Source organism: Rhamphochromis sp. 'chilingali' (assembly GCF_963969265.1).
Source record: "Rhamphochromis sp. 'chilingali' genome assembly, chromosome: 18".
NCBI lineage: Eukaryota > Metazoa > Chordata > Actinopteri > Cichliformes > Cichlidae > Rhamphochromis > Rhamphochromis sp. 'chilingali'.
The window spans coordinates 16,281,435-16,400,651 of record NC_137945.1 but is presented as its reverse complement, the minus strand read 5'-3'; the positions used below and the strand labels follow the sequence as shown (position 1 = coordinate 16,400,651).

General features: G+C 42.4%; 7 protein-coding genes and 1 long non-coding RNA gene across 12 annotated transcripts; 3 read left to right on the top strand and 5 right to left on the bottom strand.

Annotated features, from left to right (window-relative positions):
* Positions 1–17,827: 17,827 nt before the first annotated feature.
* On the top strand, positions 17,828–18,390 carry LOC308385781. Its single transcript, XR_013969641.1, has 2 exons — positions 17,828–17,974; positions 18,221–18,390. It is a non-coding gene; the product is annotated as an uncharacterized lncRNA (long non-coding RNA).
* A 26-nt stretch (positions 18,391–18,416) lies between these two features.
* sec22c (SEC22 homolog C, vesicle trafficking protein) lies at positions 18,417–22,256 on the bottom strand. 2 transcript variants are annotated; one of them, XM_080864916.1, is made up of 7 exons: positions 21,998–22,256; positions 20,546–20,689; positions 20,156–20,319; positions 19,820–19,999; positions 19,546–19,664; positions 19,101–19,166; positions 18,417–19,000 (listed from the first exon to the last, which is right to left on the bottom strand). In XM_080864916.1, the coding sequence occupies exons 1-7, from the start codon at positions 22,015–22,017 to the stop codon at positions 18,800–18,802; spliced, it is 894 nt and encodes a 297-aa protein (XP_080721042.1). In that variant the 5' UTR covers positions 22,018–22,256; the 3' UTR covers positions 18,417–18,799. The 2 variants fall into 2 exon arrangements, with proteins under 2 accessions (XP_080721042.1, XP_080721041.1); XM_080864915.1 differs by having other exon boundaries at positions 18,420–19,000; positions 20,546–20,757; positions 21,998–22,253.
* Positions 22,257–22,274: 18 nt separating this feature from the next.
* Positions 22,275–46,707, top strand: nktr (natural killer cell triggering receptor). Of its 4 annotated transcripts, none has more exons than XM_080864912.1 (17): positions 22,275–22,408; positions 31,336–31,414; positions 31,964–32,038; positions 34,342–34,449; positions 34,954–34,998; positions 36,369–36,456; positions 37,268–37,297; positions 37,950–38,095; positions 38,817–39,036; positions 39,220–39,387; positions 39,508–39,595; positions 39,787–39,935; positions 40,040–42,697; positions 43,397–43,480; positions 43,683–43,742; positions 45,637–45,738; positions 45,977–46,707. In XM_080864912.1, the coding sequence occupies exons 2-17, from the start codon at positions 31,357–31,359 to the stop codon at positions 46,044–46,046; spliced, it is 4,149 nt and encodes a 1,382-aa protein (XP_080721038.1). In that variant the 5' UTR covers positions 22,275–22,408; positions 31,336–31,356; the 3' UTR covers positions 46,047–46,707. The 4 variants fall into 4 exon arrangements, with proteins under 4 accessions (XP_080721038.1, XP_080721037.1, XP_080721039.1 ...); XM_080864911.1 differs by having other exon boundaries at positions 40,016–42,697; XM_080864913.1 differs by lacking the exons at positions 22,275–22,408; positions 31,336–31,414; positions 31,964–32,038 and adding an exon at positions 35,277–35,300 and having other exon boundaries at positions 34,379–34,449; positions 40,016–42,697.
* A 2,766-nt stretch (positions 46,708–49,473) lies between these two features.
* Positions 49,474–82,760, top strand: zbtb47b (zinc finger and BTB domain containing 47b). The gene is made up of 7 exons (XM_080865717.1): positions 49,474–49,613; positions 68,118–69,500; positions 73,363–73,510; positions 73,958–74,073; positions 74,896–75,040; positions 75,654–76,079; positions 76,162–82,760. Exons 1-7 carry the CDS (start codon positions 49,611–49,613, stop codon positions 76,191–76,193), a joined length of 2,253 nt encoding a protein of 750 aa, XP_080721843.1. The 5' UTR covers positions 49,474–49,610; the 3' UTR covers positions 76,194–82,760.
* Positions 82,668–86,594, bottom strand: klhl40b (kelch-like family member 40b). The gene is made up of 6 exons (XM_080865718.1): positions 85,313–86,594; positions 84,990–85,150; positions 84,783–84,890; positions 84,465–84,650; positions 84,129–84,278; positions 82,668–83,873 (listed from the first exon to the last, which is right to left on the bottom strand). Exons 1-6 carry the CDS (start codon positions 86,441–86,443, stop codon positions 83,762–83,764), a joined length of 1,848 nt encoding a protein of 615 aa, XP_080721844.1. The 5' UTR covers positions 86,444–86,594; the 3' UTR covers positions 82,668–83,761.
* A 1,255-nt stretch (positions 86,595–87,849) lies between these two features.
* On the bottom strand, positions 87,850–95,564 carry hhatlb (hedgehog acyltransferase like, b). Its single transcript, XM_080864440.1, has 12 exons — positions 95,396–95,564; positions 93,346–93,489; positions 91,976–92,043; positions 91,774–91,887; positions 90,632–90,826; positions 90,342–90,551; positions 89,904–90,075; positions 89,544–89,688; positions 89,423–89,458; positions 89,137–89,338; positions 88,901–89,042; positions 87,850–88,826 (listed from the first exon to the last, which is right to left on the bottom strand). Exons 2-12 carry the CDS (start codon positions 93,449–93,451, stop codon positions 88,615–88,617), a joined length of 1,602 nt encoding a protein of 533 aa, XP_080720566.1. The 5' UTR covers positions 93,452–93,489; positions 95,396–95,564; the 3' UTR covers positions 87,850–88,614.
* Positions 95,565–95,798: 234 nt separating this feature from the next.
* LOC308385663 (glycine--tRNA ligase-like) lies at positions 95,799–103,560 on the bottom strand. Its single transcript, XM_080864762.1, has 17 exons — positions 103,411–103,560; positions 101,922–102,023; positions 101,674–101,776; positions 101,401–101,542; positions 101,242–101,330; positions 100,561–100,637; positions 100,333–100,478; positions 100,100–100,249; positions 99,863–100,025; positions 99,563–99,727; positions 99,336–99,453; positions 98,409–98,547; positions 98,238–98,323; positions 98,002–98,111; positions 97,824–97,917; positions 96,555–96,745; positions 95,799–96,461 (listed from the first exon to the last, which is right to left on the bottom strand). Exons 1-17 carry the CDS (start codon positions 103,453–103,455, stop codon positions 96,348–96,350), a joined length of 2,034 nt encoding a protein of 677 aa, XP_080720888.1. The 5' UTR covers positions 103,456–103,560; the 3' UTR covers positions 95,799–96,347.
* A 1,741-nt stretch (positions 103,561–105,301) lies between these two features.
* LOC308385661 (glycine--tRNA ligase-like) lies at positions 105,302–112,603 on the bottom strand. The gene is made up of 17 exons (XM_080864760.1): positions 112,311–112,603; positions 111,768–111,869; positions 110,930–111,032; positions 110,681–110,822; positions 110,264–110,352; positions 109,314–109,390; positions 109,066–109,211; positions 108,831–108,980; positions 108,571–108,733; positions 108,312–108,476; positions 108,122–108,229; positions 107,873–108,018; positions 107,700–107,785; positions 107,513–107,622; positions 107,132–107,225; positions 106,855–107,045; positions 105,302–105,799 (listed from the first exon to the last, which is right to left on the bottom strand). The coding sequence occupies exons 1-17, from the start codon at positions 112,560–112,562 to the stop codon at positions 105,674–105,676; spliced, it is 2,250 nt and encodes a 749-aa protein (XP_080720886.1). The 5' UTR covers positions 112,563–112,603; the 3' UTR covers positions 105,302–105,673.
* Positions 112,604–119,217: the final 6,614 nt, after the last annotated feature.

Below are 119,217 nucleotides of genomic sequence, written 5' to 3'. Positions count from 1 at the left end.
TTTCAAAGATGTTATGTGCTGTGGATAACGAGAGATTTTAAGTCTTCATAAATTTTTTTTTTTATTATTCTGAAATAGTTCCACAATTTGTAGACACTTTCATTGTTGTTTTTTGTGTGTTGCTTTTGTTCTTTTTGCAGATTGCTGAACCTCTGTTCATCTTGAACTTCCTCTGATCATCAACTCCCCACGCTGCCACCTACAGAAGTTCTCTGACGACTCTGCCATAGTCGGCCTCATCACAGGTGAGGACGACTCAGAGTACAGACAGTGGACTCTGGACTTTGTTGACTGGTGTCAGCAGAACCACCTGCTGATCAACGCCGGGAAAACCAAGGAGTTTGATTGACAAAATGGCGCCGGTGAGGTTGGCTGCCGTGCTGGATGCTCTGCCCTAACTTCTCCACTTTTTGCAGTATATGAACATTTCATCATGTTTAACTCCGGACCCAACCTGGCCAAAGGAGATCCTGAGAGAGAACAAAGGACGCGACCCTAAGCGACGGCCTCGAGGTAAAAGAGCCGGCATCAGGAACAGGCTACGGGCTCGCGCACACCGCGCACCCATGCCCAGTATCCTGCTAGCCAATGTTCAATCCATCGAGAACAAGCTTGATGACCTCAGAGCCAGAATCAAGTTCCAGAGAGACATTCGGGACTGCAACCTCCTCTGCTTCACCGAGATTTGGCTGAACCCAGCGATACCAGACCACGCCGTGCAGCCGACGGGGTTCTTTTCGGTTTACCGCATGGACAGGACAATGGAGTCGGGGAAGAAAAGAGGTGGTGGAGTGTGTTTGATGGTGAACAACAGATGGTGCGACAGCACAAACATCTCCCCACTCACACGCTCTTGCTCGCCCAATCTGGAGCTTTTGATCGTTAAGTGTCGCCCTTTCTATCTCCCTCGGGAATTCACTGCGGTCATTGCCTGCACTGTTTACATTCCGCCTCACGCGGACTCGGACACTGCCTTATGTGAGCTACATGAGGCTCTCACACATCAACAAACACTTCACCGAGATGCCGCACTCATTGTTATGGGAGATTTTAACAGAGTGAATCTCAAACGGACATTTCACAACCTTCACCAGCACATCAACTGCCCCACCCGGGGCACGAGGACATTAGACCACTGCTACACCCCGTTCAAGAACTGTTACAAGGCTCAACCCCTGCCGGCATTTGGAAAATCGGACCATTCCGCCATCTTCCTCATACCTGCTTACAAACAAAGGCTAAAGCAGCAACCACCAATCAGGAGGGAGGTCGCTCGCTGGACGGACCAATCGGTGGCCGCGCTGCAGGACGCACTGGATGACGCAGACTGGGACATGTTTCGGCGCAGCTCTGATGACATCAACATGTTTACGGAAGCGGTTGTGGGATTTATCGGGAAACTAGCGGACGACACAGCCGAAAGAACTATCATCCGAACGTTTCCCAACCAGAAGCCGTGGGTGGATAAAAACATCCGCGACGCTCTGAGATCACGCACCGCTGCCTACAATGAAGGGCTTGTCTCCGGTAATATGGACCTATACAAGGCTGCGTCCTACAACGTGCGCAGCGCGGTCCGAAAGGCAAAGCGGAGCTACGGGGAAAAACTAGAGTCACAGCTACGACAGTGCGACTCTAGGAGCCTGTGGAAAGGACTGCGGACTATAACGGACTATAAACGACCAGCTTCTTCAATGATGAATGCAGATGCTTCACTGGCTGATGAGCTGAACACGTTTTATGCTCGCTTCGACGCCGCAGCAATTAAAACAACAAACGGCTGCGCGCGCTTGGAGTGCACCAGTGAAGAAAATGCATTCGTCATCACAGAGCATGCCGTGAGGAACACCTTCAGGAGGGTGAACACCAGGAAGGCAGCAGGACCAGCTGCAATCCCTGGCCGGGTCCTTAGAGCCTGCGCTGATCACGGAGATCTTCAACCTCTCCCTGGCCCAAGCTGTGGTTCCCACGTGCTTCAAACAGTCCATTATTGTCCCTGTTCCAAAGAAACAACAGCCCGCTTGCCACAATGACTACCGTCCAGTAGCACTGACTTCAATTGTGATGAAGTGTTTTGAAAGACTGATGAGAGATCACATCACTTCTTCACTTCCTCCCACCATCGACTCACTTCAGTTTGCTTACCGGACTAATCGTTCCACAGACGATGCCATATCTCACCTGCTCCACACATCCCTGATTCACCTGGACACTGGCAGAGGGAATTATGTTAGGATGCTGTTCGTGGACTACAGTTCAGCATTCAACACAATAATTCCCTCTAAGCTTTTCACCAAGTTGACGGATCTAGGACTCAGCTCATCACTGTGTCAGTGGATCCTCAACTTCCTCACAGACAGACCCCAATCAGTGAGGGTAGGAAAACAAGTCTCCCCCTCCATCTCACTCAGCACTGGAGTGCCTCAGGGCTGTGTTTTAAGCCCCCTGCTGTACTCACTGTACACTTATGACTGTGTAGCCACATCCGACACCACCTCCATTGTCAAGTTTGCTGACGACACTGCTGTTGTGGGCCTGATCTCCGACAACATCGAGACGGCCTACCTGGAGGAGATTAGGAACCTGGAGACCTGGTGCCAGGAGAATAACCTCCTCCTAAACATCAGCAAGACTAAGGAGCTGATTGTGGACTTCACTACAAAGCAGGCGAGGAATTACAAACCCCTCATCATCAGTGGCACGCCAGTGGAGAGAGTGGACAGTTTCCGATACCTGGGTGTCCACATCACTCAGGACCTGTCATGGTCCTGTCACATCAACACCCTGGTTAAGAAAGCCCGTCAGCGTCTCTTCTTCCTCAGAAGACTTAGAGACTTCCATCTGCCACTGAAGGTGCTCAAGAACTTCTACTCCTGCACCATCGAGAGCGTCCTGACGTCAAACATCTGCACCTGGTTTGGGAACAGCACCAAGCAGGACAGACGAGATCTGCAAAGGGTGGTGCGCTCGGCAGAACGCATCATTCAATCAGAGCTCCCTGACCTGCTGTCCATCTACACCAAGCGGTGCAAGTCCAAAGCTAGGAAGATTATGATGGACTTCTCCCATCCCAACAATGGACTCTTCTCACTGTTGAGGTCTGGGAAGCGCTTCCGCTCCCTTAAGGCCAAAACAGAGAGAATGAGGAGGAGCTTCTTCCCCCAGGCTATTCGGGCCCTGAACCAGGTGTAGGACTGGACTCTCCCAAACACGTCACTATAAGACTGGACTCTCACACACGTCACCACACGCACCACCACACATTTCCTATAATCCTATAATTCCTATAATTTATAATCCTTATCTTTATAATCTCTTCTGCTATTTGCACATTCTTTACTGTAAATTCCTAAGTTAATTTGTAAATTTTTGTAGTAAATTGTAAATATTGTAAAACTTTTCTTCTGTCATTTAATGGTCGGGCATTGTACAGCTACAAGCATTTCACCCCCATGTCATACTGTGTATGGTTGTGTGTGTGTGACAAATAAAATTTGAATTTGAATTTGAATTTGAGTTGGTGGTGGACTTCCGGAGACGCAGACCCACCACACTGACACCGGTGAACATCCAGGGAGTGGACATTGAGATAGTGGACTCTTATAGGTACCTGGGTGTTCACCTGAATAATAAACTGGACTGGAGCCACAACACTGATGATCTTTACAGGAAGGGTCAGAGCAGACTCTACCTGCTGAGGCGGCTGAGGTCATTTGGATTACAGGGAGCGCTTTTAAAGACCTTCTATGACTCTGTGGTGGCATCTGTCATTTTTTTACAGTGTCGTATGTTGGAGCAGCAGTTTATCGACAGCTGAGAGGAAGAGGTTGGATAAACTCATCAGGAAGGCCAGCTCTGTTCTGGGATGCACCCTGCACCCAGTGCAGGTGGTGGGAGATAGAAGGACTCTGGCCAAAATAACATCTCTGATGGACAGAGTCTCCCACCCCATGTATGTAAATGTTGCTGAACTGCAGAGCTCCTTCAGTGACAGACTGCTGCATCCTCGATGCATGAAGGAGCGTTTCCGCAGGTCCTTCCTCCCTGCAGCTGTCAGACTGTACAACCAGAACTGCTCCCAACAAACATAGATGTTTACATCAATGCTGTAACTGCAATAAGTTAATTAACCAATTCGCACCACAACCTGGTTTGCCTCTTACCTGTAGTTATTTTTATTTAATTTAATAACTGTACAGTACTCTATAGTAACCATTGTCCTTAATGTAAATATGTAAGAAATTTTGTATGTTTCTGTTCTGTGTCCTGTGTACTGTTTGTTTGTATATGTGTCTTTTTGGCTGCTGTTACAACCAAATTTCCCCTTGTGGGACAATTAAAAGATTATTCTATTCTATCTTTACTTCTGAGAAACCCTCTGGCTGTTTCATTTTAGCACCACTTAGTTTTCCAGCCTTTTGTAGCCCCTGTCCCAAAAATTCACAAACTCATCAGGGAACAATTAATTGAACAAGCAAATTACGATTTCAATTCACTAAACTCTATCACCATTCTGATTGCTCCAGCAACAGATAATTTGACTTTGTGGTGAAACTGGTTCTCATCCGCTGTTTCTAAAAAGTCAAGAATGAACTTTGAGGCTCAGCTTTACAGAGAACATCTTAAAGTCCTTAAAAAAAACTGAATATTTGTCAGCTTCATGAGTTATAATATCAATCCATGGCAGACATGGATCCTTAGTCAACTCTGTCTGATAGGCTTCAAATCCAAGTGGCATAAAAATAAACTTGTATGTCTATATTATTCTGTGTAGAAATGGCCAAGCTGGATCCCTGAGCAAGGAACATCAAAGACTCAGGGCTTCTGAATTGTTGAACGTATGATAAGCATGAGGAAAATGTGGTTTTGCCTTAAGGTTTGGAGTCCCAGACTTAGATTCACCACATCACAGCTGGAACATGATGAGAATGTAAAACCTTAGCCATTATTTTTTGCAACAGTAGACATCTAAAGAGTGCAGACTGCAAAACTGAAAAGGTGTCTGGATGAAAATAATAAGTGCTTCCTTACAGAGACTCCAAAATCTAAAGACATAGGGTTTGAATTCGACAGTGTATCATGGAGGATTTAGATGATTTTGTGTGTTGATATGCCCCTAAGCAACCAAGAAATCTGTTAATTTAAAAACCTGCACTGTAGTCACAAATACAATAAGGAAAATGTAAGCTTTAAAGGTGAAGTTCATTGCTGCCCACAGCTAATAAAATAAAGAGAGAAGGAGAAAAGTTCATCATATTTTTTTACACTTTTGATATTGAAGGCCTCCACAGGGAGACTGTAACACTCATGGCACCTGGAATGAAAGATGAATGATGCGTCTGAAATTAATGGGAAAGGCCAAAGTGTAGGCTGTCAGCTGAGCAGTGAACCTGAGACAAAGATTAAAAGGATAGAAATGGCTGCCAGGGTGACTCACCTTGATTAAATCTGAGAGTAATTTCATATAGTCCTACTTCAGAAGACCGGACCCTGCAATCGCATTAAACAGGACACTTCTGAATAACGTTTTTTTTTTGGTGAGTTTCTGCGGTCACAGTCATGTTAACCCTCTCGGACTGAAAAACTAAATTTAACCAAATCATGTCAATAATACACCTTTGAATGTATTTAAATGGACGTCATTATAAAAGTGTAAATCACAATCAGAACCTCTCTAAGTAATGTTTCCAATCCCACTGCTGATGTTAAGGTGGGTTTGGCCAGGTTTTAGGGGAAGTCAGATTTTACTTACTTATGTTTTACTTGTATGTTTAGAATTTATCAGTTTCAACTTATGATTCACCTATTTTCAGCAGTTTGATCAATACTTGGTACTCAAACCTTTTTTTTTTATCTATACCTAAGAACACATACATTTTTTCAGCTTAAATAATTTAGTCAATAATTTATTTCAAATAATTATCTATAAGGGGAAAACAATTATCCATTATGTACCTTCTTCCTTTCTCTGCTTGCGATTTCTGACACTTAAGTACTCCCACAGTTCAAAGAAATGGAGTTAGTGGGGTTAGGTTAAATGATAATTCCAGATTGCCCATAGGTATGAATGGTGATCTGTCTCTCTGTGACAAACAGGTGACCCGTCCGCAGTAGCCTGCATTTCCCTCCATGACAGCTGGGATAGATTCCAGCCCCCTACGACTCTGAAATGGATACGAGGATAGATGAATGTATCTACTACTTTTGGGTTTTCTGTGTGAGCTATTTCATTGCTCTATCATTATTCTTCCTATTTTAAAATACACTCAACAAAAATATAAACGCAACACCTTTGTTACTGCTCCCATTCCCCATGGGATGGACGTAGAGACCTAAAATTCATTCCAGATACACAATATAACCATCCCTCCCAAACAGTGGTCACAAATCAGTCCAAATGTGTGGTAGTGGGCACATCTGCCATATTGAGATAATCCATCCCACCTCACAGGTGTGCCACATCAGGATGCTGATCTGACATCATGAGTAGTGCACAGGTGTACCTCAGACTGCCCACAACAAAAGGCCACCCTGGAATGTGCAGTTTTGTCTCACAGCAAAATGCCACAGATGCCACAAGCAATGAGGGAGCGTGCAATTGGCATGCTGACAGCAGGAATGTCAACCAGATCTGTCGCCCGTGTATTGAATGTTCATTTCTCAACCATAAGCCATCTCCACAGGCGTTTCCTAGAATATGGCAGCACATCCAACTGGCCTCACAACCGCAGACCTCGTGTAACCACACCAGCCCAGGACCTCCACATCCAGCAGGTTCACCTCCAAGATCGTCTGAGACCAGCCACCCAGACAGCTGCTGGAACAATTGGTTTGCACAACCAAACAATTTCTGCACAAACTGTCAGAAACCGTCTCAGGGACGCTCAACTGCATGCCCGTCGTCCTCATCGGGGTCTTGACCTGACTCCAGCTCGTCGCCGTAACAGACTTGTGTGGGCAAATGCTCACATTCGATGGCGTCTGGCACGTTGGAGAGGTGTGCGCTTCACGGATGAATCATGGTTCACATTGTTCAGGGCAGATGGCAGCTGAGAATGTCCCAGTTCTTGCATGGCCAGCATACTCACCGGACATGTCACCCATTGAGCATGTTCGGGATGTGCTTGACCGGCGTATACGACAGCGTGTACCAGTTCCCACAAATATCCAACAACCTCGCACAGCCATTGAAGTGGAGTGGACCAACATTCCACAGGCCACAATTGACAATCTGATAGACTCCATGCGACGATGTGTTGCACTGCATGAGGCAAATGGTGGTCACACCAGATACTGACCGGTTCTGGGTCCCCAGACCCCCAATAGCGCAAAAAACTGCACATTCCAGGGTGGCCTTTTGTTGTGGGCAGTCTGAGGTACACCTGTGCACTACTCATGATGTCAGATCAGCATCCTGATGTGGCACACCTGTGAGGTGGGATGGATTATCTCAATATGGCAGATGTGCCCACTACCACACATTTGGACTGATTTGTGACCACTGTTTGGGAGGGATGGTTATATTGTGTATCTGGAATGAATTTTAGGTCTCTACGTCCATCCCATGGGGAATGGGAGCAGTAACAAAGGTGTTGCGTTTATATTTTTGTTGAGTGTATATACATTACCTTCACAATACTGAGACAGCTTACTTCAACACTGTATCCACATTGTCCTGAAAAGTTATGCGTTTTTACTAATCTTCTATTATTTATTTGAATTTTGGGTTTTCAAACTTGTATCTATTGCCCTTTACTTATACTTGTTCAGTATATGCGATTATGGTTTGAATCCTGGACAAGCCCCCATTTGTTATGCCTGGCTTATTTAGGATGTAACAACAAAAGTAGAGTTACAGAGCAAAAATGTATTGATCATAATTCAAAAATGGTGAACAAAAGAAAACTGTCATGGTCCTGGGTCGGTGACCCAGCGCTTTTAGTTTATTATCATTTTCTAGTTTATTAGATTGATGATTATTATTGTTTGAGTTCTATGTGGTATATTCGGTCTGCCTCTGAGTCTGCGTCTGTGTCTCTGTCTGTCTATGGTGTCACCCCGTCTGTTTGTGAATCTGTCTGTTTAGTTCTGTGTCTTGTTTGGTTCCCCGTGTCTGAGTTTCCTGTTTTATTATGAAGGCCTCAGTCTGATGTGAGTGTGTTCAGTTTACGTTTCCCCTGTCCCGTCAGCTCTGATTCCTCCCAGCTGTGTTGCCCTCCTGTCTCTCATCCCCTGATTACTGGTGTGTGTATTTAAGCCCTGTGTGTTCTCCTGCCTGTTGCCGGTTTGTCTGTGTTACTCTGTGGTCCACGGTGTCCTGTCCCTCGTCTGTGGCGCGCTGCCTCTCACCCCATTCTGGTACCCTCTTGGGTTTGTCATTTAGCTTTTCCAGTTTAGATCTTTAGTTTTGTCTTCCCTCTTGCCTGTTTTGCCTTCTCACCACTGTGTAAATAAAACATCACCAGCATTATCATCTACTGCCTGCGTTTTGGGTCCTTTCTCCCTTCAATACCACACGGCTCGCCTCGGCAGCCGTGACAAAAACGAATCTAAAGCTACATGTGGCTTAAACTTGGAATAACTACAACACAGTCAAGCCAAAGCAAATAAAAAACAAGTGTTCCAGGAAGAGAGAGACACATTTCTGAAGGAAATCAGCTTGCATATGCTCCCAATCAGGTGAAGTCATTTCCTTTATTAGATGGGAGAGCTGCTAATTAGAACCTGCAGGAGAAAACAAAGGGCAGGCCTACTACTGAAGGCATAGGACAGTCAAAATACAGAAAAGCACGTAGCATGATTACCCCTGTCATTTGCAATGGAGCCTAAATGAGGCCAAGAGATAGCTTCTGATATACCCATCTTTCACACAGTGGGGAAAAAACATTTTTCTTGGTGTATATATATTTCTAATGGAGCTACTGACATGAAATTTTCAGTAGAAGCTGGTGAACCTAATTGATGACATAGAAAAAGGCAGTTATTAATTTGCACTGATAGAGGGCAGGATTGCTTTCTAAACATAGAAAGATTTCAGCTGGTTTCTTGAATTGCCCTTTTGCACATGCTTTTCTTCACATGTTCAATACTAATTCACTGTATCACTCCACTTTATCGCACATAACTTAATTTATAGAATTATTTGTTTTGATTTCTTTGCATGTGTGGATTACTCTTGTTACCAACATCTGGTGAAAAAAACAACTCAATAGCTTCCTTAGAGATACATTTACTGAAAAAATGTTTATATGTTTTGTACTTATTTTCCCCACTGTATGTGGGAAACAGGACAAGTGGGAAACCTACCAAACACTAGACATGCAAATAAAGAATAGAAAACATTAGTTTAATATTTACTTACCGTATTTTTCAGATAATAAGGTGCACTGTCGATGAACGGGTCTGTTTTCATACATAAGGCACACTGGATTATAAGGCGCATTAAGCAAAAGAAAACAGTCAGATAAGTCAAACAACTCAACTCATTCTTCTTGCTTCCTCCACTCCCGTAACATTGATTCATTAATGTTGAATTCTCTCGCAGCTGCTCTATTCCCATATTGTTGCAGTATATTAATGACTAACCTCATATTGTGAATGGATTATCTCAGTTGTTCTCCTGACTGAAGTTTGGTCCGTTTACAGCATCCTGCCATGCGATTGCATTTGTCCCTAACCATCGGGAATCCTCATGTTAACTTTTATAGAGTGAAAAAAAGTTAGCGTTCATCCTTCAGCTTCACTGTGCTAATGTTATGCTAACGTACCTGTGTCTCTAGTGATCACATAGCACATCATTATATACCAGCTAGTCCAACTTCAGTAACCCTATAAAAGTCACTGCTGTGCAGTTTTCTGTCTTCATTTATATTGGAAGTGATAGCAGAGCTGTAGGTTTTATTTTCAGAAATCTCTCAGTCAGAACATGCTATATCATGTTTAGGTGGAAACTAGCGAGCTAACTTTCTGCTAACTTCTAACTCTGTTAAATGTAATAAATTCTGTTTTCATGGATGCCTGGATGTTAAACTTAATTGTTACACCTGGTAAAGCAGCAACGCTGATCATTTTATTAAAGACAAAATAATTTAGACAGTTTGTAACTCTCAGTGATGCCGCAGTGCTCGTTTGACTTTGGGACCTGAAGCGGACAGAGTTTTGGACCCAGATTACTCCGTGAGGCTCCTGACTACAGTGGCCATAATGCTACAACAATCCATCGAGCGGTGCGGCTCCGTAGCTTACCAAAGTCGTACTAAAACATTTTTTGACAGATTTTTGAGCACCGTGTACCACATAAAATCGGTTCGAGGTCAGTAAGCACAACCAGAATTCGTACATAAGGCGCACTGTCGATAAGTGTGCCTTATAATCCCAAAAATATGGTAGGCCTACTGAATAAACTGAAACGAGTCTATTGTCGATCAAACCACTAACACCCCCAAACTTACCTGTCTTTTATCCAAAAAACTAACCTAATAATGGAACTAGCACACACATCAGAAGGAATGTTTTTAGTGAATACTTCTGCGCTTTAGGTACCTGTGCAAAGGTTTCACAAGCCATGGTTGTTCCAACTTATTTGGAACGCTCCACTTGTGGCTCACATTTTACATGCACTCTCTCAACACATGTGTTAAACCAATTAACATTCAGATTTTTAAAATGTAATTCCATTTATATAACAATAAGGATTTTTAAGTACCCTGTGAACAAGTGCTCCTGGGATATGCAAACATACACCGTGCAGCAGCAGTACCTTCTTCAAACCACAGCTTGCCTTTTTTACTCTGTAAACTTGTTTATCACCCAAAGCGGATAAGGCAAACAGTGCTGCTGTTCTGTAAACATGTAGGAGGAGAAGTGCAAAAGAAATGTGAGCCATAAACACTTCAACAAGACCACCCAGCTGTTACGTCTATTTGTTAGGGGAAAGAGAGCTTCTCGACAGCAGTAGCCCCCGCCAATTAGGATAAAAGGGGTTAATCTCTGCTAATGAGGATAACATCTGACACTCATTGTTTAATTTAGATGCAATGTGGCACTGCAGGATTATATGTGAGCTCCTTTCTAGGTTGCAACTTCAAATATTTCTTTCTTTATTTGATGCGAGAACACTGATAAACACTTAAAAGACTGTGCTTTACAGAGATAACACAAATATGTCAGTGCTTTTGAATTAGTGGAAACAGAGACAATCTGTCAGAGTTGTAGGATACTTTTATGGGTTCAACTCTCAGATATTAAATAGACACTTGATATAGTTTTAGGCTAAAGATCTTTAAAGACCAATGCACATTTCAATGAAACTACTTTAGCATCATTCCCATCTCTGCAGAGCCTGGCATCAAAGGCTGAATATGTTCTGGACCAAATGTTAAGATTCAGACACCAACAACAAGAGAAGAACAGATACAAGACACTTTATTTTTATTTAATAAAAGACTGACAGCTTTTCTCATTACTCTCAAGGCTGGTCCTGTACCTTCAGCTGCATAAAGATTTAAACCCCTGAAAAGCACATCAATGACTCTGAACACTGACCCTAATGTGGAATGCTTAATTTTCCCAGACACAGCAATTTACTGTAAACAGCTTCTTTTTAAAAATCAATTTACATTTAGTCAAAGAAGCCTGATTTTTTTGTAATATTCTAAAATATTCATTAGAAACAAAGACTCTGAGGATTTAATATAAACATCCTATACAGTGCGTTTACACCCTAATCTTCTAAGGCTTCTTTTATGGCATAAAAAGCATTTTGTTTGTTCGAGTCAGCACCAGCTAATCTGAATCGACACATTCATAAGGTCAGGCTGGAGATCCTTCTGCATTCTGAATGGCCTTTATTCCTCACTAACACGTCATTGGAAACATTCATCACATAGGTTTAGTCCATGCTGACATAATAGCATCCCAGTTTCTGCAGATTTGTTGGCTGCGCATCCATCCGTGACACAAAACACCCAAACCCAAAGGTGCTCTTTTGGATTGAGATGTGGTGATTGTGGAGGCCATTTGAGTATAGTGGATTCAGTCATGTCATGTTCAAGTAACCAGTCTGAGATTATTTGAGTTTTATGACATGTTGTGTTATCCTGCTGGAAGCAAGCATTACAAGATGGGTACACCGCAGTCATAAAGGGATGGACATGGTGAGGAAGGATACTTATTTATGCTGCGGTGTTTAAATGATGCTCATATTGTACTGAAGGGCCAAAGTGTGCCAAGAAAAACATCCTACACCAGTACACCACCATCAGCCTGAACAGTTTATACAAGGCAGGATGGATCCGTGCTTTCATGTTGGGGGCACGCCAAATTTAGACTGTACCATCCAACTATCACAGCAGAGATCAAAACTCATCAGAAGTTTTTCCAGTCTTCTGTTGTCCAATTTTGGTGACCTCGTGTGAACGGTATCCTCCATTTCCTGTTCTTTGCTGACAGGAGTGACACCCAATGTCATCTTCTGCTTCTTCTTCAAGGTTTAAAGTAATATGTGCATATCTTGGCTGTAATGATCGGTTATTTGAGCTAGTGCTGCCTTCCTATCAACTTGGTCATTCTCCTCTGACCTCTGGCATCAACAGATAACTGTTGCTCACTGGATATTTTCAGACCATTTTCTGTAAACCCTAGAGATGGTAATGTGGGAAAATCCCAGTAAATCAGCAGTTTCTGAAATAACCAGACCAGCCCGTCTGACCCCAACAACCATCCCACATTCAAACTCATATAAATCACCTTTCTTCTCTATTCTGACTCTCAGTTGGAACTTCAGCAGATCATCTCCAATACTAAATGCACTCATTTGCTGCAATGTGATTGGCTGATTAGATATTTGAATGAACAACAATATCATAAAGTGGTTGGTAAGGATATATGTGGACTTTATTTAATCCATGTTTAACCCTTGTGTGGTGTTCATATTTTTGTTACTCAGCCAGTGTTCATGGGTCTGGTGGACCCGCTAGAGTTTTGGCTTTCCAAATCAACACTATCAAACAATTTTATGTTAAATTACTCAACAGATGTTTACTTCATCCCAATTACAAGCCATATGAACAGCAAACATGGTTAATTTTTTCCCTTTACCTTTGTTAGATCACATTTATGAATTAATGTGCTTCTCGTTTTTTTTTGTTTTTTTATAAAATGTTATAAAAAAATAAATCAGTTATAATCAAGTGGAGTGAGTGGAACACATTTACACGTGAAGCAATATGTTTCACAACTAAATGGGATCAGCTGCTCATCAATGGTGACATTAGGCCCAGGTTTGTAAAACAGGGGGAGGTGGTGCACACACTTATCCCACACTGTCCTGATGGCAGCTAGCTTGTCTCACTGCCGTCGAGCTGGTCTGTCGTCTCGGTTATCATAACGGATAATCCTGGAAATTTTGTGGAAGTTTTCCAGAGACACTGATGAACGGAAAGGTTCTTGCCGGTTTCTGCATCCCACAGGGATTCTGTGGATTCCCCTTTGGACCTGAAAACTCCTGCAAGGATAAGAACCCCAAAGTAGGCCTTTGAATTGAATTTGGTCCATCTCCTTCCACCTCTCTCCAAAAACACACCTTCCTTCTAGATTACTGCAATCCAGAATAATTTTCTGGATGGAATCTGGGATGAAAAGCTCAAATGAAGACTTGATGTCCTGCACATGAGTAACTGTCAGCCATGTTGGCCCTGGCTTATCACAGTAACAGCTCTGCAGGGTGGCTCATTTCTTGGGCAAGAAGACCATTCAATTTCACCAGTTATTGACATCCATATTTCTTCACTTGCTGTCTGGTGGGCTTGTTCTGGTCCTGGAGCTGGCAGCAGATGGGGTGCTCGTCTTCGTTTTGTTACTAAATGATGCTCAACCTCATCCTCTTCTTCAAAGTCACTGTCAGACTGAATTTTCAGAAATGTGAAATATTCTGAAACCTCTTTGTCAACATCATCATCCGAAGCCCCTCTTCCAAAATCAATTGGATGGCCCTCGCAGCAGATAATCTTTTGCCATCTTGATCAGTTGTGATAAGGAACCACACTGGCAAAGTCTTATTTATAGTATTATGCCCCTAATTTGCAGGTGGGACAGGGTATGAGAAAATAAAATTTGGATCCCTCAAGAAAGAGGGTAAAATGTGTGGGAATGTAAGAGCAGACGGTGTTGATAGTTGAATTTTCAACAATGTTGCAACTTTGTGCGGGAGCAGGAGGGGAAGAAAACACTATCAGCAGCACCAGAAAGGAGGAAGACAGAGTGTGGGAACACAGGACCTGCACTTTCAACACTTTTATTAGACCTGGGTCCAGTGGACCCGAACACCTTGTATGTAATGTAAATGCGTGGGGGGAGGTACAGTATGAGGTCATTGAAAATTAGTTCGGATTTATGTTCTTCACAGAAAATAAGCCAAAGCCAATGAATTTCAGGTTGAAAAAATAATTAATTGTTTAATTTTTCTTTTGAGAAAAACTGAAAACGGGTCTCACAGACCTGAACACCATACAAGGGTTAATGTCATAACTTTAAAGCTTCTCTATCAAGTGTGTTGTGTAACCTGTTGCAACACTAGTAGTTTTATGCACATTTTCTCCCTTCCCAACAGGCTTTATTCTATCTTTGATGTTAAATACATAAATAAAACTATATTTACTATATTATCTAGTGTCACAGGGCTGTTCCACAATATTCTCCATGTGTTTAAAAGCTTCAAAACATTTTTGAGTTTCATTTGTTTCTGTCAGTGACTGCAAGTCTCTTTGACACTGTAAGAGCTCCATCTGGTGTAATATTTGGAAAGTACACTCAGTGTGGTCAGTGTTTCAGGTGTGCTGTGGCATATTATTGGCATATTATTTCTAATTTGGTTACTTGGCCAAAATCTTTTTTGATTTGTTTTGCATGCAATTTCAGATTTAAAATTCTGCATATAGACATATATAAAAGTTAAATGGGCCCATTAGTCAAAGTAATTAACATTTTTCATGTTGGTACTGTTCAATCACTGCTGCAGGTTTTCCTGCCATGAACTCACAAAGCAAAAATAAGGAAATGGAAAAAAAGACACTATTTATTAATGAAATGTCAGTTTTACCAGATGGGGAAAATGCCCTGTAATCAAAAGCGTTTTTGGCAGTTACAATAAATGACACAGTTCCATCATTTTCAATCATTATAAATAGTCACAAAACAGTAAACCCACAATTTATACAAATAACTGTTCTTCATTTTAAAAGAGAAACCGTCCAAGGATTAGAGACTCAGGCTGGTCTCGCGAACATAAAGGGTTTTCTAACCTGCAAACTTGAAAACTGTCACATTTCAGTTACAGGCTGCATTTGTACTGTATGTTTTCTTCTAAAAACAAACTTTATCCTTCGTTTTCATTTCAAGAGGAAAAAAAAAATGCTCCAAATGGTTTGGTTCAACATCTTAAAAACATTTTGTTACAAATCATTTGGTCAGCAGTGTATTTAAATACAGTTTCTCTACTGGAAAATGCTGAATCAGTAAAACCTCCTACATATCAAAAATATTAGCATCACCAAAATCCTACGCACAAAATATCCAGTAGCGGCTGACAGGCATAGGATTTTTAAAACCAATACCGAACAATATTTTTTCTTCTGGCTTCACAAAACATAAAGTTCCCGAACATTTGTTATCTGTAATTTCTTTATGAGTCCTTACTGAGATATCATGACAGCGTACTTTAAAAATAATCTTGCTTTATTGTCACAACAAGTTGCAGATTACTCGTTTATGCTCAGCCAGACTCTACTCAGATCAGCTGGTTGTGTTTGTGGCGTTCACACTAATGCTGCCCACAGAGATGTTGCAGAGGGTCCTCTGGTTCACACACTACACCAACATTCATACCATGGATGAAGGGCGTGTTCTCCATCTCTCCTTTACTTTTTAATTTTTATTTAGGATGGTTATACATAGATGCCGATATCAACAGCGAACATACCCGCCGCGCCAATATAACAGTTGGACTCAATTAATCAGTAGCATAACAATTAAAAACAAAATTATGTTGTTTGAACAGTTCACTATTCCCTAATCTACTTGAAACCTCGCAGCCCCAGTGAACTTCAGTGAATCTAAAGGCTTTTCATCAAGCAAATGCCAGGAGTTCAGGATAAAACAACCTTTTTAAGAAAAAAGTAAAGTCTAGCATTACTAAAGGGCACACATGTGTAAACTGAAGCTACATTACAATAAAACTAATAAGCTTTTTTGTCCCTCTCTAACAGTGCAATAAAGTTAAAGACCTTCGGATTGCTGTAAGAAATGCAGCCTTTAAAAGTCCTCGAACAAGGGATCAAACATTAAAAAAGAGAGGATGGATTTTACATAATTCCTGATGCTACATGTTTAACTAACTCTATAAAACTAACGATCTACTTCCTCTGATATTGAGTGCAACTTTTAGCCATTAAAAACGGAGTGCGTAAGAAAAACAAAAACTGACAGTAAAATTATTCTTAGTCTACTTCTTCAGCAGCACAGCAGTGGTATTTATCTAGATTTCTATGTTTACATCAATGTGAGAAACAAATATTGGATCTACTCCACTCCCTAGGAAATAGAGGCTTTTGAAACAAACCAACAGGTAAACAGAAAACAGGAACATATTCAAAGGATAATTTCCATAACTGTCTCCATAAATAGTGCAGTTTTTCTAACAAACTGCAATATAATCAGTGCTTTTACACGTTCACATACTTTCTCATATGTGGAAACATGAAATAGGAATTACACTGGAGAAGAAGGATTACTTATTGTTGGAAATGCGTACATTCAATACAAAATATGCTGTTTAATATCCTGTTATAGGTAGTTAAAAAAAAAAAAACCTTTCATGTTCTTGTCTATGAATTTTAATAATACCTTTATAAGAAGGGCTTGCTTCTTCTTTTTGCATCTTTGTGAATGCATACCAGACTCCCAAGGCCCGTACTATGAAGCTGGATTTGGCAGACACTCATCTTGCTCCTTTGTCTGCAGTGGGTGTGTTGCTTTCAGTCTCTTTTATGTGTTTAACCTTTTCATGTTTCCCCCATTGTATTATTTTATCTTCCTTTGTAAAATCAGCTGCTATACTGCCAGCAGTTGTCCACGTTTGTGATTGGTCAGATACTGCCAACACCACCCCTTTCAATTGAAGGTCCAAAGGAGACCCTGGGTTAACTTCAGGGAGTCAATAATTAGCTTCACGTGACTGCTGAATGCCAGCGTTAGCAAAAGTGAACAGGTAGCATAAAGACACCCTGGTATGTTGAACTTTCTTCATAGTACAGGCCTCAGGAAGAACAGCTAAGGCCGACCTTAGCAATAGCTTAATAAAACAAGCATATTGACATCATCACAATTTAGAGATCAACAGCAAGCTTATTTTGGAGATGAGGTGAAACAACTTTCTTCTAACGAGGGGTCTAAAATGAGTCGTTGTTAAAAAAACAAACAAACCTCAAAATCAAACCACAGCTGAACATATGATTAACACATTCCCTTTCAGAACAGACTGTGAAGTTGCTAAATAACGAAGCCCTTAAATGTGAACCTTTGCAACGAGAAGCTGAGCACTGGCTATAAAATATATAACAAAATAAACCAAACCCATCAACCATATTTGCACTGCCACACAGAAAGAAGTAGAGCAACCATAGCTTTATATTTACACATTTGATTTTTTTTCTTCCTTTTTAGGCTATAGAGTAATTCAGTTAAGCTACATTAAATAATTTAGTTATCATACGCCTACCAGCGCAGGACGGACTATCTTATTTTCTGGGAAAAGTACAACTGAAGTCTCTTGTGTTCTGGGGGCCTCTGGATGTCTGGAGTTTTGATCTCCTCCATACCCGCTTCACACCCTGGAGGACGGGGCTGTGGCCCCCCCACACTCCCTAGCAGATCATTACATGGAGAAACCTTTGGAATGCAAGCATGCTGATCCACACAGGTATGCACACATGGGTATTCACAGACGCGGACTAAAGCTTTCTTGGCTGCTACCTCAAAGCACACTGTGCGCTGTCTATCTTGCGTGCTGCACAATATCGTTTATTATTTAGTAAATATTGATATCTATGACTAGCTAGTTTATTGTGATGGTGCTTTGTTTTCTCTATTATTATGTTACTCTTTGTTGTTTGCTGTCTCCTCTGTTTGTTTTTTTTTGTTTGGTTTTTTTTTTTTCTCCATACAGGTGACCCAGGAGTTCTTTTTTTTTTTTTCTCTCTCTTCCCCCCCCTTCTCACCGTCTCTTCTCCCCTTTGGTTTTCTTTCTTTCTCTCCCCCTCTTTCTCTCATTCATTCCCCCTGTCCTATTTATTAAAAAAAAAAAAAAAAAAAAAAAAAAAAAAAAAAAATGACAAAGGATGAACTGAAGCTCTGCCATCACGTAATGTCGCATACTGCTGTTTCTGATGTCATTTAAAAAGAAAAAAAAAAAAAAAAAAAAACTTTTCCCAAAAGTTGGGCTTGACTGGGATTCATCAGTGTTGTTCTTCATATGCATTTTTTCCTGGTTTGAGGTTAATCGGAGCATTTTAAGAATCCAAAAATCACTGCATTTTCCGATATTCTTGTTGTACACAAATGTACAGAAAGTTGGAGTACATACTGCACATGAGAAAATACGAGCCTGTTATTGTACTTTTTCAATCTTTTGTTAAAAATCCACAAGACATCTTCGTTATCGTGGATCGAGCCGATTACGTCCTCGCTCTTTCTCGCCTGCACTGAAAACTGCAGCGGTGCAACAAATTTCGCTGTCCTGCGCTCCTCAGACGCCACAGTCGCTGGTTCTGTCTTGGACTTTGCGAGTCAGGATGAGCACGGTAGACAAGGAGGCAACGGAAACGTGGAAGAGGAGCTGCCACGCGTTTCTCAAGCCGAGCAGGTGCAAGTTGCATAGGACGATCACACTTAACAGAGTGAAGCACTTCAGTTTCTTCACAGATGAGTGGAAAAGGTAGAGGTGGCACTACGGAGCGATTCACACGGAGAAGCGTCAGAGAAAGATGGACGGCAGCATATTTCTGTTTGCAATCAAGAGTCAAGCTACTATGTGAACTACTATTTACCTGAAAAACACAGCAAGCAAATGCCAGGAGAAATGCCACAACATTCCAAATGCTTTCATAATCATCCTGCGAAAACAAAAATAATACATAAACTTTGAAAAAAGTTGATTTGTTTTCCGGTCTCAGTCGGCTTGCTGCGTTTATTTCTGATTAATTCACCCAATTTGTGCACACCTCATGATAACAACTCAGCTTTCACCGTAAAATGCTAATGCACAGCGGTCAGTTCAGCCAGCTTACCTTATCTGTAATTAAAATTAGCTTACGCAAGCCTATTTCCAAATATCCCGACTTAAACAAACAAACAAACAAACAAACTGGTTTGCTATGCAAGAGAGAAAGTTACAACTTATGATTGTTTTTCACATCATTTAGACTCCCCAAATAAACAGCACCATTAATAATATTTGAAATGACAGTAATCAGATGCCAGCACTAATTGTACCTGGAACGTGTACTCCATGAGGTGAACCCCACGGATAACATTCAAAGACGCACACATGATATTGAGGATGAGAGAGAGGATGCCCGGGGCCGTCACTGGTTCCAGTCTTTGATTTTGACCTGTTAAACACAAGAAAGCGACAATATAAACACTTCAAAACAAGAAAACACAATGAGAAGCAAGAAAATATCCTCATTCCTGCATTACAAAGAATTCATACTGGCTGTCAAAGGCAGGAAGCAGAGTGCTCTGTTTCAAGTGCTTTTAGCCTTACCAGATCCAGGACCCTGCTCCATGTGCCCATTTGCAGTGCCATTGGTTAGCTCCACCTCATCCAGGTTTATTACTTGAGGTGGATGGATCCTCAGCTCCTCCTGGACTTCTGCCAAAGTCACCTCTAGGGCCGGGCCACCACTGTGGTTGTACTGCTGCTTCAGCTTCTGAATAATGCTGTCTGTCAGTTGGCAGCAAGATTCAGAGGTAAATTCAAAGATTTAATTTATTTAATTTTGTGTTAACACATCTTAAATTTAAAGCAAAAGAAAGAAAAAACTTTTGCAATCCCAAAAGACACTATCAAATCTATATGAGGCAATTTCGCTCCCCTCACCAAATTCCAAAAATGGATATGGCCTGGCTGCCAAGGCAACAACAGTGCTTTTGAAGCATGCTGTGAACTCCCAGCGCAGATCTTCCAGGAAGCAGAAGGCTTTAGCAACAGGGAGGCTGCAGTGACACACAGTCATGTAGGATACACCCTCTGAAGAGACGAAGCTGAACAGGTGAGAGGAGAAAAGGTGTTTAGTAAACAAACAGCCTGAAGCAGCGTGACGTGGATGCCCCTCTGTTCACATGGACAACACTGCGTATGTCGACCGTACCACAAAACCAAATACGTGCCGATTTGCTTTAAGGCTGTGTGTTGTGCATTTTTGCAGTTAGACAGGTTCTTATGAATCTGTGTGCTGCTGCTGCTGCTTTTCGTTTGTTGCGTGCTTACTATATATTGAGCTCCTGGCCCTTAATGGTCCCTCTGTCGGGGAAGCGGGCCAGCGCCTTGCTGATGGTCTTAATCTGCTGCTTCCTCTGCTGGAGCTCTCGGTTGTGTTCAAAGTCTGTGGAGGCTGACAGGGGGAGTCCATCCCTGACCCGAACCACAAAGGCAAACAGGATCACAGACATTATCCACTCGGTCCATGAAGCACACACTGCCTACGCAGAGCACAAAGCAAGATCAGATTACTGTTATCATATTGATTGGAATAGCACATTTAAGTTGGGGATATAGTGCTGATGATAGCTGTTATATAAACTGTCAGTAGTATAAATAAATACAGCTAGTATCATGCTAATAACACATAAAATAAACTGAGCTGTTAGTCTTACACTCAAATTTAGTATTCTATATTTTTTACACTACATTTTCCTTTCTTATCAAATTGTGTGTTATTATTCTATTATAATAAAATACTTCATGTAGAATATTTTGGTCACAATATTTCTTCTTCTTCTTCTTTCAGCTGCTTCTGCCCCCATCGGACCCTATCCTCAGAATTGTCCTCTGGCACACCAACTCTCCGCATGTCCTCTTTCACTATACATCAACAAAGCTCCTCTATGGTCTTCCTCTTTTCCTACTGCCTGGCAGCTCTGTATCCATCCACTACTCCTGCTTTCCACATATCCAAAGCATTTCAGCCTTGCCTCTCTAACTCTCTAGCTCTAAACCTAAACAAAATAAACCTAAACCTAAATAAAATCTTAACATTCTCACCTCTGGCACCTCCAGCTGTGCCTCCTGTTTTTTTGTTTGTTTTTTTGTCAGTGCCACCGTCTCCAAACCATAAATGAAAGGAGGTCTAACTTGCAAACCATCTAGTAAAACTTCCCTTTCACTCTTGCTGGTATCCTTCTGCCACTAATCGCCCCTGACATTCGTAACACTCCCACCCTACCTGCCTTGTTTTGGATGGTTGAATCCAGGTATGTAGCCCATCGACATTCATTACCTTTCCTCTCCCTCTTAGTTTACTAACTTTCATTCCTCTTTTCTCCGGACAATACCTGCACCTTTTCAGGTTCTCTCCCACTTGCTCTTTCCTCTAAGTACAAATCCCAACGTTGTCTGCAAACATCATATACCAGCGAGACTCCTGTCTGACCTCACCTGTCAATTTGTCCATCACCATTGGTAACGATATTTGTCTACGTGAAATGTGATATTGTTTTCATTAATTCTCCTTACATTAACTAACTAAATAAATAACTTTCCGAAAAAAACTAACCACTGCATTTCAGACTGCATTAGGTTTAGTTGGTGTGAATAGATGGTAACTGAACAGGGAAACTGCGTAGGTTTAAAATCTCTGTAGTCTCTGTAGTTAAACACCACTTAGAAATCTTTGAGCTAAGACAATTTAAACACTCGTGACAACATCTCGTTGCAGCTTACCTCATTATCATGGGTTTCATGCTGCACCTTGTCCCTAAGCTATTGTAGTTGAGCTGACTAATGCATCTTATCACAAACAAAAACACGCCATAAGCAGGTAGGAAACCCGCCCCAGCTTCGCGATGCAAAAGCAATCAATGATCGATAAAGAGAGCCGTCCTTAATAACGACTTATAATAGCGAAGTAAGACCTTAAATCAAAATTAGTCCAGCGAGCTAACTTCAAATGTGCTTCCTGATACAACAAAACCACAACAAATCTTCTACGGCAAGCCGAAAGGGACAAAACTACTAAACTGCCCACCCACCAGTCGGCTTTCTAACCAGCACTCGTCACTCAAAAAAGGGAACTCAAATGCTAAGTGGCGACCGTCAGTGACTAGCTGATTCTTGGCTAGCTACTGTACAGAGGTAAGTTACATAGATCAAAGCTTTTAATAACCTTTGGTAGGATTTTCAGCGTTGAAATAAATGCTAACAGTCTCTGCAAACGAGTGATTTTTTTTTACGTAAGCTGCTTAGCTAACTTTAGCCAGCTCCTAGCTGTTAGCTCCGCCGCTTTGGAAAAGCGCCTAACATTTGTGTGAACAGTGTTCTCGTTGTAGCCTGGGGAGATTTCACACCGTTTTAATACTCGCAGCATGGCTTAAACCCTCAGTAACCTTAGGTCGTTTTCAGATAAACCCGAGCTACAAGGTGTGCCGTGCTGGCTGCTAACGTTGTACAAGAAATGCAAAAGGACATTCTCGGTTTCTGGGTTTACAGCATTGTTTTAAGGTTTTGTGTTTTGTTTTTTGTTTTGTTTAGTTTTGTTTTGGGGGGGGGGGGGGGGGGAGTGCGCTTTAGTGGTTACTGTAGTCTGCATGACATGCAAGGTAAATATCTAAAGAGCTCAGTGGAGGAGGGACTTCTCCAGAAGTTGGTTATTGTTTTCTATTCGTAGCAGCCACGATCTAACTGTTCATGCAGATGCCATTCCTCGTTAACCAAACATAGTCAAGGCTAGTAATATGACACGAGTTCTGCTGTAAATGCAATGCAGCTCTGCTTATCTGAAAAGACAGGCCTCTTAGGCGGCTATGTATAGATTCAGTATTATCATCTTGACACCTTGATATACTTCCTCCTGTGCAGTAATGCCAGAAAACACTCCAACTTAACACCAAGCTCACTTCTCTTCTTGTGTTCTGGGGGAAAGCTAAAGTTAAACTATAGCTAATAACACAAAACACTGCAGCTCTTGTTCACTCACATCTCTGCACAGTTAAAAAAAGAAAAGAAATATTGAGCACATACCATGGACATGAAAAGAAGAGAATTTGATGAATGCACATTGCTGAGAAGTTGTTGTGATTTCTTTTTTTTTTCTTTTTTCCCCCCTCTTCCGTACTGTGTTGCACTTTCATTACTCGTAAAGCTCTTTGGCAGTTCAGTCTGCTCACCCACACAAATTCCAGATAGACCAAACATTTCCTTGTACTGTAGCTGTCATTAAAACTGCATTGCTCAGACTAAAAACATTGTGGTTTTCCAACTCATGGCTCAGCAGTAAAGCTCTTCAACAAGTTGGTGCATGGTTTTGAGGAGATTTCTTTTTAATGTGTGTGTGTGTGTATATATATGTGTATATATGTATATATGTGTGTGTGTGTGTGTATATGTGTGTATATGTGTGTGTGTGTGTGTATATGTGTGTATATATATATATATATATATATATATATAAAAAACACCCAGCACGCCCCTGCGGGCGGTTTATCCTTCAAGCTCGGGTCCTCTACCAGAGGCCTGGGAGCTTGAGGGTCCTGCGCAGTATCTTAGCTGTTCCCAGGACTGCGCTCTTCTGGACAGAGATCTCCGATGTTGTTCCCGGGATCTGCTGGAGCCACTCGCCTAGCTTGGGAGTCACCGCACCTAGTGCTCCGATTACCACGGGGACCACCGTTACCTTCACCCTCCACATCCTCTCGAGCTCTTCTCTGAGCCCTTGGTATTTCTCCAGCTTCTCGTGTTCCTTCTTCCTGATATTGCTGTCATTCGGAACCGCTACATCGATCACTACGGCCGTCTTCTTCTGTTTGTCTACCACCACTATGTCCGGTTGGTTAGCCACCACCATTTTGTCCGTCTGTATCTGGAAGTCCCACAGGATCTTAGCTCGGTCATTCTCCACCACCCTTGGGGACGTCTCCCATTTTGACCTCGGGACTTCTAGGTTATACTCGGCACAGATGTTCCTGTACACTATGCCGGCCACTTGGTTATGGCGTTCCATGTATGCCTTGCCTGCTAGCATCTTGCACCCTGCTGTTATGTGCTGGATTGTCTCTGGGGCATCTTTACACAGCCTGCACCTGGGGTCTTGCCTGGTGTGATAGACCCCAGCCTCTATGGATCTTGTGCTCAGAGCTTGTTCTTGTGCTGCCATGATTAGTGCCTCTGTGCTGTCTTTCAGTCCAGCTTTGTCCAGCCACTGGTAGGATTTCTGGATATCAGCCACCCCCTCTATCTGCCGGTGGTACATACCGTGCAGGGGCCTGTCCTTCCATGATGGTTCCTCGTCTCCCTCCTCTTTCTTGGGTTTCTGCTGCCTGAGGTATTCACTGAGCACTCGGTCAGTTGGGGCCATCTTCCCAATGTATTCTTGAATGTTCGTTGTCTCATCCTGGACTGTGGTGCTGACACTCACCAGTCCCCGGCCCCCTTCCTTCCGCTTAGCGTACAGCCTCAGGGTGCTGGACTTGGGGTGAAACCCTCCATGCATGGTAAGGAGCTTTCTTGTCTTTATGTCAGTGGCTTCTATCTCCTCCTTTGGCCAGCCTATTACCCCAGCAGGGTACCTGATCACGGGCAGGGCATAGGTGTTGATGGCCCGGATCTTGTTCTTACCATTCAGCTGACTCCTCAGGACTTGCCTGACCCTCTGCAGGTACTTGGTGGTTGCAGCTTTTCTAGCGGCCTCTTCATGGTTCCCATTCGCCTGCGGGATCCCCAGGTACTTGTAACTGTCCTCTATGTCTGCAATGTTGCCTTCTGGTAGTTCAATCCCCTCAGTTCTGACTACCTTCCCTCTCTTTGTTACCATCCGACTACACTTCTCCAGTCCGAACGACATTCCAATGTCATTGCTGTATAGCCTGGTAGTGTGGATCAGTGAATCGATGTCTCGTTCACTCTTGGCATACAGCTTGATGTCATCCATGTACAGGAGGTGGCTGACAACTGCTCCGTTCCGTAGTCGGTATCCGTAGCCAGTCTTGTTAATGATCTCACTGAGGGGGTTCAGGCCTATGCAGAACAGCAGTGGGGACAGAGCATCTCCTTGGTAGATCCCGCACTTGATGGTGACTTGTGCTATGGGCTTGGAGTTGGCCTCTAGTGTTGTACGCCACATCCCCATTGAGTTCCTGATGAAGGCTCTTAGGGTCCCATTGATCTTGTACAATTCTAGGCATTCCAGTATCCAGCTGTGGGGCATTGAGTCATAGGCCTTCTTGTAATCAATCCAGGCAGTGCACAGGTTGGTCAGTCTGGTCTTGCAGTCTCGGCTGACTGTTCTGTCTACCAGTAGCTGGTGTTTTGCGCCTCTGGTATTCTTGCCAATTCCTTTCTGTGTCCCGCTCATGTATTGACCCATGTGCCTGTTCATCTTAGCCGATATGATGCCTGACAGGAGCTTCCATGTAGTACTGAGGCAGGTTATTGGTCGGTAGTTGGAGGGGACCGGTCCCTTCTTGGGGTCCTTGGGGATCAGGACCGTCCGACCTTCGGTTAGCCATTCCGGGTGTCTCTCGTTAACTAGCAGCTGGTTCATTTGTGCTGCTAGACGCTCGTGGAGTGCAGTCAGCTTCTTTAGCCAGTAGGCGTGAACCATGTCGGGCCCTGGTGCTGTCCAACTCTTCATACTGGAGACCCTTTCTTGGATATCTGCCACTGTGATGGTTACTGGATCCTGTTCGGGGAGGTTGCTGTGGTCTGCCCTCAGATCCACTAGCCACTGAGCATTGCCGTTATGGGTTGCGTCCTTCTCCCATATGCTCTTCCAGTATTTCTCGGTCTCCAGCCTTGGTGGTGCTGTTCTCTTATTGTTCCCTTGCCACTGAGAGTACACCTTTGCTGGTTCTGTGGAGAACAGCTGGTTTATTCTCCTGCCTTCTATCTCTCTGGTGTACCTTCTCAAGCGGCTGGCCAAGGCTGTGAGTCTTTGCTTGGCAGTTTCTAAGGCCTCAGGTATGGACAGCTTGCTGTATTTCTTATGCACCTTCTTTGTCGCACCTTTCTGCAACTCCGTTAGTTGGCTAACCTCCCTCCGTGCTACTTTGATCTTGCCCTCTAGCCTCCTTCTCCATGGAGGGTACTGCCCCTTGTGGCTGTTCAACTTGTAGCCAAGCATCTCACTGATCACTGCTGCCGTATTGTAGATCAGCTTGTTAGTGTCGGTAATCGTGGTTGTAGGTATCGTCCGTAGTGCTGCATTAACATCATCTAGCAGACCTTCTGAGGGTACTTCACGTAATCTTGGTAACCGGCTACGGGGGATCCAGGTTTCAAGCTTGGCCATGATCCTATCTTTCAGGTCAGTTCCTCTCGCACTTAACGATCCTTCTCCTATCGCACTTGGGGCTATGTACCCAATCTCGGGTGGGGGTGATGATATCGCCCCCCTGACCTGGCGTCCTGACTCCTCCTTGCCGTAGCATTTGTGTTGTACCTTGTCAATCTCTAGCTGTGAGAGCAGTCCCTTCTTTCGAATGTTGGAACACTGAGCTACTAGTTGTTTCGCCGTCATTGTGGATGTTGGGTATCGAAGAATCCATAGGTCCCTCAGCCTATTCATGTAGCCCCTTCCGCCAGGGTTACTTGCGTAGTAGCATTCCAACAACGCCCTGTTTTCGTCTCTTGCCCACCGATGCCTTCTTGTTCCAGTTTTGACAACTGGAACAAGTCAGGGTGCCCTGGTTCCTCAACATATATATATATATATATATATATATATATATATATATAAAAAAAAAAAAAAAAACACCCAGCACGCCCCTGCGGGCGGTTTATCCTTCAAGCTCGGATCCTCTACCAGAGGCCTGGGAGCTTGAGGGTCCTGCGCAGTATCTTAGCTGTTCCCAGGACTGCGCTCTTCTGGACAGAGATCTCCGATGTTGTTCCCGGGATCTGCTGGAGCCACTCGCCTATCTTGGGAGTCACCGCACCTAGTGCTCCGATTACCACGGGGACCATCGTTACCTTCACCCTCCACATCCTCTCGAGCTCTTCTCTGAGCCCTTGGTATTTCTCCAGCTTCTCGTGTTCCTTCTTCCTGATATTGCTGTCATTCGGAACCGCTACATCGATCACTACAGCCGTCTTCTTCTGTTTGTCTACCACCACTATGTCCGGTTGGTTAGCCACCACCATTTTGTCCGTCTGTATCTGGAAGTCCCACAGGATCTTAGCTCGGTCATTCTCCACCACCCTTGGGGGCATCTCCCATTTTGACCTCGGGACTTCCAGGTTATACTCGGCACAGATGTTCCTGTACACTATGCCGGCCACTTGGTTATGGCGTTCCATGTATGCCTTGCCTGCTAGCATCTTGCACCCTGCTGTTATGTGCTGGATTGTCTCTGGGGCATCTTTACACAGCCTGCACCTGGGGTCTTGCCTGGTGTGATAGACCCCAGCCTCTATGGATCTTGTGCTCAGAGCTTGTTCTTGTGCTGCCATGATTAGTGCCTCTGTGCTGTCTTTCAGTCCAGCTTTGTCCAGCCACTGGTAGGATTTCTGGATATCAGCCACCTCCTCTATCTGCCGGTGGTACATACCGTGCAGGGCTCTGTCCTTCCATGATGGTTCCTCGTCTCCCTCCTCTTTCTTGGGTTTCTGCTGCCTGAGGTATTCACTGAGCACTCGGTCAGTTGGGGCCATCTTCCCAATGTATTCTTGGATGTTCGTTGTCTCATCCTGGACTGTGGTGCTGACACTCACCAGTCCCCGGCCCCCTTCCTTCCGCTTAGCGTACAGCCTCAGGGTGCTGGACTTGGGGTGAAACCCTCCATGCATGGTAAGGAGCTTTCTTGTCTTTATGTCAGTGGCTTCTATCTCCTCCTTTGGCCAGCCTATTACCCCAGCAGGGTACCTGATCACGGGCAGGGCGTACGTGTTGATGGCCCGGATCTTGTTCTTACCATTCAGCTGACTCCTCAGGACTTGCCTGACCCTCTGCAGGTACTTGGTGGTTGCAGCTTTTCTAGCGGCCTCTTCATGGTTCCCATTCGCCTGCGGGATCCCCAAGTACTTGTAACTGTCCTCTATGTCTGCAATGTTGCCTTCTGGTAGTTCAATCCCCTCAGTTCTGACTACCTTCCCTCTCTTTGTTACCATCCGACTACACTTCTCCAGTCCGAACGACATTCCAATGTCATTGCTGTATAGCCTGGTAGTGTGGATCAGTGAATCGATGTCTCGTTCACTCTTGGCATACAGCTTGATGTCATCCATGTACAGGAGGTGGCTGACAACTGCTCCGTTCCGTAGTCGGTATCCGTAGCCAGTCTTGTTAATGATCTCACTGAGGGGGTTCAGGCCTATGCAGAACAGCAGTGGGGACAGAGCATCTCCTTGGTAGATCCCGCACTTGATGGTGACTTGTGCTATGGGCTTGGAGTTGGCCTCTAGTGTTGTACGCCACATCCCCATTGAGTTCCTGATGAAGGCTCTTAGGGTCCCATTGATCTTGTACAATTCTAGGCATTCCAGTATCCAGCTGTGGGGCATTGAGTCATAGGCCTTCTTGTAATCAATCCAGGCAGTGCACAGGTTGGTCAGTCTGGTCTTGCAGTCTCGGCTGATTGTTCTGTCTACCAGTAGCTGGTGTTTTGCGCCTCTGGTATTCTTGCCAATTCCTTTCTGTGTCCCGCTCATGTATTGACCCATGTGCCTGTTCATCTTAGCCGATATGATGCCTGACAGGAGCTTCCATGTAGTACTGAGGCAGGTTATTGGTCGGTAGTTGGAGGGGACCGGTCCCTTCTTGGGGTCCTTGGGGATCAGGACCGTCCGACCTTCGGTTAGCCATTCCGGGTGTCTCTCGTTAACTAGCAGCTGGTTCATTTGTGCTGCCAGACGCTCGTGGAGTGCAGTTAGCTTCTTCAGCCAGTAGGCGTGAACCATGTCGGGCCCTGGTGCTGTCCAATTCTTCATACTGGAGACCCTTTCTTGGATATCCGCCACTGTGATGGTTACTGGACCCTGTTCAGGGAGGTCGCTGTGGTCTGCCCTCAGATCCTCTAGCCACTGAGCATTGCCGTTATGGGTTGCATCCTTCTCCCATATGCTCTTCCAGTATTGCTCCGTCTCCAGCCTTGGTGGTGCTGTTCTCTTATTGTTCCCTTGCCACTGAGAGTACACCTTTGCTGGTTCTGTGGAGAACAGCTGGTTTATTCTCCTGCCTTCTATCTCTCTGGTGTACCTCCTCAAGCGGCTGGCCAAGGCTGTGAGTCTTTGCTTGGCAGTTTCCAAGGCCTCAGGTATGGACAGCTTGCTGTATTTCTTAGGCACCTTATTCGTCGCACCTTTCTGCAACTCCGTTAGTTGGCTAACCTCTCTCCGTGCTACTTTGATCTTGCCCTCTAGCCTCCTTCTCCATGGAGGGTACTGCCCCTTGTGGCTGTTCAACTTGTAGCCAAGCATCTCACTGATCACTGCTGCCGTATTGTAGATCAGCTTGTTAGTGTCGGTAATCGTGGTTGTAGGTATTGCCCGTAGTGCTGCATTAACATCATCTAGCAGACCTTCTGAGGGTACTTCACGTAATCTTGGTAACCGGCTACGGGGGATCCAGGTTTCAAGCTTGGCCATGATCCTATTTTTCAGGTCAGTTCCTCTCGCACTCAACGATCCTTCTCCTATCACACTTGGGGCTATGTACCCAATCTCGGGTGGGGGTGATGATATCTCCCCCCTGACCTGGCGTCCTGACTCCTCCTTGCCGTAGCATTTGTGTTGTACCTCGTCAATCTCTAGCTGTGAGAGCAGTCCCTTCTTTCGAATGTTGGAACACTGAGCTACTAGTTGTTTCGCCGTCATTGTGGATGTTGGGTATCGAAGAATCCATAGGTCCCTCATCCTATTCATGTAGCCCCTTCCGCCGGGGTTACTTGCGTAGTAGCATTCCAACAACGCCCTGTTTTCGTCCCTTGCCCACCGATGCCTTCTTGTTCCAGTAGCCCACTTTTCGTCAGGGTGCCCTGGTTCCTCAACACCTGACGCGGACCTTGTTGATCCGGGCGACGTCCGAGCCGGCATGCCTTCATATTTATCTGTCTCGCTCATGTCTGCGGTAGGCTTGCTTAGCATAGGGGGTCTAGCCTTAGGACCCTTACTGGATACAGACGCCCCAGGCAGGAATCGAACTTGCGATCCTCTGTTCCAAAGGCGTGTAGTCTAACCACTACGCTATCCAGCTGCTATATATATATATATATATATATATATATATATATATATATATATATATATATATATATATATATATATATATATATATATATATATATAGTGAAGTGGAGGGTGAAGGTAACGGTGGTCCCCGTGGTAATCGGAGCACTAGGTGCGGTGACTCCCAAGCTAGGCGAGTGGCTCCAGCAGATCCCGGGAATAACATCGGAGATCTCTGTCCAGAAGAGCGCAGTCCTGGGAACAGCTAAGATACTGCGCAGGACCCTCAAGCTCCCAGGCCTCTGGTAGAGGACCCGAGCTTGAAGGATAAACCGCCCGCAGGGGCGTGCTGGGTGTTTTATGTGTGTGTGTGGGTGTGTGTGTGTGTGTATGTATGTGTGTGTATATATATATATATATATATATATATATATATTATTGTCACATGATGAAGGTAAACATTGGGATCTATTGATGGTGCTTGCTTTAATTGTCTGCTGGGTGCTTGTCCATATATAAATCAAACATGCTCAAACTAAAAGCTGTAAATACACTTCCAGGTTATTGTTAATGTTACAAAGCAGGCTCAGCCAGAGTGGTGACATTTCAGTGTTTGTCACAGAGCAATAAATATACAGTAAGGAGTCTGTGGTGCGCTCTGCTCGGATTTGCATAGCCTCTGTATGTCCCCACAGACTTCTCTCTCTGTCTCTCCCCTACCATTGCTCTCTCCTCCCCTTTCTGTTTCTTCCTCCTTTGCTGTCATTTAGTCTCTCCGTTGTATACAGCCTCTTTCCAATGTGCTGTGTCTCTGTTGGCTTAAACATACGTATAAAAAAGGGGGGGGGGAAGCATTGTTTTTTGTTTTTTTTTTATGCTTAGCTTCTTTTGTTTTTGCATTTTAGGTCATCTGGACTTTGATCGCAATGGGGGTGAAAGACTGCCCTCAGTGTTACTTTGATGTGGAGCTCAACCGGGAGCCAAGTAAGGGAAATCCTTATCAGTTTACAGGTGGAGGGAATAGTTAGTTAGAGCCTACCTTAACTTCCATACTTTGAACTGATATGTAAAAAAAGGATTTTTAAATTAATGTTATGTATAGATTTTGTTTTTGGTGTTCAAGCTTTTCATTGATATTCATTTACAAAATGAAAGTGGCTCACTCAGTGGTGAATAAACTTGATAGACTGGTTTAGCGTCAGCTGTATCTGTGCTGAGAGGTTATATTTCTATATAACCCCTGATAGCTGCTCAGAATGGAAATATTGACCAGACTGTTTTAGTGACTTTATCCTGAAAGATGTAGCTGATGCCCTTCTTCCACAGCTGTCCCTCACATAGTATCAGACTTGCCATTAGCTACAGAGAGGTTTCTGTAATAGAAACTTGTAGCTTGTAATAGAAAATGTAGCTGTGAACTATTAAAGATTGTTTCCGGTTGTTTACATGTTGTTGTTTATATGTGATTTATTTTGACTTTGTTTAAAGATGATACTTTTAGTGACTCTTCTTTCCCCCTTATGTGTCTTGTAGTTGGGCGTATAGTCTTTCAGCTTTTTTCGGATATTTGTCCCAAGACCAGCAAAAACTTCCTCTGTTTGTGCACTGGTGAGTAATCCTCATTCAGAGATATCTTCCAGTCAAATGTCATGACCTTACAGCATTTCGTTAATCGCATATTTGAATAATTCTGCTTAAAAATGTGATTCAACATGGCAAAACCCAGACTAAAGTGCAAGATTTTCACTACTTTAACTCTAAAATTTCAAAACTACTTGATTAACATGGAAAAACACATTTCATTTATGTAGCTTTCTTTTCTGTGTATTTGTTTAAATTCATTTTTATCAAATGTCAAATTGTCCCCAGTGGTTTCATAACGATGCAGGTAAATAGTGAATTGTAGCAGGTTTTTAAATCGCCAAATAAATAATCCACCAGATAAATAATCCACTTTGTTGACAAAAGGCTGTTTATCGATCAAAGTCTGCACAGCATTATCACCACAGGCTAAAGACTGAAGAGTCGGCAGGATCGCTGATGTGGGAATTATTGTCCAGCGGTAGTAGTGCGTCAGCACTCGTTGGTAGTCCGTTGAGCCACCTGCACAGATTGTCCGTTGTCAGATAGGGGCAGTGTCAAAAATCTCTGGGGTACTCCGAAGCTGCAGAGAAGAGTGATGGCACTATTGCCATTACCATTCATGGCAGATTGCACAGTGTTTTAGTTTCATTTAGTTTTGTTTCTGCAACACTGAGTTGAAGACACGTATGAAGTGTATGATAGTCAGTTTTTAATTGCCATTTTAATGATATATCCATACACAAGCTCATAGTTTGACACACTACACATGGAGGGAAGCTACAGCAGTTTGAAAAGATTAGACTTTCTTGAATAAACACACACGGCAATGTCTTTGCTTCCAGTTTTGACTTCTTTCCTTTATCAGCACTGACGTGGCGACACCTAACCTTCAGGAGAATACTGCACACACTACCTGCGCTTTAACAGTGAGCGTAAACAGAAGTGGTTCTGTGACAGTGATAACATCAGCGTGCAAAGCGACTAACTAAAAGCTGAAGTGAGGGGAAAACAAAGTTAAAAACAACAAAATTCATTTACTGCACCACACCAGTCCGTAGTTTTCACGCTGTATCTTTTCATCTGTGATGGATTTTTGGGGGGGTGCTTAACTTCCTGTTGAACTTTGAAGGAATTTACAGAAACATATTTGCAGTGGTTTAAACCTCTTTCCAAAGGCTCGTCTGCTTGTACAAATGACCATAAATAAAGTGTTAAAGGGGCAAATTTCACTCGCTGACTGATCGAGTCACAGCTTTAGAGAAGAGGTTTTCTCTCACAGTCGAGAAGTTTGCTGAAGTTTAAGCGTCAGAAACTGTTCAATAAAATAAAATTTCTGACATAATTTTGAGAGATAACGTCCTGTGATGTGCTACATCACAGATGTTGTCAACCTCATCTGTTTGGCCTTACAGAAGTGCAACTTAACAAGGTTTATCCAAGCACTGCAATACAATAGCAATGAGAACGTTATTAAATAAGTGAAATAAAATGACAATAACGTAATAAAAAACATACACCATTTTATGACTTATGTTGTGGCTGCTCTGTTTTCTAGATATTTCATCACACAGAGCAGTGTAGTGTACTGTAGAGGCAGTGGTTTGCCTAGAGAAAGTCATAAATCTGCAGACACATAGCCGAGCAATCCCCCCGTCTCATTTTTCACCCTACCTGGCCAACGGGAATGCGATGGCAGCAAAGGCAGACATGGGAAAAGGCTCGTTAGTCTGTTCCTGAACCAACACATGCACAGACAGCACACCAGTGAAGCAGTAATACACACCCGCATTCAGCTGGTGCAGTTTGCTGACTTTCTCAAAGTTTCTAATGTGTCCTTTTAGAATTGGATCAGCTCACTCCAAAGGAAACCAAACCCCTGGAACAGTGCCGAAGCCAAAGAAGTAAAATACTAAACCCTTAGCTTAGCTTTTCAATAGGACACACAGCCTCTTTCTGCTGAAAGCCACCTTCAACACATCACCACATCTAATTAAATCCTGCCTTCACGTCATTTCACCCCAGGAGTAAGGTGACTCTGGAGGGTAATAGCTTTGGGCCAGTATTGTGTCCCCGGTTAGTATTGGTCCAGTGGAAGATTTATTAATGAATTTGGCAGTCCTCCAAGGGAGTACCAGCAGGATGCCAGACCAAAGGCATATAGCTTACTGAAAGCCACCACCCAAATGTGGTTTTCATTCCTTTGTGGCAATATTAAAAGCCTTTTGTTTCTTAAAACCATCTAGTAAACACAGAAGCACTTTGTGTATTAGCAGGTTGAGTGTTTTTGTTTTTTGGTGAGAGCTCAGTTAACATGAATGTCATTGCAGGTGAAAGGGGAACTGGGAAAGTCACAAGGAAAAAGCTGTGCTACAAAGGCTCCACGTTTCACCGAGTTGTAAAAAACTTTATGATTCAGGGAGGCGACTTTACTGAAGGTAATGTTATAATCCCCCGTTTACCTAAGAACGTGTTCACAGTGCTCCACCTTTTTCTAATTTGCTAGTTTGTTCGTTTCAGTCCAAAATCTAATGAAAGCCAACAGAGCGTAACACAGCTTATGTGAGCGGGGCGAAAAAACCTCTCATTTGGGTTGTTTTAAAGATGGATTAAATGCTCTCCAGGTGGGAAATGTTTTTCAATAATAACATTAATTACAGGCCAAATTAAAATGGGTAAAAACTGATCAAAGCTGTTAATCTCATCAAAGTGCCAACATACCGTAAACATGCTCTGCGGCTTTGTTGTGGGTGTTCATGGCAGGAATCCAGGAGACTACAGTTTCCTGAACATGGCAGCCACTTCAAAAATGAGCCCAATAAACATGAATCACTGCTGCCTTTGCTGATGAGGCAGCATCTTTTTCAGCGGCTACACACAATTACACTGCTGCAATATAAAGAAGCTGCTGTGAATTTATTTGACTTTATTAATCTTTGCAGGAAATGGAAGAGGAGGGGAATCCATATATGGAGGCTACTTTGAAGGTATTTGGAATATCAAGTTATCTAATAATCTAATAATAGTGATGCATATCTATACTAAAAAAACAAAGCATGCATATAAAGTTGCATAGATGGTTAATGGGTTTTGTGTGCGAATTGTTCTATGTTTGACTGCGCTGACCTTCACTTTTCCATTGTGTAGTTCTTCTATGTAGTAACAGCAGTAGGCTTTATCAAATCAAGATGGAGAGTAGGCATTCTCTTTACTGAAAGCTACAATCTTCCTGCCTAAAGTTTTCAACATATTCTCTTATTTATAGAGTGGTCTTTTGCAAAATGAAAAGGTAAGAGATGTACACAGCTCCGTAACACCATGCCAACATCGTCCCCACCACCTTCCTCAGTCAGTGAAAGCAGTGCAAATGCTCGCAGCGTCACAGATTCACATTTGTACTGAAAGGTCCCCCCCCGCTCAGATTAGGGTTTTTATGTTAAATAGGTGGAACTAGCAGGACATGGAGCCAGAACCAGACGGGTGGTTTTGCTCATCAGTAAGAAGATATTCCACTTTTAACTTTTATATTGTATATCATCTCTTTGTTAAAACTGTACATTACGGGGACTATTTTGTTTTTGCAAAGCACTCATTAATCTCCAGCTTTGAAAAACCCCTTGAAACTTGAAGTGATCCAACAGCGTCGCACCGCCTTATGTTACTGTTACAGCCGTAACTGCTTTTTCTAAGCAGGGCCCTCAAAGTAAGCACTGTCAGTGATGGTGCTTACTTTTGAGATGGACCAGACCCTCGTTGAGAATCTCCTAAATCAGTGGTTTGGACATTTTTCTCTAACTTTTTAAAGCTTTTAGAAACAAAGCTTATGTCACCCTGCTAAACCCAAGGGTGAACTCCAGAGCAATATGTAAACCAGACTTCTAAACACAACTTGCAAAGTTCATTCCTGGTAGCTGTGCAAGCAAAAGCTAATGGTTCCTTTTATAAATTCGACTGAGTGTGTTTTCTGGAACTCCTACAGCGGATTAACCCTCGACTATATCAGAATGCAGCTCTGACTTGAAGACTGTGATGTAAGGTTGACTTTGAGAAATGCACGTAATATATTGCACACATCAGCAAGCAGATCTGCTTGTAGCTATGATGTGAACAGAAACCAGTGTGGTACCTTTTCATCTGAAAAGTGCAAGTTGTTGAAAGTCATTACTGGTTTGGTACTTTATAAACAGACTGCAGTAATATTTGGCCCAACAGAAACCTTTTGTTAGAGCTGACTTTATGGAAGGATAGGTTGGTGAGACAGCGAAAAGCTTTAATGAATTAATAAACCTTTTTGTTTTGTTTTTTTTAAATGATTATTTTTATTAACACTTGAATCCTCTGCATCTGCCCCCGACAGATGAGAACTTCACTCTCAAACACGACAGAGCCTTCCTGCTGTCGATGGCCAATCGTGGGAAGGACACCAACGGCTCACAGTTTTTTATGTGAGTAACTTTTAAATTAAAACATTGCTTTTAAGAACTTACCCCCCAACCACCATTATTTTACTGTCATTCTTAAGAAAGTTTCTTATTAGTTTTTGCTTTCTATCCCTTTTTTTTTTTCCTGTTTTGAGATTTTAGAGTAGAATTTGTCATTAAGTGTGACCATCAGCAGTCCCTTCTTCTGTGTGCAGTTAGTTTCAAAGTGCAGAGAAACATTGGATTCATTCTTTTTCACCTACAATTGTTACATTTTTTCTCTTGCCGTTTTTGTGTAAAATTTACAGAAACTCTAGCATCCTGCTCTTCCAAGGTAATGTGTCTCAAAGGCTGTGTTTCTCTCTCTCCTGACTGTATTTATCATTGAGTAGTTTGTCTTTGCAATTGTTGGACTTGCTTAAATATTTCACAAATGGCTTGAGGTGACTCAAAATGTTATTTTGGCTTCCGTTGTCACAAAAGCAGGTTCTGAACATACGATTGACATTTTCCTCCATGATTACAAATTCTCGAAGGAGGAAATGTAGATATGTAGTCTTTGTGCAAACTGATTTTTATAACAGAAAAAATGATAATGTAATTTACCACACTCTGCTGTTGAGTGTTTTCCTAATTGAGTTGCAATCAGATGTCATTAAAGAAAGGTTTGTTGCACAATTCCTTTTGAGATTTTCCCTGTGGTACAGTAGCATCCCCGCTTTGATCGAGGTATTTGTTTATTGTTATTCTTTTCTCTTTTTTCCCACTTTCATGGCCCGGCTTCCACCTTTGGTTGACTCCCCACCTCACTTACTGCTGGATTATCCATAATCAGCACAACTAAGATGGCGCCTCATCTTGATGGGTAGGTACATCTGATATTATTATTTCACATTCTAATTCTATATAGAAATCTGAAAATGAGACTTTCAGTGTATTGATATGAAACTTTTTGGGGAAAAAGAATCCCAACATCCCAACAACTATTGTTAGGTTTCTATGTTACTAAACTGATTATAGCATGTTTGGCGTTAGTCACACAGGCTGGCAATCACTCAGCAAGCACCTGTTGCTTAGGAAAGATGTGTATTCCTTGACCGGTTGCTGAATATTTGCTGGCTGTCACTAAGTGAAATGGGTTGCAAATAGGTTGGTTCACCAAAAACCCTCCTGGTGGTTCCTTTGGTCTTTAGCAGATTGCCTCGGTCACTCGTAGTTTGCATGGAAGATGCTGTGCAAACAACGTAAACGGACAATTTTACCGAGCATCAGGAAGCAACCTCCAGCAACCACTCGCAGTTGCTAGCTGTTAAGCAGGCCTGTGTGAGTGGGATTTTAATAGATTAGAACCCTTTTGGTAGTTTTCAAACTTTAGCTCAATGTACTGTGCTAATGTAGGATATTCTGTCATAGGAAGTTGATTGAGGCAAAACCCAAATGCTCTCCAGGGCTTAAAACTAACATAATAGTACATTTAATGTTGCTTTTAGTTTCAAGTCTGTCTTGCGTCTATGCAGAGTCCACGTCGTCTTTGGTCTGGTCATCTCCGGATTTGAAGTGATAAAGAAGATTGAGGGGCTGAAGACTGATTCTGCCAGCAGACCGTACGCTGACGTGAGAGTGATCGACTGTGGTCAGCTGATCACCAAGTCTGCAAACGATGGTACGTTCAGTAACCTTCTTAATTGGAAGGATTAGCTTTGTTGTATTTATTCATTTATTTTTGATAAGTAAATCTGATGAAAAGGTCCCATGCATCCTGGGTACTGTAGTTTTTGGAGAATTGTATCCAAATTTTTTCTTTGATCTTTTAGAAGATACTATTAGACAATACCCTTAGACCCACTGTATGAAATCTTTGGGTTTGTTTAGATTAGATGTGTTGCCACTCAGCCAGTGTAGTGTGACTGTAAGTTTTGTTATAATACAAAAGCTTTAATAGAATATCTGTAGTGAAAGTTACATATTTTATGCTCATTTGTTTTTGTTTCCAGTGAGGGATAACGTGTGTTGCCTGTGATTATAACTGGCTCGTATTTCATGCTCATGTTCATTTTGTTGGCGTTTGGATGCCAGCGTCTCCCCCCGCCACTGGCATTAACACGGGGCGTGTAACTGGATCTTCTGTTTAATGAGGATCAGCGAGGTGATCTCTGTGGAGTTCAGTTGGCTTCAGCCCACCTGACTCTGCCAGGGCTGCTTTCATTGCCTTGAACATACCAGGAAAGAACAGACAAAGCTTTTCTTGTACTTGTACCATCATGAAAATGACTCCTGGCGTCTGAGCTTTCCCTCTTCTTTTACTAACTATACGAGTCAAGTATTCTTCAGAATTAGCACATTTTAATTTATTTCCACACGTTCTGTTGTATTTCTTCCTGCAGTGCTAGAAGGCAAGCGGAAAAGAACTTCCCATTCTGCTGACTCATCCCTGAGCTCCCATGACTCGTTCTCCCAGTTCTCCTCAGTGGAGTCTGAAAGTGAACTTGATGAAAAGCACAGGCGTTACAAGCAAAAGAGACATTCGAAAAGTAAACGGCCTAAAAAGAAAAGGAGACTGTCAAGGAAGGACAAAGATGCAGATAGTCTGCCTTCCAAGCAAAGGTGATTTTTATTTATTTTATTATGTAAGTTCTTGTTCATGATCACATTATAACGTTTTTTAATAAATACTTACACATATCTTGTGTGTTGTCAGTTTTCACCAATTGACTGTATAGACTTCAGTACTGACATCTGTAGGAGCTTTTTGTTGTTTTCTTAATAAAAATATAACTGCTGTCACAGCCCTGTGGGAAGAGAGCTACGAGAGGGAGAGAACGAGGTGGAAGAAGAGAGGGAGCTGGGTGGGAAGAGAGAGAAGCCCGTTGTTCGGCCAGAGGAAATACCACCTGTGCCAGAAAACCGCTTCCTGCTGCGACGGGACATGCCATCTCAGGAAGATAAAGCAGATATGTCAGTTCAAAGTTGTGCTTCATGTATATACTTTTTTTTTATTAATGAGCAACCAAAACACTAATCTAAGTAAACACAGCAAGTGCTGCAATTTGATTTCAATTTCAAATTAATTTTCAGAGTTGAAAAAGAAGAAGCAACTCTTCCAGCTGACCCGAAACCAGCTGTGTCCAAGTCTGGACGGAAGATCAGAGGCAGAGGAACGATAGTAAGCTCACCTCAACTAAGATCAGAGATTGCTAACATAATGTATATGTAAATATTCAAATTTTTGGATTTCTTTTTGAGTCACAGGAGTGAATTTTGTAAAACGTGTTTATCTAGTCTAACTCTTATGCAGAATTAGTTTTAATGAATTGTTTGCAAATGCACAGTTTTTACTTTTTTTGTCTTTCGCAGCGGTATCACACTCCTACGAGGTCTAAATCACGCTCTGCATCTGTAGAGGAGCGTGGAAGCAGTGAAACTCCACCGCACTGGAAAGAAGAAATGAAGAGAACCAAAATTTATCAACCCCCAAGCATCGAGCGGTGGAGCAAAGGAGACAAGTATGACCAAGTGTTTTCCTTCCTAACTTTAAACACTAGTTTTCCTTCTATTTGCTTTCATGCGTCTTTTGGCTTAACAGATTGAATGACCATTCCTCAAGCAGATGGGACAACAGAAGTGACTCTGCGTGGTCCCAGTCTGCAGAGCACTCCTCAGACCACAGCTCGGAGAGGTCCAGCCAGCGCTGCCAACAGAAGAAGGCGAAGAAGAAATCTAAACACAAGAAAAAGGCCAAAAAGCGGAAACATAACAAGAAGAAGAGTTCCAAGAGCAAACATCAAAACCAGTCAGATGGAGAAAGGTCTGTGTCTTCAGAGAAAGGGTGCAGAAAATCTCATTCGCTAACTCGTTCTTCTTCGAGTCAACACCACTCTTCAAACAGAAGGAGACGCCGATCCTCGGGGTCATACGGAGATTCCCGATCCTACTCTAAGTCATATACATCCAGTCGATCCAGATCTCAAGGAAGGTCCCTGTCTTACTCAAGATCTAGAAGCCGGTCTGGATCTAGAGGGCGATCTTTCTCTAGATCTAGGTCTTGGTCCCATTCTCACTCCCGGTCTAAATCAAGGTACAGATCCAGATCTTTGACGCCACCCAGAAAAAGGAGTTTTTCCAGATCTCCGAGAAAGAAAAAAACAAGCAAACCAGCCACCATGATCCCTGTGAGTGAGAAGCTTCAAGAGAGCAAAGTCGCACCTGTCCCCAGACTGCCAGCTGTCCCGGCTCCTGAAAGTGTCCCTGTGATCCCATTGAGCGACAGTCCACCTCCCTCTCGCTGGAAACCGGGTCAGAAACCATGGAAACCCTCCTACATCCATATTCAGGAAATTAAAGCTAAAGTAGCTCCCAGCAACATTTCCTCCACTGGGCAAGCAGTCGATAGCGCAGCAGATAAAGCTCAGACTTCAGCTACGCCAAAGTCTCTGCCAGGTGACTCTGAAGACAACACAGCACAAAAACCTTCACGGCGCTCACGCAGCAGGTCATCCAAGAGTAGATCTTACAGCCGTTCTTATAGTCGCTCACGGAGTCGGAGTTACAGTAGGTCCAGGTCCAGGTCCACTCATCGGCACAAGAGCAGGTCATCGTCCTACAGCAGATCAGAGTCTGAAAAGTCCCCAAAAACAAGTAACGCAAAGAAGGAGTCACTAGACAAGGAGTGGAAGGAGTACTACAGTTCTCTGAGCAGAGTAAAGAATTTGGATAAGTTAATTTCAGTAAGCCTTAGTCAAGATGGTCACTCAGGATCGGAGAACAGGACAGACAGTGAGCGCAGCCCTGGTGTCATTGGCTCTGTGGAGCAAATAAAAGACAAGGGAAGCTCAGAGGATCTGGAGACGAAGCATTGCAGTTCAGTGCCAGCAGAGACTTTTAATAACAAGTCTGAATGGGACAGTGACAGTGATAAGGTGAGCCAGAGCAACAGCGCTATCCCATTGAAAATGCAGATAAGGGTGGCTCAGTATGCCGAGTCTCTGGAAAAGAAGTTATCTTCGATCTCTGGATGGAATTCAGAAAGTGACTCTGAAAATTTAACAGCCAGGACATTAGCTATTTCTGAGAAAGAGGAAGGGGAAGCTAGTTCAGAATCGGATTATGAGATTTCCAGAAAAACATCTGATGGAGGGAATGCTCCGGCAGCTTCTGGTCAGTCAGAGGAAAGCCCAGAGAAAGCGGCAGAGCCAGAGAAGCACAAGAGCAAGAAGAAAGCTAAACGTAAGCATAAACATAAGAGGAGAAGTGAGAATAAAGGCAGTTCCCACCACAGTAAGGACAAGGCCAAGAAAACTAAGCGAAAACATCAGAAGCTGAAAGAGACTTTTCACTGGCAACCACCTTTAGAGTTTGAAGAGGAGGAAGAAGAAGACGAATCCAAAAGGGAAAGACATAGTCCTGGAAGAGTTGTTAAAAAAAGTGCTGATGTTAATAACCTCAATGCAAAGGACCAAACTGCAAGCTGTAATCCTACTAAAGAAGAAGAAAGGGGGCAACAGAGGACAAAAGAAAGTATCAACAAAAATGCAAAACACACTGAACCTCATCTAGAGTCATCCAACAGGAATAGCGCCAGCGATTCTCACTGGCCAAGTGTCCAGGAGCCGGAGACATTAGATGACATGGACATTTGTACTCCGGAGCATGATGCTGAAATTGTTGAACCTTCAGTCTCATGTCATCCTCACAACAGCGTTCCTAAAATAACCCTAAAATCTACCTCAAACTCTTCTGAGATGGAAAACAATGACACTGCTTTATCTCATAGCAAAGAACAGTTTGCCGTTAGTTCCACAACAACAGCTGGCGGATCGCAAGACAAAGGAACCGCTGGCAAGCCTGCTGCCACTGTAATCAATTTAAAATGGAGGCCACTGAAAGGAACGTCAGCTGTACAGACTGTGAATGCTCCCCCTGTCACTGTGAAAAATGTCCAGGCTCAAGAGAACCAGACCGGCAACATGCAGGGAGTGAGAATGGAGATAAAAAGCAAAAGCCGGGTCCGACCGGGATCTCTGTTCGATGAGGTCCGTAAGACCGCGCGGCTCAACCAGAGGCCGAGAAACCAGGAGAGCTCCAGTGAAGAGAGATCCCCCTCTGTGGGAAATGCAAAGGGAACGTCACGCACACGGTCTCCAAAGACGTCCAGGTCCTTGTCTAGAAAGTCCCGCTCTGTTTCCAGTCACCGGTCACGCTCCCGGGGGTGGTCCCACTCCTACAGCAGGTCCAGGAGCAGATCCCGCAGCTCCAGCTCCTCCTCCAGGTAAGTGAGAATAAAGCACTGCGATGATTTACAGACGCCACCTTTGAATCTTAATAAATTGTTTGATGTGAGTAGGAATGGTAATCAAGGACCGTTTTTTGTAGAAAACCGATTCCCAGTAGTCCAATTCCTTGGGACTATTAGTCTGGCTGCTTATCGATCAATCTTGCACTCACGCTACAATCAGCTGACTTTAATTCACGTGACAGAGGAAAATACCAACTTAGTCTAGAGCGTGGTTATGTACGAGATCAATGGTAAAGTGGAAAACTGCATCCAGGACAGAAACAACCGCATTATGCTGCTAACACAACTTCAGTTCTTTGCAAACAGCATAGTATAACAAATTACTTGTCCCAGTAGTAATTAAGTAACGTGCTGCATGACTTTTAAGAAAAGTGTTGTGTGTAACAATGACTTTTTGAGTAACGACTCTAACACTGATCACAACAAAGAGGGGAAATCTCAACACGCACAAACATTTGACCCACAGCATGCATTTCATTTAGATGAATGTAATTTCTTTACTGCTGTTTAACAATGGCATTGACTCTCAAAACTGAGCCAGTGAGAACCCAATAACAATTGATAAGAGAATCGAATGGATAAGTGATGCTGATAATGGAATCGCTAAATTCTTTTCAATTTCCATCCCTGAATGTGAGTGAGATGTAAGTTACAGCATCGTTGCTGTTTTAGGAGCCGTAGCCGGAGTTGGAGGAGACGTGGGAGAGGACGATCTCGCTCTCGCAGCACCACGTACCGCAGTTACAGGAGTCACAGGTACACTATGAAACACTCATGGGACAAGTGCAAGATCTGATAGGGAATATTCTGTAGTTGGCATTTTAGATTTCTGTGTTGATTCCTAAGAAGAAAACTCAAAAATGTCTTTATAAATGTGCCCACAATGTTTTAACAGTTACTAATCTATGATGTTGAAGTTAAACCTCTGATTTTTGGTGTTTTCTGTTGTTCCCGTCAGCCGGACGTACAATAGAAGTCATTCCAGAAGCCGCTCATATATTCGCCGGAGAAGATCCAGGTGTGTGAGGACACTTAAGTCACATTTAGAAATGTGGAATTGTTCATAGAAACGCAATGAAGTATGTTGAGCTTAAAAAATGGCAATATAATTGTAACTGAGAACACGTATAAGTTTGTAAGAGATCAGTTGATTTTTTTACAGCCCTCATAATTTTGGCCAAATATCGCTGAGGTTGTGAATATTTTCTGCTTCGTCTTATTAAGCAGCAGGTTTACCAGCAGGACTGTTGGTCAGACAAAGAAACGTTTAGACTTTTGATAAATAGTATAGATATTTCAAAACCTAAAAGCATGTGCAGATCCATCAGTATTTTCAATAACATTTAATGTGGCACCACAGAAGATGAATGCTTGAAACTGGAAAAACAAAACTCGGTACAGTCAGATTGATGGGATTGTTGTAATGATCGGACTTTAGACCAAAAACAGGATCCATATGTCTTAAGATGGACACAAAACTTTGAGCTGAAGGTCTTTAAACAGGGCTTGAAAGGTTTTACAGTAGGGCTGTGCGATATGACCAAAATCTCATATCCCGATATAAGACATCTATCGTCCCGATAACGATAAAAATCACAAAATCTTCTGTAAATTCTGTGAATCTCGGGCAGCTCGACTTGCGTGAAGTGTTTCCAGCTGGGCGTCGTGTACCTGGAGTCGAGTGTTTTAACTGACGCGTGAAACTATATATTTTTAGACATAAGTTGTAACGGCCGCCGTTTCTTTGTGAGTATTTATTACACGGCTTGCTGCGGGGAAAAGCCTGTTCTAACGTTTGAGTCTAAGGTTTATTTTTTAGCACCTGGCGGCTCTTTTTTGCTTTTCATCCCTAAATACTCTACATACTATTTCACGTGATTCAGTTTATTTTGAAAAGGCTCAACAGGATCTTGAGCTTTATTGTGAAAGGTTTATGTGGAAAATAAACAAGCGGACACGCGATGCTGTTACCGTTGTTGTTGCTAACGACAACGCATAAAAACAGGCGCTTGTCCGTTCGTCGTGTGGTTATATTAAATATAAGAGAAAGAGAGAACTTTAAGAAATTAATATAGCCACTACAGTGACCATCAAAACGATGAAAAAATATTGCTGTAAACAGTTTATTTTGCGACACCACGAAACAAACGATAGCGTAAACTGAAACGATAGACGTTTTTATATCGTCATCCGATCTATATCGTTATATCGAACAGCCATATTTTACAGGGTAGTAAAATTAATACTGAAAAGTCTGCTGTTGGCACTAAATGTCACCTTTTAAAATACAGTGTGTCAAAGAGAATCATCAGAATTAAAAATATATTACATTTTATAGTAATGGACATAAAATCTTGAAGTAAATGGCTTAATATAAAATTTTACACACAAAATTGAAAATATCCACAAGTGCTCAATGTTAACACACGGCATCCATACGATAGTCAAACTAGTCCAGTACTTTTGCAAGCACATCTGGAGCCACAGCTGTTGTTACGTATCAGAAACCACATGAAACTCACCAATCCGCTCTTTCTAACAGTACATTCTAACAGCCGATTCCCTGACACATTGTGTTCCCTTATACAGTGATCTGTTTACCATTGTTGAGCTTGTTTTTCACCGATTACAACTATTAAAATATTTAAATTCTCAGTGATGTTGTTCTTGTTTGCTCATATCTATTATTGTTGGACTGCATGTCCTTTTAAAATGATAAGTAACCCACTTTTTGCTGCTTAAAAATAGTTAAAGTTAAGCTTATGAAGCCCTGATAATTACTTTTGAGCTGTATTTGTAACCATGTCAGAAATGGGTCTTAAAGCTCTACATGTCATGACTGAATTCGGTGTCATTCTGTTGCTATTCCCAAAATAATATCTGTGTTGTCACCTGGCTGGATGTTAATGCAGGTCAGACTCCTATGACAGCTATTCCAGTCGGAGTCGGAGTGTGAGCAGGAGACGAGGGCGCAGGCGAAGTGACAGCTACAGGAGCTCAGACCGCCGATCGCGGTAAGACTGAGTTCCCAGGTGAACTCTGACAGACACTAACGATGTGGCCGGTCTCACTTCAACCTTTTCGCCATCTCAAATCTTTCTGTCCTGTTGAAAATCCTTGTTTTTTCACATGTGTTTTGGTGTATTTAAGATAAAAGAAGCCAAAACACCCCACTAAATGTTCTCCACACGTCTGTGCATTGTAAACACCTCTGCAGTGCCTCAAAGGTGAAACGTTTTCTTTTGTCTGCAGGTCGTATGGCTCGTCCAGTCGCAGTTCTTCTAGGCGCAGGAGCCACAGTCGCAGCAGTCGGTACAGCTGAGCTGCGCCTTAAGGCAGCCTGCTGGTTTACACCCGATGAAAAGGATCAGAACCACAAAGTCTGGACAATGTCATATAGTCAAAGATCAGCTCCTAAAGCTCTAAGAGGAAGAATTAAATCCAGTCTTATGGTCAGTTTAACATGGTTGTGTATGTCCACCTGGCACAAGCTGGCATTATAATTACTGAGGAAATGAATGTAAATTTATAAACCACTTTACAAGCTGATACAAAGGCCTCCTTTTTGGGGCTGTCACAACAAGTGGCTGAAAATCTGCCAACACAGTCCATCAAACAGAAAGTTTGAAAGTGAAATATACTCTATACTTAATACTAATATTATGACAAATATGCTCTAAATAATTAAATAATTTTATATTCATGGATTGTGTTTTCTACTTCTTTTATACACTGAAGTTGTTACAGTTTAAGAGTCCAATCGTCTCAGTCTTGATGTGTTTTTGAGGTTTTGCATTAAGCTTTGAAAGTTTTCCTAAAGTCATCACTGAATGGAATAATTTGTTTTTATAACTTTTTTTTTTTTCAGTGCTTTTATTTTATTGTATCATGAATGTTCAAACTAAACTCAAAGTATGGTACCACAGATGTAGGTTTATTCAGTTCTAAATGTTTACATTTAATAAATACCAACACATCTTGAACTCTGGTCTGGTATTTTGTGTTTTTCTTTGCTTTCTCAGGATCTCTGAATTATTTGTACCTCAGCAATGGTGCCATCTACCTTCAGTTTATATCTGTAGTGTGTTTAACTATGTGTGCTTAAGAGAACAAAACAGTAAGCCCCACCATGAAGTGCTAACTGTGCCATATTCAGTCAAACGGATGATGTGGATTCCAGTTTTCTTTCATTACAAATAGAGCAATGATTCCAATCATGTGTTACTTGTTCTAAGAACTGTCCATGAGCTACATGTTATGCTCAATAACCACTGTATTAGGTAGTGCTACAGTTTGCCTTTAGGACTGCTAAATTCCTGTAAACATTCCCCAGAGATTTGTCCATATTGACATGACATCATCACACAGTTGTCGGCTGCACATCCGGGATGAATCTCCCGTTTCACCACATCCCAAAGGTGCTCTATTGGATTGAGATCTGGTGACTGTGGAGGTCATTTGAGTACAGTGAACCCACTGTCATGTTCAAGATTGTGCTCAAAACAGCCTGGAGAATGTAGCTACACTATGGTCATAAAGGGAAGGATGTGGCGTTTAAACTATGTACAGTCGGTTGGTACTAATGAGCTCAAAGTGTGCCAAAAAAATATCCATCACACATCACAGCACCACCACCAGTAGCTTGAACTGTTATTATGATGCAGGATGGATCCATGTTGTTTATGACAAATTCTGACTCAATCATTTAAAAAAAAAAAAAAAAATCAATCTTGTCCAATTTTGGTGAGTCTGTGTCAACTGTAGCTTCAGTTTCCTGTTCTTTGAGTGGTGCTGGGCGTGGTCCTCTGCTGCTTCAAGGTTCAGTGTATTTTCAGAGATGCTCTTCTGCATACTTTGGTTGCGATGAGGGGTTATTTGAGTCACTGTTGCCTTTGCCTTTACATAAAAAACGGTCATTTTTCAATGTTATAGAAAAGCTAAGACATCTCCCAGATTAAAAGGCGTTAAAGAACAAAAGGAAAATAATATATTAAGCTATATCGCTTGTTCTTTTCTCTTGGTTTGTCTAAAACGTTGAATTCCTGGTTTACCTGAGCAACCTAAACAGCATAATGTGTTTGTTTATGCCTCCTGAACATGAATTAATACAGGTATGGGACTTTCTCCATGTTGTAATTCTTCCCACCTTGCTATGATTCTACAGACAGGATATTCAAAGGAGGTGCTGTGGTGCAGGAATCTCACAGGGGGCCTCGAGACAAGCATGATTTACCAGAGGAAACCTAGCCTCAGCCCAGGACTCCAGGGATGTCAGGAAGTTCCAGTGAGTCGAACATGAGAAAATACAACTTTTGTTGGACAAAACATGAAAGGTGAAATCTTGTCTTGTATAAGAAAATGTGTTTAGTCACTCCTTTCTGACCACTCAGTGTGGTAAAGTCGCCCTGTACCCTTAGCAAAAACACAGCCCAAAGCATGTTTCCACCTCCGTGCTGGACTGTGTGGATAGTGTTCTTTGGATCATACTCAACATTTCTCTTCCTCCAAACATCAGGTTGAGTTTGTGCCAAAGAGCTCAATTTTGGTTTCATCTGACCATAACGTTTTCTCCTAAACCTTCTCTTATTCATTTAGATGTTTACTGGCAAACTTCAGATGGGGCTTCTTGAGCAAGGGGAGCTGCAGGATTTCAATATATAGTCTGTTACTAATGGTGTTCTTGGGACCACAGGAGGAGCTTGTGGGTGGCTGTGGCTCAGGTGGTAAAGCAGATCAGCTACTGCTTGGAAGGTTGGTGGTTTGATCCTTGGCTTCTCTAGTCAAATATCCTTGGGCAAGGATACTAATCCCAAGTTAGCCTCTGATGTGTTCATCGGAGTGTGAATGTTGGTTAGTTTGCACTTGAGTTTATCCATGTTGTATACAGCGCTTTGAGTACTCTGGGAGATTAGAAAAGTGCTATATAAGAATCAGTCTGGTCCATTTTGGTCCGATCCGCCACCTTTCTCATGAAAGATCTTGCATGGAGCTCCAGAGTGAGGGTTTGGAGCCCATTCCAGCCTTGTGCAGGTCCACAGTCGTGCCTGGATGGAATTGAAACTAGCATGAAAATGAGAGACTGTTTATTTCCTTTGAAGGGAGCAGACCACTGGGTTCTTCTTGTATATAAAAGATGGGCGATGTGGTTCCGTTAAGTGTTTCAAAGCCATTCTTGGCCCCCAGTAGCAGGTAATGGGGCCCTTATGTAAAGAGGGAATTGCAGTGCGGATTTTTACTTGAAATTTTGCACATTTTGTGGATTATCTCTTAGTTACCATTTTGCACAATGTGCATAACATAACCATATTTCTGCGCTCTTAGCACGCACTCAAAAAAAGAAAGTTACGATAGCGCACATGTGTGGCGCCAAATGAAGTTAGGATGACTTCTGTAATATGGGAAACCGGTGAACTCGCTGACCTCCGCATCTGTCTGCCCGCCCTGACGTCACACCGTTACAGGAGCGCACAGTGAGAGAAAGCGCACCCGGGGCTTTGCGCCATCTACGCCTGCGTCTGTATTCCTCCTCCTAGCTTTAAAACGCTCACGTGCAGTACAAAAGGAGGAGAGAGAGAGAGAGAAGCGCCTGTCTCGCAACTCCAGCGTTAAACAGTACCGTGTCCCTTTAAAAACGTCTGACAAAAAAGCCCATATGATCCCTGAGCTCCAATCACCAATTCCTTCTGCAAAAGCAGCCTCTGCATTTTTGTCTGTCTGAATGCTACAGCAGCACGGGGGGGAAAAAAGATTCAGGATAAGGCAAAAAAACAAAAAAACAAAAACTGGAGAAATGTGACAATCCAACGGTCATTTTCATGGCGAGGGGGAAACTGGTGCGAAAGGAGTTATTCTGGGACTCCTTTGAGCCTCGAAACGCTGGATCAAAATGGTAGGCTACAGAGCAGAGCTGCATTTTTGTTTATTTTTTTCCCTCTCCCTCTCTCTCTGTCCCTTCTTGATCTCTTGCAAATTTGAGCTACTTAGCAGGCCGATCAAACTTGCCACACTTGCGCGTCGTCGCGATCCCCTACAGCTGGCTGTCACACGCGTGTTTCGTGCTTTGTATCGTTTGCGGTGAAGTTTGTAACTTGCCGACATGGCACAAGTTGAGGGGGCTGGTGGTGGCGGTGTGGGGGGTGGATCGAAGCAGACCCCCTCTGAAAGAATGCGATGGCTACAATAGCCACATTGATGCGGAGAAGGAGTTAAATTCCTTCATATCGGACGCTTCTGCAAAGCACTCAGGTCGTGACTGGTGCGAGTGAAAGTGCCACCTTTCCCTTCCTTCTCCAAGCGAGCCAGACAGCCGGTGCAGGACAAGTTAGCGAGGCTTTCATGAGAGATGCCGCTCTTCTCGTCTCCATAACTTTATTTTGATTGCGGCTGACACTCAAGTAGAGGTGAAAAGAGGTGGAGATGGAAAACATCACCAGTGAGATCTGATAGAAGAAGCTGCCTGGTTATAAATAAATAAATAACGCAAACAAAGTCCAGCTGAAGCAGAAAATGTGCAATATTTTATTGGCTTGTGACGAGTTTTCTAGGCTGCTGCATGAGGTCAGTCGCTTTAGGGAGACGACTAATTCGTATTTGTACTGACTAATGCTCTCCTCGTCCTCTTGTCAGCGTGGATAAGTTGTGTTTTCCTCCACGCGTTAGCAGATCGGAGGGTGATTGTGACGGAGAGGCTGAGTTGTGGGAATAGAGGCCGACAGTACAGAGGCAGACAGTCCGCTCTGTCTCCAGGGTCATTTTAGGATGCCTCATTAGGAAAGCATGTGGAGCTTGATGCAGCGGTGGAGTAATCCCAGTACGCGTTCACATCTGGAGGCTTGGGTTAATATCTGGGTCAGGTCAGCGGGGTTAGCCCTGGTGCTCGCTGGGTGGCTTCTGGTGGGAGCAAAGAGGGTGAGGGAGGTCTGATTGATGTTGTATTTATGTTCTACTTATTTATTTTATTTTTTTCTCGTTTTTTTTCTTTGCAAGTGCAGAAGAATAAACTGAGGTCAAGTGCACAGTGTGCATGGCGAATGCAATGCACCAGAGATCAGACAGAGTGAATCTTTTAATTGTTTTGGTGATTATTTCATAAATTAGATTGTTGATATATCCAAGGTGGGTTAATCTGGGCTTATGTTGATTTTAATCAATACCGAATGGCTGGATTACACAAAGGGTTTAGCAGCAAAGACAACAGGTGCCCACGGTATCATGGGGCCCATGCACCAGATCCTCACTATGCAAGTGTCTCTTAACATTATTATAAAGTCGTTCAGATGACCAGAAATAGAAAAATAACTCAGTGGAAGGGGCAAAAAGTGAAAACGACAATAACAAAAGCTACACCTATGGGACAAAATGTGTAAGGTGACACACGACAGATGGAAACAATCAACAGGGACTTTCAAAATTAGTACAGAGACACAGTAATAAATAAAAAGATTGAAAGTGACCACAAAGATTAGTTGAAAGGGGAAAAAAAGAGACAGAAATCAACCACAGAGGGACATAAAACATCCTAAAAAAAAGATGCAAAATACAAATATGAATGGGCGCAAGAGGTGCAAAGCTACCGCAAAGTGATCTTTAACCTGTTGAGGTGCAGTGGTTAGTGCTGTCACCTCACAGCAAGAGGCTTCTGGGTACTATCCTGCTCGTTTGGCTTGGCTGCGATGCTTCTGAGTGCAGCTTGCGTGCTCTCCTTGTGCCTGCGCTGAGTTTAGTTTGGTTCTGCTTCTTTTTCTCCCACAGTTCAAAGGTGTGCATGTCAGACTAGCTGCTGATTGTTAATTTGCGTGTCCAGCGTGCACTCTTGCTCTCTTCCCATCTCAGCCTAGTTAGACTTCAGCTCCACCCCGACAGGTTTACTGTTGAAAATGAATGGCTGGAGTCTTTTTTTTTTCCCCCCATATACTTTGCACTGAAGAGGGCGTTTGCATGGAGATCCTCCTATTCAAATGAAAAGACTTTATTTGGCTTTTTTGTCTTCATTTATTGTGAAAATGTAAATCTGCCTTAGTTTCGCACACACTAAAGACACTTATACTGTACATTTCTGGCCCCGTGATACAGTTTGGCCTCAGTCAGCATTGTGAGGTCCTAAGCAGCTCCTTCTCTATCCTCCCAGGGTGCTGTGAGTTTTTACGTAACTGCCTATTCAGGGCATTCTTGCCCACCCTTGACTTTGAGGCTTCACTGTCTCTGGGTGCTGAGTGAGAGAGCTGTCTTTAGTCTTTGTGACAAGTGCAGTCATTCCCCGAGACCCAGCAACAAACTCCCGCGGACTTCTCCGCTCTCTTGGAAACTCGGAGCATGCTGTAGGTGCTGCTAATTTATGCCCCTGAGATTAAGAACAGTGGACAAGGCTGTGCAGACAGCAAGGTCAAACTCACTGGGCTTATGTAAGGTTTCCTTTGTTCTCGTTGGTTCAAGTGGCACCAGCTTGCTTGAAGTACACTCAGGTTGTTGTTTTATTTTTTTACGTTTTCAAATAAAGACGTGGATTTATTCATTCTCAGCAGTGCCACCCAGTATTGTTGTCTTTGTATCCAAGGGGGGAAAGTTACTCTAATTTAACACTATGGCATTAAAAAAAAAGAAAAAGACATTGAACTCCATTATCAAAGAAGCCAGACAGCTTTTTATTTTCCTAATGCTCGATATGAGGATTTCTATTAGCCTTTCATTGTCAGGCATTTAAAGATATTAAGAGAGTTTAAAACGGAGCGGGCTTCTAAAGTGTTCTTATAGCTTTTAGCAAAATTCAGGTCAGCGAGAGAGACTTAGGAGAAGCTTTAGTGCAGATGAGTTTTTGTGCTGTTTTCAGACACTTGCCAAGCAGAGAAGAAGGGATCCTTGATCTAGCAGTCATAAAAATGTGTCATAGACATAGATTAATGTTTGGATTTTGAATGGGAATGACATCATTATCCGTTTTAGCTGCTTATCTGTATTAAGAGTAGTATAAATAATGAAAATAATGCACAGAACTGATTTGAAACGAAAAAGGTCAAGTTAAATTAAAAACCTTGTGCCGCCTTAATATAATATTTACTTATTCAGGATTAAGCCTTAAAGGAACAATTTGATGCATAAATGCATCTAGAAAAAGATAGAACTTGATTAAAGTATGAGCCATGAGATGGTGAGCTGAAGCTGGGCCAAAAGTATGAACTTTTACCGGCATCATCAGGGAATCGCACCATTGTTCTCACCGGTGGCCTCACAAATCCATGTTTGAGACCCTGAACTAACTTCATGCTAGATGTAGCTTTATATAAAAACAAGCGTATGTTTTCTTATCTCACAAAGCAAATGTGTACATTTGCAAAATGCGTTAACTGTACTGCTGCTGGTGTTCCTTTAAGATTGCATTCATTATTTCCCTGCTGTCCACTTATTGGTTGCAGCTATAGAAAGCTGATGCTCCTACTCTACCTTTTCCCCCCCCTCCTTCTCTGTCCTCTCTCCTCTCTGACCTTCTCATCAAACACATCAACGCCCAATGCGAACACACACGCACACGCACGCACGCGCATTTTGCCACAGCAGAGAGATTCCTGTGATAAGGAGCTCTTTAGAGGCTTGTGTTTGCCTCCTCTCTTTTTGTGTCATGCTATGAAAGGGATAATGAAGATATCAGAGTCTCAGCCTGTGTAATAACCCTCGGGTATGTCTGCACCTGCTCTCTGCTGCACATCAGAGTTATCTGTTGTCTCTAATAGATCACTTCAAAGGTGCATCTTTCAGCCAGTGTATCATTCACATGGACAAATTTAAATTTAGTCTCTTCGGACCTGATTTTCTTTTTTTCTTTTTTAGAAATTAAAATATCTCTGCAGTTTTTTGGGGTTATTTGGTGCCACAGGTATTTGGCGTCACATCCCTGCGTGTATACACGCATGTGCACCCGTGTCGTGCACATGTTATGACTCCAGTGGGGCGGTGGTGTGCGAACCATTGTAACGTGTGTGCGAGGAGGAGATGCCAGCACCACAGGCCCCTCTCTTGGCCGGGGTTCCTGACTCAGCGCTTCCTCTCCCAGCTCATTGGCCCAGACACAAACTTCCTGGCAGAGCTTCAGTGCGGACACTCTAACCTCATCACCCCACCTCCCCCCCCCCTTTCACCCAGCTCCTTTGATTATCCCAACCGCTCGTCATCTCAGTTCCAAGCCACCGGCGGTTGATGTCTTCTTTCAGCGTCGCTTCTGATTGGGCAATGCAAGCACTGTCTCCAGCCTCCCCCAAACCGATAAAACCCGTCATCGACCAGTTCTCAAAGGACTGGACGCTAAAAGGACTTTGCAAATCGTGCGGCCGAGGCAATCCCGCTCACGCTGTCAAATTTTAATGTACTGTACGTCGCCAAGATGCTGCTCATGCCGTGTTCTCATCCTTATTTTTGTTTGTGCTCCCCAATTTCATGCTCGGGTAAACGCATATCAGTTGTAGATTGGCTTGTCACCTGTGGTTGCATTAACATATAGATGGAAATGTATTTAAATCCAATCAAGGAAGCTGGTGGAGATCCACCAGGGCAAAGCTGGGGCAAGTCCAAACTGCTAGATTAGGATGAGGGAGGGAGGGTTGGGGGGGCAACAGTGTGAAGGGGAGATTGGATGTCTAGGATTAGAGCAGCGTTAATGCTGATAATATTGTCTTTATTAATTGCAGCCAGCAGTGAATGCTGTGGTTAAGAAAGTTAAATGTTTTAATAGGCTAAAGGGAATAAAATAATTAGCTAAAGTGGTGGAAAGAGAAACTGAATAACCAGCAGCAAACTGTAAAGTAATTTGGAATTTACCTCATCCTATATCTGGAATCGTCTCGCTGTACATTTTACCTGAAACCTCATTTAGCTTTCAGGTTGTTGATGAAAGTTGTATAGAGTTCATTTGACTTTTTCCTCTTTGGATTTGAGGCTTCGTGCCTGCAACTAACAGTGATTCTAATTACTGAGCTTTGCACTTGGACTTTTCCAACAGAAGATCTGCTGTTCCCACATCAGTTTGACAGAATACATTATCCTAAAGCCAGAAATGTAAAAATACAATCATTTGTGTCTTTAATGACAAGTAAGTGAACCACTGGATAATCCATCCATCCACTTTCTGTTGCTTATGCAGGGCCATGTCACGGGGGCAACAGCCTAAGCAGAGAAGCCCAGTCCTCTCCCTCCTCCAGCTCATCCGGGGAATACCAAAGCATTCCTTGGCCTGCCGAAAAATTTAATCCCTCCGGCCTACCCCTGGGCGCCTTTCTCATACTAAAACATGCCCAGCACACCTCACCAAGAAGGCATCCTCGTCAGACCCACGGTTATTAAAGTGAACTAAAACTAAACGAAAAACTACAACTAGATGTGAAAAACCTAAAATAAACTAAAATTAAAACCAGGTTTTTGAATAAAAACTGAAATGATTTTGTGAACTTGTAAAACTATCTAAACTAATTATTTAAAATATAGAGAAAAATAGATTTAGTTTTGTTACAGCTTGCCTGTTGAGGCATTGATGAACATGTTTATTGAGACTGGAAGTCTCCAAGACTGTGATTCATCTGCTTTCAACAAGTTTTTCTTGTAATACCTGTGGCTGAGACACATGCAAAAACAATTAAAAGACTAAAACTAACGCTGAGACTAATAAAGACTAAACTAAAAACTAAACTGAATTACAACATGCACAGATGCAAGCAAATATTTAATAAAAGGTAAGCCGAGGAGCTGGCTGAGGAAGGCTGTTCCACAGGTTGGTCGCAACAACCTCAGGAGAACGATCATGTGGTTTTAAAATCAGAGCGAGGGGAAGTCAGGAGACCCTGGTTAGATCGGAGAGACTGTCTGTAATGATAAGGTCTTAAAGGCCTGTCTATGTAGAGCTTTATCTTTAGTAACAGGATTTTAAAGTGGATTTTGAATTTCACTGGAAGTCAGTGAAGGGATGCAGGAGTAGGTATAAGTTCCAGATGACTGAATGACAGAAAAGGTTTGTTTTTTTTGCAATATTTCTTAAGTGAAGGAAACAAAAGTGGGCGAGCCAACGGCGTAGGCCCTGCCGGTCCAATCCCCGGCTATTTAGTTTGACTCCTCCACCCATGGATGAATATTCTAATAACCTCAAATCACTGCAGGATCTGCTGATGAGACCTACCACACAGTTCAGGTGAATGTTGAGCCATTCATCTCCCTCAGCTCAGACGTGTTATTTGGATGTCTGGTGTGAATAACTCTCCTGGGGTCATTCCACAGCATCTCTATTAGGTTAAAGTCTTGGCTCTGACTGGGCCTCTCCAAAAGGTAGATTTTTAATTTGGTATATTAACTCGTGCGCCTCATCCATCTTCTGTTGAGCTTCAGTGGGCAGGCAGCCACCCTGATATTATTATGCAAGATACCTTGATAGACTTGGCAGCCCTGAAAACCTCTATGCTCCCTCCATCGTAGTTCACTCTGGGACTGTGTTCATGTTTGTAATTAAGCTGTATCCGGCGCTGGATGTTCTTCACGAACAGCTCGTTTCATTAGCCCTCAAAACATTTTCTCAGCAGAGTTTAGGAAAGAGCTGCAGCTTTCTCTGTGGTGTCCTGCCACGGACAGCGTGCCTGTTCGGTGATTTTCTCATGACATATTTACAAACAGTGTTAACTACCTCCAGTGGTTCATTTAAGTTGTTAGCTGCTTCTCTGGTCTTCTAATTCACCTCAATGAGCAATCTGCAGTATGTGTCAGTCATCTCAGCGGAGTGCCTGCTCTTAGGGAAGCTCACCCTAGAACTAAACTGAAAGGATTTCTAGACACTTTGGCTGTGGTTCTGTCAATAGTTAAACTGTTCATGTGTGACCTTTACCAGCTGTATGCAAATGAGGAGTTTTTGATTGGAGCTCTTCTCGTTCAACGTTCACAGATGCTTCTTATGAGAGCTTTACCTCACACCTCCGCTATCGTCTTGATTGTACTCCAGGTTGCTCACTCCTGACTCCAATTAGCTTGAGTTGATGTCGTTAACCTCAATGATCGCATGTTTTTCAAACCCGCGCTGTGTGTCTTTTTCGGTGTGGGCGAGAAAGTTGAAACATACTAGGGTTTGCTTTTGTTTTTTTTAAGTACTGTAACTTTATAAAAATCTGAACATGTTTTGAAAAAAGCCCCAAATTATATGTCACTGGTGTTGTTTACAACTGATGTACTCACCTTTTCTTGCCATTGCCTAGTGCGGTAACTAATGGCATCATCCAGAAGTCATAATATGCTGACTGAGGAAAGTGTTCCAGAAATTACATGCGTACTGAACAATTTTGCACCATGCAATTACCTTGAAACACCAACCATCAGTGCCAGTACAGCCTTGCATATCAAAGCAAGAAGCAACACTTCCAAAAAAATAAGCATGTCTTAATTTATGATCCTTATAAACCATAGAAAAAAATAAGCTTATACATAGGTTCAATAAGGAGATCTGTAATCACTCATCTTCCTGCTTTCCTGGGTTTTAAGCTTCTGTTCTTTACATCAATACCTCAATGCTGACATCATTACTCTTGTTATTACTCTGGAAATTTGGTTCTGCCATGATGGGTCATCAGAGTCTAATTACCAAATACACTGTTTAATTTCTCCATACCAACAAATCATATATAATCAGATATTCACTGGCAAGCAAGTCTTCTGTCCAGACCCTACACCCCTGCTGGACTATATATATAAAACTCTTGTGTTATTGCCCGTCTAGTCTGGACAGATGTGGGCAGATACTTTTGCACTTATTCTGTTTTAGCTGCACAGTGAGTCAGTAGCTCTCCATTGATAAATTCCGACATTATGGCCCTCATCTTCTATGTTGAAGCCTCTGGGCTTAACATTTCTTCTGGTGGACACCCTGCACTGTGAGTAATCTTACACATTTGGATGTCTTTGTAAGCTGTTGCTACATTTGGAGCTTTGGTCCTACCAGAAGAAACTTTGCAAGTTAAACATCATGCTCACCCTTCATTCCTTAAATCTCCAAGAGTTGTCTTCAGCAGTGGAGCGCTACTCCAATGCTTTCTCTTGCTTTCTTTTCTACGAGTTAATGCTGATGTTTTTATCTTCCTGTCATGTTGGACTTGGGGCCAGCTCGATGCTACGTTGACTTTGCGCACCGTCTTGTGTTGCACAAAAGTATGGCTGGGCCCCATTTTAACTTCCACTGATATCTCAGTGCCCAGCTTGGTATCTTAGTGTTTTGGAGACAAAGTCATAGTGGTTTGTTCTTCTTCTTTTGAAAGCTTTACTTAAGTTAGAAAAGTTGTAGCTATTTTTAGTTTCCAGTAAGTTCTCTTAAGGCCCTTCCATAACCAGGTTTCATAAGCAGCCTGTGGTTCATAGTTGTAGTGTTACCATTAACTGTCAGAGTTTTCATTGGAGGACAATTATATTTGTATTTTTTAAGGATTGCCCTGCAGTTTGGTGGAATGGTTGGAATCGTTTTTGGCTTTGAGTTTGTAAAATCGCAATTTAACACCATCATCTTCTATTGTTCTTTAAATGTGGTTGGAAAATAGCTTATAGGTGGATTACTAACACTACCAGTCTTTCCTTAGATTTGACATTTTCTGTAGTTTCCATGCGCAGGTATCATAAAAAGCTTTAAAAAAAAGTTTGCATTGCATCTTAATTAGTATGTTGTCTAAAGATTATTTTTTGTTTTTGTTTTATATATTGTGTACCGAGAGTAGTTTTTAATATTCTGATATTTCTGACCACACAGCTGTTTGATTGTTTATGATGGCTGATTTAGACTTTTTCCCAATCTGCCTACACTCACAACTAGTTTTCTGCATTATGTACATAATCCCTTAGTCTACTATCACAAGGTGTAACTGTCAGCCTTAATACCATTATTATCCGATAAACAGCGCCTGCCTGGAGAGTATTAAACTCCACTTTAATGTGGCTGTGCATGTGACCGTGCCGTATGTGTGACCTTAGCAATGAGCTACCCGCTGCTGTGGCTTCCCCTTTAGTCATTGAACACTGATTTTTATTTGCATTTTTTATCATAGTACTGTAACGATCACCACAGGGCTTGTTAAACGCAAGACCTTGTTACTTGTGCTATTATCAGTCTGGCTCATTTGTGCAAGAGCAACACGTCTGATGAAGGGATAGCGGGAGTCCGGTTATAGTCGAGCCTCACCTTTATTTCTGCAGTGTCGTCACCTATGCCAAATTTCTTTACTTCCTGTTTACTGAGGTAGGAGCAAATGCATGTTTACAATGAAGGAATGCATGCAGAGTTGTGGGCTCATGGTTGGATGTGCTCATGCATCCGCTACTGTATATTCTTCTGTCTCAAGGTCAGCGGCAGGTCGCTGTGCTGATTGGATTTAGAGAGCAGAGGAGGGAGTGCAGACTGCAGACAGACGTGATATCTTCTACTCGACACAAGGATGAATTGCAAGACAGCAGGCCCACGGCACAGACATGTAAAAGGCCCAAACCACTCTCAAAGAGCCGTACACCAGAGAATAACATTCATTTTTGTGCGTCTTTGTGATTCATTGGTGGTTTGCAGCTATTTTGTTGGGTGATCATTTTAATCATTTGGCTTCCCATATGGTTATTTTGCATCAGTAGTTGTTCTGTGCCCCTTTGTTGTTGTTTGAAGTGTATTTATTAACAAAAAGACACAGCTTTAAAGTTTTTGGCTTCAGATAAGGTCCACAACTTCAGGTCTTAGGGGGCCTAACGGTGGACTGCGCCTTGGGGTCTGAAAAAAAAAGCTAATACTAAAATGCCGTAAACCTGAATTCTTTCTCGTGGTCAGTAGGGGGCATTCTCTGTTGAAGCTTGTTTTCTGCCACTGAGACAAAATAAGGAAAGCGCAATCAATAACTCGAAGTTTCAAGTTGGGTATCTCAAACTTTTGAGTTAATAAGCTCTGCCAATCAGAGCTTCCTGATTGGCAGAGCTTATTATCCTTGCTAACAAGTAAAGCTTCCAGGAAAGCTTCCAGCCAACTAGGATTTCCTTGTTGGCTGGAAGCAGAAGGCGCAGATGCAGGTACACTCAAAATCAGGTAGTGGCAGCACCAGTGAGCTACCAGTGTAGTGCAAACATGAACAAATTGGCGCCAGATTCTCCAGCTTTGAATGCCTTCTAGCAAAGGATAACTTCACAAAAGATGTGAAATCATTGTGGTCATGTCGAACTATTGGACTGCTAAAGTCTTCTGCCTTCTGCTTCAGAGTAACAGCAAAATGTGTAACTTCACAGAGTTTCCTGATTGATAGAGTTAAAGGCGCTAACTTGATTGTAAAAATCTGATTACAAACATAAGCGTTATATTGAAATCTCTGGGAAAATTACTCTCACCTAAGTTGGTACACATCCACATTAAAAAGTCTCCCAGTAAATTGGCTCACTTGCTTGTTTTAAGTCTTATTGATTACAATGCGATATTTTTTTTGTTAAATCGTGGTTCTTGGTGGCAGTCATAAGACAATAAAGCAGGGTTTGCTATAGGGTGGGGCAACTTATAAATAAAAAGCAACTGTACGAGCGAGCGGTTTCTCTCGGTTTTATCGACCCCACGCTTGTGCAGAAACAGGAACTCATAAATGAATGGGTGATACAGTGGCTACTTCCATCTTTTTTATACAGTTTGTGTTGGTAGACCTATTCAATAATCTATCCACAAGCTGACAGTTTTGCGGCAACTTTCTGTCCGTACTTTCCACGTATCACGAGCAGATTTCACCAGAGGATTAAGCCCTGCCAGGATATTCGCCCAGAGAGTCAGAATTCACCTCTCCTGATCAGCATCTCTGGGACTAAACCTGTTGTTTGGCGTCAGCAGCAGGGACCGGTCTGGTGAGCACACAGAGGACACAGTGTCAGTCATTACCCTGATGACTTTTTAATGGCTGTCTGATTGGACTCTGCCAGAAATGACATGCCCTTGTCCCGTTCTGTTTGGTTTTGTTTACTCGTGAGCTGATTATTTTCCCGCCACGTACAAGCGTCTGACGTTACTGGGAGACTGAACTTGCTGCTAAAAAGTGGGTGGTCCGTCTGTGGGGACTTTATAATCAGGCCTGTCATGCTATGCTCCCAACTGACGATGACTCAGGGATAAGAGTGTAGGGGGTGGGCACTGCTCTCCTGCCATCTCCGTGCCAGTGAGTGAGATCTGCCCTGACACTGTGCCCACTCTCCTTCCTCTGGGTGTCAGTCACGTCGAGTCGTGCGCCGGACCCCTCAGCAGGAAGCCTGGCTGTGAAGAGGGCTGCTGAGTGTGCTTTTTAGTGCAGGTTGATGTGCTCTGCGGGTGGAAGTGGCATGTCAGACCCCACAGCCGTCTATCGTCCTAGTGGGCGACAAAGGAGCCGGGAATGAGCTCATAGGATTGCTGTCGTCATGCACGCGGATGACTGGCAGATCTCCTGCATCCCTGATGCTCATGTACAAATGGAGAGACTTCACCGTGCATATGGAGAGTTTAGCATGCACTTATTTGTAGATCCCTTCAATGAGCTTTTTGTGAGATTTGTAGTGAAATCCTGCTGAGATTAGCAGAAACACTCTAAATCATTGTCATTGGCAGCAGCTTTGTGATCTGATGAATTATATCTCTGTTATTTGAATTAGGGCCACGTTAAAATGTCAAAAACATCAAAAACACAATCACATTTCACATTGTTTTTTTGATTTGTTTGTTTTTTGTTCTTTTAGGTCAAGATAAAATCCAAAACTGATATATTCAGGTGGCCAGGATCACATTTTGCGTATGGACGCTTGTGTTTTTGTAGCAGTAATTTCTGTTGTTCAACAGTTGTTTGTGGCCCGGCTCACACTTGATCTGTTTGTCTCAGTCACTGTTATTTGAAGTACATGAATCATGCAATACAGTGTCAAAGAGATGCCAGATAGCTTTGTCGAGGCGTTACTGCAGAGTGAGACAAAGTGAGAGTGCAGTTAACTTTGATTTTGGATTTTATTTCTACAAAGAAGGTCTGTGCCGCAACCTGGAGCTCTCTATTTTGTGTGTGAGTCGGACTGGAAAAACGTCCTCTGGCACTTTCTCCAAGTCTGCAGATTAAAGTTATTTAGCATTTTAATATGAATATGATTTTAATGTTGTACTGGGACAAAAACCGCAAGTAATCATGTATTGTGTCAATTATGGTTCTTAAAAAGAGACAAATTGCACAAAAAATTGCGATCCAGCATCCAGCTGCACATGAGATGATGTAGTATCATCACATTTAAAATGCTGGAACATCAAGTTTTTCCCTTTTTTATGCTGTGAAAATTCTCAAACAGTCAGTTATTATTTCTTTGCTGTTGATCAATTTTCTGTTGATCTCTTTTCTTCCAATTCGTGTCTGAAACACTGACAAAAAGTAATGACCATCTACAAATAGATTGTCTAAGGCAACAGTAATATTCCCATTGAAAATAAATGCTCAATAATATCCTTTGCTAATACAGTCACCAGCCACTTCAGCTCCTTGTAAACACAAATATCTAATCTGCCAGGGACATGGCAGCATCCTTGTGTCTTTAGGCGTGCAGACATGGTCAGGACGACCTGCTGACGTTCAAACTGAGCATGAGAATCAGGAGGAAAGGTGATTAAAGTGACTCTGAATGTGACACAGCTGTTGTTGGTCTGAGTATTTCAGAAACTGCTAATTGGCTGGGATTTTCCCACACGGCCATCTCTATTGTTTGCAGAGAATTGCCTAAAAAAGACAAAATATCCAGTGAGGCACAGCTAACTGCTAATATCTAATCAGCCAATCACATGGCAGCAGCCCAGCATATTTAGGCATGCAGACATGGACAACATGAGCTTTAAACTAAGAAGTTTGGACAGAAAAATTCCAAAAATTAGGAAACATTCTGGGAGCGGCGGCTCTCTTGGAGAAAACGCCTTGTTGAGACAGAGGTCAGAGGAGACTCCTTCGAGCTGATAGGGAGGCAACAGTAACTCAAATAACCGCTTGTTACAAACAAGGTACACAGAAGAGCATCTCTGAACACACAACCTTGAAGCTGCAGCACACTGGAGCACTCCTGTCAGCTGAGAACGGGAAACTAGAATTTGCAAGGGTTTCACTAAAATTGGTGATTGATCGGCCCAAACCAGTACCAGTAAGGTGTACCTAATAAAGAGTCCAGAGACTACATGTATTGAATTGTATGTAATTTTGCAAAGCTAGCTTTACATGCTTATTACTAATGTGAGCCACAGCGCTCAGACATGGTTGTGATTTAACTGGTGAAACAGGTATTCAGTAAGATAGTACAATAACAGATACACAGTAGTGGTCATTTTTGCTCTAGCCAGACTAGTCCCTTTTGAAACGATGAAGAAGCTGATGTAAGAGGACACTGAGTTCAGTCGAAGCAGTCTGTGGGCAGACTGAGAGAAAGCTTTAACCCCCTGCAGTGTTTTCCCCCTGGGACTCCCTCCTGCCTGAATACAACCTGCCCTCCCTCGCACTATTGATGCATCCGTGACTCGGTGCTATGCTCTGACATTGGCCCCTGCTAATGGCTCACCGGTCAGCAAGCAAACAAGACAGCCAGGGTAGATGTTGTTTGCCTCTCTCCTCGTAATTCAAGGTGTGTGTGCAAAACACTGACTGAATTATGTAGATTTCTGGAGGAAAGCACACGTCTCTGCTTTGTTTTAACACAACCAAAAATGTTAAAAGGGGTGAACAACACTGAGTTTTACTGTGGATACGGATTAAGACATGCATGCGCTCCCCCTGCTAGTGGCCTCGCGATCGTTTTTAGCAGATAAACATCATCTGCGTTGCCTGAATCGGACTGGGGAACCTTTAAAATGGCAGCTCTGCAGAGGTCACGGAGCAGTCGCAGCCTGTAGTCAGACCGCGCAGTGATCGAGACTTTATAGAGCAGTAAATCCACCCAGACTATCCGTGAAAAGGTGTGGGAGAGAAGGAGCATTCTCACCAGAGAAAGTCAGATTAGAAAGAAGGGTTTCATCCTCACGCTCAGCTCTGTCTGGCTCAGGTCCAGCTGCCGAGGCGCTGCCAAGAGCAGACCATTGGCTCTGACGTGGCTGAGCCGGGTGAGGATTCAACACTTCTGATTTTTTTTAATCACTTTGACTGACATATTAACTGTGGGCTTGACTTGCACCTTAGAGTTTGACTTCTGTATGAAGATAAATAATTAAAGCAACACTAATTTGACAACAATAATTGGTTTTTAAAACAATGCTCTCATGAAAGATGCAGGCACCTTTTGGTCCAACGTGACCCAGTTCCTATTCCATCACCTCTTTATCAAAATAAAATTAATAATAAAGACGTTTAAAACCACCAGTTTCTATTAAAGCATTGCTACTGGCAGTTTGACACATGCACACATACTTGGGTGAATTATGTTTTCTTTAATACAGCATCCCATTATGACCATTAAACAGTAGCTGGCTGTGGATTTGTATAATCTGTTGCCTTTCAGATTTTGACATTTACAGTCATTCTAAATCCTCCATCAGGTCAATTAGTGTAATCTTTAAATGGGAAGTACTGTGAAATAATAGGTGTACAATAACAGTACAGCTGTGGTTGAGTTAAATATCCCAAGTAAGTCTTCAGTGGATGGAGTGTTACCTTATTAACCTATGCCAACAACAAAAAACATGCTTTATTGCTTCTATGGGGCTAAAATGCATCAGCCCTGAGAGCAACCTTGCAAAAGACAGACCTGCTAAGCCATGGGTGGGATAATAATTTTTCCAAGGGGCCACATGAGAAACTAGGAATGTTGTGGAGGTGTGCATCAATGAGCTAAACTCATTATTAATACTATCTTTATAAGCTTATTGATGCGGCCCTCCACAACAGTGCCAGTTTCTCATGTGGCCCCCGGGGAACATGAAAAGTCCACCCCTGTGCAAAGACCTCTACAGTGCAAAAGGATCCTCTCAGATTGTTGTGTTTGGCAGAAGATGAAATAAGCTGCGTGTAAAGGGTGCGCAGAGCTTTGATTGAAGCCGGTTTAAATGACGCCTCGTGTTGGGCGTGTCAGTAAATCCCCCTGGCGGTGTGTTTTTCGCAGGTCAGGCCACATATGAATAATGTATTGGGAGACATCTGACTGAGAGGCTGGTTAAAGGTGGCTCTCTCTCTAATGACAGCAAACAAGCTCTCTTGCTGACATTTCCAAGGAAAGGAGTGAGACGGAGAGAAAAGGGGGGTGAGCGAGGGAGCTAATGGCAGACAGGGATCAGGGGAGTCAGATGAGTCTTTCAATTCAAAGCACTCAGTGAATTTGTTTGGATACAGTGTGTTGAAATGTGACAGATAACTTTGTCTTTGACACACGGTGTGACATCCACGGCAGCCGTGTCGTAACTACAGCTATTGGCAGATAGATTAAATAATTTAAAAGCATCTGTCAAGATGAAAATAATGGATTTGTTCGCTGATTTAAACCTCTCTGTCATCTAGGAACTTTTAATAAAACATGTAGACATCCACCTGCAGAATGATGAAGTTATGCACAACCAGTTACTACAGATGAAAGACTTTATCACTAGTAGCTAGCTAGGTAAATTATACCAACTCCTTGAGTTGGCTAGGATCTCTTTTTGACTTTCTAGTGTTTTGTTTTGGGATTAACGGTTATGAAAGCGGTGAAACAAATCTCCATGGTGCTTTGTTACCTCCCACCTGGGCTGACCTGCTGCCATAATTACTGCTGTTAAGGTTTCCTTTTATTACTAATAGAAGTATGATAGGAAGTTAAGGAGGTGTTGTAAACGTAGAGCGGCTCAGTGCTTAAAGAAAACAGAGATGGTGAATCAACATTTGGTCAGACCGCCTTTATTCTGCAACACAGCCTGAACTCTGTTAGGGAATCTTTGTTGTCATTTCTTTAAGGAGTTCCAGGAATGAACTCAGATTTTTACTGACAGCTTTCTAAGCTCTTCTTCTTCTGTTGGCTGCCTTTTCTCCTGATTCCTGTCAAAATGATCCTACACTGCTTCAATAATGTTGAGATCAGAGCTCTGGGGAGGTCAATCCATGCCTGATCATGTTGCATTGTGTGTTTTTTATTGCACTGGCAGTACAATCAAACCTTAAATGTACATTTGGAGGCTACTTAAAGATGGACCACAGACCTTAAAAGAGTAGCTTGGTCTTCTGCTATACTGACGGCCACATTTTTAGCCAGATGAGTGTAAGTATAAATAAAATCCACACATTAGTCCATAATATCTCATTCAACATTTTAAAGCAAGTTCACATCCTAGGTAACAAACCTAAGCGGTCGTACGCTCACTTTTTGTGAGTCAATGTGGAAAACGGTATGTTCTGCCTTATAATTCAAAATATAGTTATAGAGAATAAACGCAATCTTTAAATTAAAAGATGCTGTTGGTTCTTTTATTTTCAGTCGTGGATGTATTTGAATGTATTGGTGCTCCTCGTCTAGAATTTAATCTTTGACCACATTGTCCTGTTTGAATCCCAGAAGAAGAAGCCGATCGTTATCACCATAGGAACATAACTTCCAGTCTGCAACTTATACTTGATCTGATTAAGGCTGCTGCGTTTTGCCCTTGGGCGATGTCTGTAGCCTTGCATGGAGAGAGATAACCCGATCTCCTCTCCTCTAGCTCAGAGTCCAATTTAGCAGCTCAAAACTATGAATAAATCTAACACTCCATAATTGAATTCTTCAAACAGAGCAGATTTTCAAGGTTAGGCCCCAATGCAAATCCATTTTTCAGGCTGCACAATGAAAAGTCATTTTCAATGATCTTAGGAATAAAATATGTCGTGAAGCAAGGAAAACAAAGTACTTTTACGATAAAGGAGACGCACAAACATTGTAGGAGACATGAAGTGTGATTCATGCCCATTAAAAGTCTGTCTGTTACTTAAATACCATAGTTGTTATTGTCTGACAATGAAATGCATTATGAATAAAATGTATTTCCTTCTTTTCTTTGTTACATGTTTCGCTCTGCACATGCAGCTGAAAATACTCAAAAATGAGAGGTGTAGAAGTGTAATTGGGGCTTGCTGCTGTATCGTCTCTGGCAGTGTGTTAACCAAAACAAGGCTTGTATCAATACTTATCCTATTCTACCTTCAAAAGGTGCCCTGAATTATAATTTCCATTAATTGTTTGGAGGGTTAGTTAGTATTTATTCAGCATGGTTTCCCTAATTATTTCTCCGGACGTGTTTTGTCGTGTGCATAATTCGTCATTCCTCTGGGACAGTGTTGTGAGTGGGTGTGCTGAGAGAGCCGGCTAATAGGGGGGAAATGGCATTGAATACCAATGCACAGAGCAGTCAGTCCTTGCAGAAGAGGCCAGACACTCTGTTTGTGTTTGTTGTGTTCGGCTGTGTGTGCGCGCGCATTTCTGCTGTCTTTGCATGGATGCACATCACATATCCGTGTGTGTTAGAGTGCGTGCGCGGTGTTTGCTGTTCTGTCCCCACTCACATCCCGTCTGGATCGAAACCCTGCCCTTCCTGTGCTAAAATAAACCCACCTTGGGAAGTTGAGGACCTTGCACAGAGCGCTGAGTGTTACACCTTTTGATTTTTCACTGACTTGTGTCTTGCTTCTTAGATGCGGCGGGTGAATTTGTGCCATACGTCACAGTAAAAACATAAAAGTTTATTTCAGCATAATTGTAGCTCTTGTTACATTTCTTCTTATTTTGAGAGAGATCATTTGGCCAAAAACGTCCATTTATTATGGTTTATCTACATTTAAAACATCTACCAGTACCAAATACAAGAGCATTTATCTGCTCAGATCATTTGCCCTCTGTGTTTGTATATGTTTTTACAACTCAATAAGAAAATACACCCAATGAACTGATGAAGTGACCTATAGCTACATTTCAAAAACTGTCTCAACCTTGAGTTTTAAACGATCCCATTAATGATTGACTTTGAGTTCTGCGGGTGAGGAGATGCTCGTATTGATCCTCTAAAAGGAGAAACCGTCTTTCAAAGGAGGTTTTATGAAAACACAAATCCCTATTGAGCCAGCCTAAGTTACAGAGGCCTCACGGGGTTTCTCCACACCACTGAGCAATCCAGCAGCCTTTCTAAAGTTACCTTAGTGAACACAACTCAGCATATTTGCATAAGGAAACCTGGGCACTTAAAGGACTTGTCCTTCTTGGCTTAAATCCACAATTGTATGTTAACTGAGCAGACTCACTCAGATTAAGGTAATGTATTATGATGAAAAGCTCCAGAACAGTAACTGAAGGGGACACTGTCGTGGTAGTTTTGATGGTGAAGTTTAAAGAGCTTCTTTACTATAATATTTATTGGCTTTTGAATGATTATGACACATTTTTCTGTCTCACTTCTTCCTTTCACTTTCTCTTACAGCTCATAGTGGAGAAAACAACAGACTTCCCCTCTGCTGAGTTCTCTCTAGTGGAGGATGTGGCTCTGCACTTTACCTGTTTGATGGACAGGCTGAATGAGCAGCGCCTCTTCCAGCCTGACCTGTGTGACGTTGACATTGTTCTTGTGCGTCAGCACAGCACCTTTCCGGCCCACAAGGGTGTGCTGGCAGCTTACAGCCCTTTCTTCCACTCGCTTTTTGCCCAAAGCAAACAGCTGCGGCGGGTGGACCTGTCGCTGGATGCCCTGACCTCTCAGGGCCTTCAGCAAATCCTCAACTTCATTTACACCTCCAAACTGCTGGTGAGCAGCCGCACTGTTCGCGACGTGCTCAACGCCGCTACCCTGCTTCAGATGAGCGACATCGCAGCCTCCTGTCACGACCTTATCAGCAGCCACTCGCTGAGAACCACCTGCACAGATATGGCCAATCAAGAAGGGCATGCCAGCAGTGAGCCGGCTTCTGTAGCGATGCCCCCTAGCCAGATGTACCGTGAGATCAAACAGGAGTCAGAGCTCGGCAGGGTGTACACGAGAGAAGGAAACAGCCCTTTTTCTGTCAGAGTAGAAGAGACAGGCAAGACGGCTTCTCAGGCAAAGCAGTACTACCAGAAGGAAGAAGGCTCGGGAAGCGGGGCCAGCACAGGTGTGGCTAGTTTGTGTAAAGTGGAAGGAAATGGAGAGGAGTCAAAGACAGCAGATGGCCACGCCTCCTTCAACAGAGATCAGATCATCGTCGAAGTCAACCTTAATAACCAGACTCTTAACGTCTCAAAGGGATCAGAGGGCAAATCGGCCACTTCTACAGAGACTTCCACCATGTTTGGCCGCTGCCGTAACAACCAGCAAGATTCAGAGGGCGATGAGGATAATGAAGTGGAGAACGATGATACAGATGGAGAAGAGGATGTGGAAGATTTGAAGAGGGGTGACATATTGAGGCAAAGTAGTGAAGAGGAAGATGAGGAGGAGGATGAAGAAGAAGAGGAAAACACCCTCAACATTCCAGGCTTGGAGCAGCCAGCTATGATGGATCGACCTCGTCGGGGCACCAGAGCCTTGGCTATGGCTGGTACCACTGCCTCTCTGCGGCAGACGCTTGCAGAGGCCACGCTGGCCAACCAGCGGCAGGGTGGGAAGAGGGCGTTGGACCTGGAGGGCCTGGGCCAAAAAGTGAGGCTGGAGGAGAAGCAACATTACCCATGTAAAAAGTGTCCTCGCATCTTCAACAATCGCTGGTATCTAGAAAAACACATGAACGTCACTCACAACCGCATGCAAATCTGCAATAACTGTGGAAAACGCTTCCTGCTAGAGAGCGAGCTGCTGCTGCATCAACAGACTGACTGTGAGAAAAGCATCCAGGTACGATTAAACCATAATCATTGTATAACTTATATGCTTGGGGACTATGTCTTTCAGCTAACATAATATAGATCTATGAGAATTGTTTTTGGCAGTCCAGATGTCCGATCCCGGACAAGCCCCCATTATTATGCTAGGTCTAGCTCAAATACATTAAAGTTAATTGAAAAGATAAGTCAATAGGATGAATGTGGCGTGAATAAGGCACGGCGGGACCACGGAGCAACGTTCAGAGCCATCTTTATTTAATTCACGTCACACCACAACACACCCAAACCCCTGAGTCCCCGTGTTTTTAACTAGGCGGGCGTGATTAAGGATGCCATGCAGGTGCGTCCGCCCTCCCTGCACGGCACCGCAGACCACGCCCCACTACATACCCCCATCGCCCGATTGAGGCCGGGGAGCCATCCGGTCGAACCTACTCCCCCACCGGGAGAGGGAATCAGCCCGGACAGCTGGCGCCCCCAGGCCAAGCGACGGGGAGGTGCGAGTTCAGGTGGCCGCCCGCGAATCCAGCGGCGCAGGCCAAGCTGGTTCGGAGGTCGGACGCGTGGCAGGTGCACCCGGCGTGGCCGGTGCACCCGGCGTGGCCGGCACAGTAGTGAGCCCCAGCTCACAGGTGGCTGGGCAGAGGTGTGGCGTGTACTGGCCTCTGGTGGTGGTGGTGGTGAGGCCGGTCTGGCGAGCACGGCGATCTCAAGCGTGGCGCACGCCTCGCTCGCCCGTTCCACTTGAGCAGGCTCCCTTGGCACGGGGACCTCCAGCTCCTTGCGCGGCCCCTCCGTCACCGCCGTCGCTCCCCGCCGGAGCAGCCCATCGCGCGACTCCTCCATCACTGCTACTCCCCCCGCCGCCACTCCCGGCTCGAGCAGCCCCTCGCGCAGCTCCGCTGCTGCTGCTGCTCCTGCTTCCGGCTCGAGCAGCCCCTCGCGCAGCTCCTCCTCCCCCAGCCGGCGCAGACCCTTGTGCGCCTCGTCTGCCGTCTCCGGTTGGAGCGGCTCATCCACCGCTCCCGGCAGGAGCAGCCCTTCACCCGGCTGTTTCCCCTCCTCCGGCAGGCGCAGATCCCCGCGCACCTCGTCTGCCACTTCCGGCTGCTGAGGTGCCTCACGCGGCTCCTCCACCGCTTCACTGTCCTCGGGACACACCTGTGGGGGTGGTGCCCAGGCCCAGAGCAGCGCCGCCAGCTCCCCAATCCTTTCCTGGTGGCGCTCGGACTGGTCCTGCAGCTCTTCCTGCTGGCGACGCACCTCCGCCGCCTGCTTCCGCTGGGTGGCCGCTATTTCGGCCACCATCTCGGCCAGCTCTTCCCTTCCCTGGCTCTGGTCAGTACCCGCCATGCCGCCTCCTGGGTTTCGGCACCAATGCAAACATACACGGCAGACCCAGTGGCATTTTGATGCTTTTTATTAAAGCTTTGACGGTTGCTGTCCACAATACTCACAGAGATGCAGCTCTCCCGCTGCCCGCTCAACACTATCACAACAACCCAACCACAGGACCCAGTACAATATTTAATTCGGCGGGGCGTGATTGCGGACACCGTGCAGGTGCGTCCGCCTCCTCTGCACGGCACCGCAGGCCACGCCCCGCCACATACCCCCATCGCCCGACTGAGGCCGGGGAACCATCCGGCCAAACGTACTCCCCCCACCGCGAGCGGGAGAGGGGATCAGCCCGGACCGTCGGCGCCCCCGGGCCCTGGCCAAGCGACGGGGAGTTGTGAGTTCAGGTGGCCGCCCACGAACCCAGCAGCGTCGGCGAAGCTGGTCCGGAGGTCGGCCGTGTGGCAGGTGGACGCGGCGCGGTCGGTACGGTCGTGCGTCCCAGCTCGCAGGCGGCTGGGCAGATGTCCGGCAGGCACCAGCCTCTGGTGGAGGTGAGGCCGCTCTGCTCACCCCGCTAACCTCGGGCTTCGGTGGCGCGGACTCCCTTAGCACGGGCACCACCGACTTATCCCGCGGCTTCTCCGCCCCTCCCGGTGGGAGCAGCTCACGCTGCACCTCTGCCGCTGCCGGCTGGAGCGGCTCCCCTCGCTGCGCCTCCGGCGCTGCCTCTACCGGCTGGAGCAGCTCCTCGGGCGCCGCCTCCGCTGCTGTCTCTCCCGGCTGGAGCGGCTCCTCGGGCGCCGCCATCGCCGCTGTCTCTCCCGGCTCGAGCAGCCCCTCGCGCAGCTCCTCCTCCGCCGCTGCTGCTGCTCCTGCTGCTGCTGCTCCTGCTGCTGCTTCCGGCTCGAGCAGCCCCTCGCGCAGCTCCTCCGCCTCCAGCAGGCACAGCCCCTTTTGCCCCTCGTCCACCTCTGGGTGGAGCGGCTCCTCTTCCTCCGGCAGGTGTAGACCCTCGCCCGCCTCGTCCTCCGCCTCCGATTGGAACGGCTCCTCCACCGCTCCCGGCAGGAGCAGCCCTTTACCCGGCTGTTCCTCCTCTTCCGGCAGGCTCGGACCCCCGCGTGACTCGTCCACCACCTCCGGCTGCTGAGGTGCCTCACGCGGCTCCTCCACCGCTTCACTGTCCTCGGGACACACCTGTGGGGGTGGCGCCCAGGCCCAGAGCAGCGCCGCCAGCTCCCCAATCCTTTCCTGGTGGCGCTCGGACTGGTCCTGCAGCTCTTCCTGCTGGCGACGCACCTCCGCCGCCTGCTTTCGCTGGGTGGCCGCTATTTCGGCCACCATCTCGGCCAGCTCTTCCCTTCCCTGGCTCTGGTCAGTACCCGCCATGCCGCCTCCTGGGTTTCGGCACCAATGCAAACATACACGGCAGACCCAGTGGCATTTTGATGCTTTTTATTAAAGCTTTGACGGTTGCTGTCCACAATACTCACAGAGCTGCAGCTCTCCCGCTGCCCGCTCAACACTATCACAACAACCCAACCACAGGACCCAGTACAATATTTAATTCGGCGGGGCGTGATTGCGGACGCCGTGCAGGTGCGTCCGCCTCCTCTGCACGGCACCGCAGGCCACGCCCCGCCACAATGAAAAAGTGGTACAAGTGACCTCAAAGGTGCTGCAGAGTGGACTGAGAAAAAGGCAGGGAAGGACACATAAAGAAGGAAGGAACCCATATAAGCTCAGCCAACAAGCTAGCAAAGGTGCTTGCCCATCAGATTGGAGCTTGGAAAACTAAACACGTAAATAAAGCAGGATGTAACACCAATAACTAACCTTAAAACTTGTTACTTCCTGGCAGTGCTAGCTACAGTTGTCAAGTTATATGTTTTGCAAACACTACATGGGTAAAAAAACAAAACCCTAAAAAACACTATTTTTGATAAATTAAGGTTTAGCTAAAGGTGTGAAGCCAAACCTATGTGTTGTTTGAATCAGTTAAACTAAACAGGAATTTTGTTTGTGGTTATTATACCTGATTTTTGTCAGTCTTTTTTGTAAGACAGCCCTCACTACACACCAGAACTGTTCCTTTAAGTCCTAGCAGTGCTACCTGTTCTGACATCAGTTTTATTTTAGGAAGTTGTTTTATAGAAAATAAAATAAAATGTTTTTTTAATGCATAATTGTTATTTTGTTTCTAATTAATATATGCATAATTGCAATCACTAAAACCAGTTGGAGTCAGTAACTCAGTCAAATGGCAGTCAGTAATAATCAGTTCTGATATGTCTCACTACCTCCACTATTACCCCTCGGCACCGAGCAGCTGGACTCCTGCTGTGGTTTTGAAGATCATTTGCTTCTTTAATCTAGTGACTCTAATTGCTTTTTTGCTACAGTGCATGCTCAAGTGTCTGTATAAACACACACACACCTGGATTGTATTTGTAAAGACTGTTCCAGATCACAATCTGTTTAATATCTCATCCCCAGTAATCATTCCATGCTCGCTCTCTTGTTTCTTCAAGTGTGTGACCTGTGGCAAAGCCTTCAAGAAGCTGTGGTCGTTGCACGAGCACAACAAGATCGTCCATGGCTACGCCGAGAAGAAGTTCTCCTGCGAGATCTGTGAGAAGAAGTTTTACACGATGGCCCATGTCAGGAAGCACATGGTCGGTGAGTGACAGTAAAATCAACTATCCTGGTTGATCACTTTGTTCCCGTGTGTTTCTTTAGGCTTCCTTTTTCCACATCCTACTGATTGTTTGGCAGGATTTGTTTTGGGTGTTGCTTTCCTTTTCCATTTTCTGGAGAGATAAGCATCTTACTTCCCAGATGGGCTTACCTCACTCTATGCTACTGCAATTTAAGGAGTTCCTATTATCGAAGGACTATTAATAATATGGTCCTAATTAGCCACTTTCTAGTATGGGAGAGATTGGATAGTCATATTCAGACTTAAGATGGAAGAAAAAGATGAAATGGACCCTTTGCCCTCAGCATTTATTTAGTGAAAAATAACCTCAGTGTTGTTCCTTAAATGCTTAGTTTAATTTCAGTCATGAGTGGCTCAGTATTGAATCACACAAACTAAGCATGCTCTGTGTTTGTGCCTTTGTGTAGCCCATACGAAGGACATGCCATTCACCTGTGAAACGTGTGGGAAATCATTCAAGCGCAGCATGTCCCTGAAGGTTCACTCTCTACAGCACTCAGGAGAGAAACCCTTCAAGTGTGAGGTTTGAGCTCCTTTTATACACTGCAGCTCTCCACTTTACTTGAGTGATGAGGTAGATTTAAAGATATTTAAAATTATTGGCGCTGGGAGTGTCATTTAAATCTGAGAAATTCACAGGTTGAGATCAAGTAAACCAGAGTCAGATGTCCAGATGTGCCGGTCTCGATTAAAAAACACTGATCGTTTAAAAAAAAAACCCACATAGATCTAGTCAAAGCCTCTCTTAAGAAATGAGAAGTATAGATGAAATTATTTCAGTGAAAGAATGTCTGTTCAAGTTCAATTTGGGAGTTTTTTTTTTTAAACAAGACTGTGACAAAAGACCACCAGCAGGTAGTTATTCAATACTGAAGCGTTTCGCTGGGTGCTTATAGTGACATCATAAATTAGTTTAGGTTGGCTGAGCATAAAGACAGAAAATGGGGAAAATGCTACTCGATTAGATCAGTCCTTGATGATAGAGGTCCCAGCTGGCTGCTGATTATGTCTAAGGTTCACCATACAGGCATGAGAGTGGTATTAAAATCTACTTGTTTAACCCTTTGCAAGAAAGCCTATTTTTAAAAAATATCCACTTTTTTTATGAATGAAAACTGAGCGCCATGTCTAATAGGTTCACAGGAAGGTAAAAAAAAGGGCAGTTTTGATTTAGTAGTACATTTTACAGCCTTGCTCAAGTCAGTCCCAGTGTGCTTTGTTGAAAACACCATACACGACTTCTGCTTTTTCTCCACAATGACTGAAGTACAACCTGTCGAGTCCATCTTTGACAACCAGCTGTAAAACGACTTTGCGTAAAACTGTTTCCTGTGCGCCTTTTCAGAACTGCAGCGAGCGCTTCCAGTACAAATACCAGCTCCGCTCCCATATGAGCATCCACATCGGACACAAGCAGTTCATGTGCCAGTGGTGCGGAAAGGACTTCAACATGAAACAGTACTTCGATGAACACATGAAAACACACACTGGTGAGTCCCTTTCTTTTGGTTGTGTTCATGTTGCTTCAGGGCAGAGCAACATTTATTTTAAAGGAGCATTTAAAAAAGAAAATATTGCAGAGCTGCAAACACTGACACCTTTGTGTCTTTGCAAAGCTTATTTGCACACCCAGCAGATGTGAAGCACTATTATCGTTCATGTTGGAGTTTTTGTGGCCTCCGTGTATTCTTTTGATTTAACTCAGCTTTGCTCTTTAACAAAACTGCTGAAAGAAACACGTGACTCTTTAGCTGCTTGATTGTTTTTATCTTTTATCCGTTTGTTGCCGTGCAGGTAACACCAATTGGACTGTTAGAGTTCTTTTACTGGAAACAGCTGCCTGCCACAGCTGGAAGAGATTCTGGTGGAGAGCATTCAGAGTGAATTAAAACAGTCAAGTCACAGGCCACAAATCAAAACTCTGTTCTGAAAGATACTGAAAAGGTCAGAGGAGAACTGCAGAGTTACTGCAACCAGCCGCCCTCCACGTCAGAATCATTTGATGTATGGCGAATATAAAAACACTGATTCTGTGGCATTAAACTTAACGATGCATGTTGAAAACGTATCGAGCAGGCGTCTTTTGTGTCTCCCGTTTTGCAGGAGAAAAGCCGTACATCTGTGAAATCTGTGGGAAGAGCTTCACGAGCCGGCCCAACATGAAGCGCCACCGCCGCACCCACACCGGAGAAAAGCCATACCCGTGTGAGGTGTGCGGCCAGCGTTTCCGCTTCTCAAACATGCTCAAGGCCCACAGGGAGAAGTGCTTCCGCATCACCAACCCCATGGTTCCCGACGGCAATGGTGACCCCCTGGGCCTCGACCGGCCCTTGGCGCCACCCGCTGCGGACTCTTCCGGTCAGGCCCAGCTGGGCACGGCACTCCCTGCCACGTCCGTGACTACACCCGCTGCTGCCTCTAGCCCCCACCCCCTCCACAGCACCCAGCTGTCCCTCCCCCTGCTGCACTCCATGGGGGGGCTGCCTCCTACCCCGCATTTACCCCCGCCGCCTCCACTGTTTTCTGCTGGTAGGATGAACTCCAACAACTAACAAATCTCTGTAGCATTGAAAGCACTTTGTTACTTTTTGTTTTATTGTTTTTCTTTGAGCTTTTAAGAGGACTCCTGCAGAGGGAGAGTGATGCGCCTCAGTGACATTTACACAGAGGAGAAGAACAGAAAAAAATGCTACATGGAGGCCTCGTCAAAAAAAGAAAAAAAAAGGAGAAAAAAAAAGAACAAAGAACACACACACATAGTAATAAATAATAATTTTTTACTCTGTTGAATACAATAGATAACCTCAGAGTCCAGTAGGACGTTTCACCGTTACTTTTCGACTCATAAATTTCACAGATGTGTCCTGCTTTCATTTGGGATTTTTTTTCTGACAACTCGCCTCTCTCCTGAGCCTTGCACAATGTATTGATTGTAGCATCTTTTACGAAATGGTAGGAAGCGCTTCCTAAATCTCCACTCATACTGGGATCATGAGTAGAGGGAGAACCACGTGGTAACGAGAAGAAATGATTTATTTTTTGTTCTCGGCCAAGATGTAGCGAGCGGTTCTGGTCAGACCCAGCAATAACCAAATGCTGATTTGTCTTTGAGCGTATACATGTATATGGCGTTGCCAATAACCAAATCCTGTTAGCTCACCTGCTATAGTTAAGTAATGTAATTCAGCATTTATAATCGATCCTGCACCTTACATTTAACTCCAGTGATATTTAAAGTGTACTCCTAACCGTCTTCGTTTTTATTATTGTGAATAGTGTGTAATTCGTGGCACGTTACGTCATTTCTTTTCATTTTTTTCTAAGGACTTAAGGAGAAGTCGGCCGTGCAATGCAGCGTGTGGCGTTCGTGATGGTGTGTGTGCGTGTTTGAGATGTGAGGCAGAGACTTGAGATAACAATCGTCAGATCAACGTTTAGCTAATCAACATGCGAGCTTTCCCGAGTCAGGAGATGGAGTAATTTGTCGACTCTAATCTTTTTTTTGTTTTTTGCTTTTTTTTGGCTTACATTAAGCAGGCGTGCATCGTCTCCTGCGAGATCTGGCTATGAGATGTTATGGCACTTTTCTGTGACTTGTTAGTAAAACCTGATGTACTCTGACCTACAATATACGTGTAGGATGAAATTGAGTGTTACTGCTATTGTTATTTACTGCTTATTTTCCCAACTAAACACTGTCTGTGTGTTAGATGAGTGTAGGGAGAGCAATGTTCACAAAAACGTGCTTACGTAGCCGAATCAAATGGCCACATTTCATTGCAATCTGATGTAATCCGTGTTGTGAAGTGATAAATACTAAATTATAATCTAACAATTAAAATTCTTAAAGAGTACTGGCAGAGATACATTTTTGGCACATCAGATGTGGCCACTAAAAGGAGCCCTTAGTGTTGAATTATATTATAACAGAGTGATTTATTTTTGTTAAAACAGTAACGTGTAGCAGCTAATTAAAACTGGGGAAGCACAGCGTAATACCCCTGAAAAAAGGCTTTGGCTCTGTGTACACTTTTGGCTATTGTGTGTCATAACCATAGTAGATCTGGAAAAAAAAAATCATGATCCGAGTATAAACTGCTTAAAGGAATAGGTTGCAATTATCTTTATTTGCGTTCTTGTTGAGAGCTGAACAAGAAAATTGGTACCACTCAAATATCTTGACTATTTCTTAACCTGCACACCATAGTGACCAGAAATTGTAATTTTTTTTGTACAAATTTAAGATATTTTACTTGTGATTTTTGCGTCGAATTTCACCGACCACTTCATTAGCTACACCCGTAAATTGGTCATTCATGCAAAGAGCTAATCAGCCCGTCACATGGCATGTAGACATGGTCAAGACAACATGCTCAAGTTCAAACTGAGCATCACAAAGCTGATTTGAGTGACTTTGAACATGGTATGGTTGTTGGATTCAGACGGACTGGTCATAGTATTTCAGTCTGAAAAAGACTATAACATGAAAATATCAAGTGAGCAGCAATTCAAGCAGATAGCACTCAAATAAGCACTTGCTCCTAACAAGTTGTGCAGAAGAGCATCTTTAACATATTAGCAGCAGAAGACCACACTGGGCGGCACTCCTGTCAGCTAAGAACAGGAAACTGGATACACGGGCTCACCTTTGCCATTTGGATAGCAGGGAAGAATTAGGGATAAGGAACATGAAAGCATGGATCCATTCTACCTTTGGTGCTGGTGATGTAATGGGATGGTGGATATTTTCTTGGCACACTTTAGGCTCCTTAGTAGGAACTGAGCATTATTTAAACACCACACCCTACCTGAGTATTGCTCCTAAGCATGTCCATTGCTTCCAGCAGAATAACATGCTGGTTCGAATGATCTCAGACTGGTTTCTTTAACGTGACATTGAGTTTACTGTAGTCAAATCCACAGTCACCATATCTTAACAGAGGTCCAATAGAACACGTTTGGGGTGTGGTGCAACAAGAGACTTATATCATGGATGTAGAGTGAACAAATCTCCAGCAACTGTGTGATGCTGTCATGTCAACGTTGAATCTGTGCCATGAAGATCTAAGGCGGTTCTGAAGGCAAATGGGGTCCAACAACAACTAGCAGGGTGTAACTAAAGAAGTGGCTCGTTAAAGTATTTGCACAGAAAATGCAGAATCTGTAGGCAAGTGACGAGGCTTTCGGTACCAGAATCATTCTGGTTTTCTTCCAGTAGTCATCAATTCCCAAGAAAGAAAGCATATGCCAAAATGCAGTTTCGGAACCTTTGTCTTTTATCATTTAGTCAACCTTTAGGAAGCCGTCACCTAGATGTGCTGGAAGCGTCAAAATACTGTCAGTTTTCCCCAAAGGTTAAGTTAGCAGGCTAGTTTTTGGTTTTCCTGACTGGGAGAGTGTCACTATCCTCGGTTTTATATCAAATCAATTTAAGAGTGGTGCCAATCACTTCATGTAACTCCTATTTGAAAATTAAAATAAGAACTCTTGTTTGACACTTCAGTCGATTTTGCATTCGTATCGGTCTCTGAATACGCACTATCATTCTGCTCCCGCTCACTTTATCTACTTATAGCCTAACTGTAGTATGGCATTAACCTGTAAATATTGTTAAGATGTGCTTCTTCCTTGTGATTTATTCCTCATGTTTACATTCGGAGAGTCAGTTGAATGTGCCCCAAAATGTGTCCTGGCTGGTACTACGGAAAGTTGGAATTTGTGGACATGCTTTTGTAAATGTAATAAGCTGTTTTATATTTAAAAAAAAAAAAAAGCACCTTCATGTAGTCTTATGTCTAAGCTCACCCCCTATGTATTTCTTCAATTTCCACGGTTAAACCGTTAGGGCCACGTCAGACGTAATTTAATAATGGTACACTTTGTGTTTTTCTTCATGTGCCCGATACCTGTTTTGTATTTTGGTTTGCTGCTTTTGTACAGAGTCCTGTTTGAGACTGCCCTTTAAATGATTTAAAAGTGTAGAGTTCTTGAACTTAATGTAACTGAACAATATTCTGGCTGTGATTACAGTGAACTCCAGGATTGGAAGTGAGCTAAAAATGAGACATTTGGAGCACTGTGAGGAGGTAATGGCCAACACTGTCAAAGTCAAATGAAACTTTATTGTCATTCGTGACCATACAGTGAATAAAACTCCTCGATTAATGTGCAGAAGAATCTAAAGACATAATAAGACATATAGACATATATGAAACATGCCAGTTAAGATTTAATCTGGTAGGCTGATTGTTTAGTGCTGTTGCTCTCTTGTGGCAACTCGGTAAACTGCACTCCAACCCTTAGATGTACATTAATGTTCATAGTATGTGTCTCGTTATCATCGAAGAAGCATGTAAAAGCTCAAAATTGAGATTTTTCCCACTTCCCTGTTTTAAGAAGCACTAGCCCAAGAGACAACATTGAGATACCGTGGTTACAGGTTGTGTGTTTGCCTTACATATGGAGGGATTTGAATGTTTTTGCGTTATGGATAGTGACAGTAGCTGACAGTAAAGGAGGAAGTATAGTAGTTTATACTACTGATTTATGCACTTTTGTTTTGTGTTTCCAGATACAAGGTGAAAATGGGTAGCAGACATGTATAAATTGAAGTAAATTCCAGCATTAAATTCCTTTTAGGTTTTTTTTAAGGGTTTTTTGTTCAGTGTTGGTCTGAGTTTGTGGTTAGTAAGTTGCACCTTAGTTTTGTTTCCCTGAATAACTTTACTTGCTTGTGGTGTGGCATGTGGCACACCGAGGATGACTCTGTGTTATGCGTCAATCCGCTGGTGTTTCTGCATTCTGGTCAGTCTCTTTAATACTGTCCCACTGTTTAACAAGTATCCGTGACTCTTCCTTGAGGGTGCAATCAGTGCAGGCGGTTTCTGACTGGTTTGCTCACTTCCATTATCAAGAGAAATTACTCTTAGGTGTTTCCACTTTGCCTCTGTTGAAGGGACTTAATATGTGACTATTCTTTTTCATTGCATGAGAAAACATAAGGGAAGGACGGAGTTGCCAAATTCAATTACGAGAAAAACTTTTAGTGCACTTTATCCTTCAATCTAGTGGAGATACAGATATAGTAGCAGTTTCCTTGATCCTTCCTTTCCTTAAAATACTTCCTTGCCTTAAAATGGGAAATTATCAAAATGCAGTTATTGACTAAATGTGTCCTTGGCAATGTTCAGTCCTCTGAAGTGAAATTTAAAGAGAAAAGGGACATCAAAAGTGTACCTGTGTGGAATCAGACCAAGAAACCGGCTGTAAATAAAGGCTTCCAAGCATGCATAGGATAGGAAATCAAAATTCATCATACTGCTCATATTTGAAATGATTTGATGATATTTAAAGCTCAAAATAGTGTATTTGTGCTAAGAATATATTTCTTTTATAACACTTGCACATTGTATCAAATATAGTATAAAGTGGAGGACACAGTAACCAGAGGAATTTGGGTATAAAACTCTAAATTGACTTGTTAATCCTCCTTTGTTTGTTTTTGTGAACTAGTCTTCCTTCAATCCAGCTGCAAAGATAAAGGCCATCTGTGACATCAGAACAAGACTTCAATGAGTTGTAAAGAGGAAATGTATCAGATATGGACATTTATTATCCCAGATATTACCTAAATTGTGAAAAATGAATTAAACAGGCTGTTTTATTATTTTTTTTAAGTGTTTTACAGTGAAACGGCAGTAAAGCTACGATTGTTAGACATGAAAAGGGAAATGTTGCACAGTGTGCAGGAGTCCTGTATTCCAGGCAGGTTGACTCTATGTATTTTGATTAGCCAAATTCTAATTTACTAAGGCTAGCAGCCAAAGGCTTGTATTAGATTAGGCAAAGGTGGACCTGTCCTTGTCCTTAAATGAAGGTTTGTCAGTGATTAAGTGGGTGCCTAGACACCATGGTGACTGTGCATTCTGCAGTGCACCCAAGGTTGCCACATAGCAAACTGTGAGAGTGGCACTTCGGAGAGTGCTCATGGGATTACTAAGTTAGGTCTCTCTCTCTCTCTTTTTTTTTCTTTTGAAAGCTGCTAATGATGAAGTGTGTATCCAAAAGAATTTTATTCTGTGGCCTTCACCTTCAAGAAAAGTGTTGGAAATATTGCTGTCTTATTTTAGAAACTGAAACTCATGATGGATATTGGAGAGAAAGTATTGTATTTCTTTTTGTTCTTGAGTAAAGAGTTGATTTTTTTTCTGTTAAATCTGTTAGTGTTTGGGTAAACACATGGAGCCCCAAAACTGACAAATCTAATGATACCAAAAAGTAGCATTGTTAGTGCAATACAAATGAGATTTTAAGAGGTTTCACTTGTTCGAAACCACTCGAATATGGACAAAAGTAATTGACCACACACAAGGTGTAATGTGTAGGTTGCCCAGTACTTCTGTCCCAACAGTCTATATTTGGTTGGGTTCTTAAATTTTTTGATTGAGATGAAGCTAATTACCTCCTGGTTTTCACTAATGCCGCACACATTTCCACTAATTGTGAACAAGAAATTGTGTCAAATTTGATTACATTTATAGACAAAGGATTCATCTATTGTGGAAAAAAATGACAAGATCTAAAGCTTTTTATACAACTTCAATTTACTTCGTTAAACTATGAAAAGCTAACATAACAGTCTAAATGCTAGCACAAAAATAGTCTTTTGCAGTCTGTTGTGATGTCAAATGGCAAACTGTAGATTGACTATTACTAAGAAACTTTGTTTTTGAATACCTGTTGGCAAAAGAATAGATTGATTAACACTACTGCATGTAATGCTGGCTGGCATAGTTTCATGATAGCTGCCTAGCTAGCCAACAATCCTTGTGGGCACTGTTTTCAGCTAAGCTAGCCACAAAGCGCTCTAAGTTACTCCACAAGTATTACATGAATTTCAAATTAGTCACTGCCATTAACAAATACTCATCCATATTTATTATATATGCATTAGGAGAATTTAACACATGGTGAGGAAAATGAAACATCAGTAGGTCAAAAAGCCTGAATGAAGAAAAACGAGCACGTGATTTGGCAAATAGTAACTGCAATAGTAAAATGAGAAAACCACAGAATACCTGACTGAATTAAATAACTTTGTGTTTGTTTTACTGAATGTTTTATGTGTGTGTGTGTGTGTGTGTGTGTGTGTGTGTGTGTGTGTGTGTGTGTGTGTGTGTGTGTGTGTGTGTGTGTGTGTGTGTGTGATATTCCTCAATTCAGGTTAAAATGAATCTTTTGCTACCTTTTGGCAGTTTGAGGGCTCCATATGAACTAAAAGTGGGAAACAAGTGTAATTTTTGCATGAGAAAGTTTAGTTGTTGTTGTTTTTTTTTTTAACATATGTTTTATGGTGGCTTTCCCCTGTTTTTGAGTGAAGCTACATGTGATGGTAACCATAAGCATCAATGCCATAGTCTATTCAAAGCTGTATTATTCACATTCGCATCACATTGCATTTCCCTTACTCATACTGCAGCGGTGTTAAAGAAACCATAATGTGTACTGTTATTTGCTGACTCTCTATAATGTTAACACTACAACTTAGTTAACTCTGGTGTACAAAGCCCATGTGTAGGCAGTAGTCGTCACGTTCAGCTATGATAAAATACTAAAAACAGTACAAGGACAGTAGTGTCTAGAGGTGCTAATAACATTAGACTGTATTTTCTGTCTTTTATTGTATTATTGACTAGTGTTTACTGTCTGTAACACAACAGAGCGTAATGAAATCATTTCAATATTAAACAGTATAGATATATTATTGCAAATTCAGATGTGTCTTTGTGTTTTGTTTTTTATATTACAGTAGTGCTTTTTTTTGGCAACTTTGCTGCCATCTGTTGGGAAATGCTTATATTTTCCACTCGGATTTAGACACTTTAATATTTTGATTTATTCCACACAGTGCAACAGGTGTCTTTAGGTTACTGACTCTGTAGTTTTAGTCTGAATCAGATTTAAACTTGTAGAAAGACATATATAAAATTATTATAGATCAAAAAGAAACAAAAAAACAAATCCACAGTATTAATTTGTTATAATTAGAAAAGCTACAACAAAAAATCAAATGCGTAAAATAAAACGGAAGAGAACAATGAACACATTGAGCTGAACATTGATGTCTGTGGCCCTGAACCGTTCTTTGGACTCTGGTACAACAACTGTGAACTAAACAGGTTCATGTTCATAAACGGGGACTGGAGGGGGTTTTACATCTTGGTGAGACGCAAGGTATTCAGTCGCACCCCCAAAACTGAAGCCCCTGAGGCGTACTTGATTTCTTTCAGGATCCCATTCCACTTCTTCTCCATCTCATTATACCTGAGGAGGTTAAGAGACAGTCGTCATTGTTTTTCCCAGGGCTCCTATCTCCCTCATTTGCGTTTAAATTTAAGTAATTAAATATCCACTATGAACTGAAGCAGGACGGTGGCATCTTATGTTGGGTTCACTGAGTAACATTTTAAATACTAACACAATTGAGTAAATACTAAATATAATTAAGATTACAGTTGTGCAAAGACAATTTAACAGTTGAAATAACTTTTTTTTTTTTTAAAGTCTGTTACGATCTACCTCCAGATGTCGTTCATCTCTTTAGGAAGAACCTCTTCGCTGTCCTCTAAAGGCATCATGGCAAAACCTCCAACGGCGTAGAGGGAACCAGCCAACGACACGAGATTCAGGGAGCTACGTTCCTGAGGAAACGGCACAAAGTCGGACCACCTGCACCGCGTTAACACACACACAGAAAAATGTTCAGTTAGATAAACCATTTAGCCACAGTTTTATTACATTTATTATGATGTGTTGTAACTTTACACTGACTGTGTGCTTTACAACAGATAATTAGAAACAAACTAAACTAAAAAATAAAGTAAAAGAAAAGAAATATAAATATAGGAAACTCACTTGTTGGTAGCGATATCATACACCTCCATAGTGTCTGTCAGGCCGTTGTCAGTGACGCCTCCTGCCACGTATATTTTGTTTTCATGAACGGTGGCTCCACATAAGGAGCGTGCGTGCTTCATGGGCGCGAGCTCCTTCCATTCAAAACGCTTGGCGTCGTAGGCACACATCTTCTTTAGACAGCTCCTTTTTACAAAAGGGACAAAGACTCACAATAGTGACCTCTGAGATAAAGAAAACCCTCCTTTAAATCCTGAAGCCTTTTAGGGTCACACTTTTAATATGAACATTAATATTTTGCTTGAAGCATGTACTCACTTGTTGTCTCCCTTTCCTCCAATCACGTATACAGTGTCATTATGAGATAATGTTGTATGGCCGTAAACTGGGTATGGAATCGGCTCTGATTCGCCCCATTTAAAGGATCTGTGAATGACAAAACACAGTATGTAGTTAATTATTAAGGATGACAAACTGAGTGCTTTTTCCCTAAAATTTCATACATGAACTCAAGGCTGTACTCACTGTCTGTCGTATACCAAGACTGAATCCAGCATGTGCTCCTGCTCCTTCAGCTCCTTTCCTCCCAAAACAAAGATGGAGTTCTCAGCCTCGCCCATTCCAAACAGAAAACGGGGAGAAGGCAGGGGAGGCATGCCGAGCCAGTCGGCACTGACCGGGTCGTACTGTGGTCACAGGAGTCAAACATTTGTAAATGTTTACAGTGTACAGAACTACAGTGTAGAAAAATATTTGCACTGAACTATATTTGTATGTGTACCGCATGTAATTGGAAGTTTTTCATCTTCTCTTTTCTTTCTACAAACTTTGTCTTGACGCTCTCCTACCTGCAGGAAGTATGAGCACAGTGGATCATCCTTGTTCTGTTCATCAAAGAATAATCCTCCGGCCACAAAGATCTGGTTCTCCTTGGTCACCAGGCTGGCGTGGTTTTTGGGAATCTGTGTGGAAAGTGATGCCAGAAAGCAGTCGTTCCCCGTTGGGTCGTAGGCCACAGCGCCAGCATCATTAACCATCAGGATCAAGTCTCTGACAAACATCCCAAATCGAAGATTATCATTCAGGATGCTTGGGAGAAGGCCCTCTTCATCATCTTTATCTTCACTCTCTCCATCATTCCCTGCTCCACCATCCTCCTCCTCCTTGCTTTTTCTTTTTTTAACTTCTGGCATTTTCCCAGCGTGGGCATCCTTAACCAGCTGGAGTTTCTGCTGCAACTCGGGGTTAGAGGAGATAAGTTTGTGTTTCTCCACTTTTTCTCTCAGATAGTCCTCATTGACAAGACGCAAACGAATGCAGTCCAACAAATTCGGCAGCTCTTTCTCTCTGGTCTCTTTGTTCCGGGACACCCAGTTCATCAAAGCTTCAAATACCTCCTCTTCTGTCTCTACGTTTAGATTGTCATTTGATAAAATGGCTGCCAGCTCACTGGGAAGCAGCTGGAGGAATTCTTCATCTCTGGAGATGAGCTGAAAGCGCTCGCAGGCATAGTTTCGAGCAGAGATGGCCAATCTGGGACAGTCCAGCATCAAGCCGAGCCTGAAGATAGCCAGACAGTTGCTGAGGCTTAGGCGCTTTTGTAAGAAAGACACACATACAGTGAAAATTGAAGGGATCTGGTACATATTAGCGACAGCAAAGATATCCTGGACATTCTGCTCTGTCACATTGATCTTGGAGGTGTACAGATACTTCACGATGAGCCCCATGACACCTGGCTCCACATCCTCCAGGATAATTTCCCTCTTTTTGCTCTCGTCCAGGTCAGAAAGAAAGATGGAGCGGAAGTATGAGCTGCAGGCACACAGAACGAGCCGGTGGCAGGGAAACTCTTTGTCTTTGATCTTCAGCACACAGTCGACCAGCTTATCATTCTCCAGCAGGTCATAGAGGCCATCCTGGAGTAGAGTCTGCTGGTACAATCTGGGCTCATCCGCTGGGTTTATAGGCAGAGCCATCGTTCCTGGCAGAAGAAGTATGAAGAGCCTTTCAGGGGCTAAAGAAATCAAACAAAATGTATCTCCTCTATAACTAAGCTGTTCTAGTTTCTAGCCTGGAAAGAGGATTTAAAAGAGTATTCAGACACACCAGAGACAGCCCACTTCCTCAGCTGTCCTGACCCTTCAACTGAACTCCAACTGGAGGTTTATTTATAGACTGGGTGCTTGGTGTAGAGCAATGGGCTTTATTCTGGAACTTGAAATGTAATATCCATGCTTCCCCTTGTCCCACCTCGAAGTCCACACCGACCCACTCCCAGACAGCTGACACACTGCTTAATGGGAACTGTGTCCAGCATGAGTCATGGCAGACCCTGGAGTACATGGTTTAGTAGGCTTCTCTGAGGGGGTCATCTTAGCATTTTGTAGCATTACATACATGTGACGATGACTCTGTGGAAAACAGAGGAAACTCTGAAATGACTAATAGATTTATTTTAATACACAGAATGTTTAACATAGTGTTCTTGTTCATTTCAAAGAGAGAGTTATAAATAAGGATTTGGCAATATATTTGTTCAGCTGCTCTTTTAGACCAGTCTTTTTGCTAAGCTAACAGTTCTCAGTTTATTGGTGATCTGATAGGCTGCCACTACCACTATGAAAATTATTGTTTTCTAAAGAGCTGAATTAGTTTAAGTGTTGTTAAGAAGCAATTTATTTTATTTGAACAGAACCAAAACACTTTCATTGAAAAAGAAAGGCATGTAATAACCCAGGTAAAATGGGCCATTTAAGGTTTGACTGTCTTAGCTCTTTAAAAGCTGTCTTTAAAAGTAAACAGTACTTAACATTTAGCATTTGATGTGATTCGTCTGAGATTGCAAGGATGATGGTTCATTTTGCCACAGAAAACTCCATGGTGAGTGACCTGACTTGTTAAAACTTACTCTTCAATAATAAGGTGAATAAGAACCAAATGAACATCTAGACATTTTGATTCATAATCCATGTTGTGCTGTCCTCTGCCAGAAAAATGCAGATAATTTTCTAAATTAAGCAAATTTGTATGAAAAAACATTTTTAATTACCAGCCCAATTTACCCTCATGTATTAGATAAAATGGGTGATTCATTTCAGGTAAAGTGGGCCACCCTCTGAGTTGAGTTTTTTAGATATTTTTAAAGTTCCCCATTTTAAAAATATTTTGATATATTTCTTATTCTATGTCTTACATTCCATTTTCACATTACACTACCTGAAAAAAGGATGAAAGAAACATGTTGATATAGAAGTGATAAATGTGACAGACATCAAAAGTGTTTTAAAAATACAACTAGTGGGTAGAGGAAAGGATGAGAGGGGCTTTGGCTGAGTACAGTGGGACATTTTCACTGATCAGCTGAACCATTTTACCCTGAACACTGCTCGTGTCAAAAAACATGGGACAGCTAATGTCTCAAAAGCTGTAGAGGCTCAAACACTCATGTTTTATTGCATCAGTTTAACACAAAAATATTAAAAACATTTCAGGTAATCATGAAAACACAGTTAAATGTCACACATATTTTTTTTTCTTAGTGATTTGCCAAAATTACCTGGTAAATTTACCCTAACAAAAAAAGGGAACCTCCGCCGTTTGATGTTATTAAATCCATTTTATTGCCTTGTTCTGGTCAGAGCAGTGATTCACCACAGGTGTCTGTAGCACTCCCTCCCAACAGTATTCAAAGTGTTTTCCATGTGGAAGCAGCAAACAGGATTCAGTGACAAAGTGCTGATGTAATGCAACAGAAATGGCTCACGGTACTATGACAAGACTCAACACTGACTCATGTAGTGTAAAAAGCGCCAGCAGTTTCATCGGAGAGAACAAAAACCTGCATAAACACACAAAGTACAAATGTTTTCACTAATCTTTACTTTTGCTCTAGACCAATCACAGTCCCGACAATGTAGTTTTATTGTTAGTCCTGGTTAGTATACAGGTGAACTTCACAATATGTTACAGTAAATAATCATTTACTGTAATTTTTTTTCATTAAGTTTTAAATTCTCCCTTAGGTAAAAATACTTAAAATTTTATTTACAGCGAGCTTGTCTGCATCCATTCAAACTCATAATACTGTTAGCATTTGGACAGAACTCACAATTTTCATCATTGTAACCATTCGTTAAAAATTAAATATCTACTCTGCTTTTTCTTTGCTGGGATCTGCGACTGGCTGAGCAGCAGTGGGTGCAGTTGCAGAGGTGGTAGGACTGGTGGCAGCGTTTGGAGGCGGTGCCGGTGGGAGTGGATCGGGATCGTCTATGAGTGCCTGTCTCCTCTCTTGCTCCTTGATCACTTGAATCAGACAGTAGGTCACAAACATGACGATGATGGTGGTTATGGGGAAGCCTGGGAAGGTAATTCCTTGTTAATAAGCTGGTAAGAAATGGCAAAGTTGCCTCATAATTAACAACCAAAATCACCTTTTAGAAGCAGCCGTTTGGCAACCAACTTTGCAAAGTCCAAACTGTTCAAGGCCAGAATGTTGTACAACACAATGCTCCAGAAGTTAAAAGTGTTGAAGATGGCTCTGATGCGCCGAGACATCGCTTCTGACATTGCCATCTGCAAATCATATTTATATACAACATGCACGTTAAATCCCTTATCCTTTATAAAACTGCTTATTGATGTGTACAAACAAACTCATCTGACCAACCTCAAAAGAGCTAAATGGCTCCACGGAGAAGAATTTGCCTGTCCACAGCTCAAAGTTGAGACCAAAACAGTTCAGGAAAGCCCAGACCAGGACCACCTGACAGGGTCCCAACCAGAGGATGGTGATGCCGAAGGTGCACAGTGTAGCCACAAGCTCCTCCACCATGTTCTCGTGCTTTCCACCCAGGTAATTATACACATACCTGTGGATTAGGGCTTCATCAGAACCTTTGCTTTTCAAATGATTAACATGACTTTAATATTGGTGGCCTTTTGGAGACACTCACTTGCACAGCCAATCGTTGATCCCTCTGTCGAAGTGACTACAAAACAAAATCAGCTTTAGTACTATAGAATTATACCACATGTACGCCTGGAACCACTCACTTGTGTTCAAGCCTCACTCACGTTTCAGCAAACACATAGAGCATGGTGATGCATTTTGGTGGTTTAGGAGGGTCAAGGTGATCCAGTCTGGATACCGTGTTGATGACTCCAAACATCACAGCTGCTTTCACCCAGTCATACACCAGGTTAAAGTAAGCCAGCCCCACTGGAAACAATGCAGTGACATCAGTTCTGCTGCAAGTTTCCTTTCATCTCAAATAATTGAAATTAAAACTGGAAATTTTTCATGTTAATGTTTGTTTGCATAAAGTCAAAGCTTTTAATTATATGTTAATGTTCAGTCTTCATTTGTGCTTTTTTTTTTGCATGCCGTTGGGTTTAAAAATATTAAAATGGGAATTTTCGTGAAGTGGCACAGACCTAGAGCCCAGTCAGACAGGTGCTTCATCAGCTTCAAGTCAGTGGGGATGGTGAGGATGTACATGAAGTGGAAAAGGATGTCCACTACAATGATGACGATAAGGTGGATCACACCGTGCAGGTTGATATTCCACATCTCCCGCTCTTTCCTGGTAAGGTCACACCTGTTGACCTGCAGAGGGCAGCAAACACACATCACAACTACGGAGAAAGCCAGAAACTTTCAGCCTCTGCAGACAACAGGCCCTGTTATTTAGGGATATTTTAAACGTCAGATTTTTTTTACTGATGGCGACATAAATGCATGTAAACTTTACATTGTGTGTTCTAAATATCTTCATGAGCAGTAAAGAAAAGTAAAAGAAACCATCAATTTTAGGTCACACGATCGTCATACTTAATAATTTTGTAACCTGTAAAGAATCAAATGAAACTTACTTGAACATAAAATTTATCAAAAGTCATGATAGGCCCGAAATAGAAGAAAGGGAGGTAGAAGTTGTACTTGAGCAGCTCCAAGATGTTGTAGTTGCCATCTTTTCTTTCACAGTTCTCCAGAGCAAAACTCATACAACGCATGATTGTAAACCCACATCCTCCATAGAAGAAAACAGGACGCAACTCAAAGTCCCCTTCCACAAAACCTGCCTGTTTAGAGAAGACATGGGGAATCGACCATGAGAAATGTATAGACAATACACTAAGGTGTTTGGGTGCCAGCAGCTTACCTGCCAGGAAATGAAGGGTTCACACTTGAATGTAGCCAGCGTACAAAGACCAGTGACGAAGCAAAGCCAGCGGATTTTCACTAAAGAGATGCTGTAGAGCAGGATACAGTGGGAGAGGATGAGGGTGACATAGGTCCAGCCCATGCTGGTCCACACAGCAAGCAGGCCATACACCATATATACCAAGGACCGATACTGTGGGACAGAAAAATGGTGTCACCCTTGTGGTTTAAAAGTTTTCATACATTCATCATGGGCATGAATATCATCTTTAACGAGTGAATGATACATACAGGGTCACTTAAATCTTTGAAGGTTCTACAGTGGTTTTTAACTTGATGAACCCAAGAGATATAAACTTGCTCCAAAATCAACATCCTCTAGCTCAACTGAAATTTACAGCAGCCCACATGGACAAGCCAAATATCTCATGGAGAATAGTTTTTATGCTCAAATAAGAAAAAGATTGAGCAATTATAACACATATACAAGAGGTATGTTAGGACGAGTAAAGTTGAGGCTTTCAAACCGAAGAACAATGTCCCAAGTGTCAAGCATGGTGGTGGCAGCATCATGCTCTGGGGATGTTTTGGTGCCACTGGTACTGATACATTGCACAAAGTGGACGGAACAATGAAGACTGAGGACAACCTCCAAGTTTTTAACCTTCACCTCAACAACCAAACGGTTAAAACTTAGAAGCAACTGTGTTTTATAATGGCTAAAGCAGGCTAACATTAAGCTTCTGGACTGGCCTTCCCAAGGGGTTGACCTCAACCCTGCTGAAAATTTTTTAGACCACACTTAAAAGGCAGGTTCATGCAAGGAAATCAGACGATTTAAATGAACTCTTGTGCACCCAGTTCTTGTTTTTAAGGTCATTAAAGATGTATGGTGTTAGATCATACCACCCTGGGAAAAGAGCAGCTAAAAAAAACAAAAAAACAAATAAAAGCTCAGCTGTGACAAAGAAGATTTTGAGGTTGCCAGATAATGGTGAGAAATAAACTTGGGTTCATTGCAGTTCAGTGCTTCACTCAGATTATTAACACTAGCAGTAAATATTGGATCTGTCCTATACTACATTAATCCGCCTACAGAAGCTCAATGAAAACAATCCATCAATCTGTCAGGAGAAGCACCTGTGGAGCCAGCATGGAGCAGATCTTGGCAAACAGCACATGACCAGAGAGCGCAAATATGATGTGGTCTCTAAAGGTGGAAAACCACATCAGCCACTCGAAATCTGCAGTTTCCTGTAGACCAGCGAGCACAACAATATTAGAAATATGAGAACACTTCTGCAAACAAATGATGACAAATGAGCTGCATTCATTTTCTTACCATTTTCCTCCCAAAGTAGTACCATCCTGGCTTCACGCTGGTTTTGAAAGTCTTTCTGTTTGCACTGGCTAACAATGGGACAATTGGGGGGCGGGGGGGGGAATACAACATTTTATAGTTTGGTACAGAAGCCAAGTGTTTCTGTGCACCGTGTTTTCTTTTCTTGCCCTTGAGTGCAAATGACAAACCTTTGCTAGATTGACAGTGAAACAAATGTAGTCCAAACAGAGGGACTATTTTCTTCTTGTGCTCGGTGGTATTAATACCGACACCTGTTCTCCTCAGCGTGGTCTACATAGCTCAGACTCCTCAACCTTACACTGTGACACTTCCCCCATATGTATACTTCACAGTGTATTGTCTGTACGTGACTGTGCTACAGTCTCAGATGAACTTTGCATTCGAGGAATCTAATGTATGCTGATCAGGAAAAAGAGGAAAATAATTTAGTCAAGCTTTGTTTTAGTCCTTTTTATGATTTAATTTGCAAGATAATTTGTTTATAAAGTATAGATAGTCTAGGATAGAGTCACGGAATTAATATATGATTAACTAGTACTTCATAGGTATTTCTATGCTATAAATATAAATAGATATCCTTTAAACAAAATGGTCTTCTTAGTAGTTTTCTGTCACCTAGTCCTGTGCTGGTTCATCATATTCTGTACACGTTTAGTTGTTGGTCACCTCTGGCTCAAACATCATTCAAGAAACACATGTGACCAACAAGCAAGCAGAGGGAACTAACCAGGAGCTAGATGCAGGTCTCTGGCGTGTGGCATCGACCGACAGGTCCACCTGGACTTTCCAGTTTACCTGGGAAGAGTACTCACCCAACTCTAACACTACACTGGTCCTTTTGAAGTTGAGGTTCTGATTAACTCTGTGTGTGTCTGTCTTAAGCTACCCCAGAATATGAGAATTGACAGCATGTGGAACGTTGCACATATTCCAGTCGAAACCCACTTAGTCCAGTCTGTTGTACCCCCTTCCAACCCCCCTCCAACCATCTGGGTCATTGATGGACAGCTTCCCTACACAGTTAGTAGCATTTTGGATGCTTCTGTGCAGAAACTCTTGAGAGAAATTTGCAAAATTTGTTTAAAGACATTCCTGTGGGAAAAATTAAGCTGTGGACTTACCTGTTAACCTGACATCAGACCTCGTTGTGTTAAAGCTTTCAGATACAAATCCTGGTATTTCATTGTTGTAAATAAACCTGTGAACTTTTAACTCAGAGTCCTAAGTTTGAATCCACCTGCACCACCAGTTAGGACAGTTTTCATTATAAATGACCAAATACAGTAGGCTTAATATTCGGATGCTCTTTTTCTGTGTGCATGTGTGTCAGTGTGTTAACTCATACTCACAACTGGACACCTCAAAGATCCAGCTAGTGGCCCAGAACATGGCCAGACACAAAACAGTGTTGTAGAAATAAATCTCATACTTGGGAAGAGCAGCTTTGAGCCCCATGGCGATGCAGTCAGGACAGCACGGAGCTCCGGAGGCTCCTGAATATAAACCACAGAGAAGTCAGAGTACTTTAATCTGTCTGTCACACCTAAAACAGGCGGTGCCAAATAGCATTCCTGAGTTATCCTGCCTACAGTAAGACACATATGCCAGAGGTTCATCCCCTTTCCCCTGATGTTATCTTTTATTTTGGGGATCCTTTGGATCCCAGTCACTGCTGTACTACAGGAAGGGTGGCACATTATTCTTCATGAACAGCTGTAATCCTAAAAATAAACTGAGCCTCACAAAAAGTGTCACAGTCCTACTGCAGTATTTGTATGAGGGCATTTATTACATTATTTTGCATAACCCAACTAAAATAGACCTCTAATCCATCGCTGATTCTAAATTTAGGTAACTGTCATCCGTGAACTTTCTGTGACACATTATCAGAGATGGAAAGTAACAAAAGCCATTTGCTTCCTCTTAACCTGTGACTATCACAGAGGACTTTCCACATTTTTATTGTACTTATCTTTGTACATTTATCAAATGGATTAATAACTGCTAATTTTAAAGATTATTAGTCCAGCTGTCAACGAAGTTTCCACATCCGTTATTCAAAGGAAAGCAGAGCAGTAGGATTTTTTATTTTTTAACACCTCAGAGTAAAAAACCATCAGTGTTGCTATTAGATCACTCTTACTAACACATCAGATTTTAAATAGTACTTTTAAAATGGTATGTTGTTTTTTCTGGTTTATTTACACTTAGGTAGTTTAAATTGAGCAATTCTTAAGCTTTTTGGGACCAGGAACCACTTATAGGATTGCAGTTTTTGACTTAACCGATGATTTACTCAAGGATTTCTCTATGCTCACAAGCTAGCTAGCTGGCTAACAAGGTAAGCTGTGTATAGCAGCAGTGGCTGATTGCACCCTGAGATCTACGAATGACTTCATGACATGATTGGTCACGATGCTGTTGTATCAGAGTTTCTAATAGTCCAGTGATAACATGGGAAGAATTAAGTCACATGACATGCTGGTTTTACTGGCATTAATTAATCACACTTTTCATAGTCGCCATGTTGAGAGGGGTGGAGCTGACAGAGGAACTGAGAGACACTGAAATACCATAGGGGTCATGACTTTTCTGTTACATGGGAGGCCTGCCCTAAAACATATTGTATCATTATTATTTTTATTATTGTTAATATTATTAGTAGTAGTATTTTGACTCTAATAGGTACCAGAATTTGCTTTAGTAAGACTAGAAACTAGCAACTAAGGAACAGTCAGAGTCAGCTATAGCAAAAAATCAGTTAAACCTAAATGAACTGTATTAGTAGGCCTGGTCGGATAGTTTAATATTTGACGGTTAAACGTATCTTACAAGATCATATTTGATTTGATTTGATTTGCATCTGCATAATAAACTGCATAATTCACTATAAGCATGCCCTCCTATTGTGCCAAAGAGTGGTTCTTTTCACTATTTATCTTTTGCTTTGTGGATTCTGATGCCTCTTCTTTGGTACAATAAGAACCTGCTTTCTCCTCCTTATTTAATATATTCTGTTCCAAAAACCTTGCTGTATAATGCCTGATTTTAAGCTTCAATTATTTAAGAATATTGTTTCTTTGACTTGTTTGACACATTTCTCATTTCTCATAAAAAGGTGGAGGGTAAACTGACCGATTAGAATTTAAAGTGCAGCTGCTGCTATTTTTAACTAAACGATTTCTCTCTGATGAATTGCAGCTTAGGCTTGCACACAATGAAACAGCTACGTGTTGCTATAAGAGAAAAATCAAACTCAGCTAAATGAAGCAACAATGAACTACAGTAAAACCCCTTCCTGCTTTCTCTTCATGGTGTCTGAATGAGATGCATGCTGTTGAAATGCCACACGGTCATGCACTTCAGTTTGTCCTCCACACCACCTGTTGTGATACTGACCTTGATCGCAGTAAACCCAAAGTAGTTGTTAAAGAAAATTCAGATTGTTTCAAAGGCACTTTAAAATGTCACATAAAAAAAGAACATGGAAGGAAAGGTAAAGTTTTGCATCTGCTGTGCTTCCACAGAGTGCAGGTCAAGCTGCAGGTCCCTCTGACTCCCTGAGAGGGAGCTGCCACCCGTTAAAGGTGACATGGTGTATTTGTACTTTGTCCACTGACACAGGGGGGGCGGAACGGGAGGACTGCTAAAACAGTATAATAGACTATGAGCCACACAACATTGGACATGTATTCAGGTCGCCTATATTTGATAATAAGCAGCAAATAGTTAGCAAAACTCACTCAAGCCATATGTCGATATTTTCACATTTAATACTGAAAAGTCTGAAGTTGAAGCCCTCATTATATTTACATAGTTACATGTACTCATGTCTGCATTGCGTCACACTGCTTAACATAACATACTTTGAAGATTTGAGGAACTATTTTTACTGTCAAAAGAAAAAAGACCCAGATATTTTATCTGTAAAAAATTTTTCCATTCTACATGTTGCCAGGTCTGTTTTGGGATGGTCTAAGCCTCCTGCAAATTTGAGCAGCCTGAAGCTCCGTGTCTCAGATTCTAACAACAGCTCACTGGGAGATATAAAACAACACGCAGTGCCAACTAGTGACAATATCTCAAAATACAATACAGTTTGTCATTTAAGCGGCAAATGAAACGAACTGTAGGACAAATATTTTGTTGTTTATTTGACAATCAAACGTGACAATGTAGAAAATTATAGATTATTAAACCGTTCTCCTCCTTCATAGGAACAGTTCAACATGTCAGTTGGTGATTTGCTTGAGCAACACTGTTCTCCAAATGTTATCTCCAATTGGAGATAGGTTTTGGGGACCTGTACAGAGTGTGTCCCACTTCGTGAAATGAATGGGTGGATGGATGGTTACTCCTTCTTGCTGGACTCCTGTCCTTCAAAGATGGGGTACTTGCTCTCCACTTCAGCCCACTTCAAGGTGTCACTAGCCAGATGTTGTATAATGTCTGGCAACTCTGTGATCTGTGATATATTTTAGTAAATTAGTATCCAAAAAACCAATGAAAAAAAAACAGATATGGCACTTTCAAAAATCAAAACAGTTAACTGGTTTACCTCGGCCCTGATTTGCCTCATCGAGTCACGGTCTCTCAGAGTGGCCGTGTGAGGCGTCTTGTTCACTGTGTCAAAGTCGATGGTGATTCCAAAAGCCACTCCGATCTCATCTGACCGCGCGTAGCGCCTCCCGATGGACCCTGAAGAGTCGTCTACTTTGTAAGACACACCGTTTCTGGTCATAGCCTCAGCTACAAGGAGGAAGATGATGACAAAACCATTACATTTGCTTAAGTATGAATATATAGCTATTAGCTGGGTGTAACATTAAGACTATAAATAGGAAGAGACTATTGCCAACCTCTAAAACTTGCTAAGTAATACTACATGTATACTCAGTATTCCAAGCCCTACCATGACTTATAACCCTGGCAAAGTCACTCAGTAATCTGAAAAAGAGAATGTAAAAGCAGATGCTTTGGCAGTTTGTTGGTCTGGAGCACTCAGGTGTGTAATAACACAATTCCCAGCAAATTCAGCCCAAGGTCAGACCGTGCAACATGCACAGGAATTGCAAATGCCGCTGGAGCTATAGCTGAGACTCTGCAAGCCTTAGCATGTTAAATGTTAAACTTCATAACAATACAGACTAAACAAGTATGACTAGTTTGGAAGGTTTGCCAGGACAAACATATGCTATGTTTGGTGAAAACAAAACACAGCATGTCAGCGTGTGCACCTCATAGCAACTGTCATGCACGGTGGTAGAGGGGTGATGATTTTGGCTTGTTTTTAGCTAACGAACTCGGACACCTTGCAGTCACTGAAAATCAAATATGAGGACATCTGTCTGACAACTAAAGCTCTGCTGAAACTGGACGATGATCCCAAACCAGCAGCAAATCTATAACAGAATGGCTCAAAAGGTAAAGAATAAAGGTGTTGCAATGGACCAGTCAAAGTCCACACCTCAACCTGATTGAACTGGTGTGGCAGGACATTCAGAGATCTGTGCATAAACAATGCATGAGAACCAAACAGAAAACAATTAGTTAAACTAGTTACTGGAGAAAGCACTGGGAACAGAGATACACCATGATTCATGATGGGGTGTATCTCTGTTCCCAGTGATCAACTAAGGGAAATAAGAAAATCCTCTATTTAATTTGGCCAGGCTGCAGACAATGTCAGACTAAAGCTAAACCAAGCTAAGCTAACTATATCCTGGCTCTAGTATTCAATAGTATTCACCAAATACTATTGAAAAGAGCATTTGAGTATTTAACTGTAACAGCCAACACTCTACTGAAATGGAAAGACTATACTCACCTAACTGGTGGATGAATGGCACAAAGTTCTGGTTCTGGCTCAAAGGCAGGATGGAGCATTTGTATGGAGCCACAATGGTAGGAAAGCTGAAATACTGACCACAGAATAAAGCACCTTAAATCAAAACAAACACGTAACTGTTACTCAGATCTGTTTTCTTGTTGTGGAGTATTCTTACCGTCCTCTGTTCATCCCCCTCCCGGATGTGGAATGAGTGCTCGTAGATCGAGTACATGATTCTGCCGATCCCAAAAGAGGGTTCAATTACATTGGGAATAATCTCCTCCACTGTGACAGGGAAAAACAGAGACATTTGAGAGTTGTTGTTTTTTTTTGTTGTTGTTGTTTTTGCCACCCTTCCACAATAACTTGCCTACTCTGGCATTAAAAAACAGGATTGATGTCACCTCTTACCATGCAGGGTTTTCTGGAACCTCTTCACACTGACCATATCTTTAGTGAGTTTGAAGGTTTTGCCGTCTGTCTCAAAGCTGAACTCCCTACAGACAGAAACACAACATCAAGTCACAAAATGCTTCATAAATGAACTTTATGGTTGTTAAGAGCATGAACGTCATTAATTACCCTGTTTCACTGAGAAGCTTTTCCTGATCGCTGATGTAGCAATCATCACAGACAGCCAGGTACTCCAGAGCCAGCTTGGCATCCTTTTTGTAGGCCATTCCAATGGCACTTTTGTTGGGCTCAAACTGGATGACATTTACTGTTTTGTATGAACTAATTAAGGCATAAAACTTGGGAAAAAAAACATAACAATGAAGAAAGGATGGATAAAGCCACTGAGACATCAGCCACTGGTTGGTGAAGCCTTGGCTTAAGCATTTTGGCCATCGCCATCTTGTGTGTTTGAAAGAAGACCCGGCTGAGAAACACTCCACATCCTATACATGGTTTAGGTCTATTTTACTCTAAATAGGACTTTAATTTACAATATAAACACTACATCTATATCAAACAGGGCTTAAAACTGGCTACTCAGATCATAAACTCATAAAAAAAAGTGTTTACTGAGATCATAAAAGTGTAGTAGGGTTCTTTTCTCAAACTATATTGCCTCTTTTTGTAACCATGAGCCCCCTGCTGGCCAATACAAAGAATGCAGGTTGAAGACAGAGGCTTCATTTTTCAAACCTGTATCCACAGCCTGAGTGATTTTAGCATGAAATCTAACACTCCTCCTCACCCCCACGCAGTCGCAGTAATGACTCCCCCTGCTTGAGCTGGTTCTACTGGAGGTTTCCTGCTGATAAAAGGGGAGTTTTTCCTTCCCACGGTTACCAACTGTAGGGTCTTTACCTTTTAATATAAAGCTGTTGGTGTGAATTGGTGCTCTTTAAATAAAATTGAATTGAAACGAAGGAAAATTGTTCAAAGGCAAAAACCTATATTGTAAATAAATAAAGTTGGATATTTAAAATATTTTATTAATAGGCTATAGGTCTGACCTGACACATTTAGTGTAATTATAGTCAGGTTGTTGGACTGGACCACAGAAGGATATGGGCTCTTTTAGCATCTTTTCTGCCACCAGAGGGACTTTGGTAGCTCTGGAGTGACACGAAAGGTCGTAACAGGAGCGATCCGCACAGCCCACAATTTCAATCCAACCCTGAAGAAGAAAAAACACAAAGGTGCAACTAAAATATAAAACTGGACGCTGTCTTTATAATGCTTTAAATGGTTTTATAAGTCTGTTAGTGGAAAGAAAAAATATTTACATAGGAGGTTTTGGACTCAGCATCCCAGCAGTCACATGCGTAATGAGCCATCTCGTTTTCCATGTGCTGACGGAAGCGCACTTTGTCTTTGGATAGTCCCACTTTGATCAGATACAGGTAGATTCTTCCAATGAAGTAGCCCAGCACAGAGTTGTTGATGACTCCCTGCAGCAGAGAGACAGTGAATGTAAAGATGTGCGTCAAATACTGAATTAAATACCAAACTTGCTTCTAACCATTCATCTTTCATCTATGCTATAGTTTTGGTGCTCTAAGGTATGTCAGTAAAACGACACCTACCTGCTCCACAGCATCTCCCAGCCTCATCATTTGTGCTGACTGTCCGCTTGTCTGAGCCTGGGAGGAGAACAGCATGATCTCCAGGTCGGCCACATTGGAGAATTTAGGGTGGACCTTCTCATTTGGGTCCACAAAGTGCTCGATCTCAGCCATGGTGAACTCCCTGCAAGCAGGAAATGCTGATATTTCACCCAACATCCCTTTTGGAAGGCAGCAATAATTCATTCTAAGCATTACCTAACACGAATGAGTCCAGAGCGAGGAGATATTTCATTCCTGAAGGAGTTTCCGATCTGAGCAGCAGCAAAGGGAAGCTTTCCCTGGTTGAACTCCAACAGACGTTTGAAGTTGAGGAACATTCCCTGAGCTGTTTCAGGTCGCAGGTAGCTGCAGAAATACCAACGTGCACAATTTCAACACAGCAAAATAATAAACCTTGAAAGGAATGTTGCAAGTGCAGATATGAGTACCCAGGCATGTTCCCTCCAGGCCCGATGGACGTCTGAAACATGAGGTTGAAGGAGACAGGAGGTGTGAGGTCATTTCCTGTGGCAGGAGACTTGACGTTGTATTTCACAAATAGATCGGCCAGCTCCTGCTGAGCGTAGTTATCCATCTGAAACAGAGGGACCACAAATGCATCACAGGATTATTTCTTCACCAACACACCGGTGCATGTGTGTTTGCGAGGCACACACCTGTGTGATGACATCCTCCAATTCATTCACCTGCCCCGCTGAGCACTTCTCCTCACACATCAGTTTCTTTAAGTAAGCTGTGAGGAATAAAACGAAAAAGAAGATAGATGCAAGGATTAACACGCACATTTTTAGATTATTGTTTCATTGATGCTGTTTGTCTGTTTGGTTTTAGCCAATAATGAGATCTAAGAAAACCAGCCAGTCAATAAGTCCTTTATATAAAATGTACAATATAAAAAGGTTAAATGTCATACAAATAAACCCATAGACAACACAAAACTATCTTCATGTGCAAAATCGCTCGAAATATCCCTTTAACTAAGAGTACAAGGTTAAAATAGGTATTTATTACACACTCTGTTTAAATGTTAAATAATTATTCTCATTTTCTTTCTTTTTTAAAAGGTCTGTTGAGCTGCTTGACCGATGTCAGGTGGAAGAAAAAACTTATCAGTTATCTGTGCAGCTCGAAATCAATTCCTCAGAGGAGATACTAAACAGCAAGGCAGGTAAAAACCTGTTCAGAACTCGCTCTGCAGGGAAATAAATATCACCAAAATATGTCTAACATCAGCAAGATTATGATGCTACTCTGTATTTCTCATAGTTCCTTTAGTTTTCTGTCATTTTCTGTCCATGTCATGAAATCTGACACCTTGTCAGAAAGTTTAAAGCCACCTTTGAGAAGATGATCTGCCCGGTAGCATTCGCCTGTCTTGGCATCTTTCACCATGTAGTCAGCAAATTTATCCACATGCCCAGAAGTCCTGAAACAAATGGGGAGCTGGTTATAGGACAAATCTATTAGAAGCCAAACTTGAATTTGTGCTTACCTACTTGAGGACGGGCTCGGGGGTCAGCATGGTGCAGTCGATCTCCAGGATCTGCTCCTCCTGGATGAAGTGCTGCCTCCACACCTGCAGGATGTTGTTCTTCAGAGCACAGCCCACAGGCCCGAAGTCGTACAGGCCGCTCACACCTGAGGGACAAGTAGTTTTTTTTAAATAAAATAAATATTGATTTAAAAATGAAGCATTTCCACAAGTGTTTTCTTGGTTTTTCAGCTTTTCCTGTATCAGCTTCTGTTATCCTTCCTTTCTGCTACCTTACCTCCATATATGGCAAATGCCTGATCATAGAAGAACCTCCTCTTCAATGTATCTTCCATCTTCACTCGATCCACTGTGTCCTCTTTGGGCTGCAGAGCCAGTTCCTGTAATGGGAAATGATGGTGTGAGGCACTATTTCTTAATCAGAGTGGGGGTCATAAAAGTTAGCAGAGAGGCACGCGAGGAAAAACATGTCAAACTGAAAGCAGAATCAGTGCAAAGGCCAATCAGGAGCTGTGAGACTCTCACCTTTGCTTCAAGAGTCTTTTTCCGTGATTTCAGCTCTGCAGCAGCTTTGCTCACCTCCTGCTCCGGAGCACCTTTCTCCCTTAACTCACGGACCAAGTCACCCTGCAGAACAGAACTACACTTTACCTCCTCTCCACACTCGAATTAAGTGGTTTTTCAGTTTCAGTAACAAAGGCTGAGCCAGGGGTCGGCAACCTGCGGCTCTTTAGTCCTTATAGTGCGGCTCCGCGAGGTTTGGGAAAATAAATTGGAAGTATTTAGCTGAAGTATATTTTATTTATGTTAGATCTTTTTTTAACTTGTAGTTCTAAATTGGAAGATTATTGTGATATTGAAATATAAAAATAAAATTATATTCCATTATTTTTTTCATCGCTCAAAATAAGCGTCACACCCGCGGAAACGCGGTGCATTTATCGAGACTTTCAACCCCAGGTAGGCCAATTATGGATCTTCGGATCCACATTATGTAAGCAACTATTCTCCACCGTGAACTATGTTAAAAAGAAACACCGCTCACGCCTCACAGATGACAGCTTACAGTCCTGCATAAAGATGAAAGTGACGTCGTACAGCCCTGATTTGCAGAAGTTCAGGAGCAGAAGTCCCATTGTAAACACATCACGGCCAACACCCGACGACGTTTGTATGAACACGCTTTTCAGCATCTCTTTATTGACCACTTTTCACACACGGTTGCTGTACGCATACAGCCGGCTGTAGCTTTTCAGCTCACACACCAACACACACCAACACAACAGCATAGAGAGCACAGACCGCGAGGCGTGACTGCGGGTGCCGCTCAGGTGAGTCCGTCTCCCCTGCAGCGGTGATGCAGACCACGCCCCGCCACACACATTGACCAGGTAAAATACATATTTAGGCAGAATATTGCAAATATCTATTTTTCATTTTTTAGCAGCATAGTGCTTTTTTTCCAATTATTTTTTAAAAGCCAGGTCAACGCTCCAAAAGCCCAAAGGCGATATAAGGGCGGCGGCTCACAACGGTTTTTGTTTGCTACATGGATCATTTTCGTTCAGCTGGGTGTCTTTCCTTTTGTTATATTTCTTTAAGAGTTCAAAATGTGTTAATTACATAAATAAAATGTAATTTTCTCATTAGCACTTAAAGGATTTCATAAACACACCTTAGTTGTTCACACAAAGCACAAAGGTAAAAAACAATATATACAGTGTTATCTTCATTTTAGATGTCAAACAGTATTTGCGGCTCCCAGTGTTTTCTTTTGCGTGGAAACCAGGTCCAAATGGCTCTTTGGGTGTTAAAGGTTGCAGACCCCTGGGCTAAGCAATGCTCTGATACATGTGAAAACAGAAATGGCAGATACTTGAAATGATCATGATCTATTTAGCGAAACCAACTATGATTAAAAAGTAACAAGAATAACGCTTGTTGAAGAGCTGCTGTTGTTTGTTTGAGAAAAGAAATCTGGAAAACGAGCATGATCTTCAGATGAAAAACCTACCTGTTCCCGCACAGCCTGCCTAAAAGGAGCCAGTAATTCTTCCATGCTGACACTCAACAGGTTGCTCTTGTTAAAGTCTGCTTCAAGCTTCCTTCAGTCTGAGACACAGAGAGGGAAATGTTTTCTTCTCTTTTATAATCCGACTCTGGCAACGAGGTTGTTGTGTTGCATCATCCAGGAAGCTCAAATTAATTCTCCATTCCAGGTTGAAAACGAAACCACACTGGTCCTGACTTTCTGTCAACAGTATTGTTTAGTCATTAGCATTAACAGCCTAGTAATACATACACTGTGCAGAACAATGGCCCCAGGATAGAAATAACATGATGTGGCTCTTTTGTTCCTCCATCCAAGTATGAGCTCTGACTACAACACTAAAAGATGTTTTCATTTGACATGACACATTTAATAAATAAATAGCATGGGGCATAAATGCACAACGTGAAACTATTTGATTATTGTACACAGTGAACTTGAAGCCAGTGTGCTTAACTCTGCAAGAAAGTGTTTTGGAAAATTTGTCCTAAACAAGTATAACGGAACATCAGTGATGCCTGGAAGTCAGAAATCTCATCCTGCTCACTCTCTGTGTCTCTGAGACGCTTTATCCTTAACAATTATTTAGTAGCAAAGTAACATCTGGTGTGAACATGTCAGATCAAGTCTGACAGTCAGTGCACTGTGATGACCCCCTTTGTGAACGAGGAAGCAGCTGAAAGAAGCTTTGGTAGAAGGCACAGTCTCATGGTTAACTGAGGTGAAAAAGGCTCCAAACTCTTGATCTGTACATGTGGCAGAATTATTAGTTTTTGGAATAAAGAGGCAAAGTAATCTGACTAACCAGCTAAACAAATATCCATTTAGGATGTTTGTGCATTAGGCCTTGCATTTTCTAAGTAATAAATGTAGTAAATAAATGCAGTAATAAAGGAAGAGCCCACACTTTAAAGCCTTTGTAACTTCACCTTAACAGTGGTGCCTTATTGTGCATGTAGGATCGCAAAAACCTGTTTACCTTTACCCACCTTTGAGAATTTAACAGGCCCTTAATAGAAAAAAATTAAATAAAAATGAGCTAGTAGTGGAAGTAACAGTGAATCAGTGGTGCCAGCTAATGGTGAAAAATAATACTATCAGTCCTTTATTTTCCACCCATCTTCTTCCAATTCTCCAAGCATCATGGGGGTGGAGGGAACACTGGAGCATATCCCAGTTGTCACAGGGCAGAAGGCAGGGTACGCCCAAACAATTTAGAATAGGTTAAAAATCAACTCTAAGTGCATCTTTGGAAGTAAACCGGAGTACTCATACAGAAAGATCCCAGGGAACCAGTGAATTTGAACCCAGGACCTACTTACTGTTAGGCCTGCTAATCACAACGCCACTGTGCCGGCTGCTGCTTTGCTTTGAATTCTCAGATATGATGTTGAGCTATGAGGCAAAAAAAATAAAAGAATCCCACTTTTAACAAAAACAATATAATCATGGTAGGAAGCAGAATATCTGTCATACACATGAAACATGAATCGGTACGCTGCGTTAAACACATCAACTTGTCACGTGCTAAAAACAATTTCGCTGACTATTCTGTTTTTAAATCATACTGGATTTACTTGTTTCATTCATGTTGGCTCTGATACACCGTTTATGTTCAAACTAATAAAACTGATGCGTTGGACATTTTTAGTCCACATTTTTTCCACTGGAGGGGAAAAAAGCAAACATTCAAAACATGGTTTTAATTTCCGAGCATTAAGATTTTAGTTTTGGAGGTCATCTTAAAAACTCCTGAATTACCGTAAGCTTAAGAAGACATTTTTGAGATTAAAAGCAATCGCTGAGCAGCAGTGGCTCAAAAACAAGAAGAAAATATCACAGCTGTTTGTCCGTGTCCTGTAAGTGCCGACTCTTTTTATTGAAACTGTTAAATATCTCAATCAGATCTGCCTGAAACTGGAATAGTGGACGCTTCCTTCCACTGAAAACACCCTGATTACATTTCTCCCTTTTAACATCGTATTGGCATGGTCGTGCATGGATGAAATGCTGCTCGTCAATGAAACAACAGTCCTGTGCAAGCTTTACCACAACTGTTAAGATATGATAAATACATGACAATTTAGTGATTGCAGTGGTGTGGATCACAAAGAGGGCTCTGTGCGCCACTACAGCTCGTCACAATCCAGTCGCGGCAATCGTCGCGGCGGTGCATAAGCAACGAGTCTGTGGATTTATTATGAAGTGGCTGGCAGACAGGAGAACTCTACTCTTCGCTCGTGTCCTTCTTGCTGGTCTCCTGTCCTTCGAAGATGGGGTACTTGCTCTCCACTTCCGCCCAGGTCAATGTGCCGCTGGCCAAATCCCGAACGATCACGGGCAGCTCGCCGACCTGTGAGGAGAGAAAAAGAGGAGCGTTTTTACTTAATGGTGTTATATGGTGTGTGTGGAACTCGAGGTGAAATGCACTTGGAGTAGGGTTAAGTCATGTTGCAGGTAATTTTACTGTCGAAAGAATTATCAATCAAGTCCAAAGATATGTATGGCTCGTGTCTTGGCATCACTCTGAGCCCAACACAAGTGTAAACCAGAGAAAATGGACTTAAAGCCTAAAAACACAATTGATTTTGTTGTTGTTGCACAGTTTATGCATGCAGCTGTACTGATGAGTAAAAGAGGAATCTCTGTTCCATGAAATGTGAGTGAAACAGACTGAAATACATCATCTGCTGCCACACTAAGAAGCTCAGCCTCGTTGCAGCCATGCATGTCCTCGCATCTTTCCACTCTGTTATTCTTCTGTCGAGGCACATTTTCAGTGTTTTTGTTTGCTTGTTTATCCCTTCATTTGTTTCAACATGACAATCAAACAGCACCAAGCTGAATTTCATGAATTGTGGAGAGGTGAAGCACAAGCAAAGGATGAAACTCATTGGGCCTTAAATGTATTTCTCTTTGGTCGTCACTTATAGAATCATTTGATCTGATTTTTTTTTTTAAAGTAACAGACATAAAAGCTTACGGTAAATTTTAAAATACGTGGCTGAACAGAAAGGTTTAGGTGGGAGGTTTAACGCCATACTGTTAATGAAAAATCCTGCTGCACAGCTGTCACAGACTCACACAGAGAGCTTTCTCTTTATCGGTCGCCATCATTGTTGGATGTCATCACTTACAATCAACTTCCTGCAACTATCCCATGGATGAACAGCAAGGCGCTATATAAATGGAATACATTAAACACCAATTCTACTGTACAGCCTATGTGTTGGAGACCATTTTTCATACCAAACCACACAAAATGAATGAATGAGCTGAAAGGTTATGAAAATCACTACCATGGTTGCTCAGTTTTTTATGTTTTTCTGTGCTGTGACAAAAGCACCGCCCTAGAGTTTACCTACGCAGCCCTAACACATGTAAAAATGGAGTGAAGTGAAGCAGTACCTCGGCCCTGATTTGCCTCATAGAGTCACGGTCTCTCAGAGTGGCTGTGTGAGGCGTTTTGTTCACACTGTCAAAGTCAATGGTGATTCCAAACGCCACTCCGATCTCATCCGTCCTGGCGTAGCGCCTCCCGATGGATCCTGAAGAGTCGTCCACCTTGTGAGATACGCCGTTTCTGGTCAGCGCCTCCGCTAAGGAGAAAAGAAAAAAGCAGTTGGAGAAAGTGCCATTTTTCTTCTTTGACTGAAATAGGATGTTTGATTTTGGAATCACTTACATAATTCCCTCACAAAAGGCATGAACTCTTGGTTTTGACTCAGAGGCAGGACGGAGCACTTGTAAGGAGCGACAGTAGCAGGGAAGCTAAAGTACTGCAGTGAAAATGAAGACGCATCATTAAAGAAAACCAGCAAAAATAAAACAAAGCATGCAAAAATACTCAACTCTGTAAGGAGCTACAACAATATAACAAAATCAGGCAAATGAAATTAAGTGCTACTCTTTAACTTGTTAGTAAAATACACATAAATCAATCACAAGGATTCAATGTTCCAGATCAAAATCTAATCATAAAGAAATAGATGAAGAGGATGAGTGCAGCAGCACTGAACATGGTGTCATTTTGTAAGGGCAGAAACATCGATGTTGTCAGACTTACCGTTCTTTGTTCGTCGCCTTCTCTGACCTGGAATGTGTGCTCAAAGATGGTGTACATGATCCTACCGATGCCAAACGAGGGCTCGATCACGTTGGGAACAACTTCCTCGACTGTGGATGACAGAGACATTATAAAACCACTTGCTCCGGTATCATTTCCCCTCACGTTTCTCTTGAGTGAAACTCACCGTGCAGAGTCTTCTGGAATCGCTTCACGCTGACCATGTCCTTTGTGAGTTTGAACGCTTTGCCTTCTGTCTCGATGGTGAACTCTCTGAGGAGCACAAATTTGAAAAACTAACTCTTTCCTGAAAATGTACTTGAAACAACCATCAGTATGATGATTAGCCACAGCACTCACCCACTCTCACTGAGCAGCTTTTCCTGGTCTGTAATGAAGCACTCGTCACACACAGAGAGGTACTCCATGACTATCTTTGCATCCTTTTTATAGGCCTTCCCAATGGCTCCTTTATTGGGCTCAAACTGGACGACATTTACAGTTTTGTGTGGAGAAGTTAAGGAGAAACACCGATCACCAACATCAAAAGGCTCTTTCGTGTTTTGGGACTTTCTCTGAAGTTGTGTTTCTACTTTGATTTAAGGATATGGGTTCTTTTAGAGGCTTTTCAGCAACCAGAGGGACCTTGGTGGCCCGTGCGTGGCACTGCAGATCGTAACAGGACCGGTCAGCGCAGCCTACGATCTCGATCCAGCCCTGCAGGGGACAAACATTACTTTGAGCATCAGCATACAAAGAAGCTGATAAAGCTGTGAGGAAACGCTGCAGTGGGACGTACGTAGGAGGTTTTGGCTTCGGCATCCCAGCAGTCACAGGCGTAGTGAGCCATCTCGTTGTCCATGTGCTGTCGGAAACGCAGCTTGTCTTTGGCAATACCAACTTTAGTAAGGTAGAGGTAGATCCTCCCGATGAAATATCCCAGGACGGAGTTGTTGATCACTCCCTAAGTGAGACAAGATACATTTTTTGTTGCTTTTCATCTTAAACTGACTATTTTGGATTTGACATCATCATTGGTGTTCCAGTGTTATGGCCACCTGCTCTACAGCGTCTCCCAGCTTCATGATCTGTGCAGACTGGCCGCTGGTCTGAGCCTTGGAGGAGTATAACATGATGTCCAGGTCAGCTACGTTGGGGAATTTGGGATGATCCTTTTCATTCGGGTCCACAAAGTGCTCAATCTCAGCCATGGTGAACTCTCTGCACAAAAATATATATCACACAGTCACATTCCCGTTTTCTCTCTCAGCTTAAAAACAAAATATTATTTGAACCAGAGGACACACCCCCTCCTCACCTGACACGAATGAGTCCAGAGCGAGGAGAGATTTCGTTCCTGAAGGAGTTTCCTATCTGAGCAGCAGCGAATGGCAGTTTTCCCTGGTTGAATTCCAAAAGACGCTTGAAGTTGAGGAATATTCCCTGAGCTGTTTCAGGCCTCAGATAGCTGCAAATGCAGATTGATTAAAAATCAAAATTAATGACACAAATGTGAGGAAACGTTTCTGCACAGTGCTGAGGAGTCATTTTACCCTGCCATATTCCCCCCTGGTCCAATGGACGTCTGAAACATCAGGTTGAAGGAGATGGGAGGTGTGAGCTCATTTCCTGTGGTAGGGGACTTGACGCTGTATTTTACGAAAAGGTCAGACAGCTCTTCTTGGGTGTAGTTGTCCAACTGGAAACCGGTAAGCCCAAAAAATGCAAAATCAGTGATTTACAGCCACGTCAGAAACAAAGGTTTTTCAACATGACTCATTTTGTCTCAATTAACACAGACCTGGGTGATGACGCTCTCCATCTCAGCCTTCTTCTCTGCTGTGCACTTCTTATCAGACATCAGCTTCTGAAGGTGGGCTGTAACACACAGAAAAACCAGACAGTGGTGTTTTTGTTGTTTTTTGTGACTTCCCACCAACATCCCAGCCTGCCCCCAGCACCTACAGCGAGTCCTACAACAGTGCTCAACGTAAATATAGTCATTATAAAAAGTATGAGTGAATGCGTGTGTGCTCAGCTAACACTGTGCATTAAAAGAAGCACAACAAGTGAAGTCTAATTCCACCTGGTAGGAGACCGCGGGGCTAAGGCACCCAACAACCCCTGAACCAATCCCACCCCACAGACCCAGAGGAGGCCTTATATGTCCTCCACATTGGTTGCACACACTATTTATGTCATCTCCTAATGTATAATCTGTTAAAATGGCAGCAAATTCATTCATGTTTATTTACATTGTACAATGTCACAACTCTGGGATATGTACTCATGACAGTTGCGAGGTTTTTGTAAGCTGCAATAACGATAACAAACAGTACGTGAAATACAAAAAACTGACCATATGTGAAAATGTGCTGCAAACTAAAAAGCTTCACGAAAACATGCTTGTTTTGTTTTTGTTCCTCATGCAATTTGAAGTACCTCTGTTAATAAATATTACACACTTTTGTGTTATCTGGGAAAATAAAAAGCCTTTTGGGACACGTCCTCAGTCCATCACAAGCTCTTGGTACAGTTCCAGTGTCTCGGATTCTAGCGGCTGTATTACTTTGTAAGCCCTGCGTGATTTCTGCTGGTCCAGCCACTTCCATCCCCCCCTCAGGCACAACAGCAATACTCAGAATAGGTGACGAGCAGCAGTTGCCCCTCCTGTCTGCAGAGTCCCATTAATAATACAGATCCACCTTTAGTTTACACGGTGCTGGAAAACTAGAAGCAAACCATGCTCACCTTTGAGGAGGTGGTCAGCCCTGAAGCATTCGCCATTCTTGACATCTTTCACCATGTAGTCTGCAAATTTGTCCACATGTCCTGAAGTCCTGGTGAAAGAAATAACATAATAAGTGTATTAATGCCAAGGATTTAAAATGCATCCCAAAGAAACTCGTACATTCAACAGTGTATCTGCAACCGGGCTATGGAAAGCTGCTATTAGTGGCAGCTTCCATGCATAAAATCGCAGAAATCAATGTGCGCCCGTTAACAAAAACCCACAGTTCAGCACTTTGGAGCTGACTCTAGGAACCACTAGGCGCCTTTTTTTTTTTAGCAGTTTCTGAATTACCCTTTATTAAATATAAATAAACAGCCTATTAAAGCCTAATACAAATGTTGAGACCACGACTACAACAGGTTCAGTGCACCTACTTGAGGACGGACTCGGGGGTCAGCATGGTGCAGTCGATCTCCAGTATCTGCTCCTCCTGGATGAAGTGCTGCCTCCACGCCTGCAGGATGTTGTTCTTCAGGGCGCAGCCCACAGGGCCGAAGTCATACAGGCCGCTCACACCTGAGGAGCATTACTGCATGGTAACAGAACGCTTAAAGACGCCATCATACGCTGGCTTAAGCACTAACCGAAAGCTTAATTTCCACTGCTGGCTATCCAGGTCTTACCTCCATAGATAGCGAAGGCCTGGTCGTAAAAGAATCGCCTCTTGAGGGTATCCTCCATCTTGGTTCTGTCGACGATGTCATCTTTGGGTTGCAGTGCCAACTCCTGCAATTTTTATACAAAGTGCCAAGATTAAAATCACAACAACATCTGAGCATTAAAGTCTGTTCTTGGCCTTAAAACACAGAGCCTTCCTGGCATGGATATTAGAGTTAACTAAAACTAGATGAAAATGCTTTCAGAGGGTTGTGTGTTATTATTGTCAAATCTGTGATGATTTTCCTCAATTTTGGCACTGACATACGCCATCCACATATTACACTAAAATACATTAAACACTTCCAAACAATAACGACACTGAATCACAAATCTACTCTGGAAACAAACTGACACTAAACTGAATTAAAAACAAAAAGTCAAAATAAAATAAAAAAATAATTAGAAAATACAAAACCATAATAATAGCTTTGCTTCCAGGACCCTCTTACTTGCTTTCGTTTACCCGTCAGGTCTGACTCAGGTATCATTTTGTGAGGCATGTTAAGATCTTTTATAGCTCAGTATCTGATCGTCTTATACAGGAGATTGTGAAAAAAGCTTAAAAATACTCAGAGTGATCTCAAAAACCCAGATTTGATCATTCTTTGTCATTTTGATATAGTTTTCACAGCATCCCAGCCAGGTGGACTGATGATACACTTCTCAGCTTTAATGAAAAGCATCGTATTTTCAGAGTGGTCTGGCTGTCTGGGGGTGTATAAGCACTTGAAGAGCATATCATATATCTAAAGTTTAACTACTCCAGAGTACCATGAGCTCAAGTGGACTTGATTTGCTTACCTTGGCCTCCAGAGTCCTCTTCCTCGCCTTTAGTTCTGCTACAGCTTTAGTAATATCCACATCTGGAGCTCCATCCTGTTTCATTTGGCGAACCAGGTCCCCCTAAACAGAGAGTGAGCTGGCTTCAGACACAGATAAACCAACAAAACCATACTACACGAGTATGGGCATGCTTACAAAAAATATGCTGAAGGATCAGTGTTGTGTAGGTTTTTTGTTTTGTTTTTTGTTTTATTAGCAGTACAAATTTGGCTTCCAATCATAACCACGCCCTTTCCACAAGTGTATGCAAAAGCAGCTGCAACAGCAGCAGCTCAATGAAACGTGGCAGAGAGCGCAGACATAACTGACAGTTAACGTTAGCAGCTAGCTAGAAAGCAACTGATTCATTGACAGCGAGCAGCCGGGTCGTGTTAGCCGGCTAGCCTTACGAGCGAGAAGGCTAATGTGACAGAGTGGGCGGTACTAAAATATATTTAATCACACTGAGAACAAACACTCTTTATCTATAACGATAAAGATAAGGCGATAAGTCCCAATTACCTGTTCTTTCACTGCAAGCCTCAAAGGGGCGAGAATCTCTTCAATGTTGCCGTCCATGGTTTGTCCTTCCGCCAGCTGCAGCCACAGGCTTGTTTTCTTCTTCTTACACAAGCACACCGACGTTGAAAACGGCCGGTTTTTACGCGGGTAGCGAAGCGACTGCCGAACAAACCGGACCGTGGACACCGGGCAGGAGCGGAAAATCTCAGTGGTGGTCCTCAGCAGTGCTGATGCTGTGCCGCGAAGAAGCATGGACCGGAGTAATGCGAGAAAGAGAATGATGAAATCTCTGAGAGCAAGTAAACACTGCTTCCGCCGCCGGGAAGCACTTTCTCTACGCCACACGTACGCTGTGTGCCCATTGTACACTCTCGGCAGATTCGTCACACATGCTGAGGGGTAAAAAATAAATAAATAAATAAATAAATAAAAAAAAACCCATTATAAATAAAATTTTAAAAATGAATAAAATAAACTGAAATAAAAATTAGTTTAGATCGATATTTTTTGTCAGCTAAGATAACAACTTAATTCTAAAGTATATATTCTGGATTACTGTTCCATCACCCAGTTATATCCGTTGCCCTTTTGATCTAGCTAATTAATATGTGTGCACAAAATTCAATTCAATTCACTCCAGTTTTATTTATTTGGCGCCAAATCACAACAACAGTTCCCGCGAGACACTTTCTATTCCAAGCTAAAGACCATACAACATTACAGACCCCAGCAATCAGACAAGCCCCCTACGAGGAAGCAAAAAAAGGAGAAAAAATATCCACTGTATTCAGTAAATGTGAATTTATTTGTCTATGGGCCGGCATTCATCAACAAATCTATTATCAGCTCATACAGATCTACAAGCATTTATTTCAGTTATTGACAAAAATAATGACATTTTCCGAGAGAAAAGAATAACTAAAACTGCTATTAGCCGATTTCAGTCTGTTTATTGTAGGGTATGGGCCAGGATTAAATCATTACAGTCATTCAGAAATGGTAACCTTGTGTCTCTCTGTGGATACTGTGGAGTTGTGCCCATGAAGACCCTCTTTCTATCTTCCACTCTTCTCACAAGAAAAGAAGGAAAAACAAACTTATCAGACCTCAGATCGCTCTTTCTTTTTCTTCTTCTTCTTCTTCTTCTTCTTCTTCTTCTTCTTCTTCTTCTTCTTTTAGATCTGTGTGAATCCATATTTTTACAAGATTTTTTTGATGTCTTTTGCACAATTGGCTTTTTTTTTTTTTTTTTTTTTTTTGCAAGGGTGAGGAGCAGATCACTCTTCCAATAAGACAAATGCCAGACACTTCATGTGTCCCTTGGGGCTCAAATCTCATCATCTCATTCTCACTAAAATGTGCCCTTATTCTGCAGAGGAATGACAAGATGTGACCTGCAGGGTTTCCATCATTTAGCACTCACTCATCAATAAGAAAAGTTACTGGCATTTGATTGATACTGGATGACTTGTCAAGGTCTTTTCAGTGCAGATCCTACTTCTTTTTTTTTTTAAACCTGCATGCTTCATCTGCTTCTTCCTTTACTGTAAACAGATAGGAGTTTAGGTTTTCATGCTGGGCTATGTGGCTATGTAAATTTAACTTTTTACATGCTTTCCCCTCTGTGATATGCAAAATATTCAGTCTTTTTACAAATAAATATTCAAAGCCATTTAAAGCCGGTAGAATCGGTTCCTGGAATAACAATGGTCTTCAGTATGTAAAACTATTAAAACAGTCGGCTACTGCTTGGATATTGCAGTTACATTCAAAGTATAGGATCAAGTGGCCAAAGATGACATATTAGAATGAAAATAACATAACAAATAGTCCTAATGCCGAAAAACCGTGATAACACTTAATCCATAAAGGAATATTTCATTAGATTAGTTACAAAATAAGATATACAGAATATTCTTTTTGTTGCATATTCTCTCAAGATTATGTTCAGTCTATCACAAGTTTATATCTATTCCACTAGGTGGCAGCAAAGGTAAACTAATGAGCCAATACAGTCCAAAGCGTGATCTGTGCGACCTTTTCTTTCCAACTAGACGTGAGAATACCCAAATTCAAGAGTAGCCAGGGAAGTCAGCTTCATGCCTCCTTTTTCTTCAGAGCCAAGGCCCTAAACTGGGGTAGAAGTCTTACATTTTATAGTTCTGTAGTAGTCATACTACAGATCGGTGACACCAAAGTCTTCCCATAAAATCTCTGGTTACTCCCAGGTAAAATAAATCTCCAGGACACTGAGGTCTCTTATATCTTAAGGACTTCTCCTCTTTTGTAAATACACTTTGAGGGACTGAACAGGCTGAAAACTCATAAAATTTAGCATAAATGAAATTCACGAAAAGCCATGAAAAGTTTCATGTACTATGTGATTAACGGGTTTCGGCCATCGGTGTGAGAAAATGGAAATAATTAAAATTACAGTGAAATCAATAAATATAATGAGACAACTTCAGGTACCACTTCTGCTTCATCTGTCATAAATAACAAAGGAACGGGCCACACCTGGTCATGAAACTGCTTATTACTGCTTATTACTTTTTAGTCTAAAAATGGGGGGACTGTCTATAAATATGTATGCAATTCCTAAACAGTTAATGCAGTGCTGTTGTTTTAATTAAAACTGAAAGTCTGCACTTTGATCACATCTTGATAGTTTGATTTAAAATCCACCGTGGTGCTGTGCAGGGGCAAAACTACAAACTTTGTGTCTTTGTCCAACAAATTATGGACCTAACTGTACATATAGTCTAAGGAGCTTGGAAAGAAAAGCATGTGGACTTCTTTAAGTTTGTTTCACCTCTCATCTGAGAAGTATCCATCTCATCAACTTCTTCAGTTCTTCTTCAGCTTCTTGGATGAGAGGTGAAACGTCTTCAAGCAACTTAAAGAAGTCCAAATGTTTTTCTTTCCAAGCTCCATAGACTACGATGACCTGGATGACTGAGAACCTTCACAGACAAACTGTATGTAAATGAAATATGTGGGAAATATTGGCTGATTTTTGAAATTTTTACGGTGCGTTCTGCAGATGATATAAAGCAACATCACCTGACATGTGGACACAAGAAATTTCTTATAGTTCTCATCTAATATGAACCCAGACCTGAATATGCATATATAATTTATATATCAATTACCAATGACCAAAAAAGCAGGGATGCTGTTTAAAATGTAAATAAAAACAAAATGCAATGATTTACAAATCTTACAAAAACATATATTATTAATGGTACCATAGAACACAGGAAACGGAAGGAACAGAGTTATGTTTACTGTTGTGTAGCAGCCTAAATGTTTGGGAACTGAACAAACCAGCTGCTGGACTTTGGGGAGTCCCGGGTCTTTTTTGTTGTATTTTTTGTTTCGTGATGTTTTCAGTTGTTAAAAGGTCCAGCACCTGGACTCTTCTATATGAAGTTAGCTGTTTAACATGTATGTGGTTTAACATTTCTTGCTGAAACATGTAAGGCTTTCCCTGAAAAATGTTGCCTGGATGGGAGCAAATATTGCTCTAAAACCTCAGCATTGATGGTGCAGTTCCAGATGTGCAATCTGCCAGCTCCATAGGCACTTATGTACCCACATACCATCAGAGATGAAGGCTTTTAAACTGAGAGCCGATAACAAGCTGAATAGACCCATTCCTCCTTCCCTTAGACCATTTTAAATGAGAGAGAGAAAGATCATGTTCACACATGGCTTTTTCTTGTATGATAGAGGTTTAACCTGCATGTATGGATAGCACGGTGAACTATCGATTCATATATATATATATATATATATATATATATATGTATATATGCAGTATTGATTTGGGGCCTTGTCTAAACTTTTTTAAGACATGTTGCTATGATCGAATTCAAAATGATCTAATATTTTTTTCATGGAACAGGAAAATGTCTGAGTTGAAACATTTGATGTTATGAGATTTGCACATCACTGAATTCTGTTTGTCTATGCCATACATTTTAGATAGGGTCCCATATTTTTGCAATTGGACTTGTACATTTTCTGTATAAAGCACCTGCAACTCTGAGTGTCCCAGTTTATACAAAAGTGTCTTTGGTCCAGTTGCAGCTTTAATACAAATGTGCTGCCTTACATTGCAGGATTCAGGCTACTGTGTGTCCCTTTACACACTTCACTGTGCCACTGTTTATACAATGCTGAAAGGTATATACAGGTTTAAGAGCAACCTGAACGGCTCAAGAACGTGCAGACACAGAGAGACTCATGCAGAGCGAGAGAGATTATTCAGTGAAACCAGCTCCTTACTGAACTACACCCACACTCATAAAACATTCAAGCACCCCGCAGTCTGACAGCGCATTTGAAGGCATTGAAAAAGATCATCTGTGTCCTATCAAAGTTAATATCAAGAAGATATTTATTTTAATTATTCATCAACAGAAATCTGGTGCTGGATAGCAGTGCCATTTCCCCCCGCCTCAGACAGAGAAATGTCAGAGGCCAACAGCGTTTGATGTCCATGATCAAAAAGTGACTCCACCAGTGTTTGTTCTCATATTTCACCGCAGTATTGGTCAGTCATGCATATATCTTTATCCTGCTGGCACGCTCCACTCTCCAAGTACTTGTGTCTTGCAGCTGTTATTGCAGAGCCTAATCTGTGGCCCTGAATAAGCTTTAAAGTTCTTTATGCACTATTTATTCTGGACTGACTTTCTTTGGCTGCTGCTTCAGGGCCACAGTAAACTGATTTCTTTTTAATAGAACATGCAGAAGATTAACAAGGAGGTACTTACGTGTAATATTTATGTGCTGAACATTATATTTATGTGATACAGCTCTCTGATTACCTGCAGATGAAGAACTGTATATAATTGCATGAGTCGAGCAAGTGTAACAGTTAATCGTTGTGGTTTTATTTGTAGTGTTTCATGTGATATGAGATGCTAAGCAGTGCTACACCCGTGAACTGATCTGCTTTGGAAATACATGTTCCTATAATTTTTCCTGTATATATTTATGTTTATGAACTGATATCATGGGATGTTGAACGCCATTAATTAGAGTAACTTCACTCAGTAATCAGTGTCGTTTCCCTCATAGCATCATTGCTGAAATTGGAAATAATTACATTTGAGAACCTTGGGGGCAGCGATTACAAGCTATGAGCAAAACACTGCAATATTATTACTTTTTAATTTAATATGGTAACATCTGAGTAGTTCAAGCATAAGTTAACTGAAGCTTAACTGGGACTTGTATTTTCTGTAAAGTTTCTGTTTGGCCAAACCAAAGTCCTAAATATACTTTTTTCACTCTAATTTGTTCTCCACCAACTCTACAGAATTTTAACAGATAATCATAAACTTTGTACTGAACTGTTAATCATCCAAACATACAAAAGGCACCTAATTCAAGAGCTGAACCAGTGTAAACTGGACTGAAAATCAATGACAACACGTCTGATGGAGTCTTGAATCCTAATTTGAAAATTTTGGTTCAAATCATCGTCAGCATGCACAGAGGAATTCAGGAAAAAGGTGAGACGCTACAGTTTACAGGCATCTGTAAGACGGTGGAGGCTCTGTCATGGTTTATGACTATATTTCAGACAGTGGTGTTGTGGATATTCTCAAAACTGAAATTATGAACACGGAAAAGTGCCTTTAGATTATGATTAGGCTTCATTTTTCAGCACGACAATGACACAAACAGACTGACAATGCAGTAAAAGCATACCTGGACAGAAAAATACAAAATGCAACACTATCAGTCATAGATTGGCCTCCACAGAGCCCGGACCTTAACATTATTGAAACAATGTGGGATCATCCTGAAAGGAAACAGAAGAAAAGGCAGCCGACATCCAAAGAAGAGCTTTGACTGTCCTTCAAAAAGCCTGGAGAACTATTCCTGAAGACTACTTAAAGAAATGACAAGAAAGTTTGCCAAAGAGAGTTCTGGCTGTGTTGAAGAATAAAGGTGGATGCACAGAATATTCACTTTCAAGCTTATACAAACTCTGTTTTTGCTTTCGCACATGTAAATCAATGCCCTTATTTCCCACTTTCCCATATAAAGAAAATAGGGGTGACTCAAAGACAGTGTTCTAGTCTAGAGGCTTTTCATTCATCAGAAAAAGCCCCTAATTGACCATCGAGCAAATGTGTTTTCTGGCAGCTTATTAACAGGTATAACTGCACACTAAAAAGTTTATAGAAGAATGGATAGTTATGAACATGATTAAAAACAGTTGAGTATCTTTTTTTTTCCAAACAGAAAGGATGCAAAGTGATTTTAGACAACATCAAAGCATTTTTACCATTTTTAATGAAGACATTGGTTTGGTTTTCTTCATTCTTCTTTGTGGGCCACATACAGCCCACTTTGATCTCAAGTGGGCCAAACCAGTGAAATTCCCCTCTCTGTTATTGTAAACAGTGCCTCACATGTAGTTTTCCTACATGATAAAGAAATGCTGCTGTAGTAAATAAAAGAAGCTATCCAGTGGGACAGTCTGTGCTGAGCTGGTTCTGGCCCCTGGGCCTTATGTTTGGCACCCTTGTATTACAGTCTGTTAGCATGATGAACTTGTAATCCATCCAGTGTGGTTATGATTATGATAGCCTGTTTCTAACAGGTTCTTACACAGATATATTTACTGCAACATTTGTATTTGCCTTTGATGAGTTATCTATGCAAAGTGCCCCAGCATGGTTACAGACATGCTCCATCCCCTCAGATTTCAAGAAGCCATGCAGTCTTGACAGATGCAGAAACCTGAGACAGACTGCCAGGTGGGGACAGACAATTGTGCAAAGTGGTTGTGTTGCTGTTACACATACATTATTGTAAACATCACAGCCGAGGCGCTGACCTGCAGTGAAAGCATCGTTTCAGCGGGGAGGTTACATACTAATTA

Excerpts from the sequence above, each read along its gene's own strand:
- sec22c (XM_080864915.1), bottom strand. The coding sequence starts at position 20,727 with ATGTCTGTGATCCTGTTTGCCTTTGTGGTTCGGGTCAGGGATGGACTC. Across the intron at positions 19,665-19,819 it reads GGAGCAGGGTCCTGGATCTG|GTCAAAATCAAAGACTGGAA; the intron begins GTAAGGCTAAAA and ends TGTGTTTAACAG. Across the intron at positions 19,167-19,545 it reads TCATGGAGTACACGTTCCAG|GATGATTATGAAAGCATTTG; the intron begins GTACAATTAGTG and ends TTGTTTTCGCAG.
- nktr (XM_080864911.1), top strand. The coding sequence starts at position 31,357 with ATGGGGGTGAAAGACTGCCCTCAGTGTTACTTTGATGTGGAGCTCAAC. Across the intron at positions 31,415-31,963 it reads GGAGCTCAACCGGGAGCCAA|TTGGGCGTATAGTCTTTCAG; the intron begins GTAAGGGAAATC and ends TGTGTCTTGTAG. Across the intron at positions 42,698-43,396 it reads AGCTCCAGCTCCTCCTCCAG|GAGCCGTAGCCGGAGTTGGA; the intron begins GTAAGTGAGAAT and ends TTGCTGTTTTAG.
- zbtb47b (XM_080865717.1), top strand. Across the intron at positions 69,501-73,362 it reads ACTGTGAGAAAAGCATCCAG|TGTGTGACCTGTGGCAAAGC; the intron begins GTACGATTAAAC and ends TGTTTCTTCAAG. Across the intron at positions 74,074-74,895 it reads AGAAACCCTTCAAGTGTGAG|AACTGCAGCGAGCGCTTCCA; the intron begins GTTTGAGCTCCT and ends GCGCCTTTTCAG.
- klhl40b (XM_080865718.1), bottom strand. The coding sequence starts at position 86,443 with ATGGCTCTGCCTATAAACCCAGCGGATGAGCCCAGATTGTACCAGCAG. Across the intron at positions 84,891-84,989 it reads GTCTTGGTATACGACAGACA|ATCCTTTAAATGGGGCGAAT; the intron begins GTGAGTACAGCC and ends TGTCATTCACAG. Across the intron at positions 84,651-84,782 it reads GGAGGAAAGGGAGACAACAA|GAGCTGTCTAAAGAAGATGT; the intron begins GTGAGTACATGC and ends TTTTGTAAAAAG.
- hhatlb (XM_080864440.1), bottom strand. The coding sequence starts at position 93,451 with ATGGGGCTCAAAGCTGCTCTTCCCAAGTATGAGATTTATTTCTACAAC. Across the intron at positions 92,044-93,345 it reads GATCTTTGAGGTGTCCAGTT|CCAGTGCAAACAGAAAGACT; the intron begins GTGAGTATGAGT and ends TCCCATTGTTAG. Across the intron at positions 89,459-89,543 it reads CTCTATGTGTTTGCTGAAAC|TCACTTCGACAGAGGGATCA; the intron begins GTGAGTGAGGCT and ends TTTGTTTTGTAG.
- LOC308385663 (XM_080864762.1), bottom strand. The coding sequence starts at position 103,455 with ATGGAAGAATTACTGGCTCCTTTTAGGCAGGCTGTGCGGGAACAG. Across the intron at positions 100,250-100,332 it reads CCTGGAGGGAACATGCCTGG|CTACCTGCGACCTGAAACAG; the intron begins GTACTCATATCT and ends GTATTTCTGCAG. Across the intron at positions 96,746-97,823 it reads GCCATTCATCCACCAGTTAG|CTGAGGCTATGACCAGAAAC; the intron begins GTGAGTATAGTC and ends TCCTCCTTGTAG.
- LOC308385661 (XM_080864760.1), bottom strand. The coding sequence starts at position 112,562 with ATGCTTCTTCGCGGCACAGCATCAGCACTGCTGAGGACCACCACTGAG. Across the intron at positions 108,981-109,065 it reads CCAGGGGGGAATATGGCAGG|CTATCTGAGGCCTGAAACAG; the intron begins GTAAAATGACTC and ends CTGCATTTGCAG. Across the intron at positions 108,230-108,311 it reads CCGAAGCCAAAACCTCCTAC|GGCTGGATCGAGATCGTAGG; the intron begins GTACGTCCCACT and ends TGTCCCCTGCAG.